The 144,179-nt window shown below is 33.3% G+C and overlaps 13 protein-coding genes across 20 annotated transcripts; 8 read left to right on the forward strand and 5 right to left on the reverse strand.

Moving 5' to 3' along the window:
• The first annotated feature begins 1,794 nt into the window (after window positions 1-1,794).
• Window positions 1,795-5,834, forward strand: LOC122605503 (pentatricopeptide repeat-containing protein At4g28010-like). Its single transcript, XM_043778457.1, has 2 exons — window positions 1,795-4,121; window positions 5,302-5,834. Exon 1 carries the CDS (start codon window positions 1,983-1,985, stop codon window positions 4,074-4,076), a length of 2,094 nt encoding a protein of 697 aa, XP_043634392.1. The 5' UTR covers window positions 1,795-1,982; the 3' UTR covers window positions 4,077-4,121; window positions 5,302-5,834.
• A 4,653-nt stretch (window positions 5,835-10,487) lies between these two features.
• LOC122603655 (3-deoxy-manno-octulosonate cytidylyltransferase, mitochondrial) lies at window positions 10,488-13,642 on the forward strand. Its single transcript, XM_043776422.1, has 8 exons — window positions 10,488-10,840; window positions 11,219-11,264; window positions 12,207-12,293; window positions 12,381-12,505; window positions 12,649-12,788; window positions 12,888-12,939; window positions 13,026-13,136; window positions 13,249-13,642. Exons 1-8 carry the CDS (start codon window positions 10,586-10,588, stop codon window positions 13,339-13,341), a joined length of 909 nt encoding a protein of 302 aa, XP_043632357.1. The 5' UTR covers window positions 10,488-10,585; the 3' UTR covers window positions 13,342-13,642.
• Window positions 13,643-18,046: 4,404 nt separating this feature from the next.
• Window positions 18,047-24,625, forward strand: LOC122603228 (fe-S cluster assembly factor HCF101, chloroplastic). Of its 3 annotated transcripts, none has more exons than XM_043775881.1 (16): window positions 18,047-18,170; window positions 18,278-18,406; window positions 18,532-18,674; window positions 18,765-18,815; window positions 19,069-19,224; window positions 20,235-20,378; window positions 20,534-20,676; window positions 21,154-21,223; window positions 21,362-21,457; window positions 21,534-21,623; window positions 22,197-22,250; window positions 22,364-22,487; window positions 22,851-22,975; window positions 23,286-23,408; window positions 24,105-24,173; window positions 24,311-24,625. In XM_043775881.1, the coding sequence occupies exons 1-15, from the start codon at window positions 18,098-18,100 to the stop codon at window positions 24,171-24,173; spliced, it is 1,590 nt and encodes a 529-aa protein (XP_043631816.1). In that variant the 5' UTR covers window positions 18,047-18,097; the 3' UTR covers window positions 24,311-24,625. The 3 variants fall into 3 exon arrangements, with proteins under 3 accessions (XP_043631816.1, XP_043631815.1, XP_043631817.1); XM_043775880.1 differs by having other exon boundaries at window positions 24,314-24,625; XM_043775882.1 differs by having other exon boundaries at window positions 18,284-18,406; window positions 24,314-24,625.
• Window positions 24,626-25,494: 869 nt separating this feature from the next.
• Window positions 25,495-30,415, reverse strand: LOC122602591 (uncharacterized protein At4g19900). The gene is made up of 5 exons (XM_043775189.1): window positions 29,188-30,415; window positions 28,950-29,099; window positions 28,315-28,449; window positions 27,980-28,174; window positions 25,495-26,259 (listed from the first exon to the last, which is right to left on the reverse strand). The coding sequence occupies exons 1-5, from the start codon at window positions 30,345-30,347 to the stop codon at window positions 26,073-26,075; spliced, it is 1,827 nt and encodes a 608-aa protein (XP_043631124.1). The 5' UTR covers window positions 30,348-30,415; the 3' UTR covers window positions 25,495-26,072.
• Window positions 30,416-32,715: 2,300 nt separating this feature from the next.
• Window positions 32,716-38,452, reverse strand: LOC122603750. 2 transcript variants are annotated; one of them, XM_043776542.1, is made up of 4 exons: window positions 38,294-38,452; window positions 36,589-36,879; window positions 35,590-35,706; window positions 32,716-35,505 (listed from the first exon to the last, which is right to left on the reverse strand). In XM_043776542.1, exons 2-4 carry the CDS (start codon window positions 36,865-36,867, stop codon window positions 32,986-32,988), a joined length of 2,916 nt encoding a protein of 971 aa, XP_043632477.1. In that variant the 5' UTR covers window positions 36,868-36,879; window positions 38,294-38,452; the 3' UTR covers window positions 32,716-32,985. The 2 variants fall into 2 exon arrangements, with proteins under 2 accessions (XP_043632477.1, XP_043632478.1); XM_043776543.1 differs by having other exon boundaries at window positions 35,590-35,652; window positions 38,294-38,451.
• Window positions 38,453-47,078: 8,626 nt separating this feature from the next.
• On the forward strand, window positions 47,079-48,479 carry LOC122605434 (methyltransferase N6AMT1). The gene is made up of 2 exons (XM_043778386.1): window positions 47,079-47,246; window positions 47,534-48,479. The coding sequence occupies exon 2, from the start codon at window positions 47,548-47,550 to the stop codon at window positions 48,304-48,306; it is 759 nt and encodes a 252-aa protein (XP_043634321.1). The 5' UTR covers window positions 47,079-47,246; window positions 47,534-47,547; the 3' UTR covers window positions 48,307-48,479.
• Window positions 48,480-61,650: 13,171 nt separating this feature from the next.
• Window positions 61,651-65,201, forward strand: LOC122604964 (glycine cleavage system H protein 2, mitochondrial). The gene is made up of 3 exons (XM_043777820.1): window positions 61,651-61,932; window positions 63,356-63,615; window positions 64,970-65,201. Exons 1-3 carry the CDS (start codon window positions 61,842-61,844, stop codon window positions 65,093-65,095), a joined length of 477 nt encoding a protein of 158 aa, XP_043633755.1. The 5' UTR covers window positions 61,651-61,841; the 3' UTR covers window positions 65,096-65,201.
• Window positions 65,202-71,468: 6,267 nt separating this feature from the next.
• On the reverse strand, window positions 71,469-76,998 carry LOC122605581 (mitogen-activated protein kinase kinase 6). Its single transcript, XM_043778544.1, has 8 exons — window positions 76,881-76,998; window positions 76,264-76,348; window positions 76,016-76,150; window positions 74,672-74,896; window positions 74,100-74,282; window positions 73,566-73,789; window positions 73,104-73,149; window positions 71,469-73,021 (listed from the first exon to the last, which is right to left on the reverse strand). The coding sequence occupies exons 1-8, from the start codon at window positions 76,952-76,954 to the stop codon at window positions 72,929-72,931; spliced, it is 1,065 nt and encodes a 354-aa protein (XP_043634479.1). The 5' UTR covers window positions 76,955-76,998; the 3' UTR covers window positions 71,469-72,928.
• A 4,891-nt stretch (window positions 76,999-81,889) lies between these two features.
• Window positions 81,890-87,912, forward strand: LOC122604030 (chaperonin 60 subunit alpha 2, chloroplastic-like). The gene is made up of 9 exons (XM_043776918.1): window positions 81,890-82,038; window positions 82,308-82,494; window positions 83,215-83,336; window positions 83,414-83,621; window positions 83,997-84,142; window positions 85,149-85,455; window positions 86,075-86,325; window positions 86,906-87,106; window positions 87,225-87,912. Exons 1-9 carry the CDS (start codon window positions 81,961-81,963, stop codon window positions 87,510-87,512), a joined length of 1,788 nt encoding a protein of 595 aa, XP_043632853.1. The 5' UTR covers window positions 81,890-81,960; the 3' UTR covers window positions 87,513-87,912.
• Window positions 87,913-96,507: 8,595 nt separating this feature from the next.
• On the forward strand, window positions 96,508-107,859 carry LOC122602845 (protein NAP1). The gene is made up of 24 exons (XM_043775450.1): window positions 96,508-96,786; window positions 97,464-97,906; window positions 97,994-98,068; window positions 98,524-98,604; window positions 98,730-98,810; window positions 98,957-99,039; window positions 99,222-99,306; window positions 99,557-99,682; window positions 99,809-99,916; window positions 100,967-101,011; window positions 101,086-101,228; window positions 101,434-101,566; window positions 101,647-101,757; window positions 101,878-101,956; window positions 102,078-102,271; window positions 102,355-102,500; window positions 102,602-102,683; window positions 102,774-102,884; window positions 103,371-103,496; window positions 103,587-103,726; window positions 103,814-103,910; window positions 105,367-106,358; window positions 106,465-106,674; window positions 107,241-107,859. The coding sequence occupies exons 2-24, from the start codon at window positions 97,499-97,501 to the stop codon at window positions 107,725-107,727; spliced, it is 4,143 nt and encodes a 1,380-aa protein (XP_043631385.1). The 5' UTR covers window positions 96,508-96,786; window positions 97,464-97,498; the 3' UTR covers window positions 107,728-107,859.
• Window positions 107,860-115,123: 7,264 nt separating this feature from the next.
• On the reverse strand, window positions 115,124-118,471 carry LOC122602756 (ETHYLENE INSENSITIVE 3-like 1 protein). The gene is made up of 2 exons (XM_043775348.1): window positions 118,368-118,471; window positions 115,124-117,261 (listed from the first exon to the last, which is right to left on the reverse strand). The coding sequence occupies exon 2, from the start codon at window positions 117,161-117,163 to the stop codon at window positions 115,352-115,354; it is 1,812 nt and encodes a 603-aa protein (XP_043631283.1). The 5' UTR covers window positions 117,164-117,261; window positions 118,368-118,471; the 3' UTR covers window positions 115,124-115,351.
• A 13,548-nt stretch (window positions 118,472-132,019) lies between these two features.
• LOC122603987 (bifunctional protein FolD 1, mitochondrial-like) lies at window positions 132,020-134,579 on the forward strand. Of its 4 annotated transcripts, XR_006324519.1 has the most exons (7): window positions 132,020-132,238; window positions 132,762-133,078; window positions 133,317-133,553; window positions 133,628-133,795; window positions 133,897-134,182; window positions 134,297-134,333; window positions 134,448-134,579. XR_006324519.1 is itself a non-coding variant. In XM_043776863.1 (5 exons), the coding sequence occupies exons 1-5, from the start codon at window positions 132,085-132,087 to the stop codon at window positions 134,074-134,076; spliced, it is 1,056 nt and encodes a 351-aa protein (XP_043632798.1). In that variant the 5' UTR covers window positions 132,020-132,084; the 3' UTR covers window positions 134,077-134,215. The 4 variants fall into 4 exon arrangements, 1 of the variants encoding a protein (XP_043632798.1); XR_006324518.1 differs by having other exon boundaries at window positions 134,297-134,579; XM_043776863.1 differs by lacking the exons at window positions 134,297-134,333; window positions 134,448-134,579 and having other exon boundaries at window positions 133,897-134,215.
• Window positions 134,580-138,582: 4,003 nt separating this feature from the next.
• Window positions 138,583-142,668, reverse strand: LOC122603985 (E3 ubiquitin-protein ligase parkin). 2 transcript variants are annotated; one of them, XM_043776862.1, is made up of 4 exons: window positions 142,359-142,668; window positions 141,277-141,714; window positions 140,340-141,064; window positions 138,583-139,308 (listed from the first exon to the last, which is right to left on the reverse strand). In XM_043776862.1, exons 2-4 carry the CDS (start codon window positions 141,658-141,660, stop codon window positions 138,879-138,881), a joined length of 1,539 nt encoding a protein of 512 aa, XP_043632797.1. In that variant the 5' UTR covers window positions 141,661-141,714; window positions 142,359-142,668; the 3' UTR covers window positions 138,583-138,878. The 2 variants fall into 2 exon arrangements, with proteins under 2 accessions (XP_043632797.1, XP_043632796.1); XM_043776861.1 differs by having other exon boundaries at window positions 141,277-141,725.
• Window positions 142,669-144,179: the final 1,511 nt, after the last annotated feature.

Here is a 144,179-nt window from a genome sequence, read left to right on the forward strand (position 1 = left end):
TAACTAAAATAAACATCTTATTTTTTATTTAACCTACTAATAAATATTACTTATTCAAATTTGAAAATTGATAATGTTTACTAGTATGTCAATAATATGCTTTATAATATAGTTTGGTTACAGTCAATTGACTAGAATAATACCTACGTTATACATATAGTTTGATAATTTCTCAAAATTATTTAAATTCTAGTGTAAATCAAATTTAGAAAATAATTCATGAATCAAGTCTAGTAATGCAGCTATCAATGAACAAGAGAGTTTTATTAACACTTCGACACGAAGCTAGTTAGGGCGCGTTTGGTTCACATAGTGTTTTTGTAAGGAATGAAATCTTGCAACGGAATGAAATTTCGAAGGAATGGAATTTGATAGAACGTTTTTTGTTTTGTTAAAATTCAAAAGAATGAAGGAATCAGATTCCATCCAATAACTCCATGGATTGGAAATTCCATCATTTGATGGAATGTTTACATTCCAATTAAATAAAATTCCATCATCTTTTGACAACCAAAGATACCACGGAATGGAATTCAATTCCAATTCCATCAGAATCTGTGAACCAAACGCGCCCTTAGTTTTTTATTAATGAATGAACAAGAGAGTTTTATTAACGCGTGTTTTATCAGTTAGATTTTATTAATGAACAAGAGAGTTTTATTAACGCATGAATCAAGTCTAGTTTTTATTCTAGTAATAACACGTGTTTTATTAGTTAGTTTTTATTAATGAACAAGAGAGTTTTTTTAATACTTCGACATGAAGCTAGAAAAATGCAACATAAACCATATCGGATGGTCAAGGTTAATAAGGCACAAGAAATAACTCTACAAAATTTTGAAACGAAAAATAATTCTCTTACGATAATTAAGCATCTCTCCACATCCGCTTCATAATCAATTCATTATAATCCATATGTGATAGAAATAAAAACAAAGTTTATATTATTTTTTACAAATCTTATTTGTAAAACAATTGCCTAATTACTATGATACGGTAACAAAAAATAATAACAATTAACCAAAAACTTTTACATGAAAATTTTAACAATATTATTAGAGTACTTTTAAAAAAATCCACAAATTAGACTTGTTGACCACTAATATTTTTTGAATAATGATAAATTAACCTAATTCATATGTCTAAAAATCATAAAACCGTAAGTTGATAAAATTTGAAAAAATCAATGAATAGGATTAAGAAAGAGACGGATTGAGATCCTGTAAAAGTATCCTCAATTTTACTAGTTAAGTTAAAAATCTTAACAATTGAATTAAAATCAAGAGTCAAGATTTATTAACAGATCTTCTTGCGAAAGAGATTTAGTGGCGAACATATAAAATTTTAAAGTTTTAGGTTAATTTTTAGGTCTATCATTAAACCAATTTAAAATTTATCATAATTTTTTTGGAAGATATGAAGCCAGGATTAGCAAACCTAACGAAATGGAAACTGAAAACCAAGAAAAAACGATCCATCAAAACCGAAAACTGAACAAAGCCGAATGATTTGATTTTCGTTTTTCAAAAGCCGAATGAATCGGTTCAAGTTTCAATTTTAGGCTAAACCGATTCATGCTCAACCCTAATATGAACTAACAAAAATGTAACATATATTGTTTGAATTGGATCATAATAGGTTATCAATTTAACCGGGTTTTACCGGGTACGCATTGGAGACCTACACATGTCACCTAAAATTTGAGATTAAAAAACATAGTCAGAGTCGAAACTGAGACGGCCACTATATATGAATTATTTCTTAGCACACAAACTATAAATGTCAGGGCTCTTCTGTGTGCCACCACCATCAAACCCTTTCATTACTTTTCCGGCGACACTTCCTCTCCGACAACCGGATTCAGGTGACCACCGCTGTCACCCTTACTTTTAACTATTAATTTCATGCTTATACTACGTATACATACCCTTACGCACCTCTACATACAATTGTAATTGTAAAGTAATCACATTTTTCAAATAATGAATACAAATACCATAAAACCCCTATTCAGGTATCGATTTCTATATGGCCCGAAAAATTTCTTGAATCATTTTTGTTCATCATCAGTAGCTAGTTCTATAAGTGTAAATTATACATATAATGATGTTATAAAAAACCCAGAATCTGAAATTAGAAAACTTTTAGCAAATGCCCAGTTTGTTGATTCTGTTTTACTTTTCGAGAGGTCGGTTGATTCGGGTGTAGGCTTGTCGTCTTCGACATGTAATTTTGTAGTGGAACAATTAGGTAGGAATAATAAGTATGGTTTAGTTTTGCAAGTTTATAGGAAAATGACCAGTGTAGGGGTAAAGCCTTGGTTTCTTTCGTATGGTGCGGTGATAGAGAGTTTGGTTCATATTCAGAATCCTGAGTATGCTGTTTCGGTTTTGGGGTTGATTGTGAAAAGTGGGTTTAGTGTTAATGTGTACCTTGTGAATCTTGTGTTGAATGGTTTATGTCGTAAGAATATGGTTGATGATGCTTTAGGGCTTTTTCGTCAGGTGTCAAAGTATGGGGTAGGTCCGGATGAAGTGACGCTTAATACGCTTGTTTTTTGGCTTTGCAAGATTGGTAAATGTGACGAAGCGATGGATTTGAAGGGTGAATTGGAGGAGTTAGGTTGTAGTGCTAATTCGGCTACTTATAATGCGTTGATAGATAACTTTTGTCGAATTGGTGAGATTGGAAAGGGGAAAGAGGTTCATGATGAGATGGTGAGTAAAGAGATTTTTCCCTCGATAAATATATACAATTCTTTGGCTCATGGTCTTTCCAAGGACGGAAAATTTCAAGAAGCTATGGGCATATTAAGTGATATGATGAAACAAGAGATCTTGCCAGATGTGGTTACTTATAATGGTTTAATCCATGGGCTTTGTCATAATGGGAAATCTAAGAAAGCTTTAGACTTGCTTGACCTGATGATAGAATGGGGTGAAGAGCCAAACGATGTAACATACTCGCATCTAATTCCCGGGTTATTTAAAGAGGGGTTCGTGATTGATGGTTTTCATGTATTGGAAACTATGATGAAGAAGGATAAGAAACCTGTCATGGAACTTTACAACAAATTAATTAAAGTTCTATGTGATCAGGGAAAGGTTGACGATGCATTGATACTCTGTAACACGTTGATTGACAAGAATGATGTGAAGCCAAATGTTAAGATGTATACGTTGCTTATTCAAGGTCTCTGTAAAAGAAACCGTCTTACTGAGGCAGAAGAAGTTTATGAGAAGATGCTAGGAAATAAACTTGAAGCTAGTGTGGTAACTTATAATTCACTTATAGATGCTTACTTGATGAAACAGGATGTAGAAAGGGCGATGGCGTTATGGAAGCAAATGACCCAACGCGAATGTAGTCCAAACAATTATACTTTCAGTGTCATGATTAATGGGTTTTGCAAATTAGGCATGGTTAACATTGCAAAAGGGATTTTTATTAATATAAAAAACCATGGTCCACCTCCCAGCGTGTGTGACTACAATACATTGATGTTGGCACTATGCAACGAGGGTAGTTTGGAACAAGCAACAATGTTGTTTGAAGTAATGGGAAATGGGAACTGCAAGCCAGATGTTGCTTCATATAATATTATAATTGATTTATCATTTAAAGCAGGGAATTTAGAGTATACAAATAAATTACTCTCACTGATGCGAACAAAGGGCGTGGATCCTGATATGTACACGTTCTCCATATTGATTAATAGGTATTGCAAACTAGGTGAACTGGAGGACGCAAAGAGGATGCTGAAAGTAATGGTTTCACGCGGTTTCATGCCAGATAAATATGTATATGATTCGTTGTTAAAAGCTTCATGTGAAAATGGGGACACGGATGAGATCTTCAAGTTACTTCGTGAAATGGCTAAAAAGGGAATTGCACTTGATTCAAAGTTAACGTCCACTATCTTGACGTGTATGTGTCATACCTCGGATGATGTTGATATTATGGAGCTTTTACCAGATTTCTCTCAAGAAACTTCAGAAAAAGCTAGAATCCCATGTAGTGATTTACTAGCAAAGCTCCAAACACGTAGATCTGACCTACAACTGTCCGCTTCTTGATATGCTTCATATTCAGAACTGCTAACAAAAATCATATGATTTTCAGTAAGTCTTCTGTGTCTGGTTTTCCATCACAAATAATTTTAGCTAGAAGTTGGAAATTCGATTGGTACAAGAATGGGCTAATTTGGGTTGGGTTTTATCTCATAGAGTTCGAATTAGAAGTGTAAGTTGAAATAGGAATGGATCAAACGGGTTGAAAGTCGTCTCACCTAAAGTCTAAATTTAATGATTCCTAAGTCATTTGTGTTCAGAGCTTAATATCATCGTTGTAATAATTGTTTCTTTGTAATCATAACTATTCAATGGATAGAAAGTGTTTGTAGGTCAACCCGGCCTGAACCATACCTATTATACTAACAGATTATGACCCATAACCAGCCCAACCACCCTCTACTTTAGGATAGTATGTTAACCAACTGCATATGGTTACTTTCTGTAAACATGGGGAATACTTCTACTTGAAAAAGGGTTGCTTATATGTCGAATTTGGCTTGGTTTATTGACAGTGAATAAGCTAATTCAGTAATTACAATAGCTTAGTGATATAAAAGGTTGAACTGACATTCAATTATGAATTCAAGACAATAAAAACTTCAAACGATGAAACTAACTTCGTATATGATGGTCCATGATTTGCACCATTGATTTTGTATTTTCAAAGCTTACCATTTTTTAAACTGCAAAACTTACAGCAACAGTTTGATTCTTTTTTTGTGTCAAAAATATCTTTAGTTATAAAATTTTATATCGACCATTCTGGTGTTTAACTACTCGTTTCCTGTGAAGTAAACATATTCCTCTTTTCATGTGGTGTAAATAAACGTAAAGCCAAAGTGTCCATCAGATCAGCATCTGGTGGTCATCCATATGGGGTTGTCCATGTGGTTTTTAATTTTGACTACCTTACGATTAGATATAGGTCATGAATTTGACTACGACCACCATTGGCTGTTTCTAATGAATAATTACTTGGAATGAGTTAATGGCGAGTCCAAAGAGAATGGCCGATACATTTCCATAACTTGGATATGATTTTGTCATTATTAAAGTTAACTTCACCTGGTTCATAAAGATGCCAAAACTCCAAATTTATTGTGTCTTATTGTAGACAACCATAGATTATGAAAAGCTGTAGATACATGCTAAAGCCAATCATTATTAGCACATGCTTTCTAGTTTCTATCTTGCTATGTTGACTTTTCTTTACTCGTTATAATCTCAGAGGCTCAAAGCCAACAGTTCAAAGTTATAATCTCAGAGGCTCAAAGCCAAAAAGACCTATGAACACGCTTATCTTAAAGATTTTATTGCCAACCAGTGTGATGGGCACTGTGGCCATACTGTGTGGTTCTGGATGCCGACAGAAATACAGAATGATAAAAATAGTGGGTCACAGGTTACCAGAAGTGAAGTAACCAGATCATGAACACCTGTTGTGTGCGATTAACTAACTGCCCACATCTAGACAACAGCGTGTTGGTTTAGGAATTGTGGCTCATGCAGTAGTAGATCTGTTCAGAGTAGCTTATCGAGTATTCACTATTATTACAAGAAAACATAATCGGAGTTGGGTGTGGGCAGTTGTAGAATCAAATACTGTTACCGTTCATCTTTATCGTTCATCTTTACACCTAAAACAAACAAAAATTATATGCACATGCATACCCTGAACTCTTTCCAGATATGCCCCTGGATGCAGAGGGTGACAGTAAGTCGGGTGTGGGTGACAAATTTGTTGCGATCTATCAAAGAGAAGATGCTTTGGACCCGTTGGTCGACACAATATATTTAATTATTTCTTACCAACCTCACTAATTTCTTGTTACTGCCTTTATAAAAAAAATGAAAAACAAATATCAATAAATGGATTGGTATATGGTGGAGCCTAAAGGGGGTGGGAGTCCATGCGGTGTGAGACGCGGTGAACCCCGGCCCCGCGCGGGCACACCGCCGCCGGTGGGTCGGGGTGGGGAAGAGGAGGAAGAAAACGGGGAGACTTCACCGAGGAGAGAGAAATTGGAGTGGGGCCCGCGCGCAGGAAAAGAGCTAGTGGTGGCTGGACACGTGGCGAGAGGGAGCGTGTTTCTAGCCGTTGCTTTTTTTTTTTTTTTTTTTTTCTTTCTTTTACCTATTTCTCTATATATATACACTCTTTTCTTCTTTAAACAACACACAACTACTCTCATTTTTATACACAACACACACTTCAAATCCAAATATCTCCACTTTTATAAAAAAAAAACATTTCTTCTTTATAAAAAATAAACACCCATTACCAATGGATCCAAAGAAAACAAAAAAAAATCCTTTCAACAAATCAAAATATCGCCTAAATGATCCACAAATGCATGCCAATTTTCATCCAAATCAATTCATGCCTCCACCAAATAATCCTCCTCCAAATCAATTTTATTCTCAATCATCTCAACCTCCTCCAAATCAATTTTATTCTCAATCATCTCAACCTTCTCCAAATCAATATTCTCAACCTCTTCCAAATCAATCTTATTCTAATCCATCACCATATCAATTTTCTCAACCTTCAACTCCATCCGCTTATTATCCACAACCGGCGTCTCCACAAATGTTTAACTACGGTTCAAGCCCACCCTCGCAAACCAACGCCCATTTCGTAAACATGGCTAGAATGAACGATTTTATTCCGATCGAGGAAGATGTTCATCTAGATGACGAAGAAGTTGAAATTGTAGCGGAAACCCAACAAGACGATGTTCAAAAAGATGATGACGTGCAAGAAGTCCAAGATTGCGGGAAAAGACGAAGACAAAGCGTGAAAATTGGACGCCGGCACAAGAGGTTGCTTTGGCACAAGCTTGGGTTCAAATTTCCGAATGCAAAAAATATGGAAATGAACAAAAAGCGGATGGTTTTTGGCGTCGTGTACTTGAGCATTACACCACACTTGTCGGCCCGACCACACGGACCATTCATGGGTTAACGCCAAAGTGGAAACAAATGAACGCCACCATGGGTCTCTTCAACGGGCTATACAATCAAGCGGTACTCTTACTTATATAGTATTTGCTTAGTTTTTAGTAATTATATAGTTTTTTCATTAGTTTTTAATAATTATATAGTTTTTGCTTAATTATTAATAATTATATAGTTTTGTTCGTAGTTGCTAATAATTATATAGTTTTGTTCGTAGTTGCTAATAATTATATAGTTTTGTTCGTAGTTGCTAATAATTATATAGTTTTGTTCGTAGTTGCTAATAATTATATAGTTTTTTCATTAGTTTTTAATAATTATATAGTTTTTGCTTAATTATTAATAATTATATAGTTTTGTTCGTAGTTGCTAATAATTATATAGTTTTGTTCGTAGTTGCTAATAATTATATAGTTTTGTTCGTAGTTGCTAATAATTATATAGTTTTTGCTTAATTATCAATAATTATATAGTTTTGTTCGTAGTTGCTAATAATTATATAGTTTTGTTCGTAGTTGCTAATAATTATATAGTTTTTTCATTAGTTTTTAATAATTATATAGTTTTTGCTTAATTATTAATAATTATATAGTTTTGTTCGTAGTTGCTAATAATTATATAGTTTTGTTCGTAGTTGCTAATAATTATATAGTTTTGTTCGTAGTTGCTAATAATTATATAGTTTTTGCTTAATTATTAATAATTATATAGTTTTGTAATATGGTATTCTTTTTTTGTAGAAACAAGCCAAGGGAAGCGGGTGCAACGACTTGGATATTATGAGAGTCGCTATGGCGGATTTCAAGACCCGCACCAAGAAGGAATTTCCCCACCACGCCGCATGGGATGTTGTGAAGATACACGACAAATGGGCCGAGCAAGAATGTTTCCAAATATACCATGACATGGGACCTTCACGTAGCAACTCTTCAAAAAGGAAATCTGGAGAATATGAGACGGCCAGCACCGGGCACTTCATTCCCGACATGAATGAAGACCCAAACCCTCCATTGGAAGCGGCAACAAAAAAGGGGAAAAAGAAGGCATCCGCATCCGGATCCGCCTCTTCAACTGTGGCGGATAACATTAGCGAGTACGCCAAAAGGAAGACAAGATACTTGGATGAAAAACACCAGGCGGATGAGAGGCGAGCAAGACAACGGGACATCTTGTTTTTCACCAACTCGCATGCTCATATAACCGATCCCGTGATGTTGGAAATCGTTCTTAGCGAGAAACGCGAAATTGCCGCAAGACATGGATGACAATGCCCTTTTTAGTTTCGTTCGTGTAATGTTTTCATTCGAAGTATTATTATGTATTTTCGTTATTTTTAGTTTCGTTGTTATTTTTTCCAAGTATTATTATGTACTTTTTTAATTATTAATGAATGTTTTTTTTATGTTTTAAATTTATAGAGTAAAAATAAATGGAAATAAAAATGATGATTTGGAAATTGGGGTTGGGGTGAGTAGCGCCATAGTTTTGGGGTGAATTGGGGAAGTTTGAGGTGGAGGGTTTTTATTGGAAGATGGTGATGTGGAAATTTGGGGAAGTTTGGGGTTGGGGAAACCACTCCCACCCCCTTAAGACTGAGAAGTCTTGAGTTCAAATCCTAGTGTGAGCAAAACGCTTCCAAGATTGGAGACATGAGTTTTCCCAGTCTTGAGTTCAAATCCTGGTGTGAGCAAAATGCTTTCAGGATTGGAGACAAGAGTTTTCCCAGTATAAGTTTCCTCTGGAATTAGAGTTGGGTATATGAAGAGGCATGCTGCTGAGTCCAAATTTGCCGTTAAAAAAAAATGAAAATCAAAAATAGATTAAAGATATTGATATTTTTGGCAATCAATCAATCAATCTTCACTAGAGTACAAAACTCATCCAAAGAAAACGAAGAAAGACTATTCGACAGATACATTATAGATCATAAGGGGGCAATGGGCAACTGGTTTACACTTTTGACTAGTACCTTTTAGTAGAACTTAATGATCTCAAATTTAGTAAGAAAGGTAATATTTTATGTTTCAACTTTGTATGATTTTTTCCAGCAAACGATAACTGGTTTTCAAGCATAATAAGACTATTTACACAATCCTTTACTAATAAGAACACATAAAATATAAACAAAGTTATAACTCTTTTTTTTTTCTTTCAATACGACATTGTGTACACTTTGGAGGTAAGTACAATGTTTCTACGAAGATATAAATTTCTTAACTTTTATAGTCTATTTCAAGATCCATAACCAAGATCAACCGTACAATACATCAAAAAATACGAATTTCACATGGTTTAGGGTTTTTTCAGAAAAAAGTAAATAATAAATAGATTAACACAATTCAAATCCGTGTAAAATGTTGTTCTTTTACTGGGTTTGATAGTGATTGAACAAAAAAATGGTGGATTTGGATTATATTTTTCTTTAGATATGCAAAAAGTGGTGATACTGGTGTTCGAGGGAAGAGAAAGGAAATAAAAGAGAATATGAGGGGTCAGGGATGGAGAACAGCTAGGTGTACACGTGGTGAGCATACATTGATGGACACAATCCATGGGTTGTATACTTAAAAGATCAAGGGTATAATGTTTAAATTGATAACTTTTAAAAAGAGTGTTTAATTTATAAAATAGGAGATTTTTTTTTGTTTATTTAGGTGTTATCCCATTATTTTACATGGATATCCTGATTAGACATAGGAATCATAAGATTCACTATTTTCGGATACGAAAAATCTCCTACGTTTACCTGATAAAATTAAGTACTTATAAAGATTACAAAGGCTAAAATGAATGTTGAAATCGAATCCCATTACATAGATTGTAAAAACTAAGCAACTATTTTAAAGCTTCTCAGCAATGAAATATTGATCGATAAACTTTATATCAGAATTGATGAGAGTATGAGTCTATGAGACAATGCTTGATTACATGATGATGTTTATACACACTAATTTAACCATTAATCTATACTATTTATATAAACAAATTACCCCCCCCAAAATTTCTCTACCTTTAAAATGTCTAATTTACACTTTTAATCTATACTACCATTAAACACTTTATCCCTAAAATTTTAAAGATACCATTAAAAAAAACCTTACGTGTGTCTCTTCCCTTCTCTGAAGTTGCTCACATAATATACCGAAAAACACACATGCGTTAATGAATTTAATAATCAATCAGCATAAAAAACGCTCGCTCTAAAACAACAACGACGGTTTGCACTTCCAGCCGGACTAGAAAACATTTGAGTTGAATCATGCATTCATGTAATAACACGGTACCACTATTTACCCAATGTTTTTTTTTCCTATGTCCGTCGCATCGCACGAGTATAAAGCTACTCATACGATGACTCATTCTCAAATGATTTTTTTACCCCCATTATAACACCTACGAGTACTTTTTTTTTTTTGAAAAGTATAACACCAAGCAACTTTTTTAACCCCACCAAAACATCTCAACAAAATGAACGGCCATTCAGCTTTTACCCCCATCCAAATCGCAGCTATTCTTTTTTCTCTTTAAACACAGAGACTGATCAGTCAACCCAAATGACACCCAAGTCACCCTGTACCGGATCTTCTTCCTCAGATCACGGTGGTCAATTCATGATGTCAACCAAATCATGGATTCTGCATGGGGTCGCCGCCGCCGCCGCCATAGCTGTCGGAGCTCACGCATACTTTTTTTACCGTCGTTCCACCATGTTTCGGAGCCGGGTTGTGGGTATAATTCCGGCCCGGTTCGCTTCTTCCCGGTTTGAAGGAAAACCCCTTGTTGAAATACTTGGCAAACCTATGATCCAGGTAGGATTTTGTTAATTTTGAATTTTGATTATAAAGTTTGAAGCTTTACATTCTATTTCTCAATCTTGCTTACTGAATTGTTGGAATTCTATAAATGTTGATTATAAAGTTTGAAACTTTGCATTGTATTTCTAAATCTTGGTTATTGAATTGTTGGAATTCCATAAATTTTGATTATAAAGTTTGAAACTTTAGATTGTATCTTTAAATCTTGGTTATTGAATTTTTGGAATTCTATAAATTTTGATTTTTGATTATGAAGTTTGAAACTTTACATTGTATTTCTAAGTCTTGGTTATTGAATTGTTGGAATTTTGTAAATTTTGAATATAAAGTATGAAGCTTTACATTTAGTGTTTTATGTTATTTATATAATAGAGAACTTGGGAGAGAGCAAAATTGGCTACAACATTGGATCGTGTTGGTAAGTGTCGAAGCTTAATCTCAAATTTGGTTCGTGTTTGTAATTGCTGATCTTTGTATCTATATGTTACGATTTGGGGATGCTTTGATAAATGAATGTTAGTGAATCTTTGATTATTACGAATTTACATGTAAAATGACCCTCTAATCAGTGGCGAATCAGAATTGAACTTGACCCGTTGCACAATGTTTTTTTCACTAACCTTGTATCGGCGTAAAGTAACGACAATGACTAGATTGTTATGACCTTTAGCAATTTTTAAGGATTTTTAGCGGGTTTTAAGAGTTTTTTGACACCTTTAATAGTTTTAATTTTCATATAGTTGCACAACTACATGTTTGTAAGTTTTATTGATAGTAAAAGCTTTTGAAAGTTGAAAGCTACATTGACTGAACTACATGGATTTAACGAACCCATAGCCTGGGCTACCCTAATTTGTAATTGTTTCGTATGCCTTAAATTATTGGGGCTGATGATGAGGATCTGATTATGGCGTTTGCAAAAAAAAAAAAGAAAAATAAAGAAGAGGATAGTGTTTGATAAATTGGCTGGGAGAAAAGTGATTATCTTTGTTTTCTTAGATAGATAATGCATTTTAAGTTGAGACTTGCTTTCTGAAAATGTGGTTTTACAACAAAAAATCTGATCTGCAAGCGCCATTCTAAGGGCACCCTAGGATAGTAAGAATTTTTTTTTGTTGTTGGAGGAACTAGAGTAAGTTTCATTATACCTGATACTAGAAACTGATTATCCACAAATGAAAAATGCAATAACCAGTAACCACTTTCAAACTGATTTATCACGTTTTGAGATCGATTTCTAAAGTCCAAGGAGTTATATGTTCATATTCTGTACTTTGCTGGAGGTTCTTGTTAAGCTTTCCATGTGCAAAACTTAGTAAAGTTGAATTTGTTGCTAAATTGAACATTGTTTTTGCTGTAGTTGTGGCAACAGATGATGAAAAGATTGCAGAATGTTGTCGAGGATTTGGTGCTGATGTGATAATGACTGCAGAATCGTGCAGAAATGGTATGAAATATGTTTATCAAGCAAGTCTTAATCTCCTAGTTTCTGGATAGATGATGAAACGTATGATATTGTTGGCATCAATTATAGGTGCTGAGAGGTGTAGTGAAGCCCTTCAAAAACTCGAGAAAAAGTATGATATTGTCGTCAACATTCAAGGAGATGAACCTCTTATTGAACCTGAAATTATTGATGGGATTGTCAAAGCTCTTCAGGTATGTTGGTCTTTAATTACAGTAATCAATTAGAAGTCATGATTCAAGGCTAAAAGTATTAAGCAAATGTACATCCCTTGCATACGAAGTTATACAATCCCTTAATTTGTGATTTGAAATATATTGGTTTGTGCCATTTGCAGACCACCCCGGATGCAGTTTTCAGCACTGCAGTCACATCTTTGAAACCAGAAGATGCTTTTGATCCAAATCGTGTGAAATGTGTGGTTGATAACCGTGGCTATGCAATATACTTTTCTCGAGGGCTGATCCCTTTTAACAAGTTTGTGTTTCTAAATTGTTAAAATTCTTCTCACTTTATCAACTTTCTATTTGTAAGTTTAATATTTGATAGCGTATATCTAATTTTTTCTTTGTGCAGGGCTGGGAAAGCCAATCCTGACTTCCCATATAATCTTCATCTCGGTATTCAGGTACCTATAGTTTTAATGTGTTTACCACATTGAATTGCTATTGTCATGTCGTTTTAATGTGTTTACCACATTGAATTTTATTTTAGAGCTATGATTCGGAATTCCTAAAGATTTATCCAGACCTGACTCCAACTCCACTACAACTAGAAGAAGATTTGGAGCAGCTTAAAGTTCTTGAAAATGGTTACAAGATGAAGGTACTTTCCATTTGCATCAAAAACGTGTTATGTGCAACTTCGTCATATTAAGATATGAAAAACAAAATATGAGCAAAGTATCAATCAACCTATATATATTGATTAATTGCAGGTAATTAAAGTGGATCATGAGGCTCATGGTGTTGATACTCCAGAAGATGTGGCCAAGATTGAAAAATATATGCGTGAAAGAAACCTGTCTTAGTGCAATCGTCTAGTTTAAGTGAGGTTGTAGCTCAAATTGTTGAAGGTTTCATCAGCCTAGTGGTTGTGTTCATTTGTTCTTTTGACAAGTAAATCGTTTTGTACCGAGCTTAATGTGTAGTTTAAGCTAGAATGGTGCTCCAAGTGTGGCTCAACCGATGTATATTTCATGTGCATTTCTTGTAGAGTCCCGGTAGAAATTTAAAAGTTTATTTTGTAACAAGATTTATGGTCAAAATTTGTATTAAGTTTTTGGATTTAAACCCAGAGTATAAATTTATTAGTTTTTGATATTCTGTTTACTTATTGATGTTAAATTTCTCTTGTGTCATACCTTTATGATGAAAATACGAGTGATGACGAACTAGGCATGGTATTCTTTGTATGGTAAATGTGCACCAACTGCCCAAACACAAACCATTTATATTTTGTTGATACAATTAACCGTTGCTTTGGAAACAAAATTTTACAACTCCATTTAAGAGGACTTTACCCTAGTAAAAGCAAAAGAGATGGAAGGAAATTTTTCTAACTCTGGAATGAATTGGAAGTGCGAAATACACTAATTACTCTTTCTTGAGTTGACCAGTACCCAATGGCATTTATTCAAGACAAACTCGATTGGAGATTAAATATCGTACCCACTGTGAAATCTCAATTCCACCGACGATTTCATTAGAAATCTTACAACTAGAATCGTTTTTTTTCTGATTGATATTTGAAGGGAAGAGAATAATATATTACGAGATCCAAATTTTGAATTCATTGAAAAGATTTTTTTTTTTTGAAAGAGAGTATAGAAAGAGAAATAGTATGACATAATATCTGTGAGCTGCCTCTCGTAACAGTGAATTCTTCCTTACTTTTTCCTCATTGTCACATTAGTGCCAAGTCATTTATTATTTACTTCCATATCTCATGACACATTCTTACCAACAATCTCTTATTCACTTTTTCCTTACTTCTTCATTAATATTATACTTTTTCCACTTAATTAAATATAAAAATATTACACGCTTTTATTAAAGAAAAATTATATATAAACTTGAAAAAACATTACATTCAGAAAAGATCTACATTCAAACATTACATATAATTAAAAAACATTATTTTATTACAAAATCCATTACGTTAGCAAAATATATGGGGAAAAAATTACGGTTTTGATTAAAAAAAAAAAAAAAAACTATTACACAATTATTTTTGCCAACTACTCCATTCTTACAAATTATGTAGACCATTTTCATCTTAAATTTTAAGCAACACACTATGGATCCATGTAAAAGGAAAAAAAAACATATAATTATAAGTATTCTGATTATAAGTATTCTGTAAAATGAAAAGGAACTCAAATATACAAACAAAACATATGAAAACAATATTAAAACTAAAATATATATATACCATAAAAAATAGTATGAAATGGCTAGTTCTCGTCACCACAAGTTCTCCAAAAGACGCAACACTTCGTGACACACTGTTGACATGTCACGCCGTGACACAAACACTATTGTTGGGACCGGGGATCAAAATGAGATTTAAAAAGTTGCAAGTTTCATACAAAAATGAGAATTAATTAATCCTCTAAAAATCTCCATGATAATCTTCCTAATACCATAGGGATAAGTATTTTGAAATGTAACAAACTTTGAACGAATGTTTATAGTGGCAAATAACTAAAGTTGTGTGTATTGTATGTAAACAACTCGAAAATAATGTTTATTGTATGTAAGAAAATGTATTCAACCAATTAAAATCAGACAAGTGACACCTCTATATGGTTGTCATGTATATTTTCTTAGATACAATAAACATTTTTTAAAGTTGTTTACATACAATACACACAACTTATAGTTTTTTATAACTATAGATATTCGTCCAAAGTTTGTTACATTCCAGGATACTTATCCCAATACTATAACAATAAGACAAGTGTATTCTACTAACTTTCTCTCCAAATATTATCTATTGATTTTGCCAAATGTCACAATTATATTATTAGAAAAATTATTAGAAGATTTTTTTAGAAGGATTGATCATTTCCAAAAAAAAAATTTCCTATTGACTTTTACTATAAAAATACTGATTATTTTATACACGTTAATGCAATACTAGAAAATTTCACGTTCCGCATTGCAAAGCTTCAATTGCCTTGTTGAATAAACGGTTACGTCATTCTATCATATTTGCATTGAACCTTCAACCACTTAATTAAAAATCATTCTCTCATGGGCACATTTGTTTAAAGGTGTGCAAGAAACCAAAAAGCAATTCGTATTAAAATATCTGAATGAGATGCAATGTAGTTGAACAAAGAAATAATTGATAGTTTAAGCGGGATGAGATTTGACAAAACCTGAATTTTGGTACGGGATGTGGGTACAAAAAGGTTAAATGACTCAAAAGAAAAAAAAGTGTGAAAAAACAAAGAAATAATTATTGTAGAAAATCCAAACGCAATGTGATGTGCCAAAGTTCCAAATGGTAGTACGGGATGTGACGCGGATGAATGGTAACTCGCCCAAATTTTTAAAAAGTGTGCACGAAACAAAGAAGTAACCCGTAATAGAAAATCAAAACGGAATGCGATCTAACAAAATCTTCAATATATTAGTTGAGAATTCAAGCGGTATGCGATGTAGCAAAATGTGAGTAGTGCTACGCGATATGGTCACAAAAAAGGTTTGATTACTCAAAAGGAAAAAAGTGTGAAAAAAAACAGAAAGTAATCCATAGTTTAAAACACAAACAACATGTGATATGGCAAAATCCAAATTATACGATAGTGATGTGGACGAATAACTCACCACGTAGGCGAGTTACTATTCACATCCTCCTCCATTTATACAGTATATAATTAGGAAAAATGAAAGTTGCAGCCAACTGCAGCCATAACCAAGAACAAACTAAAAAACAAATTTACACATTAATCCTTTTAAGTTTGTAAATAACACTATCCCCCCTAATTTTCATGTTGTTGTAGCTAACATCCCTCCATTCAACAACAGAGATGATTAGCCCATATAATTATATATACTACGAACTTACGAAGTCCACTATTCATTTAAATATATGCTACTAAACTCAATAATAATAATAATTGGAAAATGATTAATCCTTCTAATCAATATTCTTAAAAACCTCTTAATATTTTCACTTTATGACATGTGTAATCCATTAATTATCTCTCTTATTTTCATCTTTTGATTGTACAATGTGATGTGATCAGGATTTTTAAGAAGATATATTACAAGAATTAATCACTGTAATATCATTAAAGGTCACTTTAATGAAAAGTAGGTTTTTTGTCTTATTCTGCGTTATTAATATAAATACAATGATTAACAATCTTAAAAACATAGTGCCTAATGGTGTAGTGGTTTGGCCCTTTGATTGTGAGGGTGAAGGTCATGTGTTTGAATCCTTTCTTTTTTATAGTTTTTTGTTTTTGTGTTCTCAACTAATTTTTAGTAACCATTTTTCTCACTTTGCTTTTTTTGTTTTATCACACAAACTAAATGCATGTATTTGATGTTGCAATCGTACAAACATTTTTTTTTTCCTTCAAGTTATTTTTTGTTTTTTTCACACTTTTTCTTTTAGATTTTGAAGTAGGTTCAAGGCAATTAGATTAACATAATAAAACCGTTTGAAACGAGGGATTAGTTTCCTCAAATGTAAGAAACTTTGAACGAATGTCTATAGTAGGAAATAACTAAAGTGTGTATTGTATGTAAACAACTTTGAAATAATGTTTATTGTATGTAAGAATTTCGTTTCAACCAATTAAAATCTGACAAGTGGCACTTGTATATGGTTACCACGTATGTTTTCTTACATACAATAAACATTTTTTCAAGTTGCTTACATACAATACACATAAAAAAAATTTCAAGTTGCTTACATACAATACATTCCAGAAAACTAATCCCTTAAAACGACAACTGGAGCCCCAAACTCCCTAGTTTTCCATAAATATTGAACAAAGAAAATTAAAAAATTTAGACATGTGCAGAAACTGAGATCATCTTCCATTATTACTAGAAAGTTTTGGACCTGCGTTGCGGGGTCTCAGTTATCTTGTTGAAATGATTACGTTATTTTAGTATATTTGTGTCGAACCTTCAACCACTTAATTAAAATTGATTCTGTCATGAATATGTTTGTTTAAAAGTTTGTAAGAAACCAAAAAACAACCCGTAGTAGAAACCCGAACCGGATGTGACATGACAAATATATAAATATATTAGTTTAGAATTCAAGCGGATGCCATGTAACAAAATGCAAGTAGTAGTAGAGGGTGTGCCACATAAAGGGTGAATGACTCAAAAGGAAAAAACGTGTAAAAAAAAATCAAAAAGTAACCTATAAAAAAACCCGAAAAGATACAATGTGGCAAAACCCAAATAGTGATACGAGGCGTGACGTGGACGAATAGTGACTTGCACGCAGACAAGTTACTATTCATAAGCATGGCCTTTAATATATGTGAAGCCCTATTAGTATCATTAATTTTTATTATTGTACCATTTATTACTACCAAAAAAGCAGATAGTACAAGTATGATATACATAGAATTGATACATCAATCAAAAGTTTTGATACGATTATCGATTCCTATAGTATAATTTTTATTTTTTAAGAACGGCGAATTGATATAATTTGCTTATTTAAATGTGAGGCTCACATTCCACACTCCCTCCAAATCCAAATCCAATTAATTCTCTTTTTTCTTTTTCGAGAGAGAGAGTTTAGAAATGAGGATTTTGCAAGCTCCAACAGCAGCTTGTGTGTATGCAGCTGTAGCAACCTCAAAGCCACAATCCCCAGGTACCATCTCTTTACTCTTCTCTGTCAATATAATCATACATATACATATAGAATATATAGATATAGATGATGATGATGATGATGATGATGATAAAAACTGTACGTAGGAGTAGGTGTGAAGTTTGTAGAAAGACAATTCGGAGGTATTAACAAAAATTCTCTTCCTTTTTCCACAAAAAGGAGAAGACTTTTACAATTACATACCCCCATTTCTGCTTCTTCTTCCTCCCTTGAAGGTGACACTTTTTTCCTAATTATTTCCTTTTATATCCCTCTCTTGAAACCCGGGTTTCGTGTTTCTTGGCCGTTAAAAGAAAAAAGTAAGAATCTTTATTCGAAATTTTCATTGTGATGTTTGTAGCTGAGGCTGCAAGCATATTGACAAGGGAGGCGGAAGACGATGTGTTAAAAGCCTTGGCTCAAATTATTGATCCAGACTTTGGGACCGACATTGTCTCGTGTGGGTTTGTCAAGGATTTGGTTGTCGATGACGTTTCAGGAGAGGTCGGGTCGTACCAAAAACAGATGTGATGGCTTCCTTTGGAATATGTAAAATTTTTTAGACCTCACTCTGCGTTCAACTTTGTATCTCAGGTTTCTTTCCGATTGGAGCTCACCACACCGGCATGTCCAGTCAAGGACATGGTAATTGAAACCATCGTCATTCTTTTATGAATATCAGATTAATACCAAAATAGTATTCTAAAGAATTGACTTACATTATGAACATAGGTGATATTAAGTATAATTAGAAGTGTGTTTTTAAGTGTATATATATTTGAGTGTTTTTGATATACGATTGAGTGAATTCAACATCTATCCTAAAGCACTTGTTCTTAGATTTATTTATACTTTCCAGTGTTGAGGATTGAGTACAAATTGTTTTTGGGGGTTGCAGTTTGAGAAGCAGGCAAATGAGGTGGTGGCAGCTCTTCCCTGGGTCCAAAACGTAAAGGTGACAATGTCAGCGCAACCTGCAAAGCAGATGTATTCAGCACAACTTCCTGCTGGGTTACAAACAATATCAAACATAATAGCAGTCTCAAGTTGCAAGGTCAGAGACTTTCCTATCTAGCCTTTTCTTTTAGCTGCATAGATTGATTAATTCTTCGATCTGAAGGTTCAACATCTTACATTAAACCGGATTTTGGTGCAACCTAAACCTAATGTTGACTGTTAAGCCTCCCCACCGGGATTCCAAAACTGCAGCACAAATTTTTCAGTGTTCCAATTTCCTAATTTACCATATGTCTATATCCCATAACTGCATCTAATACAAAATCATTAGTGGTCTGGTGACTCCGGTCCATCTGCTTAGCTAAACTAAATGATAAAGGGAATAAAGACTTAAAGTCAATAAACTATCCAACACTCATGACTCATGTGAGAATGTACTGAACATGGCTTAAACAAAAATCATCACCTAAGACTAGTTTTAGTGAAATACATGATTTAATTGGGAAACATAAGCAGTTAGGAAGACTTCATCATACGCTTGTAATTCAAGAGTAAACACAGTTGTCAATGAGCTCTTGGTCTGGTCTAAGAGGGAGGTGATAGGCTTTGCCTCTCTAGGAGGCACTAGGTTCAATCCTGGGCACGGGTGTTTAAGCAATAGTTTGGGGTGCCACCTTGCAGTTGTTGGGTTGGCTTAATGAAATTTTCCGTTCAAAAAAAGTGCAAACACAGTTTGGGATTCAAGACTTCCTTATACAATTTAGAAGTTCATGGAGGTTGACCAGTCATTTAGCAGGCAAAATAGACTCAGTGAATTCCTTAATACATATGATGTAGTAAAAAGAATTTTTCAAATATAAGATCTACTGCTATCTGTTTTGGCCTTTTAGTCATACTGCTTTGAAGCTCAAAGGGTACATACACACACTCATGATAAACAATCATTTTGTATTCATGAAACTTGTAAGTTACATGATGTCCATGAATTCAAAATTGAACACATTGTACTTATCCGTTCTACAAGGCGGCGAACCATTTGACGCTTTCAGATCTTTTCTCGTCTTTGATTTGCTATATTTTGGCGTTTACATGATCTGAAAACTGCAGGGAGGTGTTGGAAAATCAACTGTGGCTGTCAATCTGGCATACACTTTGGCTGGGATGGGTGCTAGAGTTGGCATCTTTGACGCTGATGTATATGGTCCTAGTTTGCCAACTATGGTCTCTCCTGAAAATCGGCTGCTTGAAATGGTAAGCTTGAATGATACTGTGCCTTATTTTAGCAGAAATAATTCCAAAACTACTATAAAGGGTTCACAAAATACAATTTATATACCTGGTGCGGCCAAAGAGGGGCCTTTTGTTTATCTGTGAATAAAAAAGTATGGTTCAATATATTTGTGTAGAACCCAGAAAAGAAGACCATTATTCCAACAGAATACCTGGGAGTCAAGATGGTGTCTTTTGGATTTGCTGGACAAGGGCGTGCAATAATGCGAGGTCCAATGGTTTCGGGGGTCATCAATCAACTACTGACTACTACAGAGTGGTATTAACTTTAAAAGTATACAGATAAACTAAATTGCTGACTACTGCCATTTTTCGGCCAAATGAAAGTTATAAGCTTCATGTATTTGAAAACGCTTAACATCTACATATTGGTGCATGAGACTCTATTGATCTTGTGGTAAAATAACTGCCTGATTCTTCCTTGATGTCTGATCCACCGTTGGGGTCGACAGAATTTCAATCTTTTGGAAATTTTGCTACCACAACTTTCACAAATTCAGTGTGATACTTGTAATGTACAGTGGCATATGGGTTAATACCTTTCATAGTTATTGATCGGCATGCTTTGTTTGTGATACCTAATTTATGTGACGTGCAGCATTTATCATTCCTTTATCAAAATTTTTTTGCATAAGATTTAAGTTTTTTTCGAACGACAGAACATAAGATTTAAGTTGCTTCAGTCTTTTATTAAATGAGTTTTGAACCTAATCAATGAGTACATTCAAATAAACAGGGGAGAGCTTGATTATCTTGTCATTGACATGCCCCCTGGAACCGGTGATATCCAACTTACCTTATGCCAGGTTATGATTCTACAACCCCACAGTTTCCAAGCATAAGCTATAGAATATGCTTGATGTTTTATATGATTGTCAGTATGGAGAAGCTTCAGAGGTAGTCCAATTAATAATGTCCTCTAAAATTCTGACATGCACTTACAGGTGGTCCCTCTAACCGCTGCTGTGATAGTAACTACTCCTCAGAAGCTTGCATTCATTGATGTTGCAAAAGGAGTCCGCATGTTTTCAAAGCTGAAGGTATGTTCCTATTGAAACATATGATTTTAGTATCTGTTCTGTATGTGATCATGCTAACATCTATATATGCTATCAGGTACCATGTGTCGCTGTTGTTGAAAACATGTGCCACTTTGATGCGGATGGGAAACGCTTTTACCCATTTGGTAGAGGTTCAGGGTCGCAGGTAAGAAATGCTTGACTAAGACGTTGCAGAATGAGAAAGTAGGTTCGGTTAGTCCTGGGTTAGAATAGTTGGGTTAAATTGTTAAAACACATCATCTGTAGTACCAGCTGAATGCGCTGGACAGTATTTGGTTGACTCATATTTGTTCATTTTAAAACAAAAACTAAGTAAAAATAAATGTTAATTATGATTATATATTATATAATTGATTTAAATCTTTGAATTAGAATGATATGGGATGCTGTATGCAATAAGAGTAACTCTGCGTAACTTACTAACTTTCAATCTATTCGAGCTGTTTCCATCTAGCGAGATATCTTAATTTGCCTCATTTGACCTAATGCAATCTTTGGTATATGCTAAACGATCATGGTACATGTATTTACATTGAATTTGACTCATGCTAACTTTACGCCCCAATAATAAGGATTACTATATCAAATTTAGTATAAGTAAATAGATATTACATTGATTTTAGTGATCATATAGTCATATCTTATGCTTATCCATTAGATTTAATAACGTTATGATGTTTTCATGAAGTCTTAGCCGCTTGATCCATTGTGGGTGCAGGTTGTGGAACAGTTTGGAATACCACATCTATTTGACCTTCCAATTAGACCAACTGTAAGTAACATCTCAGGTTTCCAGTGATAAATACAAAGGAATACAAAAGGTTTTTACCCTATAGTTAAATGTTATTTTTGTTTGACATATGCTTTTCATTTCCATTATTACAGCTATCAGCTTCTGGGGATAGTGGAATGCCTGAAGTGGTGGCTGATCCTCAAGGCGAAGTCTCTGAGATATTCCAGAACCTAGGAGTTTGTGTGGTACAACAATGTGCAAAGATCCGCCAACAAGGTATGGTGATGTCCTCTTTTTGGCAGCCAACCTGGATTTTCCAATCAACAATGATAAAAACAGTCATACTACAGTTTGGAGTTATACATTATCAGCGATCTAAAAAGTAGAGTTATACTATCTGCGAACTAAAGAAGTTGCAAGTTTCAAGTCTGTAATAAGTCCACAACAGACATGAATGTGTGATTGCAGAAAAAAATGCTTTAAATGTGATTCTTTTCTTTGGTTGGTTTACCAAGTTTGACATAAGTCGAGTCAGATATTATATGCTTTGTCACCAGTTATGCTTCTTTTTTGTTTTACGATTTGTCACCAGATTCTTTTACTAGAAGTTTCTTAAATTTATGACACATTCCTTTACAGTATCGACCGCTGTCATGTATGACAAGTCCATCAAAGCAATTAAGGTGAAAGTGCCTGATTCAGATGACGAGTTTCTTCTACATCCTGCAACTGTTAGAAGAAACGACCGTTCTGCCCAAAGTGTGGTATGTAATCTCTCATATTTTATTATCTCTCGAAGTTTCAGAATGGGCTGACTTATCTTGAGAACCATAACTGTCATTCTGTCAATAAGAATGGCAAAATATTGAAGTAATTGCTTCACATGACCTCAAGTTTTCCATTTTTTTTATAAACTCAACAAGAACAAGATTTTGTATATAAACCAGTTTGAGATGTTTGGGCCCTCACCACATTTGAAGTAGAGTAAAACACCAAATTGGAAGAGTGGATATCTTTAACATTTCACAATATCTCTGTTCTATTTCAATTGGTCAATGTTAATGTCTGGGACAGGATGAATGGACCGGAGAGCAAAAACTGCAGTTTGGTGATATTCCAGAGGACATAGAACCTGAAGAAATTCGACCAATGGGGAACTATGCAGTTTCAATTACATGGCCGGATGGATTTAGCCAGGTATATCTACTTTTTAATAGGAATTATGCATCCGTTTCATGTCAACATTTTATTTTGCAATAACTAAGATGGAAAAGGAATCACAAAATAGCATAACAGAATAAAAATATAGAGACTAACACTGTTTAGGAGTGCCGTCATAATGTAAATTCGGTATAACAAATGTCAAAATTAGCATGAATCACACCCAAATGGTCCTATGAACATTTGTGGCAGGGGTGTTAAATAAGGGTCACCCTTTTTTGAATGATTGTGTTGTCAACGAGGGATAAACATGTGTTGAATACATTCGTATAGACTGCTAAAAACATTCATCTAGAACATTTTTTGGCATATAATGGGCCCCTTTCATAGTATTTCTCAGTTCTTTGCTATATTTGGGAATTTGCCAACAATAAAAAGGCTTGTAATATTAAAATTCCCTGCCTAAAATGGCACTTTAATTGACAGAAATCCTTTATTTCACAGTACAATGTAGATCTTACATAAAAGAAACCTGTAAAAATCTTTATATTCGAGGCAAAAATGAAGTTGGAGTTGTGTGCAATATTTCATGCATTTCGGATATTCAGACGGTTCCATAAATGTCTTGTTTACCTGTTCAATCTATTCTGCACAAGTTTTATACCTGTTACATATCTTGATGTTTGCTAGAATGATGTTTTACGCTTTGTTGACTGCTTTTGTTTTATGCAGATTGCTCCTTACGATCAGCTACAGTCTATGGAACGGTTGGTTGATGTACCCCAACCAATACTTGCTTAGGTAAGCATGCCAACCGATCAACTCAAAGCCTTTCTATGACATAAGATACCTAGTTCACATGCACAAACACATATGACAAGTCATTGGATATTAACACACTAACACATGCATCTAAATTTTATTTTGCGACTTTTTAGCAGATCAGGTGATATTCCATTTTGTGACCAGAGGATTCTTTGTATGTCACAGAGGTAAACAGCATACTTGAATTGAATGCTGGAGTACAAATTCCGTTATAGTTGCTCAAGGGTTTGATAGAGTAAATTTGTCCTCATAACGCCTAATATTGTACTACTGGAACTTCTACACGGCCACAGCTACACAGATTCCATCATTACTCATTTCTAGTGTATATGTAAATGCGTATACAGTATTCAATATGTTGCAAGAGTTTCACCAATACGAGCAACAGTTATGAAAATGAGTAATGAATAGGACTATTTTGACTCGAATTTGTGATTGATCAAATAGGGTTACTTCAAATATATAGCTCAATGTAAAACTAGTTAGATGGTCAGATAATTACCAATGTTATAGATATACACAATACATATATATTCAAAAGTCCAAAATAAAAGGGACAAAGGCCCAACGAGCCGGTAGTCTCTTTAGACAATTTTGAGTTTTAAAAAGAGAAATTTAATTTTGAAAATCATCATTTTTAAAACTTAAAAATTCACCATTATTCCTTTCGACATACTCGTATATTGAAATGATAAACCAAAAGCGACATTTTTAAACGTCTTGATGAGATGGAAGTGTATGTTCTATTTCAGGGGTTCTATAAGGTAGTTGCTCAATATACTTGAAGTTAAAATCTTGTTCAATGCTCAATTCTTGTGAGCATCTCCCTTGGCATCTTTCAGCATCAGTTTTGGTCAACCTATGCTCAAATAGGGGATATCGTGTGTAGGATTTTAAACGAACTGAATGTTCAATCAACTGTTCATGAACACTTCTTAAACCATCGAATATGAACACAAAAATCTGTTAGTTTTGTTAAAATAAACCAAAATGAACAAGGTTTTGTTCGTGTTTGTTTATAGCCTTAATTGTTTATAGCTTTAATAAACAAAAATCTACAACATGTTATACAGACTTGGGTGGCAAAAAAGACCTGGAGGTAAACCTTCTTGAGTAAATATGCCCAGATAAAGGGTTTGGAAAGAATTATGTAGATACCCTAGTTAGGAGAATAGGAGTCAAAAGATTAATGTTTATCTGATAAAAAGTACTTTTGAAGCTTACAAAGTCTACAATGAATGATGAAATCAACTTCGCTACCTATATGTAGGAACCAAGAAACTGTGACGCCAACAAGTTTACAAGCCTTTTGGAATGAAATATCAATCAACAAATTTTTATCTGGTTTGATGAGACATAATGCTTGATTACATAAAGATAGTCTGGAACTCTGGATGCACAATGGGCACATAGCAAAACTACAGCATTTAACAAAGATTTAAATCAAAACTTGTATCCTATCACTATAAAAACTATATCACAATATAATGAAAGAATAGTTGCTTTAGTGAGTAAACATCGACTCATATTCAAAGGGGGAAAAGGAGTACACTAATTTAAGATACTTCTAGTCTACTATATGACTATGCTGCATCTTGGCAATATACGATTTCTAACACCAAAAAAGGCAATCATTCGCTTTGCTATTTACCACAATTTTACAAGCTACAGACATACTGTAAGTAAACAGGTCTCCTTTGGAGATGATCATACCCAAAGTGTGAGATCTTTTATGCACAAAAAGCTGATACACAACAAAATTCCATTTCCTGCAAGTGTTTTCCTTTGAGCTCTGGCGACGGTTCTGTCAAAATAACTTAAACCATGTAAAGTTTACCTGTCGGCCTTCGGGGGAAAATATGGGAACATATAGATTTACAATATATCAGAGCAGCGGATACATTTTTGGTCAATAAGCCTAGCTGCTAGGCTCTCAGGCTCGGGAACTAGGCCAGATGTTAAGCTATTCCAGAAATGAAACACTAATGATTCGTCGAGAATCTTTTGGTATAGCACATCTTGATCAGCTCTTTCAACCTCTGTCGCTGGTGCAGTGAAATATCTAATTGAAGAACACGAGTATTAAGACATGTATAAGATGACAAAGATATAAATTATTTAAGAGACATATAAACTCAGCCGCTTGAAGATACGCAAGGCATACCAAGAAATCATATGTACAGGACGTTTATGGAACTAATTTTGTTTTTTCTATATATATAAGAGATATGACATGCTTTACAAGTTCAATTCTTGGAATTAAGGACCTCAGTGAATCTTATTACAAGATGTCATTGTTGTTGTAGCTTTCGTTTGTCATATCTTATAGCTGGGTTCACCCAAAACAGCAGAATAAGTAGGTTAGGTAAGAGTTCAAAGGGGTGTGTACCCGGGTTCACCCGAAACACCTGCCACGTGATTTCTCTAGATAACTTGCGTTTAATCTAATCTTATTTTAAGTTATTTAGTAGGCTATATGCAGTAACAAGACACTTTGACTTTTGACCCATTACCCTTTTGGCCAATCTTTTCCTCAATACAACCCATTAATAAGTAACTGGTCTAGATTGCCAACATTTATTAACGTGTCGCAAACTTTAATCTTCCAGGCATCTCGATTCTCACCTATCACGTTTTATAATTGACTTTTAACAACTTTGTCCATTAGACAACCTAAGGCCAGGTTTGACATTTTACTATTTTAGTCACCACATATGTGTGTTTTGAGTGGTCTCAGCTAGGATCCTCATGCTTTACTCCTGTCAAAAACTGATCTACAGGCTGAACATGAATTCCTGGATGCTGATAATGATAATTACTTCGAGTTTGGTTTCTTTCATGATCAAGTTTCATATTCTGATAATGATAACTACTTCGAATCTGGTTTCTTTCAGGATCAAGTATGTTCATATTCATATATCGATGTTGTTTCGCTCAAATATAATCTAGAAAACTTCTCATTTTTTGTTAACATATTATAGCAATAGAACCATTAAAATGGAGTAAGCACCAAAACGTAACAGGGACAATGATTTTTGACATATTATAGAGACACAGCGATGGTTATCTTGATCTTTATACCAGGCATGCAATGTACGGGGAACAACTTGACCAGTTATTAGCGGATTTAGAGGGATGGCTGATGCAGATTTCATTTTTAAATAATGTAAATGATGGACATTAAATGCACAATACGCATGATAAGATAAGAATAATAAGGAAGGTTTTTCTATGATGGAGAATATAGAAGCCAAACATGATAACCAAGATGGTTACATGCCGATTATTAATGAACCATATGAAAAGCACTATGACAGTAGATGCAAAATTAATATATTTGATATAGAAGGTTTTCGGCAGTGTCTTTCAGAACAACACCTTGTTATCATGATGCAGTAGAAAGTGAACCAAGAACATGATGCAGTAGATGCAAAACCACTAGGGACTAGGGAATAGTAACAAATGACATTTGGACCTAAATCCTAAGTATGGTGGACATTGCACTTCAAGGCCAAGAACATTGACATTTAGACCAAGTCGGACAGCTGATGGGGGATACAACCTAATTCCTATCTTTCCATTTAGCCCCTTAAACTATCAAAGTTGCTAGTTCCATAATCATCAACATGATTTAAACAAATAGTAAAGGATGATGGATGCTAGTGAACACAATATGTGGCATGCAAGACAAAAACTCAAATTCAGAAGTAGCGACAAAGATATATACATTCAACTTCTAAAAAATATGACAAAAAAAGAATGTGAGTACCAGTTGTTCATACCTTGTGATGTTCTTACGACTTATGGGGAAAAAAGCAAAGAAGGGTTGCAGTTTCAGCTCCATCTGATTCTTGAAACCATTTTCTTCATTAAAAAACTTACTTCCTACTCTAGTTAGAAGATCAGCTCCATTCCACCTTAAGCTTGTATCATCATAGCTTGCATAGAATTCCGTCAAGCACTCCATTATGAAGGGACTGTATACATTTTCAAGTTTTCATCAACACTAAGAAAACAAAGAGCCTAACAAATCCAATACTTTATATGCACAATAGATGCAGAAAGTCAGAAGCGGTCAAAGATAATAATAACTGACAAACAGTTGCTGTTAAACTACCTGTGCTTTCTAAATGCCATCACGGCTCCATTTAACTGACTTGCAGATGATTCATCTTCCACGCCCACCATATTAGACAGCGAATCTAGTGGTCTCAGCACTTTAACATCTGAATCAAGATAGATTCCACCATACCTAGCAACAATAGGGAAAATTACCTAATTAGTAATAAAAGTAAATCAGATATACTGATATACAGGTAAACTTGTTGGACTTGTTGATACTCCTGCTACACCATCAAGTAAGTAGACATATTTTCTTTTTGGTGGCCCAATACTAAATCACTTAATTAAACTTCGATTATTAGGCTCTATAAACTCAAACCCAACCCTTTGGACCCGTTACCCGACCTGCCCCCTAGGCAACCTGAACTAAAAATCATCAATCAGTACTTCAATTAAAATACCACCACCAAGGTGGGTTAGTGGTCAAGAGTCTTATGTCCTGACTAGAGGTCTAAGTTTCAAAAACTCCCTAGGTAAACATCTTGGGGTGGCCAGGGAAACGGTTTGGATACGGTCACGGGGGTTAGCCCGCGTACATCTTAGTAAAAAAGACCCGTCATCCCTTGGTAACCCGAAGAGGGAAAACCTTCTATGTAGTGCTTCAGTTAGAACTATCAAAATTTTGCTTACTTGTAAAGAGCAGCAAGGCGGATAAGCTCGCTATAGTGAGTAGGATAAAACTTTGTTTTTCTCCACTCAAACCACACCGAAGCAAACTCATGGGTCGGTGTATCTTTCAACAATTCATCCAGATTTGGCATGGCAACAGCAATTTTGTAACTACACAACAAATTAGAATTATATATTTCCATTAAAAAAATGAACATAAAACCAGTATACCAAAGAATTTATCAAAGCAAGAAATTACCCATCTTTAACAAAACTATAGAAGTAATTAAGCTCAATCGTCTCAGAAAACACAACAACACAAGCATCTCGATGATGAAAAAACAAACTTTCAAGCCCACGTTGATGTCTGACACTAAACATCCAAGGCGGAGAATTCCAAACCATAAACACTCTCATCACACACTTCCCTTTCCTAAAAAACGCATCCATAAAGTTAGAAAACGACAAACGAGGATACACACCAGGAAAATACCCCCATCTTTTCCCATCAGCATAAATTTGACCCGAAAACTCAGACCTTATAACCTCATTATCGTCCAAAGTCCTTCTTTCCGCTATCTTAACTTCATTCTTAACAACTAAATTACGCGGTGACACACTTAAATCTTTTTTCTCAATACCAAAATGTACCTCCTTAAACTTACTAACTATCCGTTTTTGTATCATTTTATCGCCTTTAGTAAACCCTGTAACACCCGGTCCATCGGGATCCTGCAAAAACGAATGACTCAAAGGATTCAAAAGTTCCAAATTCGATTTAAACATTCGATCTCTTCTCAAAAAATCACTCTTTTTTTCAAACCAATTCCCCCACCCTTCTTTCAAAGGGGAAACCCGGTTTCCTATACTTAACAATAATGCATCTTCAATACTTTTCACTTGAACTAATTTATTTCTAACATTTTCATCCAAAACGACGTCGTCTGAACCAAACCCAATATCCAAAACATTAACATTATTACTTACAAAACTATCATCATCTTCCCACTGATCAATCGACCGTCTATCGAAAGCGCGTCGAATCACGCCAAGCGCGTGATCAAAGTAATATTTTGAAGAAACCCCAGATGGGTCTTGCTCATTTTCATTTGTGATGACGTCATCGTCGTCGTCGTCGACGTCGTTTTGGGGATCTGGGTCATGATGGGTGTCATCAAGTTCGTCGATTTTTTCGTCGGTGGTTCGGTCAAGGGGGTCAATATCTTCTAAAAGTGGGTCGGCGGTGAGGTGGTGGTCTTTGGATTGGTGGTGATGGTGATTGGTGGGTGTTTGGTGATGGTGGTGGGTAAGGCGGATGTAGAGGATGGTGACGGATATAAGGAGGAGGACGGCGGCGATTATGGCGGAGATGTAGGTGGAGTAGCGGAGGCGCCGCCGTGACCGGAGTTTTGGTAACATGTTTTTCTGTTGGGGTTGGTTTAGTGATGGTTAGACCGTTACACTCTGTTTGAGTTTCCGTTAATTAGTGGTTAGTTTTGTACTTTGATTAGATAGATTTTTTATTTTCATTTTTAAACATTCAAAAAGAAAGGAAACTTTATTGATATGGACACTATCGAGATGCTAAGTTTATATAAGAAAATTATGAAAAGGAAAATATTAATCAACCTAATTGGTGTGCCTAAAGATATGCTTAAAACCTTAGAAAGTTGATATGTGGAATGCACTAATTCTCTTTCCTAATATTGCCCCTGATTTTTCCACATGTCATCATCCTTCAATTAGGCACAACTTTAGGCACACCAATTAGGTTAATTTATCATTATCCTTATGAAAAACATTGAGAAAATTACAGGAAAAATTAGAAATCAAAAGACTTGGTCCATTCCATATGATGTTTGTTTGTTAACCACATAAATTTTGTCGTTTTGATTTCTTTAGCCACAAAACTAATTGAGGCTTACTTATTGGAGTAGACGCAGTCATTCCGATACTTTCATATTATCCAGCAATATGCAAGCACCATTAAGTTGACGAGTATGTTTTTTTTTTTGGCTAAGCAGAAGGTGTTGTGGATCTCGATGAAGATCTCGTGATGGGGAGATTGCACCAAGTGGTAATGAAATATCATAGCGAGTTTACAAATGCATAATGGAGAAAAAGATGGTCCTTCTTCAAGTTGTTTTCAAATCGGGCATACAATAGAGCCAATTGTGATATTTTTAGGACCCTATTACTTACACCCCTCTTTTTAACGAATATATAGGGTTATACCACCTCTAGTTTGAGACCACTGTACTAAATTATTAATACTTGTATATCTCACTTGGAGTCACAATCTCCCTCCTCTCTCTTTCTTTCTCTTCTCTCTCTAATAATACATATCTTCAACCACCACCCACCGGAGTCATCTTCAACCACGATCACTCCGTCCGTCACACACATCATATGCATAAGTGACAAAATCCTAAAAATAACACTTATATCAACCTTAATTCTCAAATGAGCAAAATAAAGGTTGAAAATAAGGGTAGGCAAAGGCCCCCTTAAAGTCAACGTTTTGAAACTTAGTACCCGTACTAAGTTAATGGCGGGGGGTTTTATCCGGCATCTTCACCAGCGGTTTACCGAGTCTCGCCCTACTGTAAGTCAATCTATCTCAAACACATACACACACTTACTCTTTGAATTGAGTTAGAAGTGATGGAGTGGTGGTACGACAGAGATGGGAAGATTTGCGGTGGTGATGCGATGGGGAGATCCAGCGAGGTGATTTGACGATAAACTGTTGTTGTTTATAAGTTTTTGTTGACAAGATTCTTGGTTGAATACTTAGCAATATAAGATGTAATAAGTGTCCACAAAATAAAAATTGTAATTGTACATTATGTATTAACAATAGTAAGGGATGCATAGATGTTTGTATAGTCTTGTCTTGATTTGAGCATGTTAATGTAAAACAAGTTATCAGTTTTGTGAGAGGGGCATTTTTCTTGAAAAAATGTAAATGATCAGAAGGATCACTCTACTTTTAAACTCAAGAAGGTGCAAATAAGATACAACTATGTTTATTGCAAAGTTGATCATATTGTATACATATTTTCAAGCTTTCAATAGCATAAATTGTATTGTATGTGTATTTCCGAGCTGAGTTTCAAACTGAGCTCAAGCAATGTTTATAGACACAAGCCAAGCTCGAGCCTTTTTCGAGCAATTGTCATATTACAGGTACAACGAGTCAAACTCGAGCCTACACACAACACGAGCTCATCGAGCCGAGCTCAAGCCTACCAAATATTATTCGACCCAAGCTCGAGCCATGCTGAGCTCGAACTCGGCTCGATAACACCGTTTTTTAACTAGAAATTAAGGTAATTATATGTATTTCTCTCCAAATTAGAAAAACAGTTGCCAGCAATCGCTTTTATGAAACTTATGGCTTTTATGCAAAAAGTTTTCATGTTCATATTCCAATCCAAATCATTCGACTTTTCTGATTTTCAACTTGGAATTTTTTATTATTTAAAAAAAAAAAAAAACGATCAGTTCAGATTTATCAAAAGTAAACTCTATCGGAAAACCAAGTTTGGACTATGGTTGTTCAGTTCAAAACCTAAACACCAAGTACTGGGCGAAATTCAAAACATTGCTAGTCCACAATCACAAGCCAAAAACAGAAACCAACCCAGAAACACAATCAAATTTCAACTAGTTCTGGCTAAGTTTGATGATTGATCTCGGTTAAGAACCAGATAATGAGTGCACCTAAAATCTGTTCCAAGAAAACAAACAGGCTAAAAACTTTCATAAGCTGAACTCCAGGCCATTTAGATTCAAAACAAAAAACTTTTTGAAATGCATTCAGAGCAGCTATAAACTTTAACAAATTCTGTGTTGTCTATTCAGGTTTGTGGAACAATAATTTTAAGGTTTGAAAATACAGGCCTTCATAATAATTCATCACAACTATCGACAACAATGCTAGCAAGTTAAGTGTTCTACTTCCAGTAAACACCACAGATTTACAAAACTGTGTTCACCGCTGCAGCTCAAAAGAATATACACCATTGGATTTTTCAAGTATCATCCACAAAGATCACCACTCAATCCAACCACACATATTGTCCCGATCTTCTAATGAAGCTACTGGGGCAATTTTCACAAACACATCCGCAACTTCAAACTTATATGCATTTCCATCTCGAGGACCTTCTTTATTAACCCCTCTTTGGCATTCAGCAGATAGTTGTGCAGATTTGATAGATGCATCAACCTTATCTGAGCTTTCAATTACTCCTTCTTTTGCATCACAGTCATCTTTAGAAAGAGTGGTTTCAAGAGGAATTGACAGCATACTAATTTCCTCCACGGATTCAGTAAATGCATCAACCTTCTCTGTGCTTTCAAGTACTGTTTCTGTTGCATCACAGTCATCTTTAGAAAGAGTAGTTTCAAGAGGAATTGACAGCATACTAATTTCCTCCACGGATTCAGTAAATGCATCAACCTTCTCTGTGCTTTCAAGTACCGCTTCTGTTGCATCACAGTCATCTTTAAAAAGAGTAGTTACAAGCGGAATTGAAAGCATACTGCTTTCCTCCGCGGATTCAGTAAATGCATCAACCTTCTCTGTGCCTTCAAGTACAGCTTCTGTTAAACTGCTGTCCTCCTTAGAAGGTGCGACAACATGCGTATCTGGCATCATGTTAATATTAACGGATGTGTCGACCTTCTGTAAGCTCTCAAGGGCTGCTGCTTTTATTGAATCACAGTCATTGTTAGAAAGTGTATCTTCAAGGACTCCTTTTGTTGAAATGCTCTCAGAATTCAGTGGTTTCAGTATATCAGCATCATTAGTAGTACTAATATCATTAGTGGACTTCTTCTCAACAAAAGCAGACCTGACCAGTTTCCTACGCTTACAACGCACGCCAACTAAATTATTATTCTCCATTGGTCCCACATCTGAGGCAGCACCTACCAAGCATTCAGACTTTTCTTTGGATGCATCATCAATGCACTTGTTTGTTTTCTTACGACGCTTGAAATCCAAAATTCTGGTCTCCCGCAGTTCTGATCTACCTTCAGTTTCTTCATGTGCCTGATCAGCATCAAGTTCCATTACCACCTCTTGAAACTCATAACCTGCAATCTTACAAAGCTTTCTTTTATCATTGTCATCTTTTTTAAGAGCTGATTTGCTTTTTCCATCCTTCCTTGTTGGACTACTCACAACTTTTTCCAACATCTCCATAACTTGGTCAACTGATGCATCCAGATCATGTTTTTTATTTGTTTTATGTTCTTCCTTACCATGTTTAAGAGACGAATTTAATCGAGCAAAAACACTAACCCTTTTGTCAGTACCAAAAAGGTACTTACTTTTACATGGTTGATGTGACATTTTAACATTATCAATTGTGCTCTCTTCAAGCTTACACGGACCAGCATTAGACGAGGAAAGCCTTTTGGAAACAAAGTCAGGAAACAGGGGACTGTGTGAACCGTCTCGAGGAGCAGTTTCATATACCCGGTTACCTTCAGCTGTCATCTGTCTTTTATCCAATGATGCATAACTCAAATCATCAAAATACTGCATGGGCTCTTCGTTGTGTGGATGACGCGGAGGTGATTTACCCAATGGCAAGAAAGTGGGAGCATCAGTGGAGCTTGGATAAAATGGGCCATTATCAAGGGGAATAAAATTTGATTCATCAGCCAAGTAAAAAGAATTAAGCTGAACCTCGGGAATTCCGGTCCTTGTTTCACAAGATGTCAAATAAGTGTTTTGGTTATTATGAGAAAAGGGAATAGCATTGTCGACATTACTTCCTACTGCTTCATGACCAAGAAAGTATCTATCAGCAATTGTTTGACTTCCAATAACACAAGGGCTACCTAGATGAGATGCTGAAAGACTTCGCCTATAACTTTCTCTAACATTATATTCATCTTGTAACCTATTATAATACAAGATGTCTCTGTCTTTAGCATCCACCAAAATCTTTGCATCATTGTGTGCTACATCAATTTCACCATAATGCTTTTCACGTGGCCTAGTGAAAGTTGGGATGTAACGATCTTCAACATCATGTTCGCTTTTTATATTATCCATCATAGAAAAGCTATCTTTGTTAGTTAATCCTCTTAGTTCCTCAAATTTATACCGTTTGTCATGCCCATCCATTACATCACCCATAAAATCCAAATTTACATCAGTGACCCTTCTTAGACCTCCTAAAGAATGATCAAGGCATTTCCCTAATGTATCCTGCCTGGTACCACAATCACCAGAGTCAACATTCTGTGCTACATAATTTGTCAGAAATCTGTCCCTGTCAACCTTTTGGCTACCTTCGACCATTTTTTTGGTTACATACACATCAATGACATCATCATCATCATCATCATCATCATCTACTTCAACTTCATTGTCACTAAATTCAGAGATCCTAAGATCACGACTATCTACTTTGTCTACGAAGCTTAACCTGTCTCTAATGTTCTTCTTAAGATTACCAAATCTAGAAACTCTCTCTGTTGGCTTATCTCTATGTTTCTCAGGATGATTTTTTGATGTTTTCTTGTAATGAAACAGCTTCATGAGTTTACTTACCTAGAAAATTCAAAACAAGGATAAACAACGAATATAGATTTTCTAAAATACATTAGAACAAAATAATATCAATCAAGCATAAACCTGATCCTTGTTCAAGCCAAATCTGAACTTCTTTTCAGAGAAGTAGTTATCCTTGATTGCATCCTGGAATTCATATTCCGAAATTGGACTACAATCATAGACAGTGGTAAACCGAACCTGATAGGTAAATAAAATTTAAAATAAAATAATAAAATAAGAGATCTATACTAATGACAAAAGTTTAAGTTTTACATGTTACATCACTTTCTAATTGTTCGGTTCTATACTAACAAGAATCAGATGATAAACTATAATTTAGCAAGCTTGTTTGGATACGTTTCTGCTGTTTAACTTATAATAATCAGCTATTTTAGTGCTTGACAAAGCTGAGTATTTACTTGATCAATATGTAAAATGCCAACTAGAAGATTATTGTGAAAACAAGGATACGTTTATTTGTTTACCCTTGGATAATCACTTTTGATACAGATAGAATACAATGAAACAAATTCCCAAGAACTGATAACTAGATCCCCTAAATAAACAGATACACAGAAATATAATATACTTATCCAAGCACATAAAAAACATTTATCATGACTGACATTCAGATAACTAATAGCCTATAATGCTTGAATGTTCTATTGGTAATAACAATTAACCCAAAAAAAGTATAATGCTTGTATAAACTAACATCAAAACTGATTATTTGGCCGATTAAATAATCAATATGCAGAAGTATAATCTGTTTATCCGATAAGACCTTACTAACATGACTTCAAGCGCAATAACCAGATGAACAGTTCCAAAATGCATATTCATATCGTTATCTACCCAAATAACTATAATTCAACATACAGAAGGAGAAAAAAGATCCAAAAAATTTCCTCAATGTTGAGATTGAGATGATTGCTATATTCTTCTTACAATTTCTCAATAATGCATACGATATCCATTGATAAAATACCAACCAGCAACTAGCGCTCCTTAAGAGATACCAATATAGAATCAAACATATAAACTGCCCTTTTAGGAAATATAAACTCCAGATGCTCATACCTGTGCAGGAAAGTACTTTCCAGATGATCTAAAGGCTCTGGGCTCAATGTTGATTTCACCATCCGAGGTAGCACGATATACACCATACAGAAGTCTCCTCTCATATTCAAAAAGAAAGAGTATCATCCCTCTCTTCACATGCAACACAAAATCGCAATCACCTGATGGTAGTCCGAACAGCCTACGTCTTAAGCACTCTTTCTTCGTTCTTGTATTACACATAAATATTGCACCACTTGTAGGAAACTCCCCCTGAAGATATCTACCCTTACGCCTCATCTATTATGTGAACTGCCAACACATACAAAAAAGAAAGACCCGCGATATATCAAGCTAGTACAGTGGCAGTCCAAAAGTGTAGAAAAAGGGTCCAAGAAAACCAGGTTCCTAAAATCTAGATAAGGAAGCACTGCCAGATATATGCATATGAAAATTTACGTATAACTATAAAATCATTATTGATGCAACAAAGCTATTCATATTAACATTTGCAGATGGGAGTATGAACCATTTTTAAATTTTTGAGTCTGTGTTGAGTTCTTTAAGCATATGTTAGATCCAAGGTCTCGTTATACATACACTCACTTACTATTTTCTAACCACGCTATACACATGAAACAAAACCATTTACACAAATCAAGTCAATAAGACTTTGTTGAACATTGGCAGATGCAGTTGCTAAACCAGTTTTTAATCATTTGACCTTTTCTAGCATATGTTGCAATCCAAACTCTCATTATGTTCATAGACATTTACTAATTTCTAAAAGATAGTAGTAAATAAGTAATAGTTGTTAAAACACAACACAAGCTAGAAGAACAATCTAATCCTAAATTATAACAAATATACAACCAAATCACACGACGTTTTTGTATGTTTCACACTACTGACAACTATTTTAGCCAAATAAAGTACTGCAGCATTGAACATATATATAAGGGATTAGTACTTCAACATGTAAAGGACGTTACAAGAATTATCATAGTGTGTATGAAACTTCAATCTCGTCCATTGTATGTAATGAACTTTCAATTCTTGTGCACAGTATGTATCCGTGTATATGTGGCAACCATATAAGACGCCACTTGTACGTTTTTTAATTGGTCGAATACATACACAATGCACAGAATTTGAAAGTTCATTAGACACAATGCACGTGATAAAAATTCAATACGCACCATGACAATTCGTATACAGTTGTTGTTGTTCACATTTTACCGTACTAATCGAGTAATACCTATATATAAATATACATACAGAGTAGATACTATACTACTCCGAGTCTCAGATAACCTAACAAAAGCCGCGTCAACGATTTCCATTTTCATCATCAAAAATACCAACACTTCTTCGAAACAAGTTATTTAAAAAACTAAAATTGATGCATTTCAACATAAAGCCACAATAATCAATTTTCTAAAGTTAAACAAATGTATAAAAGTTTTTAATAATCAGAAAATGAGTTATTTAAACTAAACAATACATACACAATTTTAAATAAATAATTCTAACCAGTTTAATCATATAACATAAATGAATCAAATAAAATAATACAAACAAAAAATATGCTAATGGAGATTAAACAATAATGTACAATTATTTTAACATAATAATAATAAATAATAAAAATCCGAATAAAAAATGCGAAAGCGATTTGAATGAAGTTTATAATTAGTAAATAAGTAAGAGAGATTAGGGTTTTCACCTTTTTAAATGAAATATCAGGGGAGAAATTGTGTGTGCTTTTATGAGGAGATTTATATAGATATATAGATATAGATATATGGGAAACCACCGAATCGGCAATGTATTTATACGTGCGGAGATAGTGGCCGCTACACGATTGGGTGGCGCATGGGGTATGTATGTCAATTTTGAATTTTGATTTTGATTTTATTTCGATTAAAATGATATTTTATTTTAAAATTAAATTATTATTATTATAAGTTTATTTTATTATATGCGGCGTCCTGGGTGGAAATCATGGATGGATGGATGGCGAATACAAAATGTTTTTCTTTTTTGCATAATGACAAATTTATACAGCGTGGAACTATCAATTACGCATAGCTATCGATTTTTATATTTGTTTCTTTTTAAACGTTATTTTTTCTTTTTTAATTAACTAATAAAATTTCATGAGAATGTTTGGTTCATGAAATTTTTTGAGATTTTTAGGAATTGAAATCTAATTTATTTTCTTTCCAATATTTGGTTCGAAAATAAATGGAATTGTAATCTCAAAATTCAATCAAATTCCTTATAAAATAGAATTTACAATTCCTCCACTAAAAATATGGAATGTTAACATTCCTAAGAAATGTAGATGAGAGAGAAACACGTATGAAGATAATGGTTAACCAAATATGAAGAAATGTAGATAAGATTATACATGATCTGAACATTAGATTAAAAAAAAAAGAGAGTGCGAGCATGTATCATTGCATCATACTAGATTACTAATCTAGTCTAAAAGAGTGTTCCTTTTTGGTGCAAGCATGCATTATAGATGATACTAGTCTGGTCCAAAAGAGTGTTCCTTCTTGTTTATTCTGTTAACCCGAAATGAAATTTTATCACCCACAACCCAAACTGATTAAATTTATATGTGTATGATAACCGAATAACTAACCCGAACTCAAATAACCCCACTCATTTAACCCAAACCTATTTGGGTTAGGCCGAGTTATTTGTGTTTGATTTTTTTCAACACCCCTACACATTGGTACACTCATACATACTTATCCATCCCCAAAAAATTTTATAAGATGAGAGAAAGATATGAAGAATTGTAGATGAGAGAGAAGTAGGTATGAAGATAATGGTTAACCATATACAAATTTTATAAGTTTGTGGTTAATATGTATCAATAAAAAATATATATAATGGGCAACCATGTACAAACGGAAAAAGTATGTTAGATATCCCGTGATTAATCCTTTTTTTGTATTTAAAATTTATGATGATATATTTCAAAACTCATATCTTGGAATGGTATGTAGCTAAAGTATTATAATGTACAGGTATTTGGGCATAGGGATGTGCACGGGTTGAGAACCGGTCCGAACCGGCTTGACTCGGGAACCGAAAAAGCATGAAAAATGGAATCGAGACCCGACCCGTTTACCCCATGGGCGGGTTGGTTTGGGTCCGAGTCCGGGTTTTGCCGGTTCGGGTTCAGTTTTGAAGGGTTGACTCGAAAGTGTACCTGTTGGGCGTAAAAAGTTGGTGGGTTTGGATAGGAAATGAACCGATAAAGAAGATAGACCGAAGAAGAAGATGTATAGCGATATTTGTTAAAGAGTTAGATGGGAAGTTTTTGAGAAATGCAGGCGATGTAGTATTTTCTTAGGAAGGAAATGAGTTTACTTTTATATCACAACTATCATAACCATTGTTATCCATATTGATTTATTATTTTTATATTATTTTAATAAATATGTAATCAAAAGTATATGGAAAATGACAGGACTTCATCCATATACATACGCATGGATACTATATCATCCACGTTACCTATTTACTCATCCGTTTGATCAATTCTTATCCAAGAGTCTTTATTATCTCAACAAGTCGTAACATTTTTGTATAAAAAAAAGACACATCCACAAAACATATGTGTAAAATCTTTGAAACTACTTAATTAGTATATAAAGAAAAAGACACATCCAAATATAAGTATTGCTAAAAAGAAAAAAAAAAAAAAAAAAAGAAGTTAACCATTCATGATTTTTCAAAAAAAAAAAACCTTTAATATTTTCTATATTTCAAGTTTTTTCTTTGAAACTACTTAATCAATATATAAAACCCAGGAAAAAAAACACTATACATGTACATATATACAAAAAAACACACACACATATATATATATGCTTGTAGTCTATGTAATATATATATATATATATATATATATTTTAAAATAAATAAATTGTAAAAGCAAGAAATAAAATAATTTACCCAGGTATATTTTTTTCCTTGAGGAAAAGAAAGAAAGAAGATAAGGTGAAAATTGAGAGAGGGTGAAGGAAATGGGAAAGAAAACCCTTAATGGTGATAATATATAGAGATATAGATATATACAGATGATATGATATTTATGTATATGGGTGCGTAGGTTAAGGACAATCTCTCTATAGAGAGAGAACTTGTAGCATGGAGAAGCTGGTATATTTGCAGTGTGAAGTGTACTATGAATTCAAATGTTTTTATGATAGAAAGGACGTGGCACCCCACGCTCATTAATTATATTGTAATACACAATGTATACATATATTACTTTGATAGATTTGATTTGATGGAGTGATAAACATGACTCTAGTTTTTCGTTTTTGACAACTACTACCTGTAAAAAGTCATATCTATGAGATTTTGTACATCGTATATATGTAAGATATGTTGTAATGTATGTAAGATTTTATGATTTGATTGATGTAATTATGGATTTGAAGAGTATATATATTAATTATATTATATATACTAGCATATTACCCGCGCAATGTGGCGATGTTTGTGACGACGACGGCATTGGTATGATGGTAGGGGATGATTATTGACGATGGAGACGGCGTCGAGTGGTATAGATAATTGATGTAAAAGTAATCATTGTAAAAGGTTAATGAAGATTTTTTAAAAGAATAATATTATATTACTAGGAAGTTGAACACCCGCGATGCGAGCTGCAATGACCGTGGATGCGTTATGCCGCAGGTAAATGGAAATATATTTATTTAAAGGCAACGTTATAACCACGTCCAAAGATGTCACTCCATTCAAACCCAAAAAAAAAACAATCTTTGCCAAATAAAGAATTCAAAAAAAAAAATTAAAAAAAGTACTAAACAAAAAACCGAAAAACATATATATGAAACAAACTTTAACAAATAAAGAATTAAAAAAAAGTATCAAAGGTTTTTAAAAAAAACAATATATTATAAGGGAAAAAAAGGGGTTAAAAAACATAACTATCAAAAAAAAAAATGTAAATAATAAAAAAACAAACTGTTCACAAAACTTTAACAAAAAAAGGTTTTGAATATAAAAATCAAAAATGTTAAATTAAAAAATATAAAAACAAAAAATTAGTAAAAAAAATAATATTTCAATTGAATACAACTAAAAAATGATAAAAATATTATAAAGGAACAAAATTTTTTAAGTTTATAAAAGGTATAAAAAAATAAATTATATAAAACAAATTATTGTATAAGTTTAAGGGGTAGAAAGAATAATAAATAAAAATAGAGGGGCTGAAAAGAAAAAAAAAAGAAAGAGTAGGTAGCAAAGTGGAAAAATCTTTAAAACAAATAAAAGAAAAAAAGGATGGGGGAGCAAGGTTATGAACCTAAATCCTCACACATCAAAGCCCTAAGCTTCAACCGTTAAACCAAACCAATATTTAGTTTTATTAATGATAAACTTTATATTTATCTTAAAAACTCAAATAAAGACAAAAATTCATTATCCATTAGCTTGACCATTAATGATATTACAATATAAGCAAGATACCAGCTACTTTGACCATCTTTGAAAATCATATACGTATATTATTCAAAATTTGACCTAAAACTCATACCCACCCCCACATTCATATACATACACCATAAAACTTGTATATCAAGTTAACCAATAAAATCCAATCTTTTGCCTTTCATCCAATTCAAACAACAAACACCTAACATCGGTCTTCTTCTTCACGTTATATATATATATAGGGGGACAATCAAATAAGAATGAAATTAAAATAAGAACGGTGAGAACACTTAAAAGCTACATTTTGATGCATTAAAGGTCCATAAAACTGACATAGTGCATAACTAATTATCATTATTTAAGTGTTTAACAACACATTAATCCGTCAAAATTGAAAAAATCACGTTTTTTGTTGGATGCATCATTTTGATGAATATGCATCCAAGATGGATGCACAAAACAAAAAAAGTGATTTTTTCGATTTTGACGGATCAATGTGTTGTTAAACACTTAAATAATGATAATTAGTTAAGCACTATGTTAGTTTTATGGACTTTTAATGCATCAAAATGATGTTTTTAAGTGTTCTCACCGGAGTGTTACCCTATATATATATAGATACGTGACCTTTCTTCCCCACTTACTTCTCACTTCCAACATCACTCCATTATTAGAGATACAGATTATATACAAACACATACATATATATAGACACATATATATGAAGTTAACCCATTTATTTTGTTATTGTCAGGTTCATCGGGTCAACCCGAGAAATTCCGGGCTATGACCCGGCCCGAACCGAACCCGAAGAACCATGAAAATGCAGAACCGAGAACCGGCCGACTGGGGTGACGAGCGGGTCGGGTGGGTACGGGCGGGTTTCAAGTTCCTGGGTTAAAATCTTATCCCTATTTGGGCAAGTGACCATTTTGTGTAAATTGGATGTTTTTGTAGTTGTTTCAAAATCTTTTTAAATGGTTAATTTGGGTTTAACCCAAAGTGAAATATTCATTTGAAAACTAAATTTTCTGTGAAAACTAGAAAACTGTAAAAACATTGTGATCTGAATTTAACACAATGTGTTTTAATTGTATTTTTATTGTTTAATCTAAAATACGTTATGTTAAGTTTTAAATCACGGTGTGTTTTTGATAGCGTTGTAAATCAGAAATTTGTTCAAACACATTGTGATATAAACTTAACACAATGTGTTTTCGAAAAACATATTAAAAACACAGTGTGTTTTGGCAGTTTTCTAGTTTTCACGAAAAATTTAGTTTTCAAATGATCAAAACCCTTAACCCAAAACCCAAACTAACCTGAACAATATAACCCAAAACTCAAATCTTTATTTGGTGTGGTTTATGAGTCACATTTTGCATGGCTCAAACCCAAATAACCCGACCATATAACCCAAATAACATGACCAATCAACACCCATATCATTGTGTACAGAAAAGTGGAATGGATAGCGTGTAATTGTGTTGAACAAAATAGTGTTTGGTGTGTTATATGTTTTTTGTGTATATATTATTATTATTATTATTTTATTTATTTATTTATTCATTATTATTATTATTATTATTATTATTATTATTATTATCTTCATCATTATTATTATTATTAGATATAAAAATGTTAGGTAAATGAAGATGAAATCATATAATTCTAACAAAGGTTAATTTTGTCATTTTATATGAATTCAGATAATCGAACTCCATTGAATTCTGCCAATCAAACACTAGATACATTTTGAAATTTTCATATTCCAATTTCTTCAAAAATATTATGCGAATCAAACTGTGCCTAAAAATTGTCATGCCATCATATAACTCAAAATATTAAAGAATATATATACAATCTTGTTAACTTAATGGGTAGTTTTTTGGATTATTAACCGTCTATCGATAATTTGTTTATAAGTATTAAGTTTTAAGGCCTAGTTAACTTATCATAAAATTTAAGGAATCTAACATACATAATTTTTTCACGTTAATTATATTTAAACTAGAATTTTAACCCGAGCGTTGCCCCGGGATAGATAACGCTACGTAAAACATATAAAGAAAAGAAAATGAAACTTTCGTGGCTTAAGTTGAAAAAGTTAAAGTTATGTGGTAAAAATTTAAAAATATGAAACTCTGTTGACAAAAGTTAAAAATCCAAAAGTGGTGAAAAATAAGTAAAATGAAACTTTCGTGTCGAAAGTTAAAAAAAATAAAATCATAGAAAGCAACGAAAAGAAAACTTCCGTGCCAAAAGTTATAACACCGAAAGTTATGTGGCGAAAACTCAAGGTTATATGGTAAAAAGTAAAAAAATGAAACTTTGGTGGCTGAACTTGAAAAACCTAATGCTATGTGCTAAAAAGTTAATAAAATGAAACTTCGTTGATAAAAGTTAGAAATCCAAAAGTTATGTGGTAAAAAGTAAAGAAGATAGAATTAATAAATTATAAAAATTAATAAAAATAAAACTTTCGTTAAAAAGTGAAAAAAATAAAAATATAAAAAATAAATGAAAGAAAACTGTCGTGCGGAAAGTAAAATAAATGAAAGTGATGTGTCAAAAAGTAAAAGGGTGAAAACTTTAGTAAATTTATGTGATAAAAAGTAAAGAAAACGTGTCGTGGTAAAAGTTAGAAAAAGTAAACAAAATAGAACTTTCGGGCCAAAAGTAAAAGAAATTGAACTATGTGACAAGAAGTAAGAATGTGAAACTTTGTTGACAAAAATTAAAAAGTTACGTGATGAAAGTTAGAAAATGAAAAACATAAGAAGCACAAAAGTTAAAAGAATAAAACTTTCGTGACAATAGTTAAAAAAGTTTTGTGGTAAAATGTGAGTATCTTTTGTAACTTCCGTTAAACACCTTAATAGAACAGAGGCTATATTGAGAAAAAAAAAAGTTAACAGCCGTTAGAGAATTAGAGTTACAAACACTTTTTAGCGATGAGAGCTATTGTCGCAAGATTAGACGGCAGGGACTAAAGCTGCCAAAAGAAGCGGCCGTACGGATAAAGAGACACTCTATTTATATATGAGGGTATAGAGTATGTGGCTGTTAGATACCCAACTTGGGTGTAGAACCCCTCACATTTTGTTTTTTTAATCCATTAAATGCATGGGGGCCCAAACATTTATATATATATATATATTAAAATATTAGTATCTGAGGGGTTCTACACCCAAACTTGGGTATCTAACAGCCACATACTCCATTTTCTCATATATATATATATATATATATATATAGATTCAAGGTAAAATAAAACAAGTATTAAAGTAAAACAGATAAAATAATATGTTTCTCTTTATTGAAAATCACCGTGCATCATGAATATCATCATGCATCCTGTGCTTCGTGAATTTTTGTGCATCAATTTTATCATGATCTAACGGTCAAGATCTTGTCTTATTCATTTTACTTTAATATTTGTTTTACAATAACTAACCTCATAATATATATATATATATATATATATATATATATAGGGTAGAGATCCAGAGAGAAGGTTCTTAAGGAGAGAAGGGAGAGAATGTCTGTTTTTTATTTTTTTAATTTGTTTTTATTTTTGATTTTTTTTTTACTTTTTTAGTCTTTTTTTTAATTAATTCAATCCATAGAAAAATTTTAAAAATAAACAAAAATTAAAAACTTCTAACCTGAGTTAGTGAGTTATACATGTAAGGGTGCGGTACGGGCTTCGCCCTTAAGGATATTAATAAGGGGTAGCTGGTGGGAGTGATAGGTCATAGAGGGTGATAGGTCATAGGGGGTGATCGGTGATGGGGTGATCTACCTAACGGACTTCGCCCTTAGCTATTATGGCTCCGCCATAAGCCGAGAGGCTTCGCCTATAGCTTACGGGCTACGCCCTTTAGAAAAAAAATATTATTTTTAAAAAGATTTATATGAAATAAGTTAATTAAAGAAAGAATGAAAAAAGTGAAAAAAATCAAAAAAGTTTAAAAAACAAGTTTAAAAAAAATAAAAAACGAACTTTCTCACTCTTCTCTGCTTAAGGTACCTTCTCATTTGATCTCCATCCTATATATATATATCTATACTATTATATAAAAGAAATAGCACTCTCTCTCATCAAATGTTAAAATGTAACCATGCGAATGTACAAGAATGCCCTTCCTTTATTTCAATTAAAATGCATTCCTATTTAAACTATTTTCATAATTTCACTTCAATTGAATATCCACTTATATTGTTTTGGGATTAGTTTTCTTAAATGTAAGAAACTTTGAACGAATGTCTATAGTAGGAAATAACTAAAGTTGTGTATATTATATGTAAACAACTTTGAAATAATGTTTATTGTATGTAATAATTTCGTTTCAACCAATTAAAATCTGACAAGTGACACCTATATATGGTTGCCACGTATGTTTTCTTACATACAATAAACATTTTTTCAAGTTGCTTACATACAATACACATAACTTTAGTTTTTTCCTACTATAGACATTTGGTCAAAGATAGTTACATTCCAGGAAACTAATCCCTATTGTTAATACGTGTATTTTTTGTTGGGATAAGTATCTTGTAATATAACAAACTTTGAATGAATGTCTATAGTAGGAAAGAACTAAAGTTATGTGTATTGTATGTAAACAACTCGAAAATAATGTTTATTGTATGTAAGAAAATGTATTCAACCAATTAAAATCACACAAGTGGCACCTCTATATGGTTGCCAGGTATGTTTTCTTACATACAAAAACATTTTTTAAAGTTATTTACATACAATACACAAAACTTTAGTTATTTCCTACTATAGACATTCGTCCAAAGTTTGTTACATTACAGGATACTTATCCCTTTTTTGTTACTGTTGGTTGATATTGAAGCTACGGTATCATCGTGGTATCTCACTTAATTAATTGTTCACGGATACTGTTTTTGGTAATCACAACATCGAACACATTGTCAATGGTTACCGATGCAACATGCTAGTATATGAATTTTTAATAGATATGGGCTGTGGTGGTAATTAATGGGTAATTTTTAATGGATGAATAATTAATTAACCATTTGAAAGCCCAATACATTTGACAGCACCACGCAGCATCGCCACTTACGGCTACGCAACCCCACCGTCCACCGTGACCCGCCACTGCTCTCCGGCGCCATCTTCCGACTGTTGAGCTTCCCTCCGGCCACGCAACACCACCGTGAGTTAATTTTTCAGGACTATTTGGTTCCTTGTTTATCACTTTCTCCTAATTACTTCTTTCCCTAAATGTATTGCTATAAAAATTTATATTTTCGACTTCTTAGCAATTGAATTAGTTTTGTCATAATTTTGCCCTAAATTCCTAATTGTTTTGTCATAATTTTGCCCTAAATTCCTAATTGTTTTGTTGTAATTTTGCCTTAAATTCCTAACTTCTTTGCCATAATTTTGACCTAAATCCCAAAGTGTTCTGCTGTAATTTTGAACATTATCTATTTACTTCAGATTTTTACAAAAAGATGCCACCAAAGATTGCACAGATAAAACTTGTGAGTTCACACCCTCAAGTTTACGAACCTTGTGACGACTCATACGCATTGGTCGACGCATTGCTGGCCGACAGAACAAAACTAATAGAACATAACCCAACAATTTGTATGGAAATTGGATGTGGTAGCGGATATGTCATTACTAGTCTTGCTCTTATACTCGGGTCTGAATCAACGAATGCACACTATTTTGCAACTGATATTAATCCTCATGCTATAAAGACGACTCGTGAGACGCTTGGTGCTCATGGGGTTCATGCAGAGTTGATTACTACTAACATTGCTTCAGGGCTTGAGAAAAGATTGTCGGGTATGGTGGATTTGATGGTGGTTAACCCGCCTTACGTGCCGACACCTGAGGAAGAAGTCGGTAGTCCTGGGATTACATCTTCTTGGGCTGGAGGTGAAAATGGTAGAAGTGTTATTGATAAGATTTTACCGGTTGCTGATAATTTGTTGTCGGAAAAAGGGTGGTTGTATATGCTATTTCTTGCGGAAAATGATCCATTACAGATATGTCTGCAAATGAGAACCAAAGGTTTTGGTTCAAAGATAGTTGTCCAGAGAACAACAGAAGAAGAAACTTTACAAGTAATTAAATTTTGGCGTGATCCAGATATTCAGTTGGAAGGAAATGAAGGGACCCCCAGTGGTAAAACGGCTTCCCAAAGGGGATTGGAGTTTCTCTTTTCTCAGATTTCTCGGTTGTCGTTCAAGGAGAGGCAATAACAATTTGTGTATCCTTAAAAGGTGAAATACAGTAACCTTTTTTTTTTCTGATTTGTTGTTCATGGTTTTATACGTATTGTTAGGTTCATTAAATGAAGCATCTGGTTTTTTAAGATTGTGGTGTCTCCTCTATGATGTTTGCTAATGTGTTATAAAAGCCAGTTACTTATGGACATTATGGTCACTTTAGTGTCTGGCTACTTGATTTAGCTCTTTGGCATATGAATATTATAGGTTGTTCGATTCTCTATGGGGTTTCCTTTATACCTTTTATCAATGATAATGCTCTAGCACTTGATTTAACATTCTGGTAGAAGTCCATGTTGGTGGGCGGGTCATGTTAAAATAGGTTATTCGAGCAAGGGGTTAAATGGGCCGTGTTCTGTCAGATTTTTTGGAAAATGCTTTTGGTCCAATTTTTACTATTTCAAACAAATACTTTGTGCGATAGTTTTGATTACAGATACATGACATCTGGGGAAGACGGGTGTCACAAACATGCATGTGTAATTTATATGGTAAACTTAAATAGGAATCGCTTTGTATTTAATATGATGTCATCTCCGTAATTCGGAATGCAGCTCACTTCTTTTTAAAAACATTTTTTGATTATTTACGGAGATTTCATATTTTAATTTCCGTTGATGAATCAGATATCATATGATCATCACTGTTAGCATCTAAAATGATGTTTGTGAGTCACTGAAGGCTTACACTACCCACACTGCCACACAGTAGCATCTATTAAGCAAAACTTGACATTCAGAACACCTTGTGTGGCTCGTGCGCATTACTTAGCATGATTCCAACTTGCCCTTTTCAATTGAAGGCACATTCTATAGCATTTTGCATCCACGCCAAAGGTGTTTTGCTTATTCATACAAAAATTGAATTGTACATCTTTTATATCCAACTGAAGGCGTTTCATCAATGGTGGTTAGTTTCAACTTCCAATTTTGAGTGGAAAAGCGATTTTGCTAATGGGTCATAATTACTTGGTTGATAAAGTTTATGGAGAAAAATGCAAGCGTCTCGAGTGGTAAAAATGGCTTCTCATAGGGTTGGACTTTCTGCTTGTCATCATTTCAGGAGACTTGCAGTAACGCTTATTTAGTGTTAAAATATGCTCCCATACGTATCACATAATCACCTCTCCGTTAAATTCTGGCAAGGATGATTTAATGAAGTATTTTTCTGTATTGAGATTGTGGTTCGTGCTCATCCTGTTTGTCAATGTGTTATAAAAGACGCATGGTTATTTAAATCCAATAAGTTTATGAAAATAATTTGAAGTATTTTAGGGAACTATGTAGTTTTGCATATCAAGAAACATGTTATAGTTTGCCATGAGGTAGAGTGCACCCAGTGGCGGCTTAAGGTTTTTTGAGACCTCAAACGGTATCAATTTTTGAGGCCTAATTCATAACATATAAATTAAAGTAAAAGAGAAAAGCAAAAAAAAAGTAACTCAATTTTTATCATAAACTATTAGTAATAAAAAAGATATGGATGTTGATACCAAAACCAATAAGGGTGTTACTATAATGCAAATTATATATCGTAGTTAGTCCAAAATCTAAACATTAAATCAAATATACAAAATATTGAGGCCTCGAAAATTTGGGGGCTTAAAGCAACCGCCTAGTTCCATAGTACTGTTGAGCCACCTCTGAGTGCACCTTGGTTCTTTTGAAGCCACTTTGAGTATTCAGTTTCATGTTCTTGCTCAATTAGATAACATATAGTCAATAGTCATGATCGATACAATCTTTTTCACCTAGAGTATTCAGTTTCATGTTCGTGTTCAATTAGATAACGTATAGTCAATAGTCATGATTTATACGATCTTTTTAGTAGACAGGAATGGAGTATATTAAGGACTTTATGTATTTTTTTATTTTCATTATTTTTTTTTATAGAGTTGTATTATCCCGGTATGTGTATATATGTAGCATTCTCTATCCACTAAACAATAAGGCAGCTGTTTTTTTCGTAACAACCTATCTTTTTCTAAAACATCAATGAGGTTCGGTCAATTGTGCAATCAAGGTTAGAATATTGTTTCTTTATAAGCCACCGTTCAAACTTCAATCTACAACACCCAACTTTGATATGATTTTGGTAGATTATAACTTCCGTTATTAAAATAATTAATTATAACATGTATATATTTAATAACAAGATATATTGTTCAATTTATTACTCTTTGGTTTCAAATTTTCTACATCCACTTGAAAGAGGGTTCTGAATTATCTCAAATCCCGAATTAAAATCCACTTAATCAATGTTTATGCTACAAAGATGGAAAGACATGCAACACTACAACAAATGTTGTCTTTAAAAAGGTAATGCAAAGGATGAAGAATGATATATGCTTTCAGTGGCGGATCCAGAACTTTAATAAGACAGGGGCTTGATTTTTTTTTTTTTAAATTCCCTGAAACCGAACACTTATAATACCATAGTATAAAATATATGTAACTTAATAATATTGTTCGTACATTTGTTTTAGAATGACATTCTATCCTAACCCTATCCAGGACTTTCAAAACGCTATTAATAATCTACCCTTATATTTTTTTAAAAAGTTTATCTCTGGTTAAGGATTACCAAATATGACAATTCATTTTCTAAAGCTAATGTAACACGTTAGTTGGATTTTTTTTTTTTTTTGCTTGTAACCAATTTCCATCCATCTTTTTCTTTATTATATGATTCGAAATAGAAACATTTTGTAAGAAAGTAGGACTCTTTGTTACTAGAGTATTTAGAGATAATTAATATTAATTATAATATTAATAGAGTTTTAAGATGGACAAATTGTGCTGAACATATAATACGTAGTAAAACAAAAAATAGGTTGGGCTGTTTAGTGAATAAGTGAACGGTTAGACACTTTTTAAAAAATAGAGGGTAAGAAAGTATATTTGATGATTTACAATCCTATTAAATATTGGGTTTGCTAAATATAGCTCTTAGGACTGTATTTAAAATGCATAAACTATTTGTACATTTATCATAAAAATTAAAAGGTGAGCTTTTAATATGGAAGGTACCGTTAAATCCATCCTAAGATTAATAGGTGGACCACCCTTCTTCCCCGTCTATCTCTTTCTTCCCCATCTATCTCTTTCTTTCTTGATTCTCCGTAACAAATTCTTTATACATCAAACCATACATCTCTGTTACGAATCTACAACATGAAATTGATATGATGACCTATTTGTTTCTAGATTTGATGGCTGACCCTGTTTTGAGTAGTAATTTGGGTTGGGGCTTAACATAAAAAGAAAAAAAAAATGCAGGCAGCAACTGAATTTATTGTGTTCATTGCTAATCTCAAAATTCTCGTAGTAGCAAAGCTCAATCAAACAACGGCATTTATATCATGTGCTAATCCAACAGGACATATATACTCTTGAGTTCAGGTGATCAAATTGCAATACTAATCCAACCATACATATAATAAAAAAGGTAGCATTACAACAATATTATCAAATTTCACTAAGACATTAATACAAACATTTGGTGTGCAAAATAAATGTATCGATCCATATATTAACACTATAATGAGTATTCTCGTCTGGGAAACAGAGAACTTTTGATATCTGACATATGGTTATTATAAATCAAGGTTTCTGAAGTAAACTTGATTTCTATTACTTGCAATGGTCGTCTGATCATATACATTGTACCATTTACAGATTAACAGAAGCCCTTATGAGGAAGGATGGATGGTAAAGGTGGAGATGAGTGACAAGAATGAGGTGAATTCCCTAATGGACCGTGAAGATTATTCAGAGTACTGTGAAGAAGAACCATTGCATTGTGTTTAATGAGAACCATTTCTATGTGTGTTTAATGACAACCATTGCTATGTTGAACTCTAATAGCATAATCGTAGGTAGTGTTTGTGTTAGCTTATTCACAAGTGATTATGCTTATTAAGAAAAAATTATGCCTGTGTCTTAAATCATACGAGTAATAAGCACTTGTTAAATTTAGAAGATCTCACTCACAAGCTTCTTAGAATGGTTTTTCTAGACCAATAAATGAGAAAAATGATTAGTTGTTTGCATAGAAAAGAAAAGTTATTATGCATACGAGGAATAGTGCCCGCGCCATACAGCGGTGTAATTGTGGTGTGGAACTCGAATCGAAATGGGATCGGTGAGAATTGAGTTTCATTATTTTTTTCTATTTTTCATTGGAACAAAATTATACTCATATTTTAGAAATTAAAAAGGAAAGTAGATGATATATATAAAAGAAAGGGTAAATGGCACAAAAGGTATTCAAGTTATACCCATTTTTCAATTAAGGTATTCTTCTTTTTAATTTTCAATTTAAGGACACTACTTCTTTTTCATTCATTAAAATGAGAATTTTGTAGGTAATCCGGTTACCTTTGTTTAGTCAACCGGTAAACATTTGTATTCCTTTGCTTTATCATCGATATATTGTTTCTTTCGCGTTCCATTGTCATTCATTTGTCATTGCTCTTTAATGTACAGTAGAATATAATATAATTTCACTCTTCAATATAACAACAATAATAGCAGCAAAGCAATTACAACAACAAAGTATATATCCAAATGTAATTTACTCTTTCATTACAAACAAATTTCGCTAACCACCGAAAGAGGGAAAGATAAAGAGGATGGTCGGGATACATAAGTACTTGCATCCATACAACCACCACTTATGTTCACCACAGCCATCAACTCTTCATCTTTAGTGTTTGTATAGTCTCTAATCTGATGATGATGATGAAAATTAAAAATATATAAAAAAGAAAACAAATAAAACAGGCTGACTGAACAAATGTAACCGGATTACCTATAAAATTCCTATTTTAATGAATGAAAAAGAAATAGTGTCCTTAAATTGAAAAATAGAAAGAAGAATACCTTAATTGAAAAATGGGTATAAGTTAAATACTTTTTATGCCATTTACCCTAAAAGAAAATACAATGTTTATTCATATTTGAGCCCAATGCCCCCCACGTGACATTGCAACTTTCATACATTTTGGATTCCATCAATTAAGCTTTGACAATTCAAATACATAAAAAAGAACAAAATAAAAAAAATATATTCATATTAATTTGAGTTAATTACAGAAATCGTCCCTATCGTGGACCTCCACTTGCAGCTTTCGTCTTTAAGTTTAATAAATTACAGTTTTAGTCCAAAAAATTTTGCTCCGTTAACACTTTTAGTCCTCGGTAATAACGTCCGTTTAAAAACCCATCACGCATCAGCCGCATGATGGGTATTTCCGTCTTTTCATGACACAAGGACCAAAAGTGTGGTTTTAAAACTTACTACAGGACTAAAAGTGTAATTAGTTATAAACTTCATCATCATCATTATCTGTATCTATATCTGGATCAATATCAAACATCATCATCATCATCATCTATATTTATATCTTCAAAACAAATATTCCAGATTTATGCACACAAGGAGAGAAACAGAAGAGTAGAATAGAATAAAAACAAACTTCTCACAACACACACACATATACACTTATGCATCAATTCACACACATACATGAGCGAGAACAGAAAACTAAAAGAAAAAGAAAAAATAAAACAGATCAGAACAAGAAAGAAAGAACATTAATCAAAAGAAGAACATTCACGGTCAACCAAAGTCATCTAGGTTATGGTCTTGTTTGTTCTCACAAAAAAGAAGAAGAAGAGCCGGCTGTTGACCAGCTTTGACTTACAATCTGAAAATAAAAGTCAAAATATAAGGTGAAACAAAAAGTAGAACATGATTTCGAGACTCATATCCACGAATCTTCCACTGATCCTGGCTGATTCATGACTAATTTATATATGTACTTTCGGTTTTCATGAATTTCGTGTATATATTGTGTGTATATAATCTAATTTACAAATTATATATGAATGAAGCTATACTAGAAAAATTTTAAAGGTTAAACCCATTGAATCCCTACCTAGAATTCTTAAGAAGAAGATAGAGAAAGAATAATCAAATGTTAATTTAAAGTGGTGGTGGATGATGATTGTTGTTGATGATGAATGTATTAAAAAAAAAATATTTGAACTAAAAGTGTAATAAAAGAAAGAAGGGAAATGACGAAAATACCCATCATATGGCTGACACGTAATGTGTTTTTAAACGGTCGTTACTACCTAGGACCAAAAGTATTGACGGAGCAAAGTTTTTTAGACTAAAACTGTAATTTATTAAACTTAGGGACGAAAGCTGCGAGTGGAGGTACACGACATGGACGATTTCTGTAATTAACTATATTAATTTATCATCAGTCGACCTCCCCTCCCTCTTCTCTTTCAGTCTTTCTCCTCTACTCCCACAACCACCATGACCGCTGCTCTTTCTCTCTCTTTTCAGATCTGTCCATCGCAACTCTAACTCCTCTGTCGGCCGGCCACCTGTTCTTCATCGTCACCGTCGTTAAAATTGCGGCGCAATACGACGGTATAATTGCGGTGCGAAACTCGAGAATTGGGATCAGATGAGTAGGGGAGAGAGTCATGATTTGTAAATAAATAATTTACAAAATTATATGTAATAGAAAGTTAAATATTTACACTAAAAATTTCACATTAAAAATCATTGTTTTTATACCTACTAAAAATACGCGTCACGTCACCTACTCACCATCATTACATCGCCACCACCGTCACATCGCCACTATCATCCCAACCTTCACCCTTCACTACCTTCACCTTTCACTGCCACCACTGCCATTGCTATTACACCTTTCACATCGTGCGGGTACCGCTCTAGTAATATCTATAACACATATACTGTATAATAAATAATAAACTTTGTAAAACTATACTCGTATATTTTTTTAAAAAATATATATGTATATATATATATATATATGGGAATGACTGTTAGGTACCTAAGCTTAGGTGTGGAACACTCACATATTATTTTTTTAATCCATAAATTCATGGGGCCTTAAGCATTTATTCATTAATCAAGAAATATTAAAAAATTTGTATGTGAGGAGTTCCACACCTAAGCTTAGGTGCCGGACAACCTTATATTCCGTTAAAAGTTTGATGGGCAAAATGGAAAATATGTGCTGGAACTTGGAAGAGAGCTATGTTGGATCGACCTCTCTCTTTAATTCTTTTTAATTTATATAAAATAATCTATATCTCTCTATATAACTAAGAGAGAATATGTTTTTGATTATGCGGCAATTATGAAATCATGTCATGTCGGATTTTTTCCTAGGTGTCATACTTACATTAAATTCATAATTTTAAGCATAGTTTAAAAAAATTACACTTTAGCCTAATCATCATTAAAGCACAATTTAAAAATTATACTTTAGCCTAATATCTCTCTATATAACTAAGAGAGTATAGGTTTTTGATTATGTGACAATTATAAAATCATGCCATGTCGGATTTTTTCCTAGGTGTCATACTTACATTAAATTTCTAATTTTAAACATACTTTAAAAAAATTACATTTTAGCCTAATCCGCATTAAAACACAATTTAAAAATTATGCTTTAGCCTAATCATCATCATTAATTAAGTAATAATTAAAAAAAGTTAAAAATAAAATAATACGACAAAGTATATCTTAATGGAAGCAAAGTATATCTTAATGGAATGGATGGATAGATTTCTTATGTTATATTTATGTATATCGTCTAAAGTAATGGATGGATTTCTTCTAAATTTTTTTATTTATGTTTATAATAATTATATTGTATTAAAGTTATAGTAAGTATATATATTCAGAATCGGCTAAACATTGTTTTCCTAATTTAATTTTCATTTTAATTTTATTTCATGTATATCTCTTAAAACTTAATGGATGAATTTCTTTTTCACAAAGATATAAACAATTTTTTATGATTTATAAATGGGAAATTCTAAATTGACAAACAAATTACAAACAAAATTATACAAACTCACTTGTCATATGAGATGCATCAACTAAATTAATTCTTTTTTTCTTTTTTATGTTTCTCTCTCAATGTTCTATTGGTGACACCTAAGTTTGTATAGTTTTGTTTGTAATTTGTTTGTTGATGTAGTTATACTACATATTTGACGTAGTTATTACCATTTAGGTGAGGTGGTAGAGACTCTTGCCTGTTGAAGTATAGACCAAGGTTCAATCCTTGACAATGGTGTAATTTAGTAGTTATATTTGCCGTTCAAAAAAAAATAAACATATTTAACGTATATCATATATTCATAAACTATAATTTTATTGTTTGAATCAGTCGTAATCGGATATATTTTAATATTATGATTAATAATGTAACTATCTATAATTATATTTTTTTACTTATGTTATCCGTTAGTCCCAAACAACGTGCGGGATTAATCTAGTTTCTAATAAATTAATAATGTATGAGCAATCTCACGTCCCCTTTCTCTTTTTTTTTCTTCACGACTCAAAAGGCAAAAGCCTTTGCTTTTGTGGCTCACTCCCCTAAAACTCTTTTTAGAGCATCTACAATGGCAAATTTTGAAAAGCTTTTTTGATAAAAAGTGTGTAAGTATGTGTAAGAGTTTTTTCAAAAAAAAAAGTCTTACTCCCCAATGATAAAAATGCTTTTGAAGACTCAAAGTAAAATAAAATACATAATTATAGTACAAAAATAGGTTTAAGATCAAACCTATAGCTTGATAAATATAAAGTTTTTCATCATCTCTTTCCTCTTAAAAAACCATATTATATTAAACTTCAAGCTTTTAAAAGCTTTTTATCATTGGAGAGGAAGATTTTTTATAAAAAGCTCTTACACATTTTACATATTATTTTGATAAAAAAAAAAAAGCTTTTCAAATTTAACCATTGTGGATGTTAGGTCCAGATTTACTGGACTCTCTCCAGATGAAGATTCTAGAGCCCACTGAAGATTTGTCCAGAAATTATGTGAAGACCAGTGAACAACTTACTTGTACAGGAATCTGGATTCCACCAGATTTGTTCATTGGACTTCTCTCCAGTCAAAGATCATTCTACCGAAAAACATTCTCACTGAAGTCGAAGACTGAAGTCTGAAGAAAGAAGTTTGACAAATAGCGGAGCTCACTGGCTGACTTACCAGATCTCCTGACTGGAGTCCTTGACAGTGTTCGAGACCTTACAAGTCTGAACACTGATTACGAGGAATTGACTTTATGCCTTTACATGTCTTTAACCGGACAATCCATTTGTCCTTTGTTAAAAGCCTTACACGCATGTAAAGGTGGTTGGTTAATTAGAAGACAAGTCACTATCAAGTGACTTTATTCTTGTACTTTAATCAATGCATTTAAGGAATTAAAGTAATTTCTTTAAATGCATGTAACCATATTTGTACGGCAAAAAGAATATTATATTTATTGTTTTTGCCTATAAATACCAAGTCACTTCCCTTGTCCAAATTACACTTTTGCAATTTGGTGCCTTTGCTCAAATACTCTCGATCTAAACAGTTATACTTCACAACTTTAAGTATTTCGATAAAAAGAGTTTATTTAGCAAATATTAGATCACTTGTAATTCATAAGGTTGTTTAGATACTTACTTTGTAATATATTTGTTCCGCAACAACCTTGTATTTTATTTAACATCAATAAATAAAATACACTTGAAAATTACATTGTGTCTCACCATTTACTTTACTTGCTTATCTTTATATTGCTTAAGTACGTATTACTTTATATATATTCTTGCATTTATATTTATTGTAATACTAGTCCAATCTAGTACTTACTTGACTTGTCGCATTTATACTAGTCCAATCTAGTGCTTACTTGACTTGTTGTATTCAATACATGTGGGTTAAACCATCAAGTGAGGGACTTCACAGTGGATGCCCTTAGTCTTACCTACTCCTTTTCTTTTCTATATGTTCTTCACTTCAAAATCAACCATTGGTCCACCATGGATCCACCACCACCGCCGCTGGTTCTCATCCCTTTTCCCTATCTCCTCTCTTTTCTTTCTATTCTCTTTTATAAGCTAGAATCAACCTAGTGTCTTTATTTTCACAGCCACCTTCCGCCGCCGTGGATCTCTTTTCCTGCAACGATATGAATTCCGCCGCCGTGGATATGTTTTTCGGCAACAATATGATTTGGCGATTGATTGTCACTATAGGTGGCGGATGGTGTTGGCCGGAAATGGTGACCTGTGGCGGTTAGTGGTCAGATAATGGTGCCTGGTGATTGTAGACGGCGGTAATTGGAGGTGATTGTGGACGGCAGTGGCTGGTGGTGGTAGTTGTTGGCGGCGGTGGATGGTGCTGGTTATAGACGGAGGTGGCCGGAATGATTGAAGACGGCGATGGTCGCTGGTCAAAGTAGGTAACGGTGGTCAGAGGTGATTCCAGACTGCGGTTGCCGGAGAAGATTGTAGATGGCGGTGGCCGGAGGTATTGCAGACGGCCGTGGTTGGTGGTCGGTGGTGGCTGTAATGTATGGTTGGGGTAGGTAATTATCTTTTAGAAACAAGGGTAAATTAGGGACTTCAATTCACCTTTTCTTAAATAAAAGTAATGGTCCTGCTTTATAATGTATATTATAGATAGATATAGATATAGATATAGATATAGATATATTGAATAAGTCAGAAGTCCAGTTAAATAAGAACACTTTTTTAATCAATCATATATTCACAACTTGTGAATCAACCTTGTAACGCATAATGATAGTCGAAACTGTGTCTTAGAAAAAAAAAACCTAAAATAGATATTATAGAGAAAAATTGTAATTTATTTACCTTTCCATCCTTAAATATAAACAAGTAACTTCACAAAATATGAATGTTATATATTATAAGATTATTAGAGGATTATTCATTTGCACATCAAATTTGGTGTGCAAACGAGAGATCAATTCTTAGTCATTGGATCTTTCTTATTAAATGGCTAGGATTAACCCTTCCTTTCTCTACTTCCCCACAAAAACGTGTTTCAGACGACGACGACCACCACCACCGTCATCTCCGGCAACGGCGGTTGTAGCCACTATCATCCCCGCTCAGACCTCCATCTCCGACCACCACCACCATCATCTCCGACCACCACGTCTAATCTCTCTCTCTCCCCTCTTCCGGCGACGACGCAGACGACAACGGTGAGGGCTGAGCCCGTACCAAATCCAACCGCCACCATCTTTTAGATCGATGTCCATCAAATCCTTCCCATTCTCATATGCGTCCAATGACAACCCCTTTAGAATAGATGAGGGCAACGCTTGTATCGTATCCACCGGAAAACGAATTGGCGATCGCTGAAAATGTTCATGGAGATGACACCGCCGCTGACGGAGGAAGAAGATCGGAGAGGAAGATCGGTGATACCTGTAAATTTGCTTTTGATCTTGATTTTTTGATCTAAGGGCTCAAATTCATCCTTTTGTTTGCAACCAAATTCATGTGTGTATGAATACAAATCAAGATTATTAATAAATCAAAATTTTCACATATGTAAACAATAAATTTATATGCATTTTACCTACAAAGTTACCTACCAATGGGGTTGGTGGCCCATTCCTAAGGTCTTTGGCTTTGGGGGGATCCACAGCTTCATATCAAACATGCGTATAATTTAGAAGTAGAAGTATATTAGTATGCCGTTCTAAAAAACAACTTGCAAGGAATAAAGATTGGACCTTAGTTAGGAATAGACATGGAACTTGTATAGTCCCGTACCAGTTTCGATACTGATCCAAAAAATCTCCAAAACAAGGTAGCAGTATCGATTTCATAGTAAATTAAGTATGACTTCCCGTACTGCGATTGTAATTCCAAAGAACCAACAAAACATCAATGTAAAGCAATTAGATAATCATATAGATATCAATTTCACTATTATCATAACTGTTACTTCATCATGAACGCATTATTTTACATTGATGTCTTAAATGGATATCTATAGTGTACTATTACTGCTACCGTGGTAGTTATAAATGTATCTGTAGCTATACATTTCATATTTGTTATGGTAATTGAAACAATAAATGAACTTAGTAACTAAAGGACAGAACAACGAAGCTGGTGACGTCAACATTTGATACGCAAACACCTGTAACTCACTCAACTACTTTTGTAGTTGACTCTTTTACTCATATTTTTCAGGTGATTAGCAGTAGACAATGTTTTCAAGTTTCTCTAGTCTTCGGAGCTTGAAGTCTTTTGCATCTTTTGAATTCGTATTGTACTATAGTTACTTTGTATGACTTCGTAACTAGATTGACCTTGTGTGGTCTCACTTTTGTACCTAGACAATGTAATCATATTATCCTTATCAAATATTATGGTGTGTTATTATCTAGACTGTTGAGCATGTACTGTATTACTTTGCGCTTTCGTGTATCGAATCAGAAAATCAAGACTTAAAATTTTTTGCTTATTTCTAATATAAGTCTTGCTTTCACCAATAAAACATAAATTATTATATTAAATTCTTGTAACATCAAAAACATTTTTAGTTACAACTAGTGTTATACCCGGCCGTTGGTCAGGGATAACTATAAGACATATACTTTAATGCGGGTCATAATTTTAATGTGTCAACCATTACCATCGGACAAAAAAAACTTATCGTTAAACAATATAACGTAAATCATAAAACACAAAACTTTGGTGGCGAAATAATAATTGCAACCTTTCTTAAAATATAAAAATAAGAAGATAAACACTTTGACGGTGAAAAAAAAAAGTCTAAAACTGTAGTATCATGAATCATCGAAAATAAACTTTAATAGTAAAAATACAAAAGTCTTAAAAAAAGTTAGCGTTTAAGTGTGAAACATTACTACTCTAAAAGTAATGATATAAATCAGAAAATTAAAAACACAAAGAAAGCAAGTGATAACAATAAAACACAAAGAAGACAACTGTCATCTACACAACACATTAGCTAAGAAATGGAAGAAAAAAAAAAACTAAGTAGGCAAGCAGGCTAGCTACTGAGCCAACGCCAGCCAAGCTGCTTCACTGTTCACACGAAGTAAAAATACGAAAGTCTTAAAAAAAAGTTAGCGTTTAAGTGTGAAACATTACTACTCTAAAAGTAATGATATAAATCAGAAAATAAAAACACAAAGAAAGCAAGTGACACTAATAAAACACAAAGAAGACAACTGTCATTTCCACAATACATTAGTTAAGAAATGAAAAAAAAAAAAAAAAAACTAAGTAGGCAAGCAGGCTCGTTGCTGAGTCAACAGCCAGCGAAGCTGCTTCACGGTTCACACGAAAAAAGTTTAAGTGGGTTATAATATACGAGTAATGTTATTAGTTTCACCAACATAACATACATTATAATATTTGTCTTATAATTCACACAAAAGAAAATGTATAAAACAAAGAACATGGTGGGTTGAACCCACCAACTCCCGGGTGCTAGTTGAGTAGTCGGTGACAAGGAACACTTATATTAAAAAACCAACAACAAAGTTGGTGGGAAGAAAGTGCACACACCACCTAAAAAAACACACACACACATTTGTTGTTGTATCGAATCCAAGTGAAGTAGATCTTTTGTGGGGAGTGTGGCGGCGATGGCAACAACAAGCAGATTATTGTGGGCTTCATCAAAAGCAGCCTCCTATCTCAAGATCTCTACTTTCAACAGAGCTTTTGCTTCTTCTGGTAATTTTAATTCTTATATATATATATATATATAGATCACTCTTTTTCTAATTCATCTCAATCCCGCCACAATAAAGAAATGAGATGTAGACAATACTGACGGTTTTAGTTTCTTTCATCTGTCACCTTTTATTATAATAATAATAATGATGATATATTTATAATAAGAAAATTTGTTAGTTTGAATGGTTGATCTGTGATTTTTTACTACAGTTTTGAGGATATGTGATATCTGATTGATTTGTTTATTATATATGTTTTCCCTATAATAGAATGATTTATATAAACATTATATTACATAGTTTGCAATAGATTAGATGTTATGATTGTCAATCTGGATTTTGTACTGTGTATATAATACTATATACTACTACTACTACATAATAATAATTATGTGTATATCTATGTATCCAATTGTCCTCCTTCTATCAAATGTTTGTATTAACCTTTAAAACTTACTTTTTAAATTTAGTGTAACAAACTAATGTCCTTGCTATCACTATTGTGATTGCTATTGTATGTGTCAGGTGATCTCTTTGTTGAAAGTTTAATATTTCTTAGAAGTGTATGCACCAAATTTAATTTTTCTGTCAGTTGTATATGTTGGATGTGAGGATCATGTCACCAAAAATTAGGCCACTTCACTGTTTAGAAGTTATACGAGGTCACTTTACATTTTCTTTTTGAAAAGATGGAAGTCCAATACATGCAATAGCCAAATGGATATCAATCGGCTCTCTGTAATGGTTTTAATTTAAGCGAGTGGTCTTTTGGGTATGTGATATCAATTGGCTCTCTGTAATGGTTATAAATCAAGCGATTTGGTGAATAAATTCCCATGTGGTATTAATATTATGGTGATACATGCTATGTGGACATTAGTATTGGTTGTAGAATGCTTATAACAGAAAAGTTGTTGGGTTTTACTCATTTGTACCATACCATCTTGTGTGGAGCAACAAAAGAATCAAATTTGTTGCAAGTGACACTATGAATGAGTGTTTCCACATGAGTTTGATCTACCTGTCGTAACACATGAGCACGATGAGATGTTAGTATAGCTGTATATAATATACACATTATCTTGCTTCCTTAACCTCAGTTACAATGTTCTTTTGGTAATCATGCTGTCTGTAATGCGCCAAGGAGGAACGCTCTTCGTAGAGAAATAGAATATTTAGACAACTTTGAAAACCATGAACGGAAATGGTTTTGTTAACATACAGAGCATATGGTGTATTGTTTGTTTGTAAGTATGTTGTAAATCTGGAAATGAAACACAAAGAATGGAATGGTAATTGTTATATGTATAAATGAATGGCTGACTCTGTACATCTTTCACTTTATCTTTTAACTAGTATTAAGATAGACATAAGAGTGCGTCTGGTCGTGTATTTACTGGCTTTTTTTGTATTATGTTCAGTTTTGAAGGATTTGAAATATGCCGAATCTCATGAATGGGCCAAAGTTGAAGGTAACTGTGCAACCGTTGGTATCACGGACCATGCCCAGGATCACTTAGGAGATGTGGTATTTGTTGAATTACCTGAGGTTGGAGACGAAGTAACTCAAGGTAGCAGTTTTGGCGCAGTTGAAAGTGTGAAGGCCACCAGTGATATTAACTCCCCTGTTTCTGGGAAGGTCACTGAAGTCAACGAAGAGCTCACTGACAAACCTGGTTTGGTAAGTCATCTACTGCTCATTTTTGTTACAGGGCTCGTGAAAATTACAACAGGCGGCTAGAAGTACGTTACGGGTGGGTTGGATAATGAGGCAAGACAGGGCCGGGTTAAAACACTCATATTTAGTAAGGGTTGAAATGCATATATGTTCAGTAATCTTCAACTGGATTACTTCGTAATCCATCAACTCACCTTTTTGGCTAAATAGAAGATTAAGTAATATGTGAAGTTATATTTTTCAAAACTATAATATTAGATATAAAAATTAAATGTGTATCAGTTGAATAAAATGATGTAACCGGTTATTGAAGATACTTTTTTGGTTGACTTTCAACCTATTTAATTTTTTGTGCTTTTTGCTACTTTCTAATTTATCCATCTTACTCATTTAAGATTAACAGAACACCCATTTATAAGTTAATGGAAATTGCCACGTCTAAATTGGAATGGTACTCGTATAAGTCTACAAACTTTAGTCAGGAGTCTAAGATACCCTTCTGTCACACTTCAACCATTTCATGAAACCTGTGATGTTTCTTTTCTTTGAAATGGTTTCAAGTTAAAACTACCTAGCCCTCCAATGTTGTACTAGAAATGCGTTAATTGTACGGATTTGGGCCCGCAAGATTCATTTGTCTTGCATCTATTGAAGGTCAAGATATCCGTGACTACTGACTAGTAGAAGTTGTAGTCTACAAAACTTCCTCCTTCTTATATCTATGTAAGAAAGTCATTTTGTTGAGTTTGAGGAGTACTCAAAAACACGGAGATATGCATCATTACTGAGTAACCAGTTGGCTAGAATAATGAGTATTCTCCTCTTGGAAACATTTCGATATCTGGGTCATTATCGTTATTTTTATAGCCAAAATAATGTGGTATTGCATATTTAACATGAACATAATTTAATTTGTGGCAGTTAAATATGATATGGTTAATATAATTTTTATGGTTATTTTGAAGTGAACTTGATTTGGTTTGATCCCGAAACTTGATTTACTGCTTACTGTTTCCTCGGATTGTTTGAATGGTGGGAGCAAAGCAGGGTTCTCTTTGGCTTTTCTGGTCAACCTGCTTAGCTTTTACAGCTGAATTTTGATACGAGAGTTGTTTGACCTGAGGGTCATTTTCTTTTTGTAGCAAATTTGTTGTAGAAATATAACATGTTCAATCAAAATCCTTTATAATATTAAACATATAAGTAGCACTTTTGTAGCATTTCCTTTAATATTTGACTTGTAAAAGTCAAGCCACAACCTTTATTTACTTGTTATTCTAACCCACTCATTTGAGTTTTTGGTACGATTTCTATTGACTTGCAATGGTGGTCTGATCATGTATTGTACCATTTACAGGTTAACGGAAGTCCTTATGAGAAAGGATGGATTATAAAGGTGGAGATTAGTGACAAGAATGCGGTGAACTCCCTAATGGACAGTGAACAATATTCAAAGTTCTGTGAAGAAGAGGACGATCACTAGGGTCAACACTATATATGCCACTTGACTACTGTTTGATTTAGCTATCGTCTTTTGAGACTTGTCTTGTTTTTGTTTCTTTATGGTTATGAATGTTACATCGTTTGCATTTGGGTTTCGGCAATGGCAATATTCTCTTGAAAATTATGAATTCTACAAGGGTTTTGTTGATTTTTGTGGCAAGTTCGTCAAACTCACCTGAAATTGACATGTCTTAAGCCATGGAGTCCAGCAGTTTGCAGTTGTAGATGGCTCTGCACATCAGCAGCGGATGGCAAGCCAAGGCTCTGGTCTGCCACCTCCTTTTTTTTTTTTTTTCATCGTTTGCTAGCAATGTTTTAAAACCGGTATTTTAGTTATACCGGCGTGGAAAAATTTTCCGGTATTATCGGTAATACCGGAAATACCGGCCGGTACGACTATTTTTAATTTATTATATTTTTTGTGTAAAAATCTTACAAAACTTGTTACAATTTAACAAAAATAGTCAAAATGCAATTATAATTTACTCAAAAATAATACCAAATATGTATTTCATAACAAAATATAGGTTTTAAAGTTCACAAATAACAAAAAATAACATTAAAGTATCATAAAAATAAGTTTTTTAAAAAATCAAAATTTATTTTTTGAAAATACCGGAAATACCGGTATGGTAATACCGGAAAATACCGGGTATACCGGAAATACCGGCCGGTATTGAAGAGTGAAAACACCGGCAAAATATCGGACTTAAAATACCGGCGTGGTCTTCGGTACCGGTAATACTGGCCGGTATTTAAAACATTGTTTGCTAGTGATTTCTTGTGTTTAATAGTACGGAATAAATGATGTTTGGCATAGCAAAAAACTTAAATATAATATAGGGGTAGGTGTTACCAGTGGTAAAAGAACTAAATTAAGGGCTTTAGGCCAAACTTTTTAGAATGCCTTCAATTTCATATTGTTCAAAGAAGGATCACGAGAATATCGATATCCATCAAATTATGTATTGACAAGTACGAAAACATGTTTAATTGCATGTGAAAATATTTATAAAAAAAAAAAAATCAGAAATCAACGAAAAATTTAATGAAAACAATATCTAACTCTGAAACTATTATCACAGACACCTAGGAATATTCATATAGAACATATTAAATGCAATAACATTTCATGTTCCACAAAGACCACATATGATAGATGCATTATAAGTTGGGAATAAATAAAGTAGCATAGAGTTTAAAGTTTAAAGAGTGCCAAAATCATGAGCGATGCACGATATTACAAGACTTTTGTTTGATTAATTTATGGTAACGAATTCTTATTTAGTAAATATTTTTTATTAATTCTAGTAGTACAAGTTTATAATCATGCTACAAGTTCTTAATTTTTTTTTCTTTCAACTTTGACAGTAAATATTTTTGTGTGTTTTATATAACACTTAATATAACATATATGAATCGATTGAGTTTGGGACGAAATCGGTACCGGTAGGGATTCGGGATCGATATCGGTACTAATCGGTTCGGTACCAGTTCGGTACAGGGAAACCGAATATGCATACCGATACCAATATACCATCCCAAGTTACACATTGTACAGTCTGTTACTTGATGATCTTCATATTGTTTAGTATCTCAGGAGTCGACCTTAGTATCTTATCTTTAGAAATCTAAATTGTAACTTACATGAAGAGATATTGAGAATGGCAGGTTGAGAAGCACACACAAGATCAGAAGAGTAGAAGCAACAAGTTGCCATTTCACAGATAGAACCCAGTGGCATGGCAATCGGGATACCACCGAGGAGTAGGAGCAACAAGTTATCAATCCCATCTCTATATGCTCTTGTTATAAAGAAAACATCACTATCGCTTCGATGACAAGTCTCACATAAACAAAATTCGGTACTAAACGGGTATAGAACCGAAAATCCCGGTACCGAAACCAGTACCGGTACCAAGAGTTCTGTACGGTAATCGTACCGATACCATCCCTAGCCACCATGACACCCTCGCTCACGGGTTGCAACTGTTACATAAGAAATGATGTTGTGGTAATATCACTGTCAAATAAGAAAAAGCTTAGGGCCAAAATGTAACGTTGTAGGCATGCTACGGATATGGCTGGAATAATTTGTTAGAAAACAACTTGTGTGTAAATAACCCAAATATTAATGGGAGGACTCAGATTTGACGGTGAAAAATTTAATTTTTCCTAGTAAATGCTTTCTAACAAACTTTTCCTACCATTTCGGTAACCGACCTACAACATTACATTTTAACCCGCTAAACTATATCTTATTTGACACTTATTGTCCCACAAGTACAGTTATTCACTAATATTGCCACAACATCATTTCTTATGTAACAATTTGATCAATAGTCGCATTTTTACAAATTAATCAAAAGACATACCGACACATTGCTGCACGGATATCATATTCAAGAAACAAGATGTCAATGTTGAATGTCTCATAAGCTTTATATATTTGTCAATCTTGTCCGAATTTTAGGTATAAACTTATCTATACTATATTATAAAATAAAAGTCTCTAGATTTTCAACATTGAACTTAAATTTCAATATTGATTTTAAGTATTTCTTCAAAATGCCCCATATCAATTACGAGTATATATTTACCTAAAATAACTATATTACCCTTTCTCTCTCCTCAAATCTCAACCAATCATTTTTTATACTCTCCTCCATAAATCATTTATTCCTCCAATTCATTCAAAATCTTTTATCTAAAAAACCGTACATCGATAAATTATCTATACTATATTATAAAACAAAAAGCCTCTAGATTTTCAACATTGAATTTAAATATTCAATATTGATTTTAAGTACTTTCCCAAAATGCCCCATATCAATTCTATATTTACCTAAAATAACTATATTACCCTTTCTCTCTACTCAAATCTCAATCAATCATTTTTTTTTCTCTCTCCTCCATAAATCATTTATTCCTCCAATTCATTCAAAATCTTTTATCTCAAAAACCGTACATCAATAAATTATAAAAGTTATATGGATGTTCTTAAAAATTATATGGATGTTCTTAAAATTTCATGCCCAGCCGGCTAAGGAATTTGGCTATCACACTCTATGACCTATCATACTTTATGACCTATCACACCACTATCTTACCGCCGCAACGCGCGGATACTTTGTCTCGTAAGTTATAACGGTTCAGGTTGAATGTCTGGTATATTTTTTTCAAAAGTTGTAGTTATTAAGTGAGATATCTATCTAAACCAATAACATTCGGCTACAAACAAGACTACAATGAAAAAAGATTTTTCAGTATCCCTGTTTCCTTTATACTGTGGTCTCGAGTTTTTTATTGAAGAGAAAGGAAAAGAATATGAAGGATTTTTAAAATATTTGTGTTCTTGAGTTTTATTAAAGAGGAGAAGAGAAAAGAAAGGAAAGGAGTTGGAAGGAGAGTTCAATACATTTTGGTTACAATTTTTTCCTTCCACTTTTGGGATGATTTGGAAGGAAAGAAAATCTACCCCTTCTCTTCCATTCACCTCTCTTCTTTTCTTTCTTCTTCCTTTAAAAAAGAACTCGAAAACACAGCGTTAGAGTTTTCGGTTCCGGATTTACATCCCTAAGGTACTAAAAGCATCACAACTGACCCCTTTCCTTACTCCTATGCCAAATTAAGATGCAATAAATGCTAAGGATTTAGAGCCCTTTAGCACCATTTTTTATCGATCGTTTCCCACAATGTACGACCCGCTCCCCACCGACTAGCTCATTGTTGAAATCCTAGAACATAAAAGTATCTTGAGATGCAGAATCTTTATTTGTCTACTTACAACAAAGGTTAAGGATAGAAATCAAGATTATCCAAACCATTTCTAGCTCATCGTACATTGTTTCTGAGATACCAATATTCCTAACACGGTTACATAAGTCTAGAAAAAAGTTATGAATATTACTTTTATACACCGTAATTAATATTCTCACCGGCATAGTCATCGTCAATCATTATCCATGACTAACTATCCTATTCATAATGTTCAAAAAAAAAACTATCCTATTCAAAATATTAATTATGATGTCTAAAAAAGATATCATAACCTTTTTCTAGATTTATGTAATGATGTTAGCAATTGACACACCACAAACAATACATGATGAACTAATCGTACAATGTGGGAAGCGATAGATTAAAAAAGGTACGAAAGGGCTCTAAATCCTTACCGTTTGGTGCATCTTATGTTGAAAAATGTATAGTTAATAAAGAGATCAATTATGATGATTTTTGTAGAGCTATTTATACTTTAAGGATGCATACCCGAGAACAAAAGACGTCTTAATTAAACGAAGATATTGAAAAAGCATTTTTCATTGTAGTTTTATTTATACTTTAGGTGGACATCTCACTTCATAGCTACAACTTTTGAAAATGAAAAAAATGAAAAACCAAAACGGTTCAACTTTAACCAGTTATTAGCTATAGCTAATAAGTGGAAGAATTTTGTCTAACATAGAGAAAGATTATAAAGTGGAGTACCTTGTTATTTTTTTGAATATGATATTAGGGTAGCAGTGATCAGAAACAAAAAAGTTTTCTCGGACAAGAATGTCAACTCGAAATAGATCACATAAGAAATAAAACATACAACCTTTCTTTGACTAACCGCGCGATCAAAACACAAAGATATCGATTGGAACTCATGGAACTCTTTCAACATCTAATGTGTTAGTAATTTTATCCGGCTTTACCTATGTATCTAGCATCTTGCTAGCCTCTGCCATTAATAAAATGTGTTGTTCAAAAAAAAATAAATTAGGGTAGCAGTTATGTGTCAGTTTGTCCAAAGTTTTCATTATTGTTTTTAAAAATCCAATTGCTAGTCAAGTTGCCGTCAAGAGCAGGGGTTTTGGTGGGCCGAGGGATGTTGGTAGGCACCAAATAGGTTGTTCAATATTGGAAATCCGAACTTCGAATATCTAAATATTTAGATAGTGGATTTGGCCTTCCATTCCGAATCAGAAAATTCGGATATCAAATTATCGAGATATCCAAAAATTTATTAAATATTTCATATCTCATATTGTAACGCATCACTTAATCCAAAACTATCATCATAAATGTTAGAAAATTAACATCGCACAAATTTAATTGATTATAAGAAAAATGATTAAGAGAATTTACTCATTCTCGTAGATATACTTTTGATAGGAAGCATATATTAACAAAATAAATGTAAGGTTAATATTTGAATAAATGAAAAATATTGTCTCTTTCAACTTTCAACCAACTAAATATATGTAGTATAGAAACTCCATTTGCAAAGATGCAAAAAGGTCATAAAGCTAAAAAAAAATAAAATATAAAACCTTCTCAGATCCAAAGAAAAAACGGAGATAAATCATAAATGAAAGAAACAAGACTTTAAAAGTGGATGGAATCATGGAACTTACTAATGGGGTTGTTAGGTAGAGAGAAAATAAAATGATAGATTAAATAATAGAGGAATCACTCATGTACGGTTTTTTTTTTAACTTACGGGTTTTAATCATCTGAGAACTAAATTTTTCGTCAAAACTAGAAAACTGTCAAAACGTATTGTGTTCTAAATTTAACACAATGTGTTTTTAATATGTTTTTCTAAAACACATTGTATTAAATTCAGATCACAGTGTGTTTTGACAGTTTTCTAGTTTTCACAGAAAACTTAGCTTTTAAAAGAACACTAGTCGTTAAACCCGCGCGCTGTCGCGGGATACTTTTTTACGCGACAGTTTTGGATACGAAAAATATGTATTAGTACTCCGTATTAGTGTAATACAAATACATTCATGTCAAATAAACAAATATAATAATAACGTATAAAAATAATAAGATGTATGAAAATATATGACAAAATAATAACTATATTAATGCAAATATTGACATTAACGATATGATATACTCACTGTCTTGTTTTAAACATTACATGAACTAAAGATGTAATACTGTGATAGTGATAAGTCTTATTATTATATATTAAAAACGTTATAAATACAAAAAATAATCAAAGTCAAAGGTTTAAGTTTGGTGCAATAAAACTGAGAACAAAATCTTTGATAAAGAGCAAAAATTAAAACTACAAACTTGAGAAGGTAAAAATGAAAGAAGCAAAATTTAAAAAAATACAAAAAGAATAGTCAAAATCAAAGATTTAAAGGTAAAACCGTAATGTATAGAAGTTGTATGATAAACACATAAGAACCCAAAAATTAAAAAACATAGATAAAAGATAAAAATGAAAGAAACAAAAGTAAAAAAAAAATTACTCGACGTGTAAAGTTGTACTATGTGGTTAGTATGTTAAAAGATAAAAATTGTAGGGAAATAAAAATTAGACATAGTTGTACATTATGCATGATCTCTTGTACAAAATAAGTTGGTTCTTAGTATTATATATATAATTTCACTTTGAACTACAATGAAGTCTTTAACGGGCTTGCAGCCCAAGTCTACTAACAATAACCCTACTGTCAATTGTCAAAGTCTGATTTGAGTCCAACCAAATTCCACCCAATAAATCCACTGCTGCTAGTCCTTATAATTCACTGACCACAATACAATGATTTACAAATATAACCCATTCTATTTTTTTTAAGGTTAATTTCGCTACAAACTTCGTGTCAGAATTCGACAACGGCAAGTCTAGCATACGTTGTCTTAACCGAGTTCACGCTAAACAGCTCCCTCTAAGGAAAAATGTCTATGGCAAATACCCGATGGGGAAAAAACCCCTACTAATCCGTCCGAAGGCACGGCATTTAAAATGAGTAAACCCTACCCCTGGATATACCCACACCTCATGAGGATGGTCTTTCAACCATTGAGCTAAGCTCACCCCATTCTACTAATAATGCAAATTGCTGTGTTTGCAATTTTCATCCTAGCACAACTAATAAGTCAACCAAATTAATCCAACCAATACCATTTGTCCATCATTTGATTAATCTCTCTATAAGATTGGCCAACCCAACTCATTTCTGTACGATTGTAGCCTAACATCTGATCAACAGTACAACCCAACCAAAAACCAACTTCCCAATGGTACACCAACTTCCAGCTAAAACACATGCCACAACCAGTCCTTCAACCGACCCAACCAACAAATACGTATACCACTAGTTCATTCTAACTCCCAGGAACCATCAACTGTAACCCAAAAATATAATAAAAATGGCCGACACTCAGACCGAGCCAGTACGGAAGTACCAAAAATAGACCATTATAAGACAAAAAAACCACTTTCAGTTACCCTTGCAGTGAATTAGGAGTGAACATATCCACTTTAATACCAATGTTACCCCAAACATCCCACAACTCAAACAAAAATTGACCCTGCACACACATTCCCTTTACCAAACTCAAAGTAACTTTTGCAGAAAATAATAAAAGGGGTACCAGGCATACAAATAAACAAGCAGAAAATACAAAAGTGTACTCCTCTGATAGCAACCTGAACCAGCAATCCAAACCATAATCTGTAACAGCCATGCCTAAATGTAAAGCATTGTATGTCACCACTAATCCATTGACCCAACATGATCCAAAATACAAAGAATTGTATATCCCCACTGTAATCATTGGACAAATAGTGTATAACACCAAAAACTTTCAATTTTAATTCTGCAAACATCTACTCCTATACATGACTTATACCAACTTCTTAACCATTCAATCAACCAAACTCCCAACCAAGTTGTGCATACAGCACCAATCCATCTCAAAGACCAATACTCATTAGTTGTAATCATATCACACAAAAATAAAGACCAAAAGTACATATTTAGTTGATACATTATACAATGAAATCTCATTACAATACAATTCATTTTGAAAAGTTTATAGGTGACTCCAAGCAACTTACCAGAATTGCAAGATCAATATCTTTGTCCTCAAACTTCTTGATGAATGGGTGACTCTACAGATACAAGCAAAAGAAGGCAGTCAGGTTAAGAAGTAAACATCGTTAACAAAAGTCTCATTAAAATTATCATACGAACCAAAAGATCTAGAGCCGATGATCTCTCTTTTGGATCTTTCTGTATGCTACATGTTTACACACAAGTAGAGACGTGAGAACATATGTTATAAGATATGATGAGAGTAAAATGAATATATCTTTACAAGGACCACAATGAAAAGATGTATATTGACCGATTTGTGGTTCTTATCTTTTTTTTGTGGGTCAAATCATCACTCTAACCATAAACAGATAAACAAATAGAACCATCCAATCCATACACGGGTCAAGCGTTGACCGTTATGATAATTTGGTCCTTTGAAATATCTTGTTATGTAATCAGTTACTTAATAACTTCTTGCTCTGTTATAATACATTCAATAGAATTCCATAGTTTGGATTTGAGAATTAATGTTTATTGCCAATTGAGTACGATTAAAATAAGACTAACAAGAAAAGGAAACCAATGACACTTCCAATTTCAATTTCAATTTCAACTAACCAGGAAGAGATAAATGAGCAGAATTCTGGAGAAAATTGATCTGTTGGAGCTGTAGGTGGTGGCTTTGTGACGATGGCGTCTAAGAGCTCATAAAAACTTGGCCAGCTTTGCTGATCTTCAGATTGTATGAATGGAAATCGTCCTATGGCACACTCAAGAATCACTAGGCCCAAACTCCAGATGTCACTTTTATAATCATAGGTCTTCCCACTAATTCGTTCCGGCTGCAAAAATATTAGCAATAAATGTAAGAGCAGGTGTCACTCAATATTTTTCAACTGTTATAATAAAAAGGTAACTGACTTTTTTGGACTATATTTTTTTTGGGGGTGAGCTCTAAGACTGAAGGGAACGAACTGGTTACCCCAATAAACAAAGACACTGAAGTTCTCAGAACAAGAAATTTTGTAAGAGGCATTTTTTTTTTCTTGGATAGAAAAAGTTTGTTTCCTACAGGTGAAATTTAAGTGATGTTGGTTACATTTGCATACAGCTAGCCCACTTCAATATAATATATGATAGAGCTCCACTTACCGACATATAATTGTATGTTCCAACAAATGTATCTCGTTGACCCATGGAGCTAGCAAGCATTGCACTTACGCCAAAGTCTGTAATCTTAACTTCACCCTTTCGGTTTACGAGTAAGTTAGATGGCTTTATGTCCCTATGGATTACATGTCTATCATGGTGCAAATACACAAGGCCCTGCAATACCTGTATAGAAAAATTGATGATCTTATACCGATGCTTTGAGTTGGCAAAGTTTACAGGTCAACTGGGTAATGAGCAATTATATGTCTGCGTTGAGTTTAGTTGAGCTGAAACACTTTTTGCCTGGTTTTTATGATTTTCGTAGTTACTTACTATGTCAAATGAGATTACAAAACCTAAATTATTTCAACCATAATCAACATTTTGAATTGTACTATCTAGGAGGTTTTATGCAGTAAAAAACTTTCGGACAACTTCCAATTCTCAGACCCATTTGACCCTTTCACTTTTATGCTAACTTTGTTTATTACATGCGTGACCCGTTAAAGATAAAACATAACCGGAATCTACACATTTATGTTCATGGGTCAAACTTTTCACCTCTAACTAACCTGTTTGCAAAGAACTGCAAGATATGGTTCAAGAATTGTCTTGAGTTGTCTAATAACATCTGTTAAAGATCCACGGTCCATATATTCAAACACCAGAGAGATGGTACCATTGTGATAGAAAGAGTGGTAGCAAACAACTATATGAGGACATTGAGATGCTTGATTGATTTTCAGCTCTTGCACAATCTGTTTACGTATTTCCTCTTGTATGTTCATCTGGATTACCTGTGACCAACATCAATCGAATATTTATGTACAGAATGTTTGGTCTTAATACTAAATACTACCAAATATAACAAGTCACGATACTAAAACATGAAAGTTACACAATCAGAACCCCTAAATGCTACAGCATAAGTGTATTGCTCTAAACAAGCATCAATACACAATCTTATGTCAAATGTGTAATACATAGAAAGACAGATCATAAAAAACCCTCTATTACTTTCAGAAATAAGATAGTAAACAAACTATAGTAAGTAACGAATTTCACAAACCAGGTACTATGATTAGCAGAAAACAAAATTACCAGATAGTAGATACTAAAATTTTACTATTATGAGTAAACCAAGAGACAGTTTGACACTCTGTTGATTGGATTAGAAATTTCGATTTCCTCGATTTCTGGGTCAATGCATCCAAGGCTATTAAAATACGGTAACTTGTAAAAGTAATAATCATATGCTGCTTAGGTTATGGTATCTTTTCAGCTCATTTTTGTACAAGCATCAAACATATATGTCTAGTATATTGCTACATCTACATCCTAATATATAGACCAGTTTATAACATTTACTGATTTAAAACTTCACAAAAAAAAAGATGGAAATAATAGAGCATATAGTTGAGAAAGCAAGATAACTCATTGTACAAGAAAAGAGTAACTCCACATTAATCATTAGTGTTACCATCAAATTGACAAAGTTACTTTTTTATAGCATGAACATTAAGTTATGCATATTCTTTTTCCTCATAATCAGTCACTTTGGTGGATATTGTTGGCTAAGAAGTAAGAAGGATCTGGATGTGCATTTCATAGCAATAAAGTGGTCCTTAAGAACAAGAATGAGCATATTTTTTTTCTCAACAATAAGTTTTCTTACAGAAAACTCTTTACCTTAGTCAAATCTGCATACTTTAGAGTTTAAACCTTAAGAATCAGAAAAGCCAGAATGATATACAATCTTCAAACTAGGTAGTGCGGGTTGTAAGTCATAAATCACAATATCAGGTCAAATGCACATCTGAACACTTCCTTACTCATATGGAATGCAATTGTTTAGCACTTAAGAGCATGAGATTGCAAAGAAGAAAAGCAAATAATCTGAATTTAAAAACCCTGACCTTCAAAGCAAACAATGTCCCGACCCATTTATGTCGAACCAACTGAACAACACCTCCACTTCCTTTTCCAATGACTTGGACGGTCTCAAGGTCTTCCAACGAAAATTGCAGATCGATCTCCTTGGCAACAGCCGGCTATCCAATTAGCAAACCAAAAATAAGTTTCCTTCTACAGATCACATAAATAACAAACACACCATAATTATTTACAAGCCCGTTTGAATGAAAAACCATCAAGAAAAACTTACACTATTCTCCTTATCGTCAGATGCAAGTCTTAATCCTTTCATATTCAGAAGTAAATCCCCATCATGAAATGTCCCACTTGCTGTCCTATAATTCCATTATAACCATCAGCTACCAATAATATAAAACTAAAAGTTTTTAAATTTATCTAACTTTATCCGAAAATCATCGTATGTATCCTATTTCAAAACTAGCTATTGCATCTTTCAAAATTTAAATTATCCGACAGATGTGGCAACTTATGGTTGTCATTGTTAGCATAGTTAACTATTTGAAAAGAGGTCAGATACATACATTTTGCAATAAATCGGAAATTTTTAAACAAAAGATAGCAACTTTCGATGTAGGATACATACGGTCGACTTTTTTTTCTTTTTTTTGGGGGGGTAAAATACATTTAAAAACAATTAAGCCTAAAATACAAATACCTATTAACATAAATAAAAATCAAGATTTTGTCTAATTAGAGTTTCACATGATACAAATATATAGATATATAAATAATTATCAAATACCGCAAATGCGTAAACATAGATTAGATCACAAGTTGAGCAAATTAGGGTTTGGTATGATCTGAAAAGAGTAATGAATTGAAAAACGGTGTCGTATAAAGACTTACAAGAAGCTAGTGATAGGGGCATCTTGAGCAGGAACAGAGAGCTTTAGCTGCTTTAATGGCTTCATCCCTTTCATCGCTGCAACTTAAAATTTACAAACTGTTTGTGTGTGTGTGAAATGGTGAGAATGGCAATATATGGAAAGTAATAAACAAAGTTCAAATTGAAATGAGACCGCCAAAACCCCTCAAAATATGTTGTTTTCACATGTAACCTGCTTAGTACTTTACACATACCCAATTCTTACTCAATTCAAACTCCAATCAAAACTTTACAACTCACAATTACCTAATTTTACCTAATTATTACCCAAATCATTGGCAATACATACCCAATTCTTACCAAATTTCATATTCTTTTTCATTTAATTTTAATACATTTATATCTATATTATAAAGCAGATTTTTCCTAGATTTTCAACATTGAACTTGAAATTTTCAATATTGATTTTAAGTACTTTCCCAAAATGCCCTTTCTATCTATTCTATATTTATCTAAAATAACTATAATACTCTTTCTTTCTCCTCAAATCTCAACCAATCATCTTTTTTCTCTCTCCTCCATAAATCATTTATTCTTCCAATTCATTCAAAAAATTTTATCTCAAAAACCGTACATCGATATATTATAAAAATTGTATGAGTGTTCTTAAAATTTCATGCTCTTTCATTAGAGATGTCATTCGATATACTTTCGACAAATTTTTAAATCGGAGGGCGGAGCCCGTACGGCTAAGGCATTTGACTATCATACTCTATGACATATCAACTCCTATAACCTATCATACTCTATGACCTAAGTATCACCCCACCATCTCACCGCCACAACGCGCGGGTACTTGCTCTCGTATAATTAAAACCATATAAATATAAAACATAATTTCATTAAACTAAAAACCACAATACATAATAAAACATACTTAAATACGACTAAAAAACACTTAAATAAAACTTAAACTAAGCCTATGAATAATCCGAGTCCACAGTGATGTCACCATCATTGCGGTGAATGTAGGGGTAGCGCTCAGGAGACTCGGCGGCCGCGCCTGGTAAAGAAGAAACGTACTCCTCCCCCGGGTCAGAGTAGTAAGGTACATCCTGACCACCACCCACATTAGCTTGCGAGAATACCCTGTGGTCTAGCGTCCGGGTCAATGTTGAAGAGGCGGCGTTTAACTGAAAAATAACTTGATTCAGCCAGTCGATCTTCTGTCGAAGATATACAAGATGCTCATTCTACGCAATGTTACGTGCATAACCCGGGACAGTAAGTCGGTTGATTGTGGCTTCGTAAGCCGCTTTGTTCTCAGAAACGCCCTGAATGACGTTATTGACATCTGAGAGGTGTTTGGAGTCGTGATTTAGGTTAGTTTGGATAGCCATTTTACAATCACGAAGGTCCATTGTAGTGAGTTTGGTTGAAAGGAAATTGTGGATGAAATGGAAATTGGGTGAGAATGAAAGTTGTGGTGTAATTTTTGGAAGAAGAATAGGGTTTTTATGGGTGAAAAGGTAGAAAAGTGGGTAAAAACTTTTATTTTTTTTTAAACTATCAGATCTAGCCGTTTGGGGGGGGGGGGGGGGGGGGGGGGGGGGCACTCCTTGCCAACGTTCAAATTTGATGCCCAAAGCTTTTAGCCGATCGACTTACTAACCCAAATAACTACCTGATCGGGCCTTAGCCGAACTCTACCCGAACGCAGGGAGTGGTGTAGCCGATCGGGTTCAATATACCCGATGCCTTACCCAATTCCACTCCTTCCTATCTTATAAGCAAATTTAGATTAGGGTTACTTGCAAGATTGGTCCATGTAGTTTGTTTATTGCTGCAATTGGTTCCTTTTCAAAGATGAAAAAAATTTGGTCTAATAATGCAAAAAAGTCTTGATTCAAATACACCCATCGCTAGTGAATTTGAAAGAGACCCTATTATATGTAATTTTTTTTATATAATTTTTTTTGTTTTTATTTTATTTTATGACTTTATATATCTTTATATCATATAACATATTAAATATTGGTTATTGGTTATAACTCTTATAAGTATTTAGTTTAACATCGTCAATATCCTATGATATTTAAATAAAGATAATTTTAATATGATGGTGTCTAAAATAATCAAAAGTGAAAAATTATAAAAATGACAACATCACTTTTATATGTTTGTTAAATTAACAAAATGGTACAAATGAAAAATTAAAGTTCACAGTATATATTTTTTGTTTTGGTTTGGTTGGTTTGGTTTTTCATAATAAATCCAAAACTGAATCATAACTTTCGGTTTTCAAAAAATCAATACAAAAACCATTAGTGGTTTTCGGTTCGAAATTATTCGGTTTTCATGGTTTTTTGGTTTTTGGGTCGGTTGTTTTTCGCCCCTAATACTTAACTTCCATGTATACGTTTAAATATATTAATAGTTACTAGTAGGGATTAATCACAGGAAGACCAACGTACTTTTCCATTTGTACACGGTTGCCCATTATACTTTTTTATTGATGAGGTTTACCCACATACTTTTCTTTTTTGTACACGGTTGACCAATATTACCTACTATTACAGGTAAACCGGTCAAGTTTGGGTCAATCGTGTACAAAAAAAAAGTATGTGGGTAAACCTTATCAATAAAAAAGTATAATGGGCAACCGTGTACAAATGGGAAAGTACGTCGGTCTTCTCGTGATTAATCCAATTTTAATCAACGTTCGTAAACATGTACTTTTTAATCAACACAACTATATATTATATTGTCAATTGTTTCTTTACATTCTATCTTCATAATTATGTCCATATTATAACTATACTCTTACACACAACTCAACATCATTCTAATATAGATCATTTTTAAACCACACGTTAAAAATGAAAATAATATCATTCATCTCGGACGTACAACACACGGGTCTCAAGACCTCGTTACAAAGAAAAAACAAGTTTTGAGGTCGGGCACCAACATTCATTATTATTGGGATGCAATGATATGCAACATCTACAACGTCAAAATGTTCAAAATTTTTATATTTTGGGTTTCGTATGAAATTTTTAGTTGTTATTCATTTTTTAGTAAGAAAGATTCGCATGTATTAAGTATGCGGGATCATCCATAAGATATTTTTTTTAGCCATACATCACTACTTTTTTTTTTTTGATTAACCACGAAAAGATCAACGTACTTTTCCATTTGTACACGGTTGCCCATCATACTTTTTATTGATGAGGTTTACCCACATACTTTTTTTGTACACGGTTGACCCAAAGTTGACCGGTTTACCTGTGATAGTCGGTAATATTGGTCAACCGTGTACAAAAAAGAAAAGTATGTGTGTAAACCTCATCAATAAAAAAGTATAATGGGCAACCGTGTACAAATGAGAAAGTACGTTGGTCTTCCCGTGATTAATCCCTTACTAGTATGATGCCGGTGCAATATGACGACGATGACGGCAATGGGGTGGTGACAGGTGGCGGCGGCGACTAATGACGGTGACGACGAGTAGTGTAAGGTTTGATGTAAATGTAAATAATATAATGGTTAGTGAATAGTTTAGTTATTTTAACAGTTAAGAGACTCGTGTAATGGTTAGTGAATAAAAAAAAGGATCATTTAGAAAAAAAATAAGGGGTATTTATGTCATATTGTATAAAGTAACTTTTAACATTTCCAAAAATAAAATAAACTTGGAAACTCTTCAATGCAAAAAAAGCTATTAATAGACAAATAAATATAATTACAAGTTTTAAAAACTTACGATCCCTTAAATATTTCACCATCTTCATAATGATGTATCAAACTTGAAGTCCCTATGTTTGTTACATATGAAGATTAGATATATGAATATTAAAATCTCTCTTCTTTTGTTTATTTTATCTACATTGTGCCAATTCTTAGTTTATATATACTTGACTCATTTAATTATATGTAAGCAAATATAACATTATTATTTGTTCAACATCTTTTTTTTTTACAATTTGTCAATACGCAATATCATGAAAAAAGTCGAGTTCGTGTTAATGGGTGGTTGACACATTATAAACAGATTTGAGAACCAACGTTTTAAAGATGATGCTAGTAGAGGGCTAGAGGGTGCATGGCTTCTCTAATCAAACAAATGTTTTATGAAAATCTTAATCTTAAATATTAAATAAATATCACTTTTTTCTAACTGACCTCTTAATATAAAATTCAGCTATGTTGTTAGATCTTAAACAACTTTACTATCTATCTCACCTTACTCTATCATATTTGATGTTCATTCATATAAAAAAAAACACAAAATATCATTAATTTAAAAAAAATACTCATTCAAACGAAAATTGAAAACATACAAAGGGGGTGTTTGGCCTAATTTATATTTTTATGCTTATGCTTTTATTTTACAAGTTGTTTATGTTTATATTTTATAAGCTTACAAGCTCTTTTGATAGTGTTTGGATTAACTTACCTAGTTTATTATCTATTTCAATGGTTTATGTTAGAAAACTATTGTTAGAGAAGCTTATCAAAACTAGCTTATATAAGCCCAAATGCTTATGTTCAATAAGCTAGGCCAAACACCCAAATGGCTTATCTTGTGAAATATAAGCTAAAAAACCAATAAGCCCTCATAAGACCATCCTCATTCACAACTCAACTCAACCCAACAATACTTTTCATTAAAAAATTAATTTCTCTCTCTAATATCCAACTAAAACCAATTAAAAACATTTAAGTTGTTGTTGTATTCTATTTACATTCATATCTAATATCCATGTGCCACGTCAAACATTTTGTCAGCCAAACTTTAGTTTGTGGACTCAACAAGTCAGATGGTTAAAACAATTTTTAATAGTTATTTTTTGCTTTTTATCCAACCGAACAGATAATTTCATAACGATCAAAATGGTCTATATAAACTACGCCAAACACCCCCAAAATATATTTATCTTGGTCCATTCTCCATTGTGCATTACTATTTTGTTAGTACCAAACATAACATTTGCGACACAGGCATAAAATTGTAGTAGCTAACAATATAAAATAAAAGTGAAGGCAGCTACTATAAACCCTTGATAAACCTCTCAAACAAATCTGCGACCAGAGATTATGTTGGCGTCCTTGACATCTTTATCTCCGTCTGCACATCATCAACTCTTCATCCATCCTGTCACTTCTTCAGTCCATGTATCTCCTTTCTATCTTTTCCCCTTATTTTCAATTATTTATTATTCTTCATTTTTTTACAGAGTATTATACTATTTAATTTAACATTAAGTTCTGTATATATATATATATATATATACATATAAATTCTATCATATTATTGTAAACTGGATTAATTGACTCAAATTGTGGAATTTGGTATGAAGGGTCATAGAAAGTTTAGATTTTTAATAAGATTTTGATTTGGGTTTATTTATTTATTTATTTTATTTTTGATTGAATTCTTGAAGGAATTGTGTGGAAAGGCAAGATTTTGTGGAGTTTTTATGAAAAGGAAGGAAAGTTTGATGAAGAAAAGGGTGTTGGTTGTGAAAGCAGGAGCTAAACGGGTTTGTTTTGATAAAGAATGCAGACAAGGCTTAGTTGCTGGGATAGATAAGCTTGCCGATGCTGTTTCGGTTACCTTAGGACCTAAAGGTATTTGCTTTTTCGGTTTTTTTGTATACTATATTTAATACCTCCTTAAGCGTCTCTGAGGTGGCCCAGCAGGTCTATTGTTTTTAACCTCATTAGGTAAACATCTTGGGATGGTCAAGGGAAATAGTCTACGAAAGAGCCATGGGAATACTGGTTAGGACGCGTACATCATAGTGAACGTCCTGATTTTCCCCGGGTAGCCTGAATAGGGATCCCTTTCTATTTACTTGTTTACCCTAAATTTAGTACCTCCTTGTTATGCTTTTTGAGGGTGTTTAGCGCTGTGTTATCTAGTGATTATACGGGCACTGGGAGATAATGCTTGGATGTACTTTTGTTGTTTTGACGTGATAACCGGATACCCAACTATTTAAGATGTTGGAAAATTATAAATAAACGAGTAGGGGAATTCTTGTTGGCACTACTCGTAGAAAGTCAATCTTTAGGCTCTGATGAACGCGGCCTAACTAGTATTCTAGTGGCCGTTTCTTAGACATTTTCCCTGGCTATCCCAAGATGTTTACCCAGTGAGGTTCAAACCCAGGTCTCTTTTGAGACCTTAATGATGCCTTACCACCGACATAAAATAACAAAGGTGCTACGTACCAAGATGAATGTTGATATGGTTTTTGCTAAGTAGCTTATGTAACAATAGTTTTTTTGTCTGTTGCTATAAAATTCAATTTTCTAAATTTTGAGATCTCGTGGCCTTTATTACAGGCCGAAATGTTGTTCTGTCTGAATCCGGAACACTTAAAGTTATAAATGATGGAGTTACGATTGCTAAAGCAATAGAACTTTCTGATGCAATCGAAAATGCAGGAGCAGTGCTTCTCCAAGAGGTATTTGGGCCAACCAGACTACTGCCTGTGTTAGTAAATTAACAAATGAATGCGTTTTAAATTTGGTCTCTTTGTAGGTTGCAACCAAGACAAATGATTTGGCTGGTGATGGTACTACCACTGCAATTGTTCTTGCAAGAGAAATGATCAAATCTGGATTATTGGCAGTAGCCTTTGGAGCAAATCCGGTTGCTTTAAAGAAAGGAATGGAGAGGACTGTAAAAGAATTGATCAAAGTTTTGAAGAGGAAATCAATTCCGGTAAGCAAAAATGATGATATAAAAGGTGAGTTTCTTCCCCAGCTTAATGTTTTATACTAGAGGTGGCAAAATGTATAGATTGGGTAATGTCCAAGTCAGAGAGTTTGTGCCTACTATACCTTTTTGTCCAAACTTTTTAATAAGTAATTATGTTTTTAAACTTTGTTACTTATACTTCTTTCAAATAAAATGGTTTAGGATATTGTAAGTATTTCAAAATTGTGAATACACATTAGGCTGCTTTTAATCCGTTTAACCATTCGTCACATTCCATTGGTAGCTATCTTTTTATAACTTATTAATATTTACCTGTATGACTTGGTATCCATCCAAGTGGGTTAAACTTGCCATCTTGATAATCTACCCTGAGAAGACTTCTAAGCCACTTCATGTTGTGCAGCTGTAGCTTCCATCTCTGCTGGAAACGATGAATTTATTGGTAACTTACTTGCTGAAGCCATAGATAAGATTGGCCATGATGGAATAATTTCTATCGAAACCTCCTCATCAAGTGAAACTTCTGTGATGCTTGAAGAAGGAATGAAGGTAAGGGATACAGTTATGGCCTAGTACATTAGTGTTTAAGCTACATATTCCCGTTTGCACAAGAAAGTTGTGGACTCCAGATGAATTATATACACCCTTTGTGTGAACTGCAATGTTTGAACTACATGGCACATAGTTAATGACCTTGTTTGAATATTAGTCAAGTTTAGAAGTGTTGTTAACTTTGAAATTTTCCCGGTTTAAGAGATTGCAATTTCCGCCGAACACCCAAATTGGATATTGTTGTGATTTATTGGAACGGGTTAAAATTTTTTGATACGTATGTAGTCATGCAGATATACACAAACTAGCTTAGTTTGCTGAATTTAAAAAGGATATTGATATCTTATCATCTTCTTGTTCTCTTCCCCCAGCCGCACCATTATTATCTATTGAAGTCGCGGTCAAGGCTTATGATTCTTTACTTGATATATTTGTATATTATATACTGTAACTTACATATTTAGCAATAATGTGGATGACTCAATCTGCAAATATCTTATATATACTCATATTAGACATTTTGCTATAATTGGCAAGTGGGTGGGGATGACAGGTTTGGATCGAACATGTAGTTTTTTTTTTTTTAATATGGCGGGGTCTGGTCGGGTTGAGGTACCAACACTTATTGTGTATTTTTTTTACTTCTCTGAGTAGTATATATGCTTATGTTTACATAAATTTAATTATAAATAAAATGAACTGGGTGGTTGTTACTTGTAAGCATAAAAACACTTGGACGGTTTTTTGACCTACCTGTTTGAGGTAAAATACAACCCAGATCAACCCATTTTTAGGTAAAGGGTCCCAAATGCAACCTCTAATTTCAGTCTCAACTTACATAAGTTTACCTAATATAACTTGGGGATGTATGTCAATGGTTCTTTGTACACCCATGTTCGCACTACACTGTTCTACAGTTCCGCCTTTGCCATAACTGATTACATTTTCTTTAATTTTTTCATATTCATATTTTAATGTTTATTCAGGAATACTTTCCCTACAGATCGATAAAGGATACATGTCTCCTCATTTTGTCACAAATGATAACAATTTGTCGGTGGAATTTGAAAATGCTAAAGTCCTGATAACTGATCAAAAGATATCGGGTGTCAAAGAAATCGTTCCTTTGCTAGAAAAGTGTACTCAATTAAGTGCCCCTTTACTTATCTTTGCCGAGGATATCTCAGTGTCAGTGCTGGAAACACTAGTTGTTAATAAAACTCAAGGCACACTTAAGGTTGCTGTTGTCAAATGTCCTGGGGTCGGAGAACGAAAGAAAGCTTTACTTCAAGATATTGCCCTCATGACTGGTAAGTGGTAAACATCTACTGATTTCAATCTCAATGCATAGCATATCGCCACACGTTGACTCCCTAGAGATCACACATGGGGGTTGGTCAGGTTGGTACGAGGTCACTTTAAACTTTGGGCAGCTTGTGACCTGTTGAACTCTTTCATTTTTATCTCCTTTTTCTATTTTGCTTGTTTGACCTGTTAGAGTTGGAACCATGTAACATAGAGTAACCCATTTATTTTTAGCTAAATTTCTATTTTGCTTTAACCTAGATTAACCCCTTCATACGTATATGGATCAAAAATGCTACCTCGAGTTTGTTATATCCAAGTTAATGCACGAATTTACAATATATGTATTTCATATATGAAAAGGCTTTTGTAGATTCTTCATTTATGAACAGTTAATGGATACATATAAGGAAGATTTTCCCACAAGTTTTCTGTGACTTCAGTCGTATTGTATGACCGGTATAACGTATGCTCATTTAAATGTGCATATCTTGGTTGGGAGTGCCTTGTCACTTTACATCATATGTATTCCTGGCATTTGTTTTCGGTATACATACATATTATGGCTTTATATTTATTTCGTAGATATCACTTTTTTGTTGATATTTGTTTTGTTGAAATTAGGTGGTGATTTTCTCACCGGAGATTTGGGTCTGTCTCTTGAATATGCGACATCTGATCAGCTTGGTATTGCACGCAAAGTAACTATAACTAGTAGCTATACAACCATTGTTGCTGATCCATCCATGAAAGCTGAAATTCAAGCAAGGATATCACAGATAAAGAAGGATCTCTCTGAATCGGATAGCTCATATCTTTCAAAGAAACTCAGCGAACGAATTGCAAAACTCTCTGGTGGAGTTGCTATAATCAAGGTGAGTTTGTTTACATCAGCAACTTTTCGATGACTTTTTCAACGTTAAGGCCTTTTGGACATTTGTTTACCGTATTGTGGTGCACCCTCTTTGATTTAAACTGTTGTGTGCCGAACTGTAATTTGTTCTTAGTTATTGCCCTATAATTTTTGAAAACCCGCAGCAAAGTGTGGGCATATTTATCCTCGTACTTATTAATTGGGGTGATTTTGTTTATATTTTATCTCTAATGCGTCAAATGGGAAATAAAGATCAGCTAAAAGTCAAATGGGTTGGAAGTTGTCTATTCTTAAAGCATAATAGTCATAAAACCTACTAAATTGTTTCATTTTAAAATCAAAAGTATTATTAAACTATTATTGAAGTAATATAAAAGTTTGTAATCATTTTTGACACTAATTATTTATGAAAATGGTGTAGTCAAAAAGGGTTTCAAGTCAACCTAGCCTGACCCGCACATTAATTTACGCATTTTGTCACGTTATCCAAAGATTTAGTAACTAATAATGTTAACAATACAGAGCTTTGGTATTCGCAAAGTTTAAGCTTGGACTTATCAATGCATTCCTTTGGGTTATAGGTAGGAGCGCATACTGAAACGGAACTAGAAGACAGAAAACTGCGAATTGAGGATGCAAAAAATGCCACATACGCAGCTATGGATGAGGGTATTGTGCCTGGTGGTGGAGCCACCTATATTCATCTTCTAGAGGAGATCCCAATGTTAAAAGATTCCATGGAAGATCCAGATGAGGAGTGTGGTGCCGACATCATAGCATCTGTATATTTTTATTCTCTCGACCCCATTTCTCTAGTAATTCATTTGATAAAAGATAAGTTTGTAATATCTAAATAGAGCATCTACAGATCTGATAATTTTGTCAAATTTTGGATTCCAGGCACTGCAAGCTCCTGCAAAACTGATAGCAGCCAATGCAGGGGTAGACGGAGATGTAATTGTTGAGAAGATCAAAAAACTTGATTGGGAATTTGGTTATAATGCAATGACCAACACTTATGAGGATCTCATTTCAGCAGGAGTGATCGATCCATGTAAAGTTTCAAGATGTGCCCTTCAAAATGCCGTATCAATTGCTGGTATAATCCTCACCACTCAAGCTGTATTAGTCGAGAAAACTAAGCAACCTAAACCACCTGTACCTCTTCTCCCTGGAATACATCCTTGATACAACGATGAAACTATTGAGCTTTTGACACTCTATTCAAGTTTCTTCGTGCTGGAAAGGTCAACTGCCATCACACTTTGTTAGGCGTAAACAAGATGGAGAGGACAATCCGCGTGTTGGGTGTATCAAGTTGAGCAGAGCGTGAAAGCTCTCCAGGATTTGTAGGCCTTGATGGTGGTTTTGTTGGGGGGAATTTTACAACATTAACTGCACAACAGGAATTGCTAGAAAACAGCTTATTTCATATGTATATACCATGGTATTCTATTTTATTGTTATTTTTATAGATTTCTTGGACAATTTGAGCAGCAAATTAGTACCATTAATCTTTTAGAGGATAGTTTGTAACCGTTCAAGAAGACAGAGTGAGTAATGAATATCATGAACTTCCGTTGTGATATTGAATCTGCACTTGTAAAAGAAAAAGTTTAATGTTGAACTGTTGATTATCTTTTACTTAACAAATTATTCCACTTGTAAAGAAGAATTCCTTTAAAAAAATGTTTAATATTCCAAAAATGGAACTCGAAGCCATTTCAAAATACGCATGTAAAATAAATATTTTCAAAATTAATTTTTTTTATGTAAAATGATTAATCCTCCTAATTCATTCGTCTAAAATTTTTCTTAATAACAAATTCATGACACATGTGCAATCAAAGGATATAATTATGAGAGTGAATTAGTGAATTACACTTGATATTGAGTTAAGGCATTAAAAGGATTATTAGAATGGATGAGTTAAGAAAATTAATTATTTTTTTTTAATAATATCTAATTTTGAAAGTCAACATAAGGATCATGTTAGAAATCTTTCTTTTCCTACAACTTAATTAGTGTACTGCCCTTCAACACACCAATGCAACAACTCTTCTTCACTGTCAAATATAATATTATATCAACCCAACTATCTTAAAAAGTAAACAAACAAAGATCTTTCACTTCCTAAAAAAAACTAATTCAACATTCTAATGCTTTCATAGGTGTGAATGAACAATAACGAAACTTCATAATAACTTACATGAAGCTAGAATTATCATAACACATTGCATAACAACTGCTACATCACAACTTCAACGTACAATTACTATAAAAATAGAAGCATGTTTACTTTCGTTGTACACTTGTTATAAGCAAATGCACAATACTTAACAAAGTAACTTTATGGTCATTACAATACACTGTAAATGATTTAATACAATTACAAAGTGTTTTTAGGCGTTTGTGTTTTGAGAGCAAGAGTTAAAACAAAACGAAAACTTCGCGCTCGTTAAGGGTAACTTGGTAATGGATCAACAAAACTTAATAAGACTTTGAGTAGCTGATTTAGTGGTACTTAGGATCTGTTTGTGATCGAAAGTAATGATGTAGGTGTTAGTGTTTGTGATTTAGAATCGAGGCGAAACCAAAAGCTTCGCACCCGTAAATGGTAATTTGTGAACGAAGCTACGGTAACGTAAACTGTTGGGATGGAGTTTTGTGATAATTGTAGTACATTAAGTAACTAATAATGGAAGTACTAGTTGACTTTGGATTTCCCGGTGCACACTTTCTTCTTCGTACGCGTCTTCATTTATAGCCATAAAGCATCCCGAGGCTTGGCATGGGTGATGAGGTATCATGTTTTTCCATAAAAGATGAATTATAAGGTTGTTTCAACTACACTAGGTGGTTTGCCGATCACTCCATGTAGAAACGAAGAGAAAGGAGATTTGAAAGAACGACCTTCCGTCGAGTTGAGATTGACCCCTCTTTCGAGAATTTTTTGTACAGATAGGAATAAAATTCAATCCATTGGTGCAACTAGAAGTTCAACTCAATTCATTTGCAAAAGTGGGAAGTCCGGTGTCTAAGGCTCCGAACTTTGCCACGTGCTATGAAGTCCGGTCACTACAACACTGAACTTGGCCGAACTTGGCCTACGTGGTACTCAGAAAAGATAGTATGGTTATATAGATACCGGACTAGTGTTGGATTTTTGAAGTTCGGTTATGTCGACACCGCACTAGTGTTGGATTTTTTAAGTCCGGTTATATAGACACCACACTTAGCACGAATCACATTAAGTCCGGTGACTTCGATACCGTTCTTGATTTATATGTTAAGTGTTGGCAAAAAATGTGGGATTGGTGACAAACTATGACTATAAAAAGAAAATTTAACAAAAACATACAAAATATTTTACATAAAAAGAAATCATACATTTTATTTAATGGAACACAGAAATATTTTAAAACACACACTTTATTCTGATTTTTGGGGTGGTATGCGGCAGTCTCACCCATGCCCAGTACTGGAGCAACACCAAAGCACCTGCTATACCCGTAGACTCAGTATTTTCTGCTGCAGCACACAAGTTTTTGTACAGATAGGCAAGAACGACACTACCCCAACTCTTTCGATCTTTGATGTGTAATTTGAGTGTATAATTTGTTGAATCGTTTTTCTCGTAAAAATCACCCAAGTTTTAAATTTATAAAACAAGGATATACTATAGTTATATTACACACGGGCAGTGTACCCTGCCGCGTATAGTATATAGCTAGTAGTAAGTCCAAGATCGTCCACAGGGAATAAGTATTAGTAGTAAATAAACTATTAAATTTAATCTAAAAAGAAAGTGTAAAATTGGGGGTTGTGACCGAGTTGTCACGTTGCTTAACAAACTACAAGTGATCTTTTGAAACTTTTAAATGACTAAAAAGGAAATTTTGGCGTAAGAGGAGTAAAAGATAAATCTTAAAGTCGTTACGACCTAAAAATAGTCTTTAACTATTTTTAACGAAAAAAGTTTGTTTAATTTTTAGAACTAGAAATTGTTTTCAACCCTCAGTTTATAATCGGACTGTCACTGTCCGATTAGTAAACTAATAAGTGGAAATTATTAACCTTGAAACTATCCAATTAGTAAACTAATAAGTGGAAATTACTAACCTTGAAACGATTAAAATAAGAGTACTAAACTTAACCTCCAATATCGCGAGAACTTGAACCTTACAATGTGAACAACTGAAATTTGAAAATTGCGGAAATCTAAAACTCAACTAGATTGCATGAAACGTGATTTTTAAACCAAACATTGACTTTTAAAGTCAAAGAAACCAAGTGAAAATTTGCACCGAACTAGACACTTCGTCTCACTCGAACTAGCTACTATGGTCCCCGATAACTACTCTACTTCTTAACACGGCTAAACTACTCTACTTCTTAACACGGCTAGACTACATCTCAATCTATCTATAATGATACCCCAACCTTCACAATTAAACCGTAAACTATATCGAAAATCTTTAAAAATACACGTAAATATTTTTCATGCGAATGGTAGGAAACTTTACACACTATTTAATGGATGCTAAACGAGCTTATAACAACTTTTAGAACGAAATTTTAACTTGTAGATTTGACACAAATTTAATCCGAAGTTTTCGAACAAACTAGAGTGAACTCAAATAGAATGAGATGTGAATTTATCAAGGAAACTTGATATACTTGTAAATAACGACTGATATATTAATTTAGTAGCACAAACTGATTTAAGTACAGTAAACGGACCTTTGATTGGAAAATATGACAGGAGGTTTCGTGACTTATAAACTTAAAACAACTTTATAACAAACTAAGATTGACACGAATGAGACAATGATTTAGAATTGGTTGTGACTGGAAATGGTTATGGAAGACTTCCCAGGCACACATCCAAACGTTCTCCGTAAGCTCCCTTATATAGCCAAATTCTCCAACTGCCTTCTTAATTTTGGAGACATAATCAAGCCATACTACATTTGTGAATAGGAGTCTTATGTCCAAATAGTTGAGCAATTGTCAGGTGTTGAAGATATGGTGTGATACAAATTTGACTCTTTAATTTTTGTGCTTTTGAATGTCAAATGGCATTAAATGCATGGTGAATGTCTTCATTTCATGGCTTTACTGGTTTGATCACATCTTCTATTCGTAAAAGTAAAAATGACAAGTTGTAGATTTTTCTTTCATCTTCGCGTGGCCAACTTATTCGTCAAAAACGCATATCGGATGAAGATGTTATGACCAAAACAGTGCATCAACGTCAATTTGTAACTTTTCAAGCACTTTTTCACCAAAATCCATTGCATCCTGTAAAATCACTCATACACACAATAAGTAACTAAAATACATTAATTTACATTCAAATGAGTTATAATTATATGTTAAATTGCACAATAACACTAAATTAAATATGTATAATTTAAGTGTTATCAATCTTCTCTACTAAGGTCTTCGAAGCTTGATACAAAGTTTAAAGATACTTCACTTTGGCCTTGATCAACAAATAAGTGGCCATCTAACAAGGCAAGAATATATACTCTAGCCCTTTGTTGATAAGCCTCTTCATTCTCTTCCACTTTGAAACACAATTGTAGAGTTAAAGCGGTTATTTTTAAATTACTGCCTCTAATATCACCATCTCCTGGACAAAAACCCAACCATTGTTGGCAGTAACACATCCAAGAATATGTATCCATAGCTTCCCACACGCCGCATACAACTGGTCCATCAACAGATAAAACCCACAAAACTTGCACGTTTTGCCAAGGTGATGATGGCTTCCCTCGTTGGAAGGTGGAATGTGTGCGTCTCTGGACGCCACCTTTCGACTAACGCCGTGACTAGAGCATGATCCAAGCAATGAAACCCAGTTTGAAATACACCTACAAACCCGACATCTCTAATATGCTTGAAAACATTCTGATTAATTTTTCTATTGGGTAAACCTTTGATGTATTTCCAAAGCTTTGTAACAGAACGTCTCGCTTTAAGTGGCACGTCTGCCCCTTGAACATTGTTAAATATGACATCTGAATGATGATGTCCTTGGCTTTGTAACCATAAAAGTTCATTTATTGGCTTGGAACTAGGTTGAAAGTTTGCTGCCATATTTGCTATCTAAAAAGTATGAATGTCAAATATTTCTGAAGTGTATTTGTTTGAAGTATTGTAAAGAGTAAATGTTGTTTTAGTAATAGAAAAAAGAAGAGGTAATATGTGTGTATATATATATATATTTATACATCGTGTTTGGCATGAAGAATCACACAAAAAAGGTGAAGGACGGTATTGTAGATACCGGATTTCATTAAAGTGTGTGGTTGTCTCGTGAATGGATGAAATTCATGTCACGCTTCCTTTATTGGGAAAAGGAGTCAACATTTCAATTATTAGTTTCAGAAACCTATGCTGCGGAAATTGTGGTGTCCAACTTTCATTTATTACAAATATAGACAAAATGTTGCAGCAATGGAAAAGTAGTTCAACGTGGGTAAGTTCGGTGTCTTAAACACCAGACTTATGTGGATGTTGGTAAGTTTGGTGTCTTCCTTGTTTTGCAAAAGTATTGAGTAAAGTTCCTAATTGCACAAATGGATGAAATTTTATTTCCATCCGTACAAAAATTCTTCTGTCGACGTTTATCAAGATCCTTTCCTCTACCATAATTGTTCCTATTTTCACTTTTAGCACGACTTTTTGCTTTCACTTCCATTATATCCTTTATTAAAGAAAATGCATGTGAACAGTAATAATTAAGATTTAAGAAAAATATTTGATTTGGTAAACAATAAACAAAGGTATGATTAGAAGGGATGGTTCATGCATTTACCCTACAAAAAAAAGTTTTAAGTTCAACACACATCCTTCATTTTTTCTTTTTTATTTTCTAAATCATTTACATTTCACCTCTAAACATTTATTACTCACGTATTTATTTATTTTTCTTTATTTCTTATGGCGCCTGGTAACCCGACCACCTTTTTGGTAACCCGATCAGACTTTTTGCAGCGACCCTGACAGGAGGCCCGCTTTTATTCTGCCATATTTACCATTATATACATGGAGGCCCGCATTTTTTTCACTTTTTGCAGCGACCCTCGCTGCAAAAAGTAAGAGTGGTCGGGTTACCAAAAAAAAGTGGTGGGGATATGTGGGGAGTTTATTATATAACTTTGACATATTTGTATCTAAACAACTTCCTTTAAAACTTTTTGTTTTACTTTTTATTTTGTTTTGTAGTTTTGAGCTAATTTGTAGTTTTTGTTTTGTTTTTTTTTACATTTTTGCTTCTTACAACATTTTGCTTTTCTTTTCATTTGATTTATTTTACTTTTTAAAACTTTTTTTTTAAGATTTTGCTTTGCATGTATCTTTTTGGAATTTTTTAATTTAAATGTTTCTTGTAATTTTTTTGTTTTATTTATGGAAATCTTTTTAATAACTTTTCTCCCTTTGTAATTTTTTTAAGAAAATATAAACATGATGGTGTGGTTATGATATTGCTCATAAAAGAAAACAAACATGTTTTCCTTTAAAAGTTTTTGGTTTGTTTTGTTTTTTATGTACTTTTTTTTTGTAGTTTTTGTTTTTTTACACTTATGATGTATACAACATTTTTGTAAACAAGGCACCTGCAGTTATTCTTAATATTATGTTTTTTGAAATTATCAAAATAAAAAGTTTTATGATATTGTATTTGTGTATTGTCTTTAAAGAATAAAAAACGCAAAAACTACTCTAGTCGTTATTATAGATATTTTTGGAGTTCCAAATTAAGGCTAACGTTTTGATCTCACATTGTTTATGTGATCTCACGTGGTTTGTGTATAAAATGCAGTGGGTCAACTTGCACAAAAAGAAAATTTGTGTGTTCTCAACTTCTCCATGATGGTGTGGTTATGATATTGCTTATAAAAGAAAATAAACATGTTTTTCCTTTAAAAGTTTTTGTTATGTTTTTTATATACTTTTTTGTTGTTGTTTTTGTTTTTTTACACTTATGTTGTATACAACATTTTTGTAAACAAGGCAACTGCAATTATTCATAATATTATGTTTTTTGAAATTATCAAAATAAAAAATTTTATGATATTGTATTTGTGTATTGTCTTTAAAGAATAAAAAGCGCAAAGACTACTATAGTTGTTGTTGTAGATATTTTTGGAGTTCCAAACTAAGGCTAACGTTTTGATCTCACATTGTTTATGTGATCTCACGTGGTTTGTGTATAGGATGCAGCGGATCAACTTGTACAAAAAGAAAATTTGTGTGTTCTCAACTTCTCCATGATGATGTGGTTATGATATTGCTCATAAAAGAAAACAAGCATGTTTTTCTTTTAAAAGTTTTTGTCTTGTTTTGTTTTTTGTATAGTTTTTTTTGTAGTTTTTGTTTTTTTACACTTATGTTGTATACAACATTTTTGTAAATAAGACAACTGTAGTTATTCTAAATATTATGTTTTTTGAAATTATCAAAATAAAAAGTTTTATGATATTGTATTTGTGTATTGTCTTTAAAGAATAAAAAGCACAAAAACTACTCTAGTCGTTGTTATAGATATTTTTGGAGTTCCAAATTAAGGCTAACGTTTTGATCTCACATTGTTTATGTGATCTCACGTGGTTTGTGTATAGGATCCAGTGAGTCAACTTGTACAAAAAGGAAATTTTACATATATTATAAATTGTGAAATCTCAGAGTTTTTTTGAAGTTACATATATTATATTTTCTTATCTTTATTCGGTATTACATATATTATATTTACGATTTCTTGGAATTCTTATAAATTGTGAAATCTCAGAGTTTTTTTGGTACAACCGTCTCATTATGGGTTTAAAATGCATCTCTTTGGCTTACTTACTAAGTTACTATAATATAACCATCATGTTTCACATTCTCCTTAGCTACGATACCATGTTGATGTAAAAAAAAAAATAAAGAGAAAAAAAAATAATAAAAAATATATAAATATCATGTTTATTATTCAATTATAGTGTAGTATGTATTTGTTTCACTATGTAGGATTTTACTAAGAAAAGGACATAATTGTAAAATTATAATTTTTTTCCTTTTTTTTCTTTCCAACTCGAGAACATAATTAACTCTATATTTTCCTTTCTCTTCCTTAATTTCTCATTCAACTCAAGAATGCCTTTTTGGTATATACTTTTTTTTCTTTTCTTTTCCTATTCAATCTTCTCTTTTCTTTTCTTTTAATTTAAACTCGACAATGCAGTGTAAAACAGTGTCTTCTCTCCCCAATGGACCCCTGTTCAGAAGGTTGTCATATGAGGATTATCAATGGTTACAAACAAGAATAATTGTCATAAACAATTGTTACGTTCCTTTTTATTTTCTCTTTTATACATAGTATATTTTAAAAAATATTTTATATGTTAGGCGAATATTGTTTGAGAAACATTTTGTGCCTAGTTTTCTAACTAAATTCAAATTTAACAATTCCCATTCAAACCCAAAAATGGTATTAAACGTTTGTATGAAAGGTATGTTTGACACCGTCATATTATGTAAAATGTGTGTGTGTGTTTCTATAAGAAAATCAAGCACTTTATGTGTATGATGAAATGACTTGCCACGTTTTTTGATATAGAATTTGGGAATGTTGGTAAAAGTAACTTTCCGAATTCAAAACCAATATGGATTTTTGTCAAAAGCAGCCCAAACACTCCATGTCAGGCGTTGCAGTTTTGTACGATTTCTGATCCATAGAAAACTCTTAGCTTTAATCTCTGCAACAATTTTCTGCATAGACCACTCCACTCCATTGAACACGAGATCGAGCACGCCATATACATGATAAAGTCACCAACAATACCTTATAAAACGCCTTCTTCTTCTTTGTTGACCCACTACTAAACAGATGAACATCTAGTAGATCTATGAAGCTAAGTGCAAAAATTGGATGGACGTTGCACCACAGAGAGATGATGACTGAGCAAAACCACACTCAAGAAATATATGAGTTATGAACTGTAGTACAGATCTCGTGAAAAACAAGTCAATGATAAGGGATATTCATTATAAGCTTGTTAGAGGTAGAGATAGTTTAGTAATAAAACTAGATAGTTTCTATTTATTTCTTATCCGTTTTTTCACCGATTTAGTAAAGTAGAAAAAGTTAGTAACCAAAATACTAGTCGTAAAAAAGAAGTCAAATAGAGCTTTGTTGACTTGGGAGTGAAAGAGAGGGAGAGAGAGAAAGTGGTTACGGTGGTGGTTATGGTGGTCGGCGTCACAACACCTGAAAAATAAAAAATAAAATAATAGTAGAAAGTAAGTGCTTGGCACAGCTCTTTCACCTCATCATCATCATTACATTACTTCAACCACCACCACCTCAAACTCATCATTATCATCATTATAATATAACACACACGCATACACTTTCAGTTTTCCTCAAAAACCTAGATCTGAATTCTATCAAATCAACTTCAGTTATAAGGTACTCTCTCCAGTTTACTTATTTATATACATATATTGTATATTGTATATATACTCTCTCAAAAACATTGTTAATTTAGTTCAACTGTTAAATTGGAATGAAATTTGAGTAGATATTCTAGTTTATATATACATATATATATATATTGAGATCATAATGAACAACATAAGATCTAGGCTGTATAGGAGTAGTGTGCAGTTATATCTGACTTAATTGTTGTGAAATTTGATGTCTATTATAGTGAAAATGTACATGACGTCACTCTAAACCCTAGGTTTCTTCTTCTTCTTCAAATTGTATACATGTTGACTTTATGGATCTGAAAATTACGAAATCCACGACACATTTTGTGTGTATATATGTGTGTCTGTGTGTTTTCTGTCTGAGAGGATTACCTTGCCGAATTATATCGAAATGCTGTTGTGAACATGATTACTCCGATAATGTTGGTTGAGACAGCACGCTAATGTGAAATAGTCGCATTGTGATCAACGGACCGAATTTAAGGTGTTGAAAATAAGAACAAGTGGATAAACACTTAATAAGTACGTGCTAATTACGTGTTTCATAATTTGGATAGTTATTATGTGAGTTGGGATGGCACAGGTTGCACAATGGCACGATAATGTACAAATAATCACCTTGTGATATTTTCTTGTTTGTTTTTGAACATGTAGGGGAGAGTTTGTGATATCGAGCTATTATTGTGCAAATGCCGAAATCTAGGCTGAACTTATCAACGCAAGAAACATTGTCAACGTCTCCTAGAGCGAGGGAGGTGGAAGGTCCTTCTAGATGGAGTGAATATTTAAATCATGAAATGGGAACTCCAATGCCTTCTAGAACTTCACGAAATAATGGATCTGAAGTATCGTTTCAGCTTCCTGGTGTATCACATAAGGGGCTGAACATGCAATGGGTATACCAGCTTACACAAGTTGCACAAGGACTAATGGCCAAAATCTATAGATTGAATCAAATATTGGATTATCCAGATTCTGTTGGTCATGTATATTCTGAAGCATTTTGGAAAGCTGGTGTGTTCCCAAATTGTCCAAAGATATGTATATTGCTTTCAAAGAAGTTTCCTGAACATCATAGTAAATTGCAACTTGAACGTGTAAGTATTAGTTATTACTTGAGATTTATTCTAAATTTTGCGTATAATCGTTGGGTAAGTTAAACTTGATAAGATCTTTTTGAACAGGTTGATAAGGTCGCTTTGGATGCTTTAAATGATCAAGCTGAAGTTCACTTACAAAGTTTGGAGCCATGGATTCAGGTGAGAAGTTTATTTTGTTAATTTCCATGATTATCATGCTGGTTATTTTATCTTAAGTCACTGTCAATCAAGTTCTACCAAAACCAGTTTTCTGATAGTGGTACTGTTACGGTTCATTATGTAAGATTTAACATTTGTTGGTTAGATTAAAGATAAGGATGGAAACTACTTATTGGAAAGGGGATATACCATACCGTTTATCAACTTTACTATACACTCCTTCACTTAAGTATTCTGTTGAAAAGTTTTGATTTCATTTCACATGACTTTTGCCTTGTCAACCAGTTTTCCACTCAACGTGCTTCCTACTAGTCCTTTTTGACGATTACTTGTGTTTTTATCGTAATGTTCTGTTTGTTTCTACTTGCTTTTATGTTTGCTCTAGTTTGTTGGTAATGGACTTCCGAGTATAGATTTATGTGAACCATCCATGCTTAAAGTATCGAATTTTGTAGCTACTTCTTGATATGATGGCATTCCGGGAACAAGCTCTGCGACTCATATTGGATCTGAGCAGTACTGTCATTACTCTGTTGGTGAGTCGAATCATATTACTGCCATCACTTGCAATATTTACCTATAACAATGCATGAAGTTCAACTACCTGCTTGGTTTTTTGGTCATCTAATTATATATTTGTTGTGTTCTACTTTCTTTGCAGCCCCATCAGAACTCTCTTATCTTACATGCATTTATGGACCTCTTTTGTTCGTTTGTCCGTGTCAATCTCTTTGCTGACAAGGCAAGTCTATAGTCCATGTATGATTGAGGATTTCTTACAATTATAGATGTTTTGTTTGCAGTACCATAACTTCTAGGTGTAAAGAGTTACAATACTCATGCTCGTTCTTTTGTTCACTGAAAAACTGTTCTACTGTTTGATTACAGTTGCCGAGAAAAATGATGCTCCAGATGTATAACCTTTTCCATGCTATGTTAAGAAATGACCGAGATTGTGATTTTTACTATAGGTACCGTAATAATGAAATGTTTTCATATCGTTTAAAATTATTTGAATGCCTTCATAGAATCTGCATATTCACGTGCACTTGCATCCAGTTAAATTTCATGTAACTTTTGAATTTGTCTACATCTATTACTTGGGGTTTGACTTTTAATATTAGGTAACATATTCTTTTTCTTGAAATAACAGGTTGGTTCAGTTCATAGATGCATATGATCCACCATTGAAAGGGTTACATGAAGACCTGAATTTTGTTAGTCCTCGCATTGGGGAGGTCATTAGTCTTTCTCCATGCTTTAATCTTACAGTAAAATAAATCTTGTTCGACTTATTAGTTTGCTTATGATTAAGTTCTAGGACATTCTAGAACCGTGCTCATAGTTGATGTTTTCCTTATGCATATTGATTGCATTTTATAATTTTGAGCTGTCTACTTTCAGAAGGATATATGCACATTTTGCTTCTTCAGTTAGTCAATGACCATCTCTTGAGCTAATTACATTTGCTAAACTCGTTTTTTGCAGGTTTTGGAGGCTGTGGGTCCTATTATATTTTTGTCCACGGATACACGAAAACTTAGAAATGAGGGTTTTCTTAGTCCCTTTCATCCTCGATATCCCGACATCCTCACAAATTCGGCTCATCCAATGGTACCAAATTTTCTTTCCTTGATATAATTAGATATGCAATTCATTTCCTTGCATAGAATAATTTGTGTGTTACATGAAGTAATGCCCATTGTTTATTCTTTTCTTCTCTCCATTTTTATCTTCCAGAGAGCTCAAGATTTGGCAAATGTAACTTCTTATAGGGAATGGGCACTCTTTGGCTATCTTGTCTGCCCCGATGAGCTTCTTAGAGTAACCAGCATTGACATTGCTATGGTACAAGCTCTAACTTAGCCGGTATTCGATTTTACGTGTAGAAGTCTTCCATAGTACTTTATATTCTACCTATTTATTGATCCCACAAATCCCATGAAGAGAATAAGCATAAAAGTACAGTGTGTACAATCTTTGTCTCAGTAATTATGTATGTCATGCCAATGAGAATTTACAGTTTTCATGCATTCATGTAATTTTTCATATGATACATCTGCTTTTTCTAATTTGATAAACTTCTTTTCATATATATTACTTACTATAATAAAGCAAATGGATGTGAACAGTAACTTTTGTCTTTACCTGCGCTTTTGGCATAAATAAAACATATGTAAAATATAAACAAAAGTTTGAGTATGGTTCAGTGGTAAAGACCTTGCACCCTAAAGGGGAGGTCCTTTGTTCGATCCTTCCTCCCTCAAAAAATTTTTTTGTTTTCATTTAGTAATAGATTATTTGCATTTTGGTCCCTCCTTCTTTTTTCCTTTATTTTTCTGTCCCTCCTGTTTCTTTTTTATTAGTTCAACCCCCTAACTTTATATAATTTTTTTTAATGTTTAGTAATTTTTAACATTTTTTTTTTACCTTTATTGTATTTAATTTTTTTTAATAACTTTTTAAAATGTTATAAATTTTTTAAAAACCTATATATATTTTTTTTTAATTTTCTACTTTTTGGATTTTTTGTTGCATTATATATCTTTTATATTCTTTTAAATATTTGGTTTTTATACCTTTTTTACATGTAACATTTGTTTTTTTATAACTTCTTCATTTGGTTTTCGTATTTATTTTTTTTCTCATTTTTATTTTTTGGTTTATTACATTTCTTTTGTATTTTTAAACTTCTGGTTTTCAATATTTTTTGTCGCCTATAAATTTATGGGTTTTTTTAACCCCACTCATAAACATAAATGTTTTCAAAAACTTATGTCGCCCATCGGGCGGCATGAAATTCCTAGTTATCAACTAATATTAGTTAGGGCAAGTTCTATATCTTCTAGTGGTACTTAACAATCTTCTTGCTTATGAATCTGTTTGTTATATTTACAGGTGGTACTGAAGGAAAATTTGGTTCTTACTCTATTTAGGGATGAGGTAATATTTGAAAATAGCTAGTATTGACAAATTTTGTTGTTGAAATAAATAAATGTAATATTCTTGAAATGCAGTATATATTGTTGCATGAGGACTATCAGTTATATGTATTGCCACGGATATTGGAATCAAAGAAAATGGCAAAATCTGGGCGTACAAAGCAAAAAGAGGCAGATTTGGAATATAGCGTTGCAAAGCAAGTTGAGAAAATGATAAGGTACTAAAAGAAGTGTACATGAGAAAAATACCTAGTTAAATTATTCGAGTTGTTGCCAGACTGGTTCGGATTTGCCAGCCAGGCGCATATAAGATATTGTTATGGTTACCATCTACTTAATTCCATTATTTGTGACCTCTGTGCAACTTGTTTTGGAAGATTATATTGAATAGATTTTGTTTGTAATGTTGTTTATTTACTCTAGTGAAGTGCATGAGCAAGCAATTATATCCTGTGATGCAATTCATCATGAGCGGAGAATACTATTAAAGCAAGAGATTGGAAGGATGGTTCTCTTCTTTACTGACCAACCCAGTTTATTGGCTCCTAATATTCAGGTAGATTGCACTTTATATATTCTATGATTTCCAATCCAGCATGCCAGGTGCACTTATGTTGTCAATCATTTGTCTTACAGATGGTATTTTCTGCACTAGCATTGGCCCAAAGTGAAGTCATTTGGTACTTTCAACATGTTGGAATCAGTTCATCAAAATCTAAAGCCAACCGTACAGTGGCTGTAGACATAGTAAGTTTAAATTGCATCTGTGAAAGTAGCATGCCCTAACAATTCATGATTTATTCTTTTTCTATATGTTTTTGACATCCCAAGTATTAACAAGTTTGGCTTGTCAACTTCTGGCTGCAGAATGCAAATGATCCAACTGTAGGATTCTTGTTGGATGGAATGGACCGCCTTTGTTGTTTAGTACGTAAATATATTGCAGGTAAGAGTTTATTAGTACATTTTTATTATGATATTTTATATCTACTAGAATTTTCTAATAACATTCTTTGACATTTAGTTGTGTTACTTTGGCTAAGAGGAATTTACAATGATAATTGCAGCTGTTAGAGGCTATGCCTTATCCTATCTATCATCCTCAGCGGGCCGGATTCGGTTTTTGCTCAACACTCCTGGAATGGTGGCTCTGGACCTTGATGCCACTCTAAAAGGACTTTTCCAAAAAGTTGTTGAGCATCTAGAAAATATACCCAAGCCCCAGGGTGAAAATATTTCTGCAATCACATGTGATCTATCAGTGAGTGAATCATTTGGATCATGATATCTATATACATCATCACTTAATTTCCCTAGTTATAACGTATCTAATGGAATAAGCAGGAATTACGAAAGGACTGGTTATCAATTTTGATGATTGTTACGTCTGCCCGGTCATCTATTAACATCCGCCACTTGGAGAAAGCGACAGTTTCCACTGGAAAGGAAGGGTTGTTATCTGAAGGGAATGCTCTGTACAACTGGTCCAGGTGCTCTAAATATTTTTAGACTTCTTTAGCTTTTAAATCAGATTGTACTTGATAGAAGTATGCCAAGTCTTATATTATGCCAAATGGATGTGTCAAGCCAGATGTGTTGATGAACTCGAATCTCAGCTTTCAAAACACGGGAGTCTGAAAAAGCTGTATTTCTACCATCAACATCTTACAACTGTATGTTTTTGCTTCCTGCTTGAGTTGTAATTGGCTAGTTACGCTATTCTCAGAATTTTCGAAGTTTTATATGGGTGCGGATCAATGCAGGTTTTCAGAAATACCATGTTTGGACCCGAAGGGCGCCCCCAACATTGTTGTGCATGGCTTGGTGTTGCGAGTAGCTTTCCAGAATGTGCGTCTACTATTGTTCCGGAAGAGGTAATTGCTATACATGTATCTGTAATTATTGGCAAGTTATGAGAGGTGTTAATTTCAACCCTTATGTAGGGAAAGGTGTCGATTCTATCTGTGTTTTATAATTAACGGGTCCATCGTAAAACTTAACCTATTATATGATTTGTGTCAAACAGTTTGAGCGAGTTAAACTTGTGAAAACTGAGAGGTCGCCTGATGTGTCTTTAGACGCTCTTGATGTCCTATATCACTTTATTAAAAGAAATTCTTCGAGAGCGATATAGCTTTCATAAGTATAGTTAATACATTAACTCTGTGCTACAGTAAAGAACTGGACTGTAAAGCGCTGGTGACCCAGCCTGACTTGACCCAGACATAAACTGATAAAAGCTATCCTTTTTTGCCCAAACCCTTTTTTATCTGTTACCCAACCTGCGCATCTTTCCACCTCTAGCATGTCATGATGGTTTATATCTGGACAATTTAATGAATGTTTGATTGATTTTGCAGTTAACTAGAATTGGTCGGGATGCTGTTCTATATGTTGAGTCACTCATTGAGTCTATCATGGGAGGGTTGGAAGGGCTAATCAATATCCTTGATTCTGAAGGAGGTTTTGGGTCCTTGGAGATGCAGGTTCTTGTTTATTTATTGCCTTGATTAGTTTGCCAACTTAATACTTAATTATTCATGCATGAGACTGACAATAAACCATATAATTTTCAGCTTCTTCCAGAACAGGCAGCGATTCTCATGAACCTGACGTCAAGACTGTCTATTCCTTCAGCTAAATCTCCAAGGGGCATATCTGGTTTGCAGTTACCAGGTTATGAAAGCTATCCTGAAAGTAATAACTCCATTAAAATGTAAGAGACTGGAATAACCTTCGAAGGCTATTATATATTATTTTAGAATTCACACAAACATTGATTTATATATTTACCTGTTGACAGGCTAGAAGCGGCCATGCAGAGGTTGACAAATCTTTGCTCAGTTTTGAATGACATGGAGCCTATATGTGTTCTAAATCATGTTTTCGTCTTGAGAGAGGTAATTCCTTTTGCTATATTGCTAGTTTTTGGTCGTGTAAATTAGAACATGATTCTTACATCAACACAAGAGAGAATTACCATACTAAAACGTCATAAAAGAGAAAGCTAATAACAGCTCATCCCACGCTAAATAAGAGAAGGTCCGAATTTTTAAAAACAGTAGTGAACTATATGAACGCTCATTGTTTTTCCAAGTGAAAACTACAGCTACAATGTCCATTTGTTCTGATCCTCTTTAACACATGTGCAGCTTTTGTTTGTCAAATTCATCTAATGTGTACATTCATTTTTGCAACTACTATTTTAATCAACACATGGTAGAAGGCACGTTCGGGGATAATCACTTGAAAGTATATTAAGTATTCCTGATTTTATTAAGTTCTCAAACATTTTGGTTAATTTTTTGATTATTAGTTATTACCTATATATTCAATAGAGGATTTAAAACACGGTTCGTAGCGGGTTTCAATCCTCCATTGCAAGGTGCAGTCAATTATGGTGCGCCTTATTCATCTAAATTTTATGTTTAACCCCTCAGACTTTAAATGAATTATATTTTTGGTCTCTAGTTCTAACTTACTCGTTCATAGTGGGTTTTAATCATATTGCAAGGTGCATTGTATTACAGTACACATTCCTTAATTAAAAATCTGTCAAGCCCTCAGACTTCAAATGCTATTTTTTTGGTCCCTGGGGTTTAACTAATAACTTTTTTCCCTTATATTATATTTTACTTCTTCGACACTTTTCAATCCTCTATTTTAAGGTGCATACGTTTAATTTCTCACATTTTAAATGGTTTTTATTTTTGGTCTCTCGGGTTTATTCAATAACTGTTTCGTAGTGGATTTTAGTCATATTGTAAGGTGCATTCTATTATGGTACACCTTTTTTTTTATAACCCCTCAGAATTTAAATTCTTTTATTTTTGTTCCCTCGTGTTTAACTAATAACAATTTTTATTATATTATACTTTATTTCATCGTCTTATTAGCAGTGTTGAATACGATGTTCATTATAGCCATATTATGGTACCCAATTTCAATTTACTTTACTTTTTGGTCCTTCAAATTTTTTAGTCACTTTTTATATTCCTTTTTTTTTTGCCTTTTTTCGGTGTCATATATGATGATTTTATTTTAACATATTCAAGATGAAATTTGTTCCCCTCCCGCCACAACGCGCAGAGAAACTTACCTTGTTTGAATCAGTAATGATTTGGATTTTAAACAAAATAATAGGTCATGCACTTATGCATTAAAAAGTCAATTTTTGCCACCTTTTGACCTGTTCGACCTTCGTGATGTGTTTCTTGTTCAGGAAACTTCTTTTATTATATCCTTCGTGATGGAACCAACCTATTTATTAGTGTATTGTATATGGGTTTAAGTTGTCACCTTGTATCCACAATATTGAACTAATCTAGTATTTCATCATGACATATTGTAATGCAGTACATGAGAGAGTGCATTCTCGGGAACTTTAGGAGAAGGCTGCATACTGTATTGAAATTAGATACAGATCTTCAACGTCCTACAGTTCTTGAATCACTAATTCGTAGACATGTAAGCATAATCCATTTGGCTGAGCAACACATCAGCATGGATCTCACACAGGGTATGCGGGAAGTCCTATTGACTGAGGCTTTCTGTGGGCCCGTTTCATCTTTACACACATTCGACAAACCCGTTGACCAGCAGACCGGGTCAGCCATTGAGGCTGTGTGCAATTGGTATGTTGAGAACATAGTGAAGGATGTATCAGGAGCCGGGATCCTTTTTGCTCCACGTCATCGATGCTTTAAAAGCACACGGCCCGTTGGCGGCTATTTTGCTGAAGCCGTCACAGATCCTAAAGAATTACAAGCTTTTGTTCGTACATTTGGTGGCTATGGAGTTGACCGTCTTGACCGAATGATGAAAGAACACACAGCCGCTCTTTTAAACTGCATTGACACATCACTCAGAGCAAATCGTGAAGCATTAGAGGCAGTTTCAGGCAGCATTCATTCTGGTGACCGGATAGAACGGGAAGCAAATGTAAGGCAGATTATTGATGTGGAAACAGTAATTGGATTCTGTATTCAGGCGGGTCAAGCAATTGCTTTTGACTCACTTTTAGCAGAAGCTGGTGGAGTGGTGCTTGCAGAAGGTGCACCGTTACTACACTCATTATTGACCGGGGTTGCAACACATTTACCACTTGAAGTACCCGAGAAAATAGAAATTCGAAGGATGAGAAGGGTGGCTAACAGTGTCGGAGTCGTAGCTGATCATGATTCTGAGTGGGTGAGAGAGATACTGGAGGATGTTAGTGGTGCAAGTGATAGTTCATGGGGGTTTCTTCCTTACCTATTTTCCACTTTCATGACTTCTAATATCTGGAATACTACTGCTTTTAATGTTGATACTGGAGGGTTCAACACTAACATTCACTGTTTGGCAAGGTAAAGTGCTTCTAAGTTCTACCTATTGTTACTGAAAGAATTTTGGTTGATCTAGAGGTGACAAAATAGGCATGTTGTGGGTTTCTAATTATATTTTGTTGGATAGGTGTATTTCTGCTGTGATTGCTGGGAGTGAGCTAGTTAGAGTTGAAAGAGAACAGCAACGACAATCCTATTCAAATGGGCATGCTGGTGATACTGCAGAGCCTGAAATGCCAGATCACCAGTCTGTTGAGTCAAATATAAAGTCGACAATGCAACTCTTTGTCAAGATTTCTGCAGGGATTGCATTGGATTCATGGAATGAAGTTGACAGGTATGCATAGCATTTCATTTGGCATAAAGATCAATCATCTTTGCGTGATTTGCCTACTCCTACGTTTGAGATGACAAAATAGGTGGGTCAGAAAGCGAGTCAAAACATATAGGTTTTGTCATGGGTCAGAACTGGTTGTGTCATCCCTAAACATTTTTGTCCGAAGTTACAAATCCTACAATTAATTTTTAGTTTTATTCTTTTTAGGAATAACCTATTTCTTTCTTAAATGATTGAAAAAGGAAGTTATATTGTAAAACATACTTTATACATTTTGAGTGACTTTCTGACATGTTTATTCCCGTTGAATGTGGTTATTTTGACCCATTTAGTTATAATTGGGTGGATTGGGCAATGTTTAACTCCCCAATAGGAGTTGATACATAAACACAATGTTTGACTTGAATTGATTTAATACAATTATTCGACTATGGATCAAATGTCTAAAATGTCCTTCAACAAGAACAATATAAAGAAAATTATGGACCAAATTTAAGTTACAAATGTCAAATAATAGTGTTATCAGTGAGCAAAAAAGTCAGCTTCCCTTTTGTGCACTCGTGCAGGTCTCATCTGGTGGCAAAGCTAATCTTTTTGGACCAATTATGTGAAATCTCTCCATACCTACCACGGAGTTCGCTAGAGATGCACGTTCCTTATGCTATTCTACGCTCCATATATAGTCAGTACTATGGGAACTCTCCTTCAAATCCTCTTGCACTACTAAGTATATCGCCACGCAGCTCTCCAGCTTTATCAATGGGCCATGCTTCTCCAGCCATCAGGCATCCATATGGTGATTCAACACCTCAATCGAGTCATGATTCAGGTTACTTTAAGCCAGCATCGGTGCATGGTCAAGATCAGCCTTTTGAGGGGCATACAAGAAGCACTGACCACAAACATAGAAATGGAAGACGATCAGGTCCGTTGGATTATAGTTCGAGCCATAAAGTGAAGTCTGTGGAAGGGTCAGCTTCTGGTGGCAGCAGAGGTCCCAGTCCACTCCCCAGATTTGCTGTGTCGAGGTCTGGTCCCATATCTTACAAATAGAGACTGCTTGCATATATTGTAATAGAGATTCAGGAATGTAAAATTTTCTTTATCAATATCTACCTCGGATGAACAAGTTGGTGAAGTTGAGTTTTATAGAGTAATTGACAAATGACTGCTTTTGTCTAGTAACTTCGCACGCCCGTTGCCTTTCTTTCCTTTGAAATATACACACCTTGTTTATCGGCCGAGTCCCTAGTGGTTCAGCAAACTTGGTATGTACCAGTCGAGACCACCTGTCATGATCCCCCCTCTCCCCCAGGCCAGATCCATCTTTATTGGAAGAAGGAAGATAACATTGTGTTAAACCTGCCTCTCTTTTTTTTTTTTTTTTTTTTTTTTTTCCCCACAATTTGCAAGGCTATAATGAGAATATTGACTATCTTGGTGACATCTAAAAATAGAGATATTGGACGAAGCCATTGAGATATGGGGTGTGTGGGGTTTTTGTGTAGACTGTTTTCATCTAAAGTGTGTTAAAATTACCTCATGAATGTTTCTTTTACTTTTAAGGATAACAAAGAAAGTGTCGTGCTCATTTTACGAAGGATAATATTTGTTCTGGTAACATACTGGAGATAAAACCACGAGAGTTATGCTTATAGTATCCTCATAATCACATTGATTATATTTTTACCGTCTTAGTGTTTATCTTGAAAAAGACATTTAACTTGAGATTTCCAATCATTACATTTGTAGCAAGCTTAGCCGTTCTTAAAAAAAAAAATAACAATGATGGCAAGGATAAATAGATTTCTTATTCGGTTGATTAAACGGAAGAAGATAATAATATAGTTGATATTGTTGTTTAGTCAACAAACAATATAGTTTTGTTTGATGTTCAAAAAAAGTTTTTTGTTCCTGTTAATGGCTTCAAAATTTTATTAAATTATATATGCACTTTTATTTAACTAATTTAACTAGAGTGGTGCCCGCGCGTTACAGCGGCAATGGTCTATAGCACGTCAAATGCCGTAACGGTTTATAGCGTTAAGGTTACTTTCATGAGATGCATCAATACAACATATAACCGTATCTATCATTAAAAAAATAAGTCTCGGATTAGGTGCAAGAACTAATTAATGAAGTGCAAGAACTAATTAATGAAGTGCAAGAACTAATTAATGAAGTGAAAAAACTAACCATAAAAGTTAACCACTTACAATTGTATGTTTACAATTGTAGGGGAGAAGGTCAGGTCAATTAAAAAAATAAATAGTCAAAGATTTAAATTTAGTATGAATATAAAAAAGGAAATAATTGGCTAGTAATTTCATGAGTTATAAAAAGGTAATTATTGTTTAAACATTTCATGATATTATATATGACAATTAAGATGTTTTTTCTTATCCGTAACAATACCTTCAACAATAATTTTAGAGTTGAATGGGGTTTTTATCACAATGGGGTTTTTAGGTAATTGTGAGGCTTTTTTTTAAGGATAATTTCAAAATTTCAAGGATAAGGTATGTGAAGTTAGTATAAATTGGAAGGGTAAATTAGACAATTTAAAGATAGAGAGTTGAATTGGGGAGGGGATAGTTTGCTTTAATATGGAGTATAGATATAGATGTGTATCCAATTATAATCGTATTCATTGTAGGTTTTAACTTTCAAACTTTTATCAATATATTTACCTAGGTATATGTGAGATCCATATGTGCTGTCATTTCGAGTGCCAGATTATGAGTTTGCAAGTTTTTGAGCACATACAAGACAATGTTAAAAATTTAAAAGTAAATACATACAATAAATACGATTATAGTTACATACACATTATATATTCGTGTATAGTTGAATACAGTCATTAAACTTTCTTGTTTTTTTTCTTTTTGTTAGTGTATATATAACCGTGGTTGAAGAGTTATCTTATTTAAGCTCGCAAGTGAAAAAGCTATACAAACATAAGATTAAGTATATGTATATAAACTAGTACTAATACGCATACGATGTACGGATTCATCATATAAATGCATCATCTTTTATAGGTAGAAAATGAAATCCGAAAATGTTTCATATTATGAATTTAGTTTCTTTGATGATAGTCTAGTAGTAAAATACATGTATAATAAAGGTTTTGGTTAATGTTACTTTTGCTATTGATAACGATCTGACATAACACTTCTCTCTATAATAGTTTTTTTCCTAAGTGGCACATCTTTTTTCGTGCCAACTAAGTTTTTTGCTTATGTGGTATTTTCTGAAATTTTAACTTTTTTTAAAATATATTAACATTTAAATCTATATTTTTTAGTGCTTATGTGACACTTAATTTGCCCCATACTTTAACATGATGTCTGTCGTTTTAATGTTTTTCAATATGTTTTATTAGAGTTAGTAAATAAATAAACAATTATCATGATGATAAATAAATAATACATAGTTTTAGGTATATAAGGAATCTGTAACCATTTTTTTTTATATAAAAAGAGTTTATATTAAATAAAAACCTTTTTCCACACATGTAATAATATAAAAATAACTTGAAATTTATAATTATACGATAATATAAAAATTATATAAACCTCTGATCCTATTGTATTTTCTTCTTATATTTTTGATTGATTATAATTTCAACTTTGTTTTTTTCAATAGATATGTATTGTGAATTAAATTGATATAAACATTACATGGTTTTCTTAAAAAGATATATAAAATACAAATTCATGAATTTGGAGAGGATTTTTTTTAAAGGTGTGGATCATTTGTTCGCAACAGGGAATCTAGCTTACGTTGTTTTAACCGGGTCCGTGCTAGAGAGCCCCCTCACCCTCAGTATCTAGTAGGAGGATGTAACATCCCAAACTTTTATTTAATGGTTGACTTGAGTCGTTAAGTCAACACTTTGTGTCTGTTAAGTCTCTAGGAGATTTAATGCTTATATGTAAATAATATTCTTGATGTGAGAGGCTTTAATGCCTTAATGATGTATATATTAATGTGTTTAGATGGTCTAGTTGTGCTTGAAGAGTCGGTTGTATTCCCGGTAGTGAGGTAAAGCCCCAAATGTGATGTCTTAAGGTTGAGGGACTCAAGGTGTTAAGTAAGGAAACATGCTACAACAGATTAGGGTGTAATTAGACCCTAATCACACAAATAATTCAGTTTCTCCTCTCTTCTCAAACCCTAAAACCGTCCCCCTTATCCTCTCAAGCAATTCTTGTGTGTTTCTTGTGATTCATGGTGATTCAAGAGAGATATGGTTCATAGATTATGTCCTTATCATTGCCTACAGATAATTAAGGTATTCTCTTCTTGATTTGACATTTGATTGGTCCATTCAATCATCACATTCCTGGCTATAAGGGCTGGGGTGAATTCGATTGCGTTTAATAATCGATGAGCGTTGTTTTGAGTGATTAAATGTTCCTACAATGTGTCTAATCAATCCAAGAATCAATGGTTACTTTGATAGCATCAAATGGTCATGAAAGATGTCATTTTTATGTATTAAAGTCGGACATAGGGTGGGGTTTTGTTTAGGTTTCATTTGGATGGAAAAACAAAGTGAGTGGTGTGTCATCAGTAGGTGCGGTGCACCTTTCAATAGGTGCGGCACACTCATTGATGCCGAGAAGGGGTGCGATAGAGGGTGCGTTAAGGAGTGCGACACACCTTACCTTTTCTCTTGTTGTTCCTTCATCTAGTGCGACGCACCATGGATATGGGTGCGGCGCACCTAGCCTATTTATGCTGAAAACTCGTGTTGATGCTTAGCTTTCCTATATTTCGTTTCTAGGTTCCTAGGAATACTTATCAAGCACGGTCACTCATTAACTGGTTGTCGTTGACTTTCTTTAAGGTAAGATACACTACTTTGACACGTTGGGGGTTAAAAAAAACATAGTTTTCATATAATAACTTCCCTAAATTGTATCTTGTTTGCTTATGGGTATTCAGGATTATACGAGAGGTGATATGGGCTATGTATATGTATATTGAATCCTGAAATGCTACCTAAAGATATGTGACTTTATGATATGATAGGAAATGCTTTGAGTAGCTATGAAATACGATATGTAATGAACTATGTTATGCAATGAAAGATGATATGTATGATATACGATATGCAATGATATATGATGATGTACGTGATGTAATAATGTATGTGATGTAATGATATGCTATGAAATGCTATGTAATGTCTTGAGATGAGTTGGAATGTGATATATGTTGATGATATGTAAAATGTGCATGACTACATGGCTTGTTCATCTAGTTTACTAGATATATTAAGTTGTCATGCCACGTGCACGTTTAAGGGCCCAAACGTAAAAGATGATTATGTGATGATGTTTAGGTAACGTGGACACCTAAACTATATGAGATGTGAAATCGAGCTCGTAATTTAGATGTGAGAGTGTTAAGCTTAACCCGTACTTGCCCTTGTCCGGCGGGTGCGTAGATGTGGTTGCTTGGGTGGCTCCATGAAACATGGTCAAAGATGTGAAGAGTAATACGGGAGGTCTGACCCGCCCCACTTGTCTTGAACATACGGATTACTCCGGGATTGGCTTGTCATTCCTTAAAGACATTGATGTACAACCGTAAGGTTTGTCCATCTAGTCGGGTGTGACTTATGTTACACTTAATGAGATGTATATGTTATATGATATGCGTGACTTATGTCACACTTGCAAAGATGATATGTGAAAAAGATATGAAAGATGACTAGGCACATTTAGGATGACCCATCCTATATGAAAGATGTGTAATGCAAGATGTGATATGATATATGTGATGACTTGTGATGATATGTGCCTTCAAGATGAAATATGATTTTTCTATAATGTTTTAAATGGACAAATGTTTTATAAACTATGTTCTATCTTACTTAGCTAATTCGTTAGCTAACACTTGCTCTTTTAAAATGTGTTGTGCCCTCAGGTCCAACATTAGTGAGCAGGTAAATGTGAGAAGATGTGAGGCATGGGTAGATGATCTTGAAGCTGGTTGTAGTTTACCCATAGTGGCTGCTCGCATTAGACGTTCATTTATGTTTAGATATTTATGATTTGTATTTACTATAATGCCGGTTGTTTAATGTTGGGCAACCTATGGATTTCCATTTAGACTTGTTTTGATGATATGGCTAGTAAGACCATTCAATGAATAAACCAAACAGATTTTTCTGGTTTGGACATTTAAAGTTTAATTCCACATTCCTTTAACGCCGTTAGGCAAAAGTTTTTGGAAATCCATATTTTTAAACGACGGGTGTTACAGAGGATTTGACAAAAGAAATTTCGAGTGCAATGTTTTTATTTGGAATTGGATTAGTTTGATATGATATATGGTATGTGGATAATATAGATATGATATAATATAGGGAGATGATAAATGTACCACACATTTTGATTAATGTACCTTATTGTACAGTTTTTATAGCAGAATGTACAAATGAATGATGCGATAGTGTGGTAGATTTATTAAGTTATATGGTACTAATATCATTTCGCTATAATATATTTGTTTAATAAATATAAGGCAAGTAGAAACTAATAGAAATTTTAATTAAGTTCAATTAGGTATGTTAAATGGACACTTGTCGCTCAAGTAATACGTCACATGTCGATTAAATAATACCCCAATCCTGTTTTAGTATATTGGTAGATAGTTTATAGATGATAGTCAATCTCTTTATATTTCTTTCTTTTTCGGTAAAAGAGAATGTTGTGTGACAAATCGAATTCTTATTCAGTTTGGTTACAGTCATAAGGTAAGATTCGTGATAATTTGGTAGCATTTGTTCTAATTTCCAATCATGGCTCCTTGACAACATAGACTTTGTGTTAAGAGTTTGAGAAGAAAAGTCCTTTTATGGTAAATAAAAAGAAAAGATAAGTAAAAATCATCTTGAAAGTGATACATATTTGAGGCACTTTTCACTTTTTCTTAAGGTTAAAATGTTTATGTTCGGGCTTGAATTAGGAACTTTTAAGGAGGCAACACTTCCAATTTTTCGTTGAATCACTAAACCAAAAATTCACTGACATTCTTTTTCACACTTTGATGTAACAAATTAAAGATATAAATACAGTTATAAGGCAATTGTCAATACAAAAATCTTTTCTATATTTCGTATCATATTTTGACTTCTTCTTTTCTTTTTTTTTTTTACATTTTTTTTGTATGTCTATTAATTTTCTAACCCCACCATTTTATAGTGTCAAGACTCTTATAAGAAGGTCTTAGTTATAGAGAAAATGAGAAGGATAGTTTTGATAATCACATCAGAATCCTTGGTAACATTTTCTTTCTTCTATAGACTTTTTCTTAAGGTAACTCTATTTGCTTGACATTCTAAATAAAAGGTTTCAAAAGTTATTAAAAAAAAAAAAAAAGTTTGTAGCGAATATGGGCTCTTGAGTTCCTAACACAAAAGCCCAAATTTTTGGTGAATAATCCGGGTTTAGTCGTGTCTTGTTTTAATGTTTTATCAAGCTCAACTTCAAATTCATAAAATCTCGACTGAAGTTATCATCAAGTTTTTGAAGAGCTCGAATCATGCTTGTTATATCGAAACATAATCCTTATATATTCAAACAATATTCATCATTTTGTATCAAAGTTCATTTTCACTAAAGATAATTCTCATTCAAATTTCCAACCTATAACAATAATTCTGAGGCTTGACAATAGATTAATATTCACTCCCTCAATAATTCATTCACAAAATTTAACCAAAAATGGTAAAATAAAGTTAGGCCCAAAACCATGATGCAAGTCAAAACAAACCTTAATAGGGAAAAAGTCAAAACAGTCATTCATGACTTTATCAACACCACCTTTGATGTTATGTTTTGTAATTTTATTGGACATCCAGCTATGCCCACATTAACATCTTATATGAAAGTCTATCCATATATGGGTCCCTCCCCCCAAAACAATGGACCCAAACAAAGTCACATGCCCATGTTTGCCACCTAATCTTTTGGTCAATTGGCCCCATCCCAAAACTTTATCACTAACCCAACAACCCTCACATGCATTCACCCTTTTCTTTGTCTTTTGCATCCTAAAATACAAAATGACCCACAAACACCTTTCACTCTGTGTATTGTGGGGATGCCACCAATAAGTGCACCAAGAGCCAAAGCCCCCAATGGCCCAATGGGCATACGACATAATCTTCCCTTCTTGAGTTTATTCGGGGATATTCCCTCTTTTCAGGGAAGATCATAGACCCGTCTTTGACCAGATTTACGACGACCTATCAGGATATCTCACTAGCTTAGTCATGACCCTTTTCAAGACTTGAACTTAAGACCTCTCGTGAAGACATTAGCGCTCCTGACCACTATACTTCGGCCATGGTTATAATGCATACACACATATGATCAAGGCATTTTTTTGCTTATGTATCGTTGAATCTTTCATGAACACGAACAAAAACTAGCAAAACAGTTATTTGACATAATACATCACATATATAAACAAAATATAGTTACACGAGGTACATGACAAGTATTCGATCACACTAAACGTTACAAAACATGAGTCCGTAGAACGTTTTTGTAATAATGCAAGCAAAGGATAATAGTAACTAACTTGATACTATACTATGGATTAAAAGAAGTCTCTTTTTTTCTCACCTGTTAATGGGGTTTTCATGTTGACCCTTTCAGAGGTACCACATTGACATATCTGGGGCAGGGTTTGACTCACTGGAGAAGTCAACGCCTCCGAGATTAAATGGCGACTGTGAAACGAATCTGAAATCCAAGTTATTGTTTGCATCAAAAGCGGGAGTGTATGGTGTTCTGTTTTCAAGCTGAAACCCGTTTGGCAAGAAAGTTGACTGATTAGAAGGCATGTGGGACTCGACCCCTTGACCAAAAAAGTCATCATCGAGTTGGATGGGAAACTTTTGCTTCTGTTGGTCAGCAATAACATCAAGATTCCCGGGATTTCTGTTAGTGTTTTGATGATTAGTATCATAGAATGACATGAGATCAGAAATGGCCCGTTGACCATCTCCTGGAAGTCCAAGTTGTGAACCACAAAAAGTAGGATCCTGATTCATCGGTTGACTAGTGGTGATCTTAGCCTGACCAAATGAGGGCATGGCAAAGACAGGTTCCTTCAGTTGGAAGCTTAAGGTTCCACTACGCGGAGGATTATGATTTGGGTTAGGAGCAGGGCGGTAAGGACAACTCATCTGATGATTGTTTCGTGAAAATCTGTCGCTAAAACCCACACGGATATCACTATAAGGGCATTGAGAGAACTCACAAGTGTATATCTTCTGTGGCTGCTGGTCATCAGATTGTTGCTTCCTTTTCTGAATGAAATTGTCCGGACTTGGGATCTCAATGATCTCACCCTTGACTTGAGCTAGCTGAGGAGCCCCAATTCCATTAGTAGGCCCCATGAGCCCGAGATTATAAAGATTGTTGACCTCATGGGGTTGTGGCTTGCACTCTTCTACTTCAACTATCTGATCATCTTCTATACCATCCACATCATAATCACTGGTATCTGCAACAAGATAAGACACCGATCCAGCAGAAGATATGGGTGGACAGCTGTCCGGATATAGCTTACGAGATAATGCTTCCTCCTGGTTGATGATAGCAAGCCATGTAGCACTCTCCTTGGCCGTCATTTTGTCTTGTAAACATTTAGATTGCCTAACAAGCTTGCGAATTTTAGCAATATCTGGCGACATATGTTTGATTACAGCCGTTAGAACACCAACTTTCCAAGCTTTTTTGAGATCATGAGGTTTTTTGTAAGGTGGAGTCCCGTGTTCTTTTGGTAAACCGAGTTGGGACCACCATTCTTCATCTCCACTAGGCCACCATGGTGGTGCAACACCCTTTTCCAATGGGAACCGCCTTTGTGGCGGGTCACAATGTTGCATCAAAGCTGACAGAAGTGAACCGAGAGTGGTGTCTTGAAGTTCTTGCAGGGTGTGCGGGGTGGAAACCGGATTACAGTTATCCTCGTTTTTCCCGGGAATCGAATGGTCCGCTTGGTATTTAGTAATCGCAGCGGGCCCGTTTCGGTCAAACCGAACTTTTTCCTTCCACCAGGCCCGGAGATTATCTGAAGCCCCACTCACAGGCTTCCCGTTCTCCGGAATTATTCCATAAACAAATCCTTGTGCCTTGCAAACTTCCATCATTTTAAGCATATATTTCAAGATCCCGTCTTGAGCACGAGACATTTTCTTTCTTCTCGCTTGTTCTTGAGACTGACGTTGCTTAGCATTATCGACTTCTTTACCTTTATTTTGATCTTTAAGCCGCCTTAAAAGCATACGGTCTCTCCACATCCGTCTTTCCAGCTCATCAACATCCATTTCTTCATCACTATAATCTTCCTCCACAGCTGCCTCTTGTTCTGCTTCAGGTGCCCTTTCTCCCTCACAGTTAGAACCCGAAAGGAAATCAAGATTTCCATAGAAACCCATTTCTTCAAAGATCCCCATGGATCAGAGTATACCTAATCAAGAAACTTGAACTAAAATCTCTGTAAGTCTGTCTATATACCACTTCAATAATACCCAAATATCAACTTGATATTGTCCTGTAAGAAATACAAAAATCAACTCAGATATAGCCCCCTTACATTTTTATCAAATAAAATAAAATTATCAGATAAGCTCTAATCATAATAGCTATACACATCATATTCAAGCTTTTTATGTTCATTTACTTACAATTTTTAAACCAAGAAATGATCAAAAGAGCACCATGAGACTAAACTTATAGTTATAACTTATAAAGTTAACTTTTCCTTTCCCTAATTAATATGTTCAAATGACCTAATTGACACAAGTTGGTAATGGGTCCGTTATCCATTCTTGATTTTATACACTAGTTTTTTAAAGAGAAAAATAACCAAACCTACATACATGCACATGTTATATAGATATAAGAATATAAACACAAATAAATATTGATAGATCATAGAAGGGGCATAAACAAGAAAAAGGAAACCTAACCATACAAAATATGGTGGTCTCAAGGAAGGAAACAAATGGTTAGATCCACTCTGATTATAATTTTATTCCAATATAAAAATACACTTTTTAACTTCCTTAAATTTTATGATCCAAGACTAAGTACTTCTGACTTTTTTTTTCTAAGATGAAACAAAGAAGATAGAAAATATTTCACTTTATACATCATGGATCTCATACAAAAAGATATTATCCCATCACAACCAGAACAACTTGCAAATATATATTATTATAAATATATTTATAAAAAAAAAAAAGAACAGAATCACTACAGAAACCTCAAATCATCATCATCATAAGAGGTGATTTACAATTATTATCTTTGCCTTATCAAATATTCAAATTAAAACAAACAAATACTATGGTATAGATTCAAATATGAATACAAAAACGTCCAACAAGTTCATAACTTTATTACTTATAACATCAAAATATACAAACCCCATCATAAATAAGATTCCATTTTCACAACTTTATCATATAAAACATGAAAATAAACAAAACCAACGTCAAAGTTTATAACTTTATCACATAAAACATCAAAATAAACAAAACCCATATCAAAGTTTATAACTTTATTACATAAATCATCAATATAAACAAAACCCATAAAAGTATTCCCATAACATGAAGCTAATAATAATAAATCTATATAAAAAAGATATATAACCTGTTTACTTCAAGACTTTGATATATCAAACTTGTTATTGTGACATCTGAAGAAAGAAAATAATATAGTCTTCTTAGGCAGCTGAGATAGAGAGAGAGAGAGAGAGAGAGAGAAAAGGAGGTGGAAAACAAAAATGAATATGACAAATAGTTTGATAAAATAGAGGGAGGGAGAAGAGAGGAAGGTGGTGGGCATCATATGCATATAGATATAGATGTGTGTATGTATATGTATATTCAATTTTGTCTTTCTAATTTTAGTAAAATATAACTTAAAAATATCTTCCATGATTTATTACTTTCTTTCGTTACAAAATTAATGTGATTTATCCCCCTTATAAGAAGCATAAAATATTTATTAAAGAATATTAGCTGTTTTTCTTGTAAAATATCAGTTTCATATTTTAAGTTACGACTTACGATTAGTACATTAGACTTCTATATCTTATACCTTAATCAATCTAGATTTTTAATATTTGTCAATTGAGTAAATTTGCAAAGAAATTCAAAGGTTAGTATTTACGACAAAACATGTGAAATTGGAAAACAATTGGTATAGTCGATCGAATCCATCAAAATGTTATAACTTTAAACCATTTTTAATCTTTCATCTCATTACCTTTACTTTTTTTGTCACATCCTCTATCATATCTCACAATACTAGATAATATATCTAACAAAAAACAAAAAAAAAAAAATAAATAAAGTAGACATAGACCCTACTTTTACCCCTTCGCCGACGGTTATGACTTATGATTATCACCTTTTTCCTATGGGAGACCATGATCAACTTATGGTCTTAACCCTTAATCAACCATATGTTTTCTTTTTTCCGACCCTTATAACCGATCTTTAGACAATTCAAAGCGAGGTTTTAATAGAAAATCTTTTTCAGAGACGTCTCGCGACACGTGGCAGTCCATTTATCAAGGGACGTTCCTTCCTTTTTGTGGAGTGAGACATCTATTAGAAGCTCATACTCTAGGGAATTCACAATTTATTTAATTATATATAACAAGCATTAATTAAACAAAATAAATTAGAAAATGGGGAAAGTAAAAAGAAAGTGAGAAAGTGGCATATGAAAAGTAGGGGCCCATGACTTTGCACAAAATCATAAGTAATAATAGGCGTACTAAATGCGACGGGCTAAGATTTTCTTTGCCCGAAAACACACCTTGGAGCAATGTGTATGGCGTTCTAGGGCGTTCTCACGCGTGAAAAGGGAAAAATAGTAACGTCTTGCTTTGGATAGTCTTACAATTGTCTAACGGATTTCAATCCCTAGTTTTTATGGCTTTTAGATTTTTGAGCCGACACAAGTAGCTTAGGAAATTGGAATTATCATGATATAAAGAAAATATAATTCACGAAGAGTAAATATTTACGGCTGGATTGTAATGACTAGTCTATGTAGTGGCTTCATTGTAGAAAACCATCCAGGTTTGTGAAGGACGTGTTTTTTTCCCCCTTCTAAGTACGAATAGAAGTGATTGACGTATCACGACTTGTGTTAAGAAGCTAGATGTTTCAAGACATTAAAGCTATTAGCTATTAGATTTTATTGGTTAATATATAAGACCAAAAATTGATTTTAATGCTATGTGTCAAACCCTCTGTGTGACTTATGTAACGAAGTGGATGAAGACATTGAGCAGGTTTGTGAAGGACGTGTTTTTTTTCCCTTCTAAGTACGAATAAAAGTGATTGACGTATCACGACTTGTGTTAAGAAGCTAGATGTTTCAAGACATTAAAGCTATTAGCTATTAGATTTTAATGGTTAATAAATAAGACCAAAAATTGATTTTAATGCTATGTGTCAAACCCTCTGTGTGACTTATGTAACGAAGTGGATGAAGACATTGAGCATATTACCTGCTCATGTAGGATTGCAAATGTGGTTTGGGGATTGGTCGGTTCGTGGTGTAAGACTGTGCAGCCCATTCTTTTCTCGTGCAAGGATTTGGTCTCCTGGTCTTCGTAAAAAAGGAAGGAAGGTTTATAACTGTATTATATGGATCACGTGTTGGTGCTTATGGAAAGCGATGAACTATAAAAGGTTTAATAACGTCGAAGTTTGCCCAATGAAAATTTTTCAAACATCAAATCTATCAGGTATCTATAAGAATAGGAGTAGACAGTCATGTATTAGTTAATTGGTATGATTGGGTAAAACTTCAATATTATGTAACTTGTATATTTTGGGTTGTAATTTGGTCGTTTGCAGCTTGCAAGGACTTGTGAATATATATATATATATAATATATATATATATATATGGGTGGGTTAGATTAAGGACTCCTATTTTAGAGACTGTTAGGGACTCGATCTAGACCGTCCATTTTCATCAGATCTAATCACCACTGATCATCTCCGGCGACATCTTCAGCCATATTCATCTCCGGCGAGACTTACACATGTGTAAGTACAACTTACACATGTGTCAGTTGAATAAAAATTATGATTCAGAGCGGGCTTCGCCCTTAAGGATATTCATAAACCAAAACTGGTGGGGGTGATAGGTCATTGAGGGTGATAAGTCATAGCGTGATAATAGAGGGTGATAGGTCATAGGGGGTGACCGGTGATGGATGATTTACCTAAAAAAAATTGTACTTAAAACATGTGTAAGTTACTTGCACATGTGTAAGTCTTGCCGGAGATGGTCGCCGTCGCCGAAGGATCATGGTGGTGGTCGGAGATGCTCATGGTAGTGGTGGCCAGAGATGATGGTGGTGGTGGTGGTCGGGGAAGAAGGTATAAAAAGTCCCTAAAATATAGAGTCCCTAATTTAACTTTTCCATATATATATATATATATTAAAGAGAGAGAAAGATACTTTAATTTTCAAAAGCACTAAGTTTCATTTTAAATATTTAGATTGGTTCAAAATAAAAGTTAGGATAGCTTGCCATTAAAAAGAAAAAAAAAAATTATCGAAAAACAACGACCGCTGAAAATGTTTTGAAATGCGAAAGGGTCGTAAACAGTAAAACTAGGTTTAGCAACAAAACAAAGTATTGATTAAACAACTCTAAATTTTGGAATCAATCAATTTAAAATCAAATTATACTCTCCGTACTTGTGGCGGAATAATTATTAAAAAAGACAAACAACCAGAAGATGTCTACATGCGTGGTTGCCAATCGAATTTAAGGCAGAACTTGTTATTACGAGTACTAATTAATTTAATTTAACTGTTAAATGGTTGGAGAATAATAACTTGATATTACTAACTATACTTATGCCCACACAATGCGACATCAGTCATGACGGTGATGGAGGCGACGATGGTGGTGAATGTAAAAATAATTGATATTTAAGATGGTATTGTAGTTATTTTAAGTGTTGGGAGATCTATAATTAAATGTATTATAGGTATATTAGATGAAAATGGTTAAATTAGTAAATAAAGAAGAGAGGTATTTTTTGGTTTTTCAAAGGTAGAAAGTTTAAGGGGAAAAAAAAGTGGTTTGTTTTATTAGATAGTATAAAAGTAAAGGAGAATAATATTTTTAGTTTTTCAAATATCGAAAGCTTAAAGAAAAAAAGTAGATGATTTATTTATTAGATAGAATAAATTAGATGCATTTCATTTGTATTTTTACTTTATTCTTAAGGTTATTATAGTTTTAATTTAATCATTTAATTTTGATACAACATTAATTTTACTTATTTAATTTTTATATAATTGATGTGATCTTAAACCTAAATATATAAGTTTTAATATTTTAACATATTATATTTGTTTGGTGTTTGCGATACATCGATATATGCATGTTTATATTTTTTTTTAAACAACAGAAATAACATTATTATTAATAACAAAAAGATCTACTAGTAAGATGTTAGTGATCAAAGTACAAACAAAATACAACATAATACAAAAATGAACCAAATAGAAACTTTAACGGCTAAGGTTAAAAAATGGTTGAAAAAAACTTATGTTGATCGATTACATGAAACCCGAGACATAAGGTAAAACCATATCAACGAAGGCCGAGTCACCGGTTTTCACTTCGTGATTTTTTTTATGCAACCCATACAAGTTTCGAGGACAAAAACAAAAACAAAATTCTACATCAAGTGTCCAACGGGTTCGCGATCCATGCTTCCCAAGACAACTTACAACTTCTGTCGCGATTCTTGATCCAAAGGAAGGAAGTAGCAACAATAACATGCTTTTTAAATGTGCCACCACCAAATAAAATTAATAAAACTAATAGCTTCCAATCAATTCTTAATCTTGTGCGGAAGATTCAAGTTATCATACGAGTACAATACACCATCAGGTGTATTGTTTTCATGTGCATACAATTACAAGCATGCGTATGTATTTATTATGTCGATACTCGATAATAGTAAGTTGATGTCTAAATAAACACGGCTAAAAATTACATAAAGTCAAATGAAAAACTCTCTAATTAGTAACCTGTGCATCATGTACGAGATATTAAAAATAGACATATCGTTATAAAATGCTAGAAATACCATACTTGATTGAAGATAATTAAAAGAAGAGTATAATATTCTTATAATTGTAAAACCTTATCAACAAATCCCTTTCAACTCACTTTTAAAATGAGGCAATGTCACTCTCTTTTGTAATAAAAATATTTGACAACTAAAGTTGTTTAAGCCAAAAGGCAATATATAAAAAGTTATACGTTGATATCCGGTTTGATAAGGTTCGATTTAGTGCGTTTAGGATTGCTTAGTTTTCCATTTACATTTTTTGTTTTTTTTTTAAAAATTAAATTAAAAAAAATAAACCTTTTTTAACTGCTTATTTCATAAAATTAAACATTATATTTTCTATATAAGCAGACTACTTGCATATTTTTTTTCTAAAAATAACATTTTTACATAAGTAATCACAAAACCCCTTTATAACATGTCTTTACCCATTTCTGTTTGACATAAAAATATAGAATAATTTTTGTCTCTCTTTCTTATTATCTATCATATTTTTTTAATTGGAAAAGGAGAGGGATAAGAGAGAAATGGACATTCTTCATTTTGAAAGATGGATGATATGAAATAAAAAGAAAGTGAGAACGCGTATGGTTTCCACAAAATATTTTTGAAATGAATGAAATTTTTCAAAGAAATTGCAATTTAAAGGAATGAAATTTGACGAAACATTTTTATTTTTTGAAGATTTAAGTGGCGAACGGAATGAATTTACTTCTCCAATCTCCAAGGAATGGGGATTTTTATCAAATAATGAAATGTTACATTCCAACAGAATAAGATTTCTTTATCTTTGAACAATCAAACACACTAGGAATGAATTCAATTCTCATTTCATCATATTCAGTAAATTAAACGCGACATGAAAGATGAAGATTAAATAAGGGACACTCCTTATATCTAGCATATATTTTAGTTGATTCTTCTAGCTTATATATATTTAGTTGGAGAAAAAACGAATAACGTAATTAGTGCTTTACTTGATGGATTGAGTGGCATTATCAAGTAGTAGTGATAGTTGGAGTCGAATTGGTGGCAACAAAAAGTTATTCTCGATGAAGGCAATTAAAGAGTTTCTGATGAGTAGTGCCGATTTCAAATGTGATTATAAAGGATAAGGTGTTTGCTATTTGTGGTGAACTGGATGAGAATGTGGAGCACATCTTTTGTTCTTGTTAAGTGGCTACTGGCTACGGTTAGCCGTTCGGAAAAAAAAAGTGGCTACGGTTATTTGGGATCATATCAGCCATTGGGGTAAAGTCAATACATTTTTTGCTTTTTCGATTGGAGAATTGATAAAGATTCACAAGCATGTGAGGATGGTTTCAGAGAAAAAGGTGTTAAAACTGTTGATCTTTGTGACATGCTGATATATTTGGAAAACAATAAATGATAAAAAAATTTCGAATAGTAAAGTTCATCCAAAAAAGATTATTAAGAATATTAAAAGTTTTGATTTTTTGTGGTATAGAAATATGATTAAAAATAGATTGTTTAGTTGGAAAGATTGGTATAACTTTAACATTGTGTAATTAGTTGTGTATAGTAATGACATTCTCATAATTTTTTAAGGTGTTGTCATAAAGTTATTCTGAAAAGAAAAAAAAAACAAAAATAAAAAATAAAAGATGAAGTACTACTTAGAGCTCCGAGCTCGATTGATTTGTTGACCTTGCAACTGAAACAACCTGTTGCATCCCATGTTACGGTTTAATCGTTTGACTTAACAATCATATTTCTTATATAAGAAATGAGAAATATTTGATTTGATTTGATTTTAAGTGTATTGTTATTTTACATAAAGTCAAATACATTGCACCCTTGATCTCGTATTTCTCCAAGGTGTATTATTAATTAATATTTTATAAGATGGTGTATACAATGATTGCAAACACCAACAAATAATCAAATACTGCCTTTCAACACTTTAATTAGTTGGTTATTTTCCAATAAATAAAAGATACAACTGACATCTTGACTTTATATATTTACATATGTGCAAATATCAGAGATAGACACGTTTTTTGTTTTAGTATTATGATAGTTATAATGGTAGTATTTGTTTACAGAACAAAAAATATATAATAAACGCATTGTGTTTGAGTTGATCTTCATATACACTAAATTAATCATTATTCTTACTTAAATTAAGAATGGGGATAGTTTTTTAAGTTTTGACCTAGTGTCCGTGTTGTTCCGTTTCCAACATCGAAAAATGGAACCAAATGTTAAATAGGACTGCGATCGATAACACATTTTTGTTGGTTTTCCAATATCATTAATACCGAGACCAGTATGAAACGATGTCAGTTTACGTCCATCTCTATGTTTAATGGCAGAGTCTGGGAGTAAAGTTAGGGTTGGTCAAAGTTAACGACGATATATAGCTACTTATATCTCATGCACGGGTTGAATGAAATTAATTACGATAGGGCCAGATTTATACATAACTACATTTGTATAACATAAAGATATGATTAGCGATATTTAAGGGTTTAAAATGAGAATTTATATTAAAAAAATAAAATAAAAGTGTTTAGCTTTTTCTCATCCCTGTCACTAAACTATAACTGTGGCAGCAACTCTCTTTTCCATGGCCAAAACCAAAATACCCTTTAAAAAAATCTTAAGGCGTGTTTAGTTGTAAAAAATGTATTTAGGTTTTCCATTTCTAATTTTCTAGAAAATGAAAAGAGTTTTCCATCTCTATAAAACATATGAATATTTTGAAGACGCGTTCAAACTAGAAAATGAATTTTTTTTTTTGAGGTTTTCAAAATTTAGAAAATGGAAAAGGAAAAGTGGAAAACAATTTAAAAAAAGTTTTCTAATTTTCCATAGAAACTGGAAAAGAGTGTTTTCTGTTTTCATGGAAAACATTTATGAAAAAACTATGATTTGAACGCGCTTTTGGTTTTTCGTGTTTTATTGGAAAACAAAATAGAAAACAATTGGTATTTTCTCGAATTAAACGTACCCCTAGTTGTTAGGATACCCTCCAGGCCTCCAAAATTTATTGTTATCATCATTCTCATCTATCGTCCACCACTTTTCCATAAATTGGTTAATTTCAGTTTCTTCCTTACAAATATGAAATATATATATATATCTATATAAATATATACAAGATTTGGGGGGTGGGTCATGGCCAACCCTACCCCCACACAGCTCCGCACCTGTTACATCAAATACACTAAACTTTTGTTTGATAGATAGGTTTATATAAAACATTAGCATTCTTTAAAAATGTCTTCTTTGATTGAAATACGTTTTGAATATTGGTATGAACCCATAAAAGTTCGCAAGAATCTATATATGAGAATGTATGTCGGTACGTGTAATTACTCTATGTTTTAAATTCAAAGAGAAAAACTTTAAAGAGAAAAGAGTGAAAAAGAAAGAAAGAAAAGGAAATAGAAAGCCTCTCGTCGATCGTTCCTTTCCTTGCCTTTTGAATCTTACATAACCAATTTAAGCTCTTAGGCCTCGGCCAACCCAAGACACCATCCCCCCTCTTCCACACTGCCACATAAGCTTTTCTCTCTCATCTCTTCCTCACTCACTACCAACCCTACCTAATCATCTCTTCCTCACTCATTACAAGTACATTATGAATACTAAAAAGTAAAAACATAAAATTAAATACGACAAAAATAATAAATGTATAAAAGAAAACAAATATTACGTTGATTTAAAGGTATTGCAAAAGTAATAAACTTAGATAATATATAAGGGGCTAAACTGTATGAACATATAATTTATAGGGGTAAATGAAAGTAATATATAAATTAAAGGGTTAACTAGTATGCTTTTAACAGCATGCTTACACCATGATTTTCAGGGAGGGGGGGATTTTATAAGATTTTCATGGGGTGAGTTTGTGATTTTTCCCATAAACTAATTGTCTAGTCTTCGTCTTGGATGTGAACCTGCAATTATAGACACCATATATATATATATATATATTATATATATGTATATGTATCATATCCTGTAAAAAGAAAAAGGAAAAAAAACACAATCCGCCGGCCCCACATACTCACTCTCTCGCCCGTCTACAATCATCAATGGGTGGAAGTGAATCGACAATGAGCCCATCGATGAGGGCACTGCCATCCTCACCCTTGTCGATGAGCCGGTTGATGAGTTTGTCGACATAGGGTTGGCTCCGGCCTTAACGAGAAACATGTGATCAAATAATTAATAATCAAAAAGTTAAATCTATACTTCTACGAGCATGGTACCCGCGCAATGCAGCGGCGGTGGTGTGGAAGGCAGTGTCAAATGTTGTAGGTTGATGTAATTGTGATAGTGGAAATTTTTTAGAAGATAAGGGCTTAAAGTATTAATTATTAAAATAAATGTATAGAGTGTAAATTAATTCATTAAGAACAAATTTAGTATTTTATAAAAACTCTTTCCATAGTAGGTGTATATGAAGGGTAATTTAGTAATTTTATATGTAACTATTGTGTAACTATTTATATAAATGGGGGTGTGATAATTTTTATAAAGGAATACAGATACTATACTATAAAAAAAATAGCCTCCGATCCATGTTGAAAATTATATGAAGAAAAATATCTAAAATACCTTTAATAACTAAATTACACTATCAGTCATTTATGTTTTAAAATATCTTTATAAACTACTCTTTACATATATTACTTTAATATCAATAATCTACACAATTCGACGTTGCTTCCACCACTAACAGTCGTCCCCATTACACCGTTGACATCAGGAGCATCGTCGCATTGTACGGATACCATGCTATTAAATATTTATAAGCCTAAATTTGTCTAAGAAATTATCAAGATATTTAACAAGATTGAATGTTGAGATAAGAAAGAAAAATGAATTGAAAATATATATGTATCAATAAATGAGCTGATTAGTGTACTTTATTTTATCCATATACTTTATCCTAAACTATCAATATCAATTTATATCTAGTTTCATTTGTCAACCATAACTTTTCTTTTCTTTCTTTCGTAAAAGATCTAAAAATACGTTTGTAAAAAAAAAAATGAAATAAAATAAAATTACAGATCACACTAATCCTTGTCGAAAAAATAAACGGGATATTGAAAGTATTAGGTAAAAAACACTTATGTATAATACTATCATTTTATTTGATCTTAATTATATTTTTTTCGTGCTCGTGACTTATAGCATATATAATGGTATTAACTTATCAAAGACTTTTTTTAAAGTCCCTATTCTTAATTTATGATATTAAATTAAGTGTATTAGTTAAATTTATAAAAAATATATTTTAATAATGGAATTTAAAAGTTAACGTGAGTATACAGAAAAAAATCTTTGATCAAATAACTAGAATTTTTATATATAAAAAAATAAAATTCATCAACCTCTCATTGGAGGACCGTACATGAAAGGTACCGAGTAACTATTCTTTTAACATCTTAAATGTTATTATTATTATTTTAAAGAAAAGTTATTTTTTTAAACCTCACCATCACAACTCACAAGCATCGAGATTAATGTCGGAAAGATCATTTTTAGCATTAAGTCATCGAGTTATATGTAGTGCAAATATAGAGCAAAGGATTATACTATTAGTTGGGATGATTGGTGTAAGTTTAATGTAACATAATGCTTGTATTTTTTTTTACCCATTTGTTGTGCGGATTCGTGAATAAAACTTACCTTTCAAAAAAAAAAAAAACATTAATTTTAATTCCAAGTCTTCCTAAATCTTACTTTCTATGTATTCTTTTTAGTTATTTATTTTTTATTTTTTCAATCTTCATCTTTCATCTCAATTATTAAACCCAACACAATCCATTGTGACATCCACACAATATTTACACATCTAAAAACCAAATACATTATATACATAATAAATAAAGTTTGAGTAAATTATACTGTTGATACCTGAAGTTTATCCCAAATTACTCTTTTTATATACTTTTTAGAATCTCTACTCGAAATATACCTAAAGTTTTCAAAATTCCTACTTCTATGATACCTAAGATTTACAACCGTTTATTTGGTTATTAAGTCCATCCATTTGAAGACTATTCTTGTTATTATTTTTTTTTACCAAGAAGACCAAAAATATAATTACTTCTACAACAATATTAACAAAATATACATATACTTTATATTTTTTATTTTTTCCTTGTTATTTGTTTTGATTTTGATTTTAAATTTATTTTTAATAAAAACTCATTTTTAAAATAAAATAATAAATCAAAATTAAAAAAATAAGTAAGAATTTATTTATTTTAATAAAAACCCTAATATCGTTATTTTTTGAAATGTGTTTTAATTACAAAAAGATAATTAATTAAAATAATATTAAAAAAAAAAAGAAATATTAAAAAAATGGGGATGGGGATGTGTAGGTTTTTGTTTTTATTTTTTGATTTTATTTTATTTTATTAATAAAACACATTCCAAAAAGAAAAAAACTTGTAGATAGTGATACGTACTAACTTATATTGTAATGATATTGATAATGGATAGTTGATATAAGTCACAAAGTTTTTATTTTAGAAAATGAAAAGGTTTTAATTTATATTTTTATTAATAATATTGATAATAGATAGCTGATATTAATTACATTTTTGGTCATCCTATTAATAAATAACGAAAGTAGTCTTCAAGTGGATAAACTTTACAGCCAAATAGGTGACCATCAGTCTTGAATATTTTATGAGTAGGATTTTGAAAACTTTATAGCCGTGCACTATAACAATTTTAAAAATTTATTATAGTCGATTCCTTCGTAGAAGGATTGACATTGAAATCAACCAATGAAGTATTGGTTTGCAAGAAATCATGTTCCAGTACTATAAAGTTGCATCAAGTTTTATTAACGTATTGTCGTATTTATGGGCAGACAAATTAGTGAATTTTATTTAGAACATGGAGTTAAATTTGCTAGTAGCTCCGTCCGTTTGGGTTATGCGTACCTTTTGCTCGCATTTATTAAGAACGGTAGGTGGCTCCAGAGGGCGAAGCTTGAAAATTTTCAGTGGGGGTCGGGATCTAAATTTTCTTTTTCCTAACACTATTTTTTTAAAATTGAAGGTCGAAACCGAGTATATCAAAATTCTTCTACACGAAAACAATATACCCCCTACATCGCAAAAAAAAAAATCGGAGGGTCGGGCACCCCTCCCCGCCCCTTAAAAGCTACGCTCATGGGTGGTTCATATTCTAACTCATGTAATTTTGAGAAGCTCATGATGACTAAATTAGACGCAGCACAAAAGTCTATTTGTGGACTGTATCGAAATTCGAAATATTGATGGACTGTCAAATTAAAGGCCATGACCATTTTAGTAATTTCAAAAATATAGAAATATACTCTCTCCGTTCCATTTTAATTGTCCTAGTTTGACTGATCAAGTCTTTTTCTTACGATTTTGACCGTAAATATCTTTGTTTGCGTTATATATTAGTTGATAAAAGTTATATCAACGAAAAGTACATTTAAAACTCAATCAATTCGTATATGTTATATCAAATGTTATATAACACAAATAAAGATATTAACGGTCAAAGTTGAAAAAAAAAAAAACTCAAAAAGTCAAAGTATGACACTTAATATAGGACGGAGGGAGTAATCTATATTCTCATGTAAAATACTATTGGGACGAAAAATGTAAACATTAATTAACCCATCAACAAACCAAGATACGAGTTTTTTTTTTTTTTCATAGAACTTCAAGTCATTTGCATCCAAAATGTTTTACGCTGTAATTAATTTGTTACATATATAAAATTGGAATATGTAAAAACACCATTGAAAATACATTCGAATTACAACAGAATATTACAAGAGAATTAACTACTAACTAACCAATACAAGAAAGTAAATAAACAGAAACATTAAAACAAAAAAGAAGAAGGCAAAATGGGCTGGGAATTTTGTTTAACAGAAGACCCTTAAATCTAGTTTCGGGTCACCCAAGTGAACCCGTCAGTTTCTCAGAGTACAACAGCCAAAGTAGATTGTACTGCCGGAGTTAACTTACAACCCGGAATATACCTTCAAGAACCGATAGAAGTGAAGTGAAGGAGAAATAGTTTAGTAGAGAATCCATGATGAAGTATTGTTGATGTTGTTTTTAATGTTCTAATTATACAAAAGATATATATGTATATCAGATTTTTAAGTGGAAAACATATGTTAACCTTAGAAGGTAACACAACATGTGTCACTTGCTAGACTAATGCAAGTGTTATTCCAGGTGTTAAAACAGGAACAACTGTATCTACTTAAACTTAATAACTAAACCCACTGAGCATAATCGATGAGCCATGGAAGCCATAATTGAGCTGAGTTGAGCTAGACAAAAACAAATGCGGCTCTAAAGCGGCTCGCGACGAAGTGCAAAGAGCGCCACTAAAACGCCTCATCGCCCACATCTCCGGGCGCGTCGGATGCTTCGCACCCTCCTTGTTCACTTGGGGTGTAACTCCTTATAAGAAATTATAATTTCTACAACATATCCCCCTATAAACACACTTAATGTTTATTTTTCATCTACCCACATTAGCATTTTAATATATCTATTATTTATGTTATAACACATTAAATAATATTTATACATAAAATTTCCAACATAATAGACGTACACAATCATTTATTTATAGAGCTGTCAATTTTCAACACGGACCTGTTAGCACGACAGGACACAACATGATTTTTTTGTATTTCGTGTTTGGCCTTAACGTGTTTCGTGTCTTAACAGGTCCGGACCTGTTAAGACACAAATAGTTATCGTGTCTTAACATGTTCGGACCTGTTAAGACACGATAAGACAATTAGTATATATATGGACATGTTAAAGACACGTTAAAAACCTGTTAAAGACACGTTAAAGACCTGTTAAAGACACGTTAAGACACGATAAGATACGTTATCAGGTCCCTTAACAGGTCCTTTATCGTGTAACCTGTTAAAAATCGTGTCGTGTTCGTGTTTGGAAAAACTGACATGATTAGCTATTGTGTCGTATTCGTGTTTCACCCTATCGTGTTCGTGTCTTATCGTGTCGTGTCGGACACGACAGTTTTTTTTTATGTATATGTGGTGATATAGCTAGGACAGATGTGAGTGTGTGAGGGTAATCTTTCACCTGGATCCTACACGTTATCATACACATATATACACACAGTAGCATTTTTGTTTCTTTATTGATTGGCGTATATATAGAAATAGAATTTGTAGAAAATATATATACGAGTAGTATATAGATATAGATGATGAAAGCAGGTAGGGGTGTTTATTGGCGGCGGCGCAGGCTGATGTGCAACAAATCCTTGTTGACTTCACAAAATCTACTGTTGTTGAAGTCGTCCCCACGGCCGCTAAATTGCGTAGACCACCGCCCTCACGTTATTACACACGCGCCATGTACGTACCTACTAGCTTCCTTCCTTCCTTCTTTGCTGTAATTTGATGATTTAGTTCTTTTGCTGTTTTCATTTGGCATGAAATGAGGTCAGGTGTTCGAAACTGTGGTCAACACGTGTAACACGTGGATGGTCAAGATTTCGAGAAATAAACCTTTTTTCGATACTATTTTCATTTAATGACAAAGTAATGATGTAATAATTAGAATCATATTTTAACGCCTGGTGTATCCCGACCTAAATTTTTGATATCTTGACCGTATCGCTCCAATTTTTGGTATCTTGACCATATCGCTCCAAGATAGTGTCGGCCTCTCTGTCTGTAATGGCAAATCTGGTAGAATAAAAGCATGGCCCGATCATTAATAGTCTGATCGGGTTATGGTAGAATGTATTTGGCTTTCATTCTTTATTGTAGAGGGGTCATAAGAATTTCATTATTCGGGTTTATTAGATCACATACTATTCCTGATGTCTCAATTGCCTACGTTTTTTTCTGAATACTTGGCGTGTGTGAATGTCAGATAATGAGTATAAAGCAACAGAAATTGATGGAAAGTTGATTGCAAATGATATTAAAGCTACATTAGCCACCGAAGTATGTAATATGAGAAGTTCAATACAAAAGGTACCTGGACTAGGTGTGATATTAGTGGGCAAAAGAGAGGACTCCCTCTCGTTTGTACGAATCAAGAAGAAAGCTTGTGACAAGGTCGGGATTGCCTCAGTAGTATTAGAGCTTCCTGAAGATTGTACACAAGTTGAAATTCTTAATGCTGTTGAAATGTTGAATCACAAAGAATCGATACATGGCATTCTCGTCCAACTACCGTTGCCCAGTGTAATTACTTATTTACTGTTGATTACCTTGCCAAACCACAACATTTCTTTCAGGAATAGATCAAATGTAGAAAATGACTACTGTAGAAAAGTAACACCACACTGGCGGGCGGATCCAGAATTTCTAGATGCCTGGCCCTGAAATTTGGCTTACCTTTGGGTTGAATCGCCAATGCTAGTCATTGTAGCACATAAAAATAAAAAAATTTCTTACTATATATAACTTGTTTGTTTTTCAGCATTTGAGCGAGGAGAAGATTCTGAATGCTGTCAATGTGGAAAAAGATGTGGATGGATTTCATCCTGTCAACATGGGAAATCTTGCCATGACGGGAAGGGAGCCTTTGTTTACACCTTGTGCATCTAGAGCGTGTATTGAGGTCCTTCACAGATACGGTGTGGAAATTATAGGTAAGAAAGCAGTAGTAATTGGGAGAAGTATGATTACTGGATTACCGACTTCCTTGCTATTGCAGGTACTTATACAAGAACAAAATTCATATAGCTTTGTTTCAATACTTATCTGCATGATACGTCTTTCTAACTGCAGAAACATCATGCTACAGTCAGTGTTGTACATGCATTCACCAGTAATCCAGAGCATATAACACATGAAGCCGACATTTTAGTTTCAGATGTTAGCGTTCCTAATCTGGTCCGAGGTCACTGGTTAAAACCAGGTGTTGTGGTAATTGACATGGGGTCAACGTTGGTGAAGGTAGAAATTTTGTTTCTTAGATTGTCATTATGTTATCTTTTTCTTTTGTTTCTCTAAAATGCAATATTTTTATGATGGCTTTGCGCTCTGATGTCATACAGGATAACAACAGTTCAAACGGTACCCGAGTGACAGGAGATGTTTGCTACGACGAGGCCATACTTAAAGCATCATTAATTACTCCTGTCCCGGGAGGTGTTGGACCTGTTACCATCTCCATGTTACTTTCCAATACAGTTGAAGCCGCTAAGCATGCTTATCAATGGACTGAACAATCATGACAACGATATTAGTAATTTCTTTTGTACCACTATCAAATGTGCATATTTATATATATGATCTCTGCTTGTTCGGACATCAAGTGTCATAGACAGTCCACCAAAAGTGGTATATATAACATATTCTATTTTGTTGGATTTATTTTTATCGTTTCGTGCTATCTTATTGAAGTTTCTTAGAGTGCTGTTACATACTTACATTGTTACTGTGTGGTATGAGCAGGGGTTCAGCCTACACATACATTGCTAAATGCTTCCAGGTAAGTAAATCTTTTATTAGAAGCTAATCGAAATATCTTATTTATTATATTAGAGTTGAACTTTCAACAGCATTACTTTTTCCTTTTCTGTACAATTACATGCTTCTAAAGCAGGTGATTGCATTTGGTTCGTCTACATTTGGTATCCGTATTATCTTGAACAAGGAATTACCGTCTGGGATAACACGACAGTATTCTTGTTGCAGCAATCAGTGTCTTGGTGTGGAATGCTCTTATTTGGCTAAGGCAATTCATATGAATGTTTTCTTTTTCCTTTTCCGTGATTAAGCTTTCTAATGTATATTTCTATACGGACGTGGCAAGCTGGGCCACTGGTAATGGGATAAAAGTGTTTTCGGGTTGAAACATGCCACTTTTGGTATGGGTTGGGGTTGTCTTATCCAGATTTACCCATCAAAACCTTTTTGGAACAAGTTTTACAAAAAAAATAAATAATAATAATAAAAAAAATCAAAGGATTGGTCATGATTATGAAAACAATACTATTACAACAATAATCTAGATCTTTGAATAAAAAGCATTTGAAAGATTGGATGCATTGAAATTTGCCTTTGCCCGTTCGACCTTTCACTGTTGGCTAATTTTATTTGACCCGTTTGAGTTAAAATACACTCACATTGATTCATTTATAAATAAATGGTTGAAAATCGTAGGGTCCATGTTATATGTATTCCTCTTTTCTTTTTGAAGCCTATGTAATTTGTTGCAGATTTTTCTCACTGGTTATCTACCGTGTTGGTCTATGCGTAGAAGCAAAAGAGATTATTCATTAAACTAGAATCAATTCTTGACTAAAATGATGTTACGGAAAGGAGAGTTAAGCTGAAGGCATGCGGTCAAGGACGACGATATTTTGAAGAAATATCAAGCAGCCAAAGGAAAAAGGAGCTGGATGTTGAAACGTTTAGATTCACTACGTTCATTAGTATTTAGAGAACCAGATTATCTTTTTAATTGGTTTGGAATCGGAACCAAAATGTTTTGTAAATGCATGTTTTAATCATGAAATCATGTCCAAACTTAATTCGGTTCATGGTCCAGTCTGAAACAAACCTTTTGAACATCCGAGTCTAGGTCAGAATCGTATGGCTCAGGCTCAAACACGAGCAATGCTTGTTTTGTTTCATATTACAAGCCAAGTTTTACGATTACAACAATGACTGTTTCATATGATTAGTGTTCTCGAAACAATTAAAAAACACATGTTATAATCATTTTCAATTCGCTTAGGAGATGCATGAACCTAAATAGGCACACAATACACATGTTACAATCATGTCATAATCGTCCTTAAAAACAACACTCTCTAAGTGGAAGCTTATTATGTAATTGAAAATGGACAACTTGTCACTTGATACTACAAGAACCCAAGTTGGTTTTGTATAATGTTTCCAATCACTTTTTCTAAGACAAAACGACAATCATTTTTTGGCATGTTTAGTAAGTGTACAAAATGTCAACTGGCGTAATTGAGTCTAGGGAGGCCGAACACGAATTTATGTTTTATTGGTTGGTCGATTAAATTTGAACTAAGCTAATACATATACTCCATGTGGCTCATCACTGATCCTAAAGTAATTATCGGTTGGTTGATTGTGAAATGTTTAGAACGACTTAGTTAAATAGTAGTCTTGGCCGTCTGTCTTATTGTCGCTATATATGCATATTTCTGTAGTAACCTCATTTTCGCTTTATTTACTTTGAAACCGAATGTTCTATAGCAATTAATTAATTATTAGTTACATCTTTAAAGAAAATGGCTATTTCCCTAAAGCTCCGTACATCACATATGCGATTATATTTTACAGCATGATATGTAATAATTACCCACACTTCTCATATTAAATGTCGTAATGACTTTTTTTCTTTAACTTTGACCGTAAATATTTTTAATCGGGTCATATAATACTTTATCTAAAATATATGAATGAGTTGAACTTTAAGTGTTTTTTTATTGATATAATTTTCATCAAGTATCATATAAAATGGACAAAAAATTTATGTTTAAATTTAAAGAAAAAAACTTTGCTAGTCAAACCACAACATTCAAAAATGAAAAAGAGAGCATTAAGTATTTATGTTTATTTTAATTCATTGCTATGAAAAAATACCTATATTGATAATAATAATTATATAAAAAAGGAAAAAGGAAAATACCACAAAGAAAGAAAATCAAGTATTTTGTTAAAACCACTTGCTTAAATTCTAGTGGTCAGAGATATCTTCTAAATACATTATGTGGGCTCCGGGGGTGATTTTAACCTAGGTCTCAGGTTTGAGTCTTAGGGTTCTCATTTTAAAAAAATTTTGAAGAGAGAGTTGGAGGTCCAGAAAATTTCTGATTAAAATTGTCTCCAAAATCGAAACTCACTTTAAAAAAAAACCGTATTTTGTTAAAAATTAAAGGGTGTTTAGGATTAAACTTTGAATTTTTATTTTTATTTTTTACATTTTTAAAATTACGTTGTAAATAACATGTCGTTACTTGCTTTTCAAATAAGATAAATTGCACTTAAAAATTGAGAATTAAAACCTATCAATCAACCCATTTGAGTGTTGTTGGGCCAATTGTTTTGGTGGATTGATAAACCAACTTTTTTGATATACGTAAAAACTCCTTACAGTAAGGTCGCGTTTGGTTCACAGAATTTGATGGAATCTAATGGAATTGGAATTGAATTCCATTCCTTACTGTGTTTGGTTGGTTAAACATGGAGGAATCACATTCCATTGGAATGTTAACATTCCCTCATTTGATGGAATCTCCATTCCTTGGGGATGGGGGAAGGAATCTCATTCCATCCCTCACTTGAATATTCAAAAAATCAAAAACATTCCGTCAAATTCCATTCCTTTATATTCCAATTTCTTTGAAAGATTTCATTCCATTCAAAAACATTCCGCGAACCAAACGCGCCCTAAGTATTAGTTTTGAATTTGACAAATAGTTTTAGAAAAAATACTAGTAAACACTCCTTCGACCATCTTACAGTAAGTATTTGTTTTGAATTTGACAAATAGTTTTAGAAAAAATACTAGTAAGTAGTAACTGATAAGATGTTAGTTTATTATTTAGAAAATATTACACTTGCTAAAAAAAATAAAAACAACTGACATTTTAATTTGGTACGTAGAACTATAGAAGTATTAAATAACAGTAGTAGTTATCAAAGCAAACTATGTGTGGCCCAGCTTTTCTAATAATTTTTTTTAACCGAAGCTAATCTACTTCTATTTTTAAATTACACCTATGACGGAATCTAAGACTTTCAAAAAACCCTCCCAATAATCCAATTCTCCAAATGTAAAAAGTGATACTCGAATTCAGCTTTTCTAATATCGTTTATTTATATGCTTTTTTTAAAAGAAAGCAACCTTAGTGTTTATGTTACATAAGATTTAAAAACTTTGTTTGAATTCACTTTTTTAGCTTCTCATAAGGGGCTTATAAAAGCTTGCCTAAACACTTAAAACTAGCTTCTTTAACACAAAATAAGCCTAAAAAACTAAAATTACACAGCTTATGGGTAGTTGAAAAATCACAATATTTCATTGCCTAGAACCCTCAGAGAAAGCCAGAGGATGGGAATGATTTAATTTTTGTAAAACAATGGGATACTTGCAATAACATGTTGTTTGTTGGATTATAAGTTCTGTTGTAAATCAAATGGCAAATTTATCACGTTCATTGCTCCTACTTGTGAAATCTGGATTCAATTTGAACAAAGATTTGTCTCAGGGCAGTGGTTCTAGCAGGTCTAAATTGCTCCTACTGGTTCAGCTATAGCCAGTACGTTTGACGGGATAAGTATCCTAAAATGTAAAAAACTTTGGACGAATGTCTATATTATGAAATAACTAAAGTCGTGTGCATTATATGTAAACAACTCTAAAAAATGTTTATTGTATTTAAAAAAGCATACGTGGCAACCATTTATAGGTGCCACTTGTTAAATTTTAATTGGTTTGAAACATTTTCTTACATACAATAAACATTATTTCTGAGTTGTTTACATACAATACACACGACTTTAGTTATTTCCTACTATAGACATTCGTACAAAGTTTGTTACATTCCAAGATACTTATCCCTATGTTTGACTGCATACTGTGATTCAGATTGAGCCAAGTTGCCTTCATATGGAGATTCCCCCTTTCTTAGGAAACGAGAATTCTAACAGTTTTAATCATTCAACTAGAAAAATTCTATGCAATTCAGAGAGTAATATGCCAAATTGGCAAGAATCCGTAGCACATAGATTACGGTTTCATTTTATTGGCAAATGTTCTTGTCATCTATTCTTTCATTTGAAAAAGAAAGAGACCACGATGAACAATGTTGTATACAGAAACTCAGAAAGTGAAGATAAATATGATCTTCAAGAGGAAGATCAGAATGGTGAATTTAACTACACTCTATGGCTATGATAGAATATGGATTACAGAGAGACAGAATGAGATTCTCCATGTCCTCCATCCAACACTATTTGTTTCTTTTATCTATTTCCGAATGTTAAATATGCTTCACTGAGTATACTGATCATAATAATTATCATCAATGACAGATACAAACCTCTCCAGCCAAGGAAGCTGATGGAGGTCCTTCATCGTGTTTTCAAGATATGCAGAATCTGAATCTGTGCATGGGGGTGGAGGGGACTGGGCTTGGTAGGTGTATGTATGGTGGTCACCAAGACTAAACCCGCCAGCAAGGAATCTCTGTATTAGAGCAAGTTGTGATCTTTCTTGTTCCGAGTAAGCATCCATCAAGTTTGAAAGTGTGCCACATGAATCCCATGCCCATTCCTCGAGTGCAGGGCTGGAACTGAAGTTCTGAGTAAGACTAAAGTCATTGTTATCACCTCCTTCATCACTATCCAATAATGTGCATGCGCATGTTTGCTCACTCTCAGTGTATTCGGTACCACAAGAATAACAAAACTCATGTCCGCACCTGAATGGAAAAAAGAGAACTCAAGTTATTCGTCAAGAGGATAACAACATGCAAACAGGTTAAGAATAATAAGGGCTTCTTAGAAAAGGAAATGCGGTGGTTTTTATGGGGATTTAAGAAGTACTGTAGAGAAGGGGTGTTTTGTTGTGTCTTTTCCAAATGGTACAAAATAATGAAGAGTCGAGTGCATGAAAATGTATTCAATTTTAGTCCAAAGTATATTGCATCGGGTTATATTGATGTATACGTTTCATATGGGTTATATCATGCGTATTGAACTTTCAAATACTGTTGTATGTATCTGATAGTACTTAAGTCGGCATATCATCTATAAGTTGCCATGTGGCATCCATACTAGTTGTCAGCAAAAGTACTACTGGGATACATACAATGGCAATACTTGATAGATACATACCACAGTAGAAACATTCTTTGTTGCCTCTTACGAGCTTGGTGATCCAACTAGCTTTGCGAGCAAACTGATCCCAAGGCGACTCGCTTTGCGAGCCTGGAGTCACAACAGGTGAACCTCCATAGCCAATAGGGGGTTTATGACAAGGACAGAACTTGTGACCCCTACATTGAGAGGAGTCAGGCACAAGTCCTTCCCAGTGGACCAACACACTAGTGGTTGAAACATTCAATGTTGGAGACATACCAATATACAATAGACTTTAAACTGAAGTTGAATACAAAAGACTTATCTCAATTTTCCAATATTCAAACATTCGAGTTTCACTATCATTCTGAGTTTCTGACTATTTAAGAAACTACATAGAAAGTGATCAACACTGCCAATTATGTGAAATATTAATAGACCCTTGTGAAATAAGAGAAGACGTCTCTCACTATAGTAAATATTAGAAAAAAAGGGTAAATAGATACCTAAATGTTACTCTTAGATAATAAGTTTTATAGCAATTGGTAAGAAACTTAACCAGAAGTAAATATGTTCATCTGAATGTAAAAAACTGTATATATGATAAAAATCAGATAAATAGTCCTAAGCACACATGTCAAAATGATCATACCAGCACGTCATGTGATAGCAACCATGCGTCAATTCAATCATCCTTTCGCACATCCTACACTGCCTCCATCTTCTGTTATCCAAATCATCACCATTACCCCTCCCCTGTGGTGGGAGGTCCTGAAACTCATCACAACTCACTGATGAGTGCCAAGGGACGCCACATTTCACACATATAAATCTTCGGCATACAGGACACTCCACACAATTATTGTCCGAATGGTTTGAATCACAACAAGGATCAAGCAGAACCGCACAATCAGTAAACGGACAGTAAAATTTATCTTTGGCTTGCAAATTTGATTCTGAAAGGGAGTCATCTAACAATGCATAAGAAGCAACTGGAAGAAACGATTTCAATTCAGGTGTTGAAATGTAGTATCTGCAATTTGAATGAGGGCATTTGACAGGAATCTGAGAGGACTGAACTTGTTCATCAACGTAAGCTTTGATGCAACAAGAACAGAATTTGTGTGAGCATTTCATGGTGATGGTCATGGGTGTTGGTTTGTCTTCACAACAGACTGAACAGGTCTTGACTGATGAATCACCCTTGATGGGAAGATGAACTATTCCGACTGCCACCTGAGCTAGCCGTAATGACTCCTCAAGATTAATACCAGGAACACATTTTAGATCAAAATGTTCAAGATTTTCAACATGTTCTAATATTCGTTGCTTTAATGCTATGAGAAGTGGATTCTCAAGGGTTTCGTCTTTTGTAATCTGGCAGAAAAGCACAAGTTATGAATCAATAATGCAAATGAACATGTAATCGTCATGGTCAAATATAAAGACAATATATGCTACATAAAGATAGTAAAATCTATCAATGGTTAAGTAAATGAAGTTGAACACAAATTGATTAAGCAAAATCTATCAATGGTTAAGTAAATGAAGTTGAACACAAATTGATTAAGCTAGAACAATTCAGTTACCTGATCAAATAAGGTCGCAGAATCAGTGAATGCAAAGACCCTTTTAATGTTATTTCGTGTAGCTTCTAGTAAACCATCCATTAGAGCCAGATAATCCGCAACCGATTCATCTACAAAAAACTCAAGCTTTTTTTGCACTTGGATTATTGGAACTTTGTCAGCTCTTTCCATCACCACCCCAATTCCCGAAACATTGAAACCGTTATTTCCAGGATCTGTAATCGATACACCCTTGAAAAACATTCGTATCCAAAATTCATCTAAGAACTCATCATCATTGCCATTCTTTAAACCTTGTTTCCCCGTTTCATCCCTATTGAGTTCCTCCTCGTCTCCACAACAGCTTCTAAACTCATCTTCATCTTCTTCTAACTTCAATTCCATTACAAAAATCCTTTCCCCTCCTTTATATAATCGAATTCAGCTATACGTTAAAACCTGAACAAGAGCTTGCATATCAAATAAACAATGAAACCCATATTAATCCAAATATGAGGCTACATATCAAAAACTTCACCATTTGGTCCGAAAATTAACAGATAAGCAAAAAATCCAGCAAAATTAAAGAACAGTACATCTTTTTATTTAATTCAATTTCCAGCTAAACCCAGATCACAAAAGCTTAAAAAGTCCAAAACCCCATGTTCCATATCATGGATTCATAGCACTAAATTTAATATATATATATAGCTACATACATATCTATATCTATGTATCTACATATATATACATATATTTTTCCAAATTCCAACCATACCCAGATCATAAAAAGATTCAAAACTCAAAACGTATCTTCCAAGAAATGTACTTCAATGATCAAAATTATTATCCAGTGTATGTATATACAGAAAGATATTTGTTTTTTTCCAAATACCAGCTAGACCCAGATCAAAAAAAGGTTCAAAACACAAAACCCAGATATCAAAATCAAAACTTTCCAACAAAAAACTATAAATCAAATATGAATTAATCGGTGTGTTTCAAAAACAGTCAATGATTAGATATAAAAATAAATAAATTAAATAGAATAATAATAAATAAAGAATAAAAGTACTAATAATGAGAAAGTGAAGGTTCCATACCCAAAAATCTAATATAATGAATTAGGAATTGTCTTTTGACATGATTCACACCAACACTGATTTCTGAAACTCATGTCTCCAACCCTAATTTTCTGACATTCACTGTATTTTTTGTCTATACAAATACAAAGCAAGTTGTGATAAAAAAAAAGTGTTTAAAATAATAAATTAATAATTAATTGTAATAATAATAACAGATATTTTATTTATTTTATTATTAAAGGTGGCTGCTTTGTGAGAGGAAAGGAATCTGGTGGTGTTTACTGTTCAGTTTTCCACATGGAAATGGGATGGGAACAGGAGTTGTAATTAGTTTAATTTTTATTTAATTATTTAGAAGAAAGAATAAAATACATTCAGCAAAATAATTGGTAATCATTGTTATCATGGGTGTTTGCAATAAACTAAAATTTTAATGAGATGGCTTTTCCTTTAATGGATGGATTATAAGGGGTGTTTGGTAAGAAGGATTCATAGAGAATGAAAATGTAATAGAGAATGGAAATAGTGAGAAAGAGAATGGATTTCGTTATTTGGTACCCACAAAGAATGAATTTATAAAAAAATGAATTTTTTAAATAATAATACATTTCTTACATATAACATCTTAAAAAGAAAAAAAAAATTTTTTTTCCATTCTCACTCATTTTCTACAATATGTAGAAAATAGGGAGAATGAAATTGATTCATCTTTCTCCTTTCTCTTTTCTCATTCTTTTTCTTCATTGCAAACAAATAGGGAAGTTTTTCCCTTTCCTTTTCTCTCATTTCCATTTCATCATACCAAACACCCCCTAAGGTCTTTCCCTATAAAGAGGGAGTCCCCATGACTTCCCTATAACGTCTGGAGTCTTGGTTGGTTGGGACGCAAGCTTGAAGACGCTTTAAGAACTGTGTTGCTATATGTTATGTAGTCTACTTTTTATTGGATAATAAATCCTCTTAAAGATTAGCCTAAAAATTCTCTTAAAACTTAAAGAATGTGATATGTGTTATCCACTAATTCTCTTTCCTAATCTTGCCCCCTGATTTTTCCACATGTCATTATCCAATCATTAAGAGGATTTTTAAGCTATTTTGTTGAAAGGATTAATCATTTCTTTTTTTTTTATTTGTACTCTCTTAACGTCTAGTTTCAATAATAATAATATGTCGTCGTTCAAAAAAAATGTTATGTAATCTAACAAGGCGGATTAAGTTCATCAGATGGAAAATGATAATCGTATCACATAATTTAATACATCTATCACAATGTATATGTTTCAAATATCACAACAATAATAAATTTATTAAATTCCATGATACAAATATCACTTTCCTTTGAGGAAGAACAAGATTATCGAAATATCGAAAATCGGTACTGATGGCGATTTGGTATCGATACCGGTCTTTAGTTTGAGTCGTTTTTGGTATCGGTACCAATCGGTTCGGTACCGGTCCTGTACCGGTAAAACCGAAATTGGAACCGACTGTTTGCTATCTAAAAGGACGAGCTTGTTATTTGCTATTGTGTAGGGTACGTAATCTGCAACAACATTTGATATTGTAAAGCCTGCCTTATGGATTGCTTTCATGTGCATTTCATTTTAATAATTTCTTATAATGCAACCAAATTTGCATATATTTGTTACCACATTCTCTGAATCGTGTGCAAGAATAAGTAGTACTTCGTAAATACGTTAATTCTATTGTATTTAGGATATGTGATTTTAGCAAGAGATATTAACTACAATAACATACAGTATTATATATTGATCAAACAATACATCTTAGCTGTTATATCGGTGTAGCATTTTGCCAGACAATATTAATATGCTAACA

This window comes from Erigeron canadensis, chromosome 6 (genome assembly GCF_010389155.1).
Source record: "Erigeron canadensis isolate Cc75 chromosome 6, C_canadensis_v1, whole genome shotgun sequence".
NCBI classification, from domain to species: Eukaryota; Viridiplantae; Streptophyta; class Magnoliopsida; order Asterales; family Asteraceae; genus Erigeron; species Erigeron canadensis.

Coding starts and splice junctions, on each gene's coding strand:
- LOC122605503 (XM_043778457.1), top strand. CDS start 1,983: ATGAATACAAATACCATAAAACCCCTATTCAGGTATCGATTTCTATAT.
- LOC122603655 (XM_043776422.1), top strand. CDS start 10,586: ATGACACCCAAGTCACCCTGTACCGGATCTTCTTCCTCAGATCACGGT. Junction 10,841..11,218: donor TTGGCAAACCTATGATCCAG/GTAGGATTTTGT, acceptor TTTATATAATAG/AGAACTTGGGAGAGAGCAAA. Junction 12,294..12,380: donor TGCAGAATCGTGCAGAAATG/GTATGAAATATG, acceptor CATCAATTATAG/GTGCTGAGAGGTGTAGTGAA.
- LOC122603228 (XM_043775881.1), top strand. CDS start 18,098: ATGAGGATTTTGCAAGCTCCAACAGCAGCTTGTGTGTATGCAGCTGTA. Junction 21,624..22,196: donor GTAGAGGTTCAGGGTCGCAG/GTAAGAAATGCT, acceptor TTGTGGGTGCAG/GTTGTGGAACAGTTTGGAAT. Junction 23,409..24,104: donor GGCCGGATGGATTTAGCCAG/GTATATCTACTT, acceptor TGTTTTATGCAG/ATTGCTCCTTACGATCAGCT.
- LOC122602591 (XM_043775189.1), bottom strand. CDS start 30,347: ATGTTACCAAAACTCCGGTCACGGCGGCGCCTCCGCTACTCCACCTAC. Junction 29,100..29,187: donor TATAGTTTTGTTAAAGATGG/GTAATTTCTTGC, acceptor TTTGTTGTGTAG/TTACAAAATTGCTGTTGCCA. Junction 28,175..28,314: donor ATGGCATTTAGAAAGCACAG/GTAGTTTAACAG, acceptor AAATGTATACAG/TCCCTTCATAATGGAGTGCT.
- LOC122603750 (XM_043776542.1), bottom strand. CDS start 36,867: ATGAGGCGTAAGGGTAGATATCTTCAGGGGGAGTTTCCTACAAGTGGT. Junction 35,707..36,588: donor GAAAGTACTTTCCTGCACAG/GTATGAGCATCT, acceptor TTTACCTATCAG/GTTCGGTTTACCACTGTCTA. Junction 35,506..35,589: donor TTGGCTTGAACAAGGATCAG/GTTTATGCTTGA, acceptor TGAATTTTCTAG/GTAAGTAAACTCATGAAGCT.
- LOC122605434 (XM_043778386.1), top strand. CDS start 47,548: ATGCCACCAAAGATTGCACAGATAAAACTTGTGAGTTCACACCCTCAA.
- LOC122604964 (XM_043777820.1), top strand. CDS start 61,842: ATGGCAACAACAAGCAGATTATTGTGGGCTTCATCAAAAGCAGCCTCC. Junction 61,933..63,355: donor CAGAGCTTTTGCTTCTTCTG/GTAATTTTAATT, acceptor TATTATGTTCAG/TTTTGAAGGATTTGAAATAT. Junction 63,616..64,969: donor TCACTGACAAACCTGGTTTG/GTAAGTCATCTA, acceptor TACCATTTACAG/GTTAACGGAAGTCCTTATGA.
- LOC122605581 (XM_043778544.1), bottom strand. CDS start 76,954: ATGAAAGGGATGAAGCCATTAAAGCAGCTAAAGCTCTCTGTTCCTGCT. Junction 76,349..76,880: donor GCCCCTATCACTAGCTTCTT/GTAAGTCTTTAT, acceptor ATGGAATTATAG/GACAGCAAGTGGGACATTTC. Junction 74,897..76,015: donor GGACATTGTTTGCTTTGAAG/GTCAGGGTTTTT, acceptor TGTTGGTCACAG/GTAATCCAGATGAACATACA.
- LOC122604030 (XM_043776918.1), top strand. CDS start 81,961: ATGTTGGCGTCCTTGACATCTTTATCTCCGTCTGCACATCATCAACTC. Junction 85,456..86,074: donor AGATATTGCCCTCATGACTG/GTAAGTGGTAAA, acceptor TGTTGAAATTAG/GTGGTGATTTTCTCACCGGA. Junction 87,107..87,224: donor GTGCCGACATCATAGCATCT/GTATATTTTTAT, acceptor TTTGGATTCCAG/GCACTGCAAGCTCCTGCAAA.
- LOC122602845 (XM_043775450.1), top strand. CDS start 97,499: ATGCCGAAATCTAGGCTGAACTTATCAACGCAAGAAACATTGTCAACG. Junction 99,917..100,966: donor CCAGCATTGACATTGCTATG/GTACAAGCTCTA, acceptor TTATATTTACAG/GTGGTACTGAAGGAAAATTT. Junction 103,727..103,813: donor AGTAATAACTCCATTAAAAT/GTAAGAGACTGG, acceptor ACCTGTTGACAG/GCTAGAAGCGGCCATGCAGA.
- LOC122602756 (XM_043775348.1), bottom strand. CDS start 117,163: ATGGGGATCTTTGAAGAAATGGGTTTCTATGGAAATCTTGATTTCCTT.
- LOC122603987 (XM_043776863.1), top strand. CDS start 132,085: ATGATGAAAGCAGGTAGGGGTGTTTATTGGCGGCGGCGCAGGCTGATG. Junction 132,239..132,761: donor CGTTATTACACACGCGCCAT/GTACGTACCTAC, acceptor TGTGAATGTCAG/ATAATGAGTATAAAGCAACA. Junction 133,079..133,316: donor TCCAACTACCGTTGCCCAGT/GTAATTACTTAT, acceptor TTTGTTTTTCAG/CATTTGAGCGAGGAGAAGAT.
- LOC122603985 (XM_043776862.1), bottom strand. CDS start 141,660: ATGGAATTGAAGTTAGAAGAAGATGAAGATGAGTTTAGAAGCTGTTGT. Junction 141,065..141,276: donor CTGCGACCTTATTTGATCAG/GTAACTGAATTG, acceptor CTTTTCTGCCAG/ATTACAAAAGACGAAACCCT. Junction 139,309..140,339: donor TGCTATCACATGACGTGCTG/GTATGATCATTT, acceptor TTTTCCATTCAG/GTGCGGACATGAGTTTTGTT.